Source organism: Pocillopora damicornis, chromosome 10 (assembly GCF_964200805.1).
Source record: "Pocillopora damicornis chromosome 10, jaPocDami1.2, whole genome shotgun sequence".
Lineage (NCBI taxonomy): Eukaryota > Metazoa > Cnidaria > Anthozoa > Scleractinia > Pocilloporidae > Pocillopora > Pocillopora damicornis.
Window position 1 is genome coordinate 7,302,663 of NC_142679.1, and position 114,976 is coordinate 7,417,638.

Genomic DNA, 114,976 nt, shown 5'->3' on the forward strand with positions numbered 1-114,976 from the left:
AGATGGTTGTGCATCTTCAGCATGTACAATTGAAAGAGGGTGCGGGGTCAGTCTCGTCGACCAAACTTAAATGCATTGTCTCAAATATCGCCTTTACATTGTGAACTCAAGTAATATGTTAGTTTATAATGAGTGGTTTTTGACATGACTTGTTGAGTCCTACAGATTTTTACGGGAACATTTCAGCCTCAGGATCAGAGGTTTCCACAAGTTGGGCTTGCTGCTTTATTGGAATTATGCACAGCTTGAATGCGATTGTGCATCATTAGGGAAACTAAGTCTAAGTTAAGATCTCGCTTTCTGGATAGCCAAATATCCTTCTTCTCAGAAGACGTGTTTCCTTTATCTTTAGTAATCTTTCTTGGGAATATATCTGCATGGTTCCTTTCAGCAAAAGGAGCTGAGCAACACACATCCACTTATTAATCCGCACTTCACATGTATTATTTTCATATGTTCAGACTAATTTTTAATTGTCGTCACTTAACCGGTTTACTGCGAACTAACAGAATGACCAGCTCCCCAGTTGGCTTGTTAGCTCAGTTGGTAGAGAACTGCATCGGTATCGCAGAGGTCATGGGTTTAACTCACGTACAGGCCTGAATTTTTCAAGTTCATGCCTTATTCTCACTACTAAGTTAGCAGCGTGCATTGCCACAAAGATCACCTGACTCTCATATTCATTTATTAATCCGCAGTTCACATACATGATTTTCATGTATTCACAGTCATTTAGGCCAAGTAATAAAGCTCACTGTAAGATATGTAACAAAACGAAGGATGCTGTTGATCAAAACTATAACAAAATTCTCGAACGAGTATATTTAAGGTTGGTTCCACCGAATAACTTCTGGAAACATGGATTGCTAGCCAAAGATTAGATTGAAAACTAAACACATGTGATAGAGAGATTTAAAAAGTCATTTGCAGTCCAACGCAGTATTGATAGTATTGAGTTTTTCGTTTCTACAGCTAACTTATCAACCATCATGTACACAATGTTGAGACGACTTAGTTAACCCTTAAACTCCCATAAGTGACCGAGACAGAATTTCTCCCCACTACACCAATACAATATCAAGCAGACAAGTGATGAGAATAAAGAAAATTATTGATTCAATACCAAATTCTCCAAACTAGCATCACAAGAACTATATGGTAGACAGTAACGAGAATTACTAATGAGATCCTAGGAGTTAAAGGGTTAAATCTCTCTCTTCCAAAAATTTTAAATAAATTTTAACCGAACTTAGGACCCAGCAAAACGCATACTGAACCGTTTCCAATTTAGCCTCAGCTAATCTAAACGTTGATTCTTATTTACGGTGTTAAAAAACCTAATTGCTAACACCTGGAAATTTTTTTTTTTTTACGGAATACGGTTATACAAATAAATTTTCGAGATCATTCGAACGTCCAAACGACACTTATTAAGTAAAAGTTCGTTTATTTAAGCAGCACGATATGTTTTCTTAGCCTCCTGTACGAATATATACATCTTAAATCGATGAAAGCAATTTTCTGTTTTAGCAGTTTAGTTTTTAGCTATTACCGTGATTTTCTACGGCTTTTTTTTTCAATTACCTATTCCTCAAAGAAGTTAGTAGTTTCGTACCACCCTTAGACAGATTTCGAACCTAGGTATTGTTTAATGTTTTCCAAGTAAAAGTAATAATGTCAGTTCCCTTATTTTCAAATCGAAGTTTTCTTTGTACGAGACAACTGCTCGAGGAAGACTAAAACTCAGTATTTTCCTTAAATGTCATGTGACCGCGAGATTAGGACGCGTTCAAGATGGCTGCTCATGAACCTCTAACGTTAGCTCGAGGTAAATATTTCTTGGACACTTCTTAACGCAAAACCATTTTCAATTTCAGACGATGACTTGACTTAACAGAATCTTGCTTGAGCAACTGTATTATGCACTGAGATCGAATGCCATCTTAATACACATTCCATTTATTTTTTTTTGCTCGCCTTATTATAACCTTCGATTTCATAACTTCAATAGCAGTCGTAAGGTTTGTGTTTCGACTATATTTGGTGGTATTAGATTTACTTGAATAAGTAGAAAATGTACTTTTTCCATGATGTATCCCAATGCGGTTCACTCTATGCTTCGTTGAGGAGAAAAACGCTCTAAAATTCGAAATCTTTGTGTTGTTATTGTTGAAAACATCTCTGGATTGTCGTCCTTAGTATGCCCTTCCGTCACGAGCTTGCCTGTATAGTTGAGATATTTTGATAGGTTGTGTCTATACTGGCCTATCGTTCATTAAAATGGGTGTGGAGCGTATTTCCCACTATAGAAAAGTCTTTATGAATTGATCATATGGGGAGGCAATTTCGTCGTAATTGTACTAGTTTTTCTTTAAGGCCTAAATATTACAGGGCAGAGATTCGCAATTTAGTCAACTGTAAATTTTTCAGGTCTTGTATGATTTTAAGGAAAACCATGATGTAGCATGTGTAAATCTATGCTGAGAAAAGTTTTAAAACCAATTAAGGAGCTCTTTTCTCTACCTGTAGATGTTAATCGTGCCATTGAGCTGATTGAAAAGCTACGCTCTAGTAAGTAACATTTTTATTTGTAAATACCAGCTTTGTTGATAGTGGTAAAACATGTGTTATGGTGTGTAATACTATTTACTCTGTTACTAAAATCATTGTGTTCCAGGTGGTGATATTCCTCCAAAGAAACTTGAAGCTTTGCAAAAAGTTCTTCAGAGTGAATTTTGTAATGCCATCCGTGAGGTAAGCCAAATGTTGTGGACTCACTATGCTCAGTTAAGTGAGTCCACAAAAAATTTTGACCACTGTGGTAATGAATGTTGTTGTTGATAAGAGGACAGACCATGCTAAACCACTGCTGATTTGTTTTTTTCTGGCAATATAGAAGTCAAATAAAACGATTCTTTCAGTGCACAACCATAGTGTAACACATAAACGTGAGCAGCTCTGTACTTTAATTGGCAATGGCAAATTGGCCAGTTAGATTGCAAAATTACCTCCCATTGTGGTAAAATCTTTTGTTCCCAAGAATTTAGCAAGTGTTAGCAGCAGGCCATGTCATGTTGAAATTCAACTCCTGATAAGGCAGTTTCCAATAAGCATGTATAGACATATACTATTTCAATGACAATTTACCTTCCTTTATTGTGTTTTCAGGTGTATGAACATGTTTATGAGACTGTTGAAATCCAAGGCAATCCTGAAGTGAGAGCTCAGGCCACAGCTAAGGTGATTAAACATGCTACATCTTTTTTTTTTAATTTCCTTGAGTTCTCTTCCCAACCTTAGCTATTCAACCTTTCAGGTCCCAAAATCCAATGAATATTTCTCACTTCTTACTGCCATACAGTTCCTTGTGAATTAGTTAGGAGAATTAAGTGATAGAGCAACATATTACCCTGTTGCTGATAAGCTTTTCTCTTCTTCTTACCTTACTTGTCTGCAAAACTTCTTCTTCTTACCTGTTTGCAAAACTAAATGCATATGCAGACAACCATCAGATTTATTTATCTAACCTAGACCACTTGCACTGGAAGAATGCATTTGTCAAGAAGTTAATGTCACAAATCAGTGGTATAAAAACAATGATATGATTGTTAACAAGAAAAAGCACCAAGCTCTAATCCTGGGAGAAACTGAGCACAATTTTTGTTTCCCAGTAAATAAGTCAATAGATATATTTGGGATGACAGTAGATAATAGGCTCTCTTTTGATAATCACATATCAGTTATCTATAAGAAAATAAATAATCAATTTAATGTAATGCTTAGATTTCGGAAACTTATTAATAAGGAGATGCTATTGAAGATTTATAAAGCCTTTATTTTGCCGCATTTTACTGCTGTTCTTCTGTTTGGCCTTTCTGTGGTACATGCAATGCCGACAAAGTAGATAATCTAAATAAGTGCATTTTTAGGTTTATACTACAGGACTACAGCTTTCCATATGACATTTTACCGAGCAAAGTTAACGTAAAATCTCTGTTCATCAGACGCCTCCAGAACTTCATGATCACATTATATTAGAGTCTGCTCTTTACAAATTATCCGGGTTATTTAAAAGATATGTTCACCATATGCTCTTCATCCTACAATTTGTGCAGAAATCTTCCCAACCCAAAAACAAAGACTTATGGTCTGCATTCTTTTCATACTTAGCTAGCAAAATATAGAACTCTCTCCCAGACACTTACAAAACATTAAATTTTCAAGAATTCAAGCAGGAGATCCTCAGATATGAAGCTTTTCCACAGTAGATCTACAAGTTATATGTCCCTCTGCATACATAATGTTGTATATGGTTTATTTTTTAATAATATTGGAATTGTAATATAGCATATTTTGTTTTATTTTAGCTTATTTTCTCAAAGAAATTAGCTCTACAGCTACACTGTGAATTTTGAGCATAAATAAAGTATATGTATGTATAAAGTATGTAAGAGAACATGTTAGAAGAAGTGAAACTGTTGTGGTCAACTTTACTAAAAAATTGAAAATACCATCAGGATGTTGGCTGTTTTGGCATTTTAAGTTCATGTCAGCATGAGGACTCGCATAATTAATAACTTATGAATTATTGTGAAGTATATATTAGTTTTTTTTTTCATACAATCACATGATTAAATCCTTCACTTCAACATTTTGTCAACATATTTTCTGTTGTCAACTTTATCAAACTTCTTCTTAGCAAATTTTGAATGCAGTGGTGTTTATTTGTAGGCCACGATTGCTGCTTTTGCTGCAAGTGAAGGTCACGCACATCCCCGTGTGGTTGAACTTCCCAAGGTAAGCAGAAACATTACAATAAATGTAACAGTAATACAATAGAAATTATTTAACCCTTTAACCCCTGAGAGTAATAAGCATCAAATTTCTCCCAACAGTACCACTCTTTAACCCTTTCACTCCCAAGAGTGCCATATGGCACTTTGGCGTGACCGTCACGTTTTCCCAAGAGTGCCATATGGCACTCTGAAAATGCATTTGTATTAACCAATCCTAACGTGTGATATAAATGAGAAAAAGCCCTTCTTTGTCTTTTAGCCAATAGGAGATATCCTTATGTTTCGTTTGACACAAAACACGAGGTAGGTTCCTATAGAAATATTTTTCACAATCGACCATCGAAAGTGAGTAAGCGAATTTCCGTAACCTTGCGTTATTATGGCGTCCGATTCTGAAGGAGATGAATTTTTAGGCTTCGAAACTGAAGAAGTAGAAAGGGCAAGAGCTTTGCGAAGGCAATTAAGCGATGAATCTGATATTTCAGTTTCTGAGAGCGAAAGCGAGAGCAGCAGTGAGAGCGAAAGCGAAGAGGATATCGACGAACGCTGGACGATAGATAACTCGCCTGTCCATGTTGAAGAATTTGTCGAACGCACTGGTCCGACTTCACGAGTTCCAGAAGATGGAACAGCTTTGGATTTCTTTCTCCTTCTTTGGCCAGAAGATCTGTTCGAAAAAATTGTGGAGGAAACCAACCGTCATGCCGAACAGTGCATTCAAACGAAACCAGACCCGAGGTGGCACCCAACAACATGCGAAGAAATGCGTGCATTCTTCGCGTTGAATGTTTTGTTTGGAATAAAGTCCTTGCCGGAAACAAGAATGTACTGGTCGAAAGACAACTTTATTGGTGTTCCAACCATTCAAAAAGTAATGCCGAGGAATCGCTTTGAGAAGATTCGACAATATCTTTGTTTAAACAATCGTTTAAACATGTTACCGCGAGATAACCCTGCCTATGACAAGCTCTTCAAAGTGCGTCCTTTGTTGGATAGACTAGCCAACACATTCCACGAAGAATATCGCCCATCAAAGTTTGTATCAATTGATGAAGGAATGGTCAAGTACAAAGGAAGACTTGGCTTCAAACAGTACATGCCCATGAAGCCCGTGAAACGGGGCATTAAAGTATGGGTGCGTGCTGATGCAACGAATGGTTTTGTGAGCGCCATGCAAGTCTACACAGGCAAAAAAGATGGTGGCCAGCCTGAACACGGTCTTGGACATCGTGTTGTTTGCGACCTTGTCAACGATCTGAAGGGGAAAAATTATCACATCTTTTGTGATAATTTTTTCACTTCAGTTCGACTGGCTGAAGATTTACTGTCCAACAAACTCTATCTTTGTGGAACAACACGTGCCAATAGAACTGACTTTCCCAAAGATTTAAAAGCTAAGAAGCCCGAGGTGAAAGCGCTCCGTCGTGGCGAATCTCTCTTTCGTCGGAAAGGGAACATTGTCGCATCCGTTTGGAAAGACAAAAAAGCCGTGGCTTTCATAAGTACTCAATGCAATGCAAGGGGAAACGAAACTGTTCGCGGAAAGCAGAAGGATGGAACTTACATCGAAGTTCCTTCTCTCCCAGTGGTAAAACTCTACAACCAGTACATGGGAGGAGTAGATCATAGCGATCAGATGCGGCAATATTACGATACTTCAAGACGAGCAAATAAATGGTGGCGGTATCTGTTGTGGTTTTGTCTAGATGTAAGCATTGTGAATGCACATATTTTAATGCAAATTGCGGATAACCATCCGAACTTCACGCAACTTCAGTTTCGCATCGAAATGGTGAAGATGCTGATCGGCGACTTCTCATCCCGTCAACATGCCGTTCAAGAAGGAACTGTTCAGACTGGACATTGGCCCGTAAAAATGAGCAAGGGAAGGTGCAAGAGATGCTTGAAAAGAAAAAAGACAACGTTCTGTCGAATGGGATGCGATTCATGTGGCGAGAGGTTCTGCTTGGACTGTTTCAAAAATCATAACACCGAAGCCTGACGTGGCGCGAAATTCAAACGTCTCGAACAATGAACGCTCTTTTGTCTCGGTTAAAAAAAACACTTTAGAAGACATACCAGTAATTTTGTTTGTGTTCTTTTGAAATTTATAATTTTCGCTGTAAATATTTCCGTAAAATATTTTTGCTTTACCTACCTTATATCGAGAAATTACCTTGTGAAACAACATATATGCTTTCATTCATTAAATCAAAATGGTGTGATGAACAGTTTTGCGTGTTGCATGATTTTGAGGTTTGTTTTGTCAGCTTATTTTCTCATATTGAAGATGTTACCCATCTTAAATGAAAACTTCAATCTCTGTAGAATAAACTTTCTCTGCATTGGTGAGTCTAAAATTGCCTGGTTCACTCACTATTTTGCTATAGTTGTATGGCACCTCAAATTTGCCTTTCAGTAGTCACCATGATACCCGAACCCCATGGGCAATTAGGGCATTTACCTAGATAGGCACCCTTGGGAGTGAGAGGGTTAATTAAACATCAAGGTCATGAGAATAAAGGAAATGACTAAAACCCAAAAAGCTCTTGATTGTTAGCCAAATTCTCCTTCTGACTACCATGGGAAATGTATAGAGAACAGAATGGAGAACTTGCAGACTGATGTTAGGGTGTAAAGGGTTAAGAAGCCTAAATTGTAAGGTTACAAGGAAAATATTTCATCAGTGGTTTTGGTTCAGCAAGATCTTCCTGTGCTCAATGGCATGATTGTAATTTGGTGAATTCAGAAATATTTCCACTTTTTCAATATCCAACTGACATGTTTATTTGTGTTCCAATTAACAAATAGATTCCAAGTTGCCGTGCGTCTGTTCAGTAATAGATCGCAGAGGATGTCAAAATGTGGTAAGAACTAAAAAGTGGCACGTGAGCCGCAGCATAGTGTGCCACTGATGTTCTTACCGCATTTTGATGTCCTCTGTGATCTATTACTGAACAGACGCATGGCAACGTGGAATCTATTTGTTTTATATAATAAAGAATTAAAAAAAGTTTAAATAATGACATCATCAGAATGCATGCATAACTGAGCTTATTATATAATATTTTATAGTAATGTTCTGTTGATGCTGCATGTTTCCTTTCAGAATGAAGAAGGGCTTGGCTTTAATGTGATGGGTGGGAGAGAACAGAATTCTCCCATTTATATCTCTCGTATTATCCCAGGTGGTGTGGCTGACAGGTGTGTTGATAACTTCTTAAAACCCTCTTGATTGGGAAGTGTTCAACTCGTCAACTCGTGGTGCTGGGTTGGGGGGGGGTGTTACTAGATAATTTGGTCACCAACTGAGTTGATATGAAGTAGGCACAGTAAAGAGTTTCTTAACTGATGTTTTGAGCATCAGCCCTTTATCAGAATAGATAGACAAATTGAGGGTTGTTTGGTATGAATAATTCCATCTCTTTGCATTTGTTATGGTTCAAATTATTTTTTTGGTTTCATTTTTTTTGAACCAGTTTAATTTTTTTCAAACTAGCTTAAAATTTCTAAACTAGGTTAAAATTTTTTAAACTGGGTTGAAATTTTCAAACTGGGTTGTTTTAAATTGTTGAAATACTCTTGGTTTGGTTAGCTGTTTTCCCTCCATTCTCAATGTTCCCATCCCAAACAAGGTACACATAATGGAATTTAAAGAGAGATAATTCTTGTTATATCATTGTAGGAATGGTAGCTTGAAGCGTGGGGATCAGTTGCTCTCAGTCAATGGAGTGGTGAGAAAATTTTTCGATTGTTTGTTACTACCAAAAGCCTTTCTTTTATAACCTGTCGAGTGGAAGTGAGTCACTGGAAATTCAGTATTGATATTTAATCCTCTAACTGGCATGAGTGACCTAGATAGAATTTCTCGTTACAAAATTGATACAATATCCAGCAGGCAAGTGATGAGAAGAAGAAAAATATAAATCAGGGGATTATAAGTTGATCCAATACCCAATTCTCTGAACTTATGTGGTATGAATTAAATGGCAGACAGTAAGGAGAATTTCTAATGCAATCTTGGGGGTAAAAGTGTTAAATTTAGTACCTCTCTTGGATGAAATAGATAGTTATTGCTGTCCTTGTCATTTTTTTCCTTCACCATTGTCATTGTTTAAAACCTTACTCAATAAGCAAGTTAGTGAGATGATTTATTGGGGTTTGTTAATCCATTCACTGTTATGCAGTGAGTCTTACACAAAAACATTAGTATATGAGATGATTCGTGAATCAGAGATCACAATCTATCTTTAGCCAAAAGTTGACATGGAATTTATATATTGGCACTGGATTAATGAGCTTGACTTAACTTTGTTATTTTTCAGAGTGTTGAAGGAGAAAATCATGAGAAAGCTGTTGACCTTTTGAAAGCAGCTGAAGGTAGGTTGAATAAAACTCTGGCACAAAAAGCTTGAAGAGTGAAAGCGAATGAAAGCATTCTTTTTATGTAAATAAATTTTTTTTTCCATTGTTCCATAGGAAGTGTCTGTCTAGTTGTGAAGTATACACCAAAACGTGAGTGGTTTGAAAATTTTTTTTTTTCGTTGTCTTTGCTTCATTTGTGAATGTAGCAACTATGAAATAGAACTGGTTTCAAAGACAACAACCAAGAGCAAAATTAAACAGAAACTAACTCATTAGGTCAACTAAATTGATTCCAAGTCTATGATACTTTCTAGGATGACAACAAACACATGACTGTATAGCCCCATTGTAACTTTTTAAGTGTGTTGAAGTTTCCCCCTCAAATGTGAATGAGTGATTTCATCTTTGAAGCTAGTGAATAATATATTCAAGTGAAACTCTTGTGATTAATTTGGTTTTTCAGTGCTGGAGGAAATGGAGGCCAAATTTGATAGACAGCGTGGGTCTCGTAGGCGCTGGTTAGTAATCAAATTAGATGATGCACCTTGTTTTAAACCTGTCTTTAAAAATTGAAAGGTCTATAAACACTGTGTTTTGGTCAGGCTTTTGTGCTACGTAAAACTAAGTTTTGTCTCTAAGCAATCTTAAAAATTTTTAACTCTGCATTCATGAACACTTGTAACTCTTAATTCCCAGAAGTAATCAACATACAACTTCTCCCTATAATATACATACATCATCTAGCAAAAAGGTAATGAGAATGCTCAAACTTGTCAGGTAGGACTTGTGATCTCACAAAATTTTGGTTACCAATTGGCAAGGAAATGTGTAGCAGCTAGAGGGGAGAATTAACAATTAGATCATGGGAGTTAAAGGGCTTAGAGCTGGGTATCTCATATTTCTGAGACTAGAGCCCTCAGTTTTCCATTAATTCTTCTTAGAGCACTGCTATGTTTGTGTGTGTTAAATTATGGGTTCCTTTTTTTCTTCATGAGTTGGGTCTTCCTAAAATAATTTACTGAATATTCCTTGATGTCTATCAAGAGCTGAAATGATTTCAGGAACTATCACTCCTGCATGGAGTCTGGACAAAACTTGTCACACACATTGTCTAGCTTTAGGTAAAAGGAGACATGGGTATAGGCTGACATATTGTCATGGCAACCCATAAAATACTTTAGGGAATGCAAAGGATCATTCAATGCTAAATTTACTTTTTATCTAGTGGAGGTTTCATGTATGAAGTATTGTTTTAAATTCACAATGGCAGATTTTCCAGCTATGTCAACTTCATGTCCTTTGCAATCACTTACACCTAAGTGTTCCACTTGCTGAGTTGTGCTTTACAACTTGCAGTCTTGTTTTGTCATTTTTCTTACAAATTAACTGCATGAGATCAAGTCAAAACACCTTTGTTTTGAATACTTTGCCATTTTCTGTTTCAGATTTGTGAGGGTGGAGATGTTAAAATTCCTTGAAGCAAGAGTTAGTCTGACCAACTCGAGGAACAGACAGCATTGTACATGACAGCCATGTACTCCAATACTCTTAACAGTGTTTTCATTTACAAAGCATTTTTGTCATTGTGAAGAGACAGTTTATTTGTCGGTTTTTATTTCTTTTTATCCTCCTAGTATTTTAGTGGAATTATTTGTACTTCAAAACAGAATTTCTCAAGAAATTTTGCAAATTTAGTGCTGGCTTTTGCTTGAATTATATAGTAATCAACAACTTTGTAGGCATTGTTGGCAAAGGACACTGCTAACTCTGTAATTCAAAACCAGTAAACTTATAGTCAATTTTTGAAATTTGTGTCTTCTTCTCTGTTTTCTTTAAGAACTTAAGTTATATTGGGAAGGTGGATTGATCTAATCAAGGAGCTTATGGGTTCTGTTTATACCAACATCTTCAAAACCATACTACAGTGGAACCCTGCCTCATGGTGACTTTGGTTTAAATACAGTCACCTTGTTATTACAGCTACTTTTCTCTGGCCCTGCAAAAACAGCAATAAATTTTTGTTTAATAACTCCTTGTTAATGTGGTCACCCTTTCATACAGCCAACAGCCACATTTTGTCATCCTTTATCATTTCACCCTGTAAGTATGGCCACTACCACTAGGAAACCAAGAGGCCTGTATATCTCAAATAAAGAGTTTTCTTAATGTCACATGAGAAGGCTACCATACACTTGAAATGCATCTGTGGCAGTTAATGGCAGATTCTCAAAGGTGTTACACTTATTCTCTGAAGTTTCAAGTATTTTCTAAAATTACTGTTTGCGTATCTACATTATTCTGGTTGTTCAGTTAAGAGAACAGATTTTCAGCTGGTGTGAATGCCATGCCTTTTTCAATATGGCCCTAAGCTCATGAAATTTGACCCTGCCCTAGTGATATGGCCATTTACAACCTATTTATTTAGGCCTACTTGTGACCATATTAACATGGTACCACTGTTGTTCTTTTCCAGCCAAAAACTCAACCACAAGTAAATGATGAAATAAAATGTTTTGAAAGTCATGTTTTTGTTTTCGTAACTGTATTAAGTGTTGGAGTATTTTAGAGACTCTAGACCTCCCAGGTTAACTGTGCAGTGAAACAACAATAGGAGTGACACCAAAAACTGGGTCTACAAGCTCCCTTAGGAGCCAATAGCATAAATCTGAGTGCTCAGAAAAAGAGTTAATGCTTGGAACACCAGCTTTACAAACTCTTCATGGTGGTGAGTTTGCACTTTCAACTTGGTTGATAAAACACCTCTTAGGAATTGCTCCATGAAGTAACCTATGAAGGCCTCAACCAATTAACCTTCAAACTAATATTAAAAGAAAAACTAAATTATAATAAAAGAAAAACATTTCACCAGTGAATATTTAATTTGTATGTAATGTGGAAGACTAGCCATTGTCAGCCACTTTCCTTTGTACAGGCTAAAACAGTTTTCTTGAAGAAATAAAGTGAGTGTCTTCTTTTAAACCTCCTACAGAAAGGCCCAAGAAGCTAAATACACAGGGCCTAGTTGTATATAGGGCGGATAATGCTATCCAACGGATAAATCGCTATTCAGCAGACAAGTGAGAGGAAAACGTTTAGTGTTATCCACTGGATAGAGATTTATCCAGAGGATAGTGTTATCCAACCTTTGAATAACTGGGGCCAGATTTATGTACTTTTGTACCTCTCTTGAGAAAAGGCCTTTAAATACCATAGCATGCTTTCCCAACCAAAACAACACCACACTGATATCAATACCAAAGTCAAGTTTAATTTAACCTTGGCTGTTTGAAATTTGACAACTAGTGGATTATCTAATAATGCATCTGTAGGTTAACTACACATGTTGATAACTAAGGGCATTATTTTGGGTAGCCTGAATTACAATATTTGTAACCTATCTTAAACTCCTGGATTTCAAGATATCTTCTGTATAGGTAAGTAAAATTAAAAAAAGTCTATTAGATAAAATATCTTGTCATTAAATTCTGAACTTTATCCTCCACCTCTGAAGAGAGCAACAAGCCTTTCCTGACTTGTTAACTTTTTCAATTTCTCTGAATACAATTTGCTCTAATGTAAATTAAAGTTCCTTCTTTTGGGAAAATATGTTCTTCTCGAAAGATGTTTGTACTTAACAGTGATTATTTCATGCTGTTTGAAAACTTGGTAGAAAACTTCCAGAAAATCCAACACAAGACTTTTCAAGCAGTTAACAACACATTGCCACATAATTTTATCAAGAAGACCATTCCCCATGTAAGAATGACTAGTAATGTATCTTTGTCTAACACACCAGTAGGGAAGAAAGTTGTCGATCCCTCCTAAAGAAAATTAGTCTGCATAAGAGTTTAGTTATGTCTTTCTGTAGTTGCCTGGTAACTAGACTTCTCGTCTGCCTAGCCCTAATAAAATGACAAAAAAACTAGTTTCCACACTCTTCAACTAATTTTATTTCTTTGATTTCTTCTTGAGTTTATCTCTCATTTCCTTTAGCTCTGCCAATTCCTTCAACTGCTCAATTTCATCTTCCAGGCGAGCTATCTTGGCACTGGTGAAACAAGAAACAGAAACATTTACATGAGATTTTTAACAACCCATGAAAGATGCATCATTCAACCAAACAAAGATAAAGGTCAAATGGCCTTCAGGAAAAAAAAGGATGCAAAAAAAGAGATGCAATTTTAAAGGTGCTGGGAGGCTAGACAAATAAGGGACCTTAAACAGTAAGGACGACAACCTAGAAGAGGATGTTGATAAAAAAAATATTTCAATTTTCTGTAAGAATTTTGCAAATGGTACATGAGCAGCATTGAGTTCAAAATGGAAACTTAAAGAAATTTTTGTAGTGGTCTCCATTCTTATACTGTGCAAATTTTGGTGATTTCACATTGTTGTTTTGCAGAGGATGGCTTAGAGATGTCCAAGAAAGGAGATATTCTTCTTCTCTTTAGATTTTTAGCTTTTCTGCATTCTCCACCATAGCAGTCATGGTTTGCTTACAGTCCTAAATATAACTGGTGATGTAACAAGATGGTTAAACCAGAAACAGACCAGCAGCTAAAAAACAAAAGCTGCATACAGTGGGAGTAACAACTCTCAGTTCCCTTGTCCTCCCGAAACAACTCTTTCCCATACTGCCCTTCCCCTAACAATGTGTCCAGAATTTAACTTCTTTAATCAGGGAATATCACATTAACAATAACTCCCACGATGAGAGTTTATGATTGCAACAATCTCCTATGTTTACCTCTTATGTTCTTCCTTTTCTATTTGTGAATAACTGCTTTCCATATAAGACAAATCATCATCTTCGTCATTGAATCTGCGGGAAAGATTACATTCAAGCAAGTTACAATTAGAATATCTAGACTTTTGGATAGCGGGTCTTTGACTAGACTGTCTGAGCACTGGTACAATAACTTATTATCATTCACTGAAAGGCTTCATGAAAAAAATCTTAGGGTAGTTGGTTAGTTTAAATTTCATAAAAATAAAGTTGTATTCTGCAAACTAGATTGTCCGCAGTTGCCTGTTTCTAAAATATATGTCACATACAGATCCACCACGCTTATGACTGCTAATGTTCTAGATGACACTGTTGCAAAGCTATCACTTGTGATAGATATGAATGCCCTAGATGCTGCCACCTTGACAACATTAGTCAGTTGATATAAATGTCTGTTGTAATTTAACCCTAGCATCCAGTTCCTCCTCACTCTACCATCTCTGAATGACACATGAAGGTCACAAGAATAAAGGAAATGATCATCAACTAATTTAAGTAGCTCTTGATAGTTAAAGAAATTCTCCTGGTCAGTACTAAAGGAAATATAACTGCAAGAGAGTGGAGAATATGGATACTGATGGTAAGGTGTAAATCAGTCTGTAAAAGAGATACAAACCTTGATCTGTCATAACCAAAAATTTCCTTTATATACTTAGAGACATCAGCAGGGTCATCGACATCTTCATCATCAATGAAATCATCCATCTCATCCATATAAGGATTCCTTTTCCTTTTTAGCAGCATTCTTTCCTTTTGACGGTAAAGTTGTCTTTCTTTCACTAACTGTCTTTCCACACTTGGACTAATATGTTTTGAGTTACTTGGTATTGGTGCAATTGTAGAGTTTTTTTTACTGACCAGATGCTCTTTACTTCTGCTCAATAACCCTAAAGATTGCTTTGAGTCCTGCTTTTCTTTCATTCTCAAACTCTGTGTTGAAGATGATGGTTTAGCTTTGACCCTGCTATCATTTGTAGCCAGTTTTGATGATGTCTTAGAATCCCTAGTTGGAACTGTTTTTGGGTGCTTTGTTCTCTTATCCTGTACTGGATTGGTAAATTTGTCTTCTAAACTTTCCTTTTTGACATGATTGCTTTCCTTGTCACTTTCCTTTTTCTTTGCACTGCTAACATTTTGTACTGATGATTTTAAAAGGGAACTCCCGTTCTTATTGCGCTCAGCAGCAGCCAATAAATCTTTAAAACTAAGAGGTGCACCTTTCTTTGCAGAAGATGACTTTGACTTTGTAACACCATTTTTGCCATCAGCTTCCCGAGATGGTCTAGTTCTGTCGCGATCAGTGTTCTTTGAAGATGAAACCTGGAGCTTTTTAGATGCTCTTTGATCTGAGTTTTTTTGTTTTTCATTCAACATTCTGGTTGATTGTTTTCCATTTATCACATCTGTCTTTGATGGTTTTTTTTGTCCTTCCTGTGATGATACTCCACCCTTAGTAACTTTTGAAGACTCTGTTCTTTTAACACCTAGGGACTGGGCTAAACGTTCCTCAATCCTTGCTCGTCTTGCTGCCTCTTCCTCAGCTAAATAAAAAAAGAAAAAAATTAATTAAGGGGGGTAAGTTTCTAAAACAAAATGTAGTGCTGTGTTGCTGGGAGAGTATAACAAGACAATTTGGTTCTATCAACTCAGTTGATGAAGTCAACTTCTTTCACCCAACCAACCAAAAATATTAACCAAGAATAAACCCTGAAATCACACAGTTTAAAACCTGAAATGTGGAGTAAACCTCTTCCAGTACAGAGAAGAAGTAGGAGACGGAAGTCTACTGCTAACTGTTATTCTGGACTATGTCACGAAAAGTAACTTTGAGTGTATCCTGCTCCCCAATGATGGAACATGGTCTCCTTATAGTTTATCCTCACCCTCACACCCCAAATACCTCTAAGGTATTTTATTGTTTTGTTCCCTGTTACTTGATGAACTTTTAAAAGCCAGTATCAATCAGCATTCCTACCTGCCTTCTTTTTTTTCTCCATCTCTCTCTTTGCAAGAAAAGCTTGAACAGCAGCTTGTGAGACACCTTCTTTTGATCCACCATTAGAATGCCTGGGTATCACTTCTTTTGTGTCTTTCTATTTATTCAATACAATTTTAAACAATGAATGTTCAATGAATGGATGTTTCACAAAGTAACAGAAATGGTTAGCCACTACTTAGTAAGCTTATATTGTAGAGCACCAGATTGCAGTGTAAAAGGTTGAAGGTTCAAGCCCCAGACCAGCCAACACTCAGGGAATGTGCTACCTTTGCTATGATGGCTGCAATTGGTTAGACATTTTAGTATTCTTGGATAAGGATAATAAAACATTGGCATTGTCTCCTACATCTTTTCTGTACTGGTTAGCAGGGGACATTCAAAAACCCAGCCACTTCTTACAAAGAGTAGGGAATGCAGCTTCTGTGCACTGTGGTCTAGACTAAATTGTTTATACAGGCCCCTATTTAAACCAATTTTAAGCTGAACAGGCCAGCCTGTGTAAATATTGCCCATGAATACATAAGAAGTAAATAAACACAGAAATGATGACTTAGAGATAAGAATATTCTAAACTCCAGTCTACAGGTCATCTCTGACTTGGGTGACCAACCACAGACATGTTTTAAGACAAGGACAGCAACAAACAAATGAGAGTAATTTTCCCTGCCCTTACTGTACATTATTTATTGCTATGATTAAGTCTGAAATGCTAAAACTGGTAAGAGCTTTGCAGTTCTATTTAGCTCATACACCTTTTTCTCTCATAGTGCATACTATGAAAGAACTACCACAGTGTATCTCTTTGAGTGAGTTACTGATATAGCTAAACTAATTTTTACTCATAAAATAAATTTCATATTATGTACTACCTGCTTTTCTGCACGACTTTTATTTTGAGAGGCCAAGTTCATCAGTTGTTTGAAATCCATGCTTTAGTGAAGGAAAATAATTCACAAAGTTAATCTCACAAAGTTAAAACTACTACTATAAGTGATTATCTTATAGCTGTTGGGAGAAATGTGAACATAGACAAACAAATATTTCATAATATGTGCTTTTAAATACTTAACCAGGTAAGTGATTGATGTCAATCACTTTGGGGAGTCTGTTTTCAATTTTTCCAACAATCACCTGAGAGTAATTGTGAAGAAAACCTTGCTGTAAAAACCTGTTTGGGAACTAATGGCCAACTGTTAGCCAACAATCAACCAGCAGTTAGCCAACAGTCAGTCAACAGTCTACCAACTGACAACCAACAGTTTTCATTACACTTGTTGGCTGTCAGTCAGTAATATGCCTATGATCTGTCAGTGAATTGTTGATAACAGTATGATCAAATTGCCTTATTAATCATCCAAACTTCAGCAGACATAGATGCCACATAGGAAGGGAAGATGTATTCTTTCAAGTTCCAGCCAAATTTAGCACCAGCATTCTCAAAAGTTACCAAAATTTTAGTTTTTCAAACTGTCCTCTATATTGGAAAAGTTATCTACTTAAATGTATAAATAAAGGTTTGCTAAGCATTGCAAGACAATTTGACATGCTTTGTCTTTCAAGAGATCCTAGCAGGAATGAAGCTGTTCAATTCACTTAACAGTGATTCAATGTATGCAGAGTAAATCCAATTATTAAGAACTAATATAGTGTACGGTCAAAGTTTTGTTGTAGCCATTAATTCTAGGGTATATTGCTATAAAGTACAATTTCAATTTTTGTAACAAACAACTGCCAACCTGTCCATAACCTGTCCACAGCCTAAGAGTTGTATGTGAGTAGTTTTTTGGCTGACATTTGGTAGAAGGAGGCTGTTCTGTAGTAAATAAACTGGTATGTTGCCTGATAATGTCTGTGGTGGAAAAATTATTAAAAAACGTGATATTTGGCCAAGAAGCAAAGCTTCTAGGGCAAATGTGAAATTCTACAGACAATCTCTCAGCCAGGGATATTATCAGCTGACATACCAGCAAGCCAGAAAGGGTTTACTTATTTCATAACCCTCTCATTAATTTTCATATCTAAATTTATAACAAATTTTCCTGACTTTATACTGTACTTAATGGAGCAGCATCAAAAAAGTGAAACTCTAGCACTGCCTTCGTTCGACAGAAACGATTAAAATCTTGGGAACACAAAACTAACTCTGTATAATAATTCAATTTCTTATGTCCCGACTGGCAGACAAAATGAAAGGCCAGTAGTGGATGATACAAGTATGTAAGAATCTGTTCGGGATGCATTTTCAATTAAGAGACTCACTTTTAACTTTCTGGCTAAAATCATTTCTTTTTGAGAAATTTCGAAATCAAACACGTAGACATACTGGTAAAAATGTTATAAGAGTTTACGGAATATGGACCGCATATGGCACCTTTTAAAAGTGCTAATATTCTTCTCATCCCTTCTAGGAAACAATATCGATGTCCTATTGCCTACGTGTAAATTCCCTATTATAAGAACTAGTAGAGAAATTTACGATATGCCAGTATGATATGGAAAATAACAGAAAATTGTAAGACCCTGTCTTACAATGTCTCTTACCTGTTCTTTGCCGAAGTCCTTCAGTTTACAGCTCTTATCTATCTTGTTTATATCACCTTGTAGTCTGTGTTGTTCAGATTGAGAAAATATTTAAGTATTGGTGCTTCCAACTACATAACCCTGAAAGAGGAAGAAGCCAAAGTATAGCAGCTAACTTACTAGACCCCAGTTTACTCGGTTTGGGTGCGATTCCCGATATGCTTTGCGACCCACACGAGGACGAGGCTTACCTTGTTCTGCCCTTAGGCGGGAACATAAATCCGTTATCCGTTATGATTAGGAAACATTCGAGCGAAAAAATTGTAATGAGAACAATTTTGTTTCAATAAGTTTTTTTTTTTATCTAATGTGAAGTTTAAAACTCGGGTCACTTCCTTTTAATGCCGCTGAATTGTTGGGAGGGCCGGAGAGTTTGTCTAAGACTCTGCTGACCTCTATCCAAGACTAAAGCTGATTTTCAAAATATAATCCAATAAATGATTAAATCGTGTTTACCCTCGAAGCTTCATAGATACAGAGAAAATTCTAAAGTTCAAGGTATTCCGGGGACGCAAGGAAAAAAAGAATGAAAGAGATGAACTTAGATTTCGACTTAGCACACGACCAAACAGCTTGTCAAAGCGAACAGATGCGTTTGGATGAAGATAAAAAAATTGTAGTAGAATAACAAGATGTTTGTCAAAAATTTGATACCCTGTGAAGATTTAAGTTTAACTTCCCAGCCCAAACACTTCTCGTTAGACTTAAAGTCGATCGGCAAAACTGTTCTGTGTCCAGATCTTTCCTCCGCTATTTCCTTTTTTATTTCGAACAATATATAAAAATAGTGAGCTAGTGAGCAGCCTAATAGCGTGATAAAAACTCTTGCAGCGTAAGGCATTCTAACAACATCACTGACTTGGAAGGAAATCTCAGAACTTACAGCCGAAGAAAGTGCGTAGTTTGTTGTGTTAAAAAAAAGTTTTTAACCGACGTTGGAGACTTTATCCTTGATCGTTTCGCTTACGCACTACATTTTTTAAAGGGTTATAAAACCAATTATCAGAAATTTACATTTACTGGCGAGGTTGTAAGCTTACATTAGAAGCCATCTCGATTTGCTAAGCGACGAGGTCAATAGAAATTTACACGTCGTCGCTGCCGCTAAGATCAGTTTAGCGAGCAAAATATATGTAATTTGATGTGTTGGTTTATTTATGATCCTGTGTTTGTCAACTTTACCCAGGAGCGAGAGATAAATTAAGGCTTTTGCAAAAGTAGAACACGACCAAACTCACGGGAAGCGAAGAGGACTGACTTCATAAATGTCTTTAAGCATTCCAAGAGTAAACTTTGCACAACATTCACCTGTCACTAACTCGGCAGTTTTTCTCTTGATCAAAGAAATCATTAGGACTCATCCTTTTCTTTGAAATCATTGTGTTCAAAATGGCATTCTTCTTAACGGAAGAAAGGTTTATCACCAAAGCAATTATTTGATGTTTCGCCGCACATGGCCGCGATAAGTATTTTACCAAAATGTTATTGAGAGCTTTTATCGAACCTTTAATTACTGAAAATCTTAGTTAACGACTGTTTATCCTGTAAGGAGACAGCTGTAGCCCATTAATGAGTTAAACACGCCTTCAAGAAGGCTGCCTACCGATCGCGTACAATGCCGTATTCACGTGAATAGAAAAAAGTAGGAAATCTTAATTTTCTAACGAACACTTTCTTCACACCTCTTTGTTTGTCTCTTTTCTTCTAAGCTAGCGTTAACGGCGCCATGCGAAGGCTTTTTTCTTTCAAGCATTCTTTTGACATAGATTTAACGCCCGGCAAATACTTGTTTGGTTGTTTTGTGAGTGGATACCAACTCACATTAAACCCAATGACAGATGTTTTCGGAACAAATATTACATTTGCATAAATGTTTTAATAAACTCGAGTTCCAGATAATAACTTAGAAAATAATACTTTGGGGAAAAGCCACGCAAAACCAAAGAGTTGTAAACAACATAGTACGACTTTCCATAGCGCTAAAACTATCTGATGAATAAGGAAAATTGATGATCAGTAATTCGCAAAAAGAGATAACGAGAAAGAAAGTTCCCGTTAACAGAACAGAGTAGAAGAAAAGGCTATGAACCATAAATCATTCAATTTATATCCTTATTCGCATGTTCCATTCATTATCCATCGTAACATTGTTTTTAAGACCTTTGTGCCTTTTACCCATGTTCAATTAAACTCAGCTCATTATCTAAAGAACCGGCTTAGTTTTAGCATCGTCTCTAATCTTTCTGGCTTGCGAGGATATGATCAGAGAAACTTGATTTAACAACGGGAAATTTTGTCCTACGATGGAGAGACTTGAACAACAGTGAAAATCCTCAATCGAAATTTCGATGCGTCCGAGCTTTGTGAGCGTTTACATGTGTGCAGTTTCAGGAAAGTTATCATGGCTCTGAATGCGGAAATTTTTAAAGAAACCCTTTGTGAAGATCTTCAAAATTTTTATCCTGAGTCAGTGGTCCGTATTTATTCCCGAATCGTACCAGCTGCAGTCATAGGTAACAACAAAACGCGATGATTCTTTTAAGGTACTTTACGAAAAACAACACTACGTTTTTTAAGAGTTTCTTTACTTAAGTGAATGAAAGCTCAAACTCGTTTCATTTGTTTACAAAAAAAAAACTAAATATAAGAGATTTAAACCGGGCTGAAAAGTACATAGTCTCTTTAGTTTCAGCATTTCCATGGGTTTCCCTCGTTCGATGACTCAATATTCATTTGACAAAACGGAGAAAAAAAGTATATCCGCCAGAGCTTAGGATTAATTTGCGCGCTTTGTTTTTGGCGTAAAGAATAAAATACACTTTCTTTCTGCTTTCTCTCTATTCATTTTTTTTTGTGTCCAACGAAGTCTATGAAAAGAAGACAGCATCGACCAAACTACAATGATTCCGGAGATCGGTCCCGCACACTGCTTTCATAATTCTTCTATAACTAAGTCAACTGCGGAATGAGTGACAATGATTCTGCTCCATCAAAATAGAGAAAAGAAATATCAAAGCTAAAAAGCTTGAGTTTTGTTTCTAAAGTCTAACTAATCTGGATTAAGAGATTTCCTATTTTAAAAATCTTCTTCTGTAGACTCGATCTTTCTTTGTGATCTTACTACATCAAAGTAACTGACTGCATCTGTTTCGGTTTACCAAACTTCAAGTCTAACAACAGTAAACGAAGCTTTTAATTTACAAAAAAAAAAAAAAAGATATTCATTTCAAAAGGGCCAAACATCCATGGAAAACTGAAATTATCCAAAATTTCAGCTGCTCTTCTCAAAAAAAAGGTGAAAACACGATAGTTTTTCATCTCTTTGTACTTTGTTCCTCTATTCAATTCTTTAGTTAGCGAGTTATAAACCGAATGGTAATTTTTTTCCTTTGATTTTTTTTGAATGTGTAGCACTTTATATAACTGATTATTATCTTACACCAAAACCCCCGTTAGCGTTGCAGCAAACACTACCCTGTCCATAAAATTAGCGGGTTTCTTTTTCCACCAAATTGCTCTGATAAAGTACGCTCTTCTCAGAATAGGAATAAGGTACTGGTCAACCGTTTTTAATTATTGGCGCATCAATAGCGGTCATATTAGTCAAAACATTGTTAGGGCATGATTTTCCCATTCAAGTCACGTAACGATTAAGGAGCTGTGACACGCTTACAGGTTACACTTAGAAATGAGCTGAAGATCTTATAAAAAAACTTAATTTTAAAAACCGTTGTGTTGTTGTTTTTTTTCCCCGTTAAAGTTATTAATTTACACCTTTTTATGCACCTTACGCCGGATTTTACGACACCAGGACATGATAGCGGTCTAAAATATTTTATCATTTGTTTACTGAACAGTGATATTCCTTTTAGATTTTCACATTTTTTCGAGAATGGTGCTTTCAGAATCTATGGAACATTTTGTGGGAAATTTCTTTCACGCGATTTGCATCAAAATAATTCTGTTTCTTTAATGAACGAGTCGTATTCCAAATTTTTTGTGTTAAAGAGATTTTTTTGATCAATCCGTGCGAATTTCCACCTCTAACAACAAGCCTAGTCATATTAGGCGAGAAAATGATAAAGCCTCATTCTAATTTGTGATTATTATGCAAGAGAAACTGTAATGACTTCTCGGTGTAATTTCACTTTGAAGCCATTACTGCACAATAATCGTTCGACAAGCAATGTCATCAACACACCTTCTTTTCCACGCTTAAAGCAATTCTACCCCTAACCACTGGCTATCGGATTAATTAAAGCAAGAATGAAATAAAAGAGTCTCGAGTGAACAAACTACATATGCTATGCAAATAGCCACTAGGGGTCGATTAATGGTCTCCGAAAAAACTAAACACCAAGATTGGAAATTAAAAGTGAAAACACCTGTTATGGGTCAAGATAAATGTAATATGATATGCCATGCTATACTATATCACTAGTTATTGAGACCGCTCATTCAACAAGCATATGACATTTACCTTCGCACGAGGGAATGGAAAAATCGGCTTTCATTTGGGATCATGTTATAAATCGATAAAATCCTAAATTTTCCAGTGGTGTTGGATCTAAGCATTCCTGTGAGAATCGTTGTAAAATTTCAAGCGATCGGTGCTGGAAATCGGTCTGATGAACAAACACGGGCTGTCAAGGACGGGACGTGAGGTATTGGTCTCGCTTAAATCGAAGGTTAATCTTAGTATGAACACACCAACTATTTTGGGTAAAACAAGTCATTTTACCGTATACATAATTTTTTATTTTTTCGAGAAATGTAAGATATTTTCATTTATAGACAACGCCCTTTTTCAAACTAGCTTAAATAATTCAAGGTATTAACCTTGTTTTTCTTGTTAGAATTCAAAATATCTAGGTGCGTTCATGGAATGTTTGATATCTTGCCTCATTTTTTGATGGTGCATCATAAGGGTTTTACTAGTAGATTTTATTAGTAAAATAAACACAAACGAATAATATATTTTGTTTGATCACGACGACTTAGTAATTGGAGGAGGAATATTAACTTATTCATTTATTTTTCATGGAATCGTGGATAACATGTTATCTTAATGAGAGATGCGAAAGCGGGCAAAAGTTTTTGGTTTCCGTAGAATTTTGAAGGCTTTTGTGAGAAAAATCTTAAGGCTTGAGGCATACATAATGAAAAACCGTTCCGCGACGCTTCATGTACACATTAAAGATTCGATCGTCTTTAAGGATTCGCTTGTAGTGACAAATCGAACGTTTCTCCTACGAAACAAACTCAGTTTTAACTTTAAAGACTTTTATTGTGCAATTATTTCTCTAGGCCAAGATCATGCCTCTTAATTCAATTCACAAATTTGAAACTAGTTAAAAGTTTGTGCTTGTCGTCGATTAGTCAGTCACAAAACTCCTCAAGACAGGCTAAATCCACTGTCTTATCAGTTTTGTCGGTCGATCTCTCCAACTCATCCTTAGTCATTCAGTGAGTACACCAGGCAATCAGACAATCAGTCAGTCAACCAGTCAATCAGTCTGCCAGTCAGTCGGTCAACCAGTCAGTCAGTCAGCAAGTCAGTCAGTCAACCAGTCGGTCAGTCAGTCAGTCAGTCTGCCAGTCAGTCGGTCAGCAAGTCAATCAGTCAGTCGGTCAGTCAACCAGTCAGTCAGTCAGTCGGTCAGTCAGTCTGCCAGTCAGTCAGTCAGTCAACCAGTCAGTTAGCCTTACACGGTCAGTCAGTCTGCCAGTCAGTCAGTCAGTCGCAAGTTGGTCAATCTGCCAGCGAGTCAGTCAGTCTGCTAGCCAGTCAGTCAGTCAGTCAATCAGTCGGTCAGTCTACTAGACAGTCAGTCTGTTAGACAGCAAGTCAGTTAGTTAGTCGGTTTACATGTTAGTTAGTCATTCCGCCAGTCAGTCAGTCTGCCAGTCAGTAAATCAATCTGCTAGTCAGTCAAACAGTTAATCAGTCAGTCATACAGTCAATCAATCAATCTGTCAGTATGTTAGTCAGTCAATCAGTATTTCAGTCAGTCACTCAGTCAAACAGTCAATTAATATGTCAGTCTATCAGTCGGTTGGTCAGTCAGTCGAACAATTAGTCCGTCAGACTGGTCAGTCAGTTAGTCAGTCAGTCAATCAATCGGTCCGTCTGTCAGTCAGTTATTAAGTCAGACAATGATTCAAGCAATTAGTCAGTCAGTCAGTCAGAAGAATTTGAGTTTTTACTATGCTATATTATGGCTCATGGCTGTATGCTTAACTTTCGCAGGTTAAAAACTCCTTTAGTGAATTTTTAGCCCGCGGAAGTTGCGTAAACAGTTCTTCTCTGTACAGCTCCTACGTAGGTAATGAAGGCGCTATAAAGTATTCATATTTTTAAAAAAGCATGCACATCGCTGAGAGTGCTCATTAAGCACCTGAATCCTAACGCAAAGGCCATCGTGAACCCACCCTCACGCTGAGGGTGGAAATGAACTCGAAGTAAAAGCTTCAGGCCAAGGTTATATTCTCTTCTCCAGGCCTTAATATTTTAAAAACTTCAACAGAAACATGCCTCAGACTTGCTGGTTATTCGACTCCTCAGTTAAATTTTCTTCGCCGTCTGCGCGCGAGAGGAACATCTTGTTGCAGGCCACTTTCAACCCTAGAAGGCCTATTGTGATTTCCAAGCGTCTTCTACAATTTTCTCAATTGGTTCTTAGCTTATGGTTTCTCGTGACTAGATATCTATCTTGGGAGGGCTAGAAGGCTTTTGGGTGCTAGCCTGCCTGAGCGTGAAGGTCAACAAGTCAAGTGACCCTCAAGTGGCACCGAGAGAGTCATGAAGGAAAGATTGAAGAAGGAAGCGACAGCATATGCGAAGCTGGATAACATCACGAAGAACATTCAATTCACGAGTAAGACTAAGTTCAAAATCTCCAAGTCTGGTGTCCCTTCGATGTTGTTTGGTTGGGCGGGTGCGAAACCTAGGCAACCGCATTCAAATAGACGAGAAGAAGCAAGATGCGCTCTCACGTAAGAGTGCATACCACTAGCTTAGGAAAACATCAGGACGGTCACGCAAGCGAGGAGCCGGTTGAGAACCTAGAGGTAAACAATTACAGCCGTTGAGGATAGGGCAACTTGAAGACTGAGGGCAAAGCTTTCAAAACGATTGTGCGGTAAAAGTCTCAAATGAAATTTCTTTAGAAATACAGTACGAACAAAGGGCAACGTTCGTTCATGTCATCAAAAAATATATGTATATATTTTGCATAATATTACTTCGGAGCTATATATTAACTTTTCACCGGATCCTCCACAAAAGAAGGCCGTTAGTTCATCAACTTGTATTGTTAGTATGAGTCACCCTCTATAAATAAAATTTAATTATTTCCTTACTATTGAGTAAGTTGTTCCATTCCCAACAAGTATAGAAACAAACAGTAATGATCATGGGCTATTATCTCAGTAGGCCTAAGCTCACAAGACGAGCCTCTGTAAATTTGAAATTGACGCGTTATTAGGATTTGTATGGAAATGTACGGTTGAAGTTCCAGCTAGTTTTAAATTAAAAACGAACTTACCTCGCTTAAGTAATTATTCCTTTGCATCGTGGGTTAAATAAGCTGGTTTTGGACTGTTCAGCTCGGTAATATTGCATCTGCTTTGCCCTCTATTGCTGGTTTTCAGTGTCACGCCATTCAAAATAGATCAAAATAAAAAATAAAAACCGTTCAATCGATTTAGTCTAGAATCTGGAAATAGAAAGAAGCTAGATATGTAAAGACTCTCGCCAAGATTCAGGTCACAGCAATTTTTCTTACGGAAGATATGAGGAGAAACGTTTTTCCCAAATTTATAGAGATTTGTATGGAGCCGCCATGCTGGTGCCCACCTAGATGGGCGCCAACATGGCGGCCGGAAACCAGCAGAAACATCTGTCACTGAGTTTTGCTACAAAAGCGTGAATTTATCTCTCTAAGAACTCATAAACGTAACAATAATACTTTATTCTAATACAAGAACTGTTCAGATAGCTGAATTTCCTTAAATAAGTCACCTTTTAAACCAACATAACAGCTCTCTCGCTCGTCATGTAAAGGCCACGTCACGCAAAAGCTTAGAAATTCAAGAGTAGTCTATCACTAAACCAAGAACCCATTTGGAGTGAAAATTTGTCTGAATATTAGTTTTTAGCTGCTGTAATACATCATGAAAGTAAAATCTCAGGAGGATCAATAGTTCTGAAGTCTGAAATTTAGTGACGTCACGTGAAAACCAGCAATACTGAAGATTTACTATCAGGGATCGCCCATTACGCAAAGTAATCACGGAGTATCATTTAGCGACCCTGGGCTACCTGTGGTCCAGTCTAAGCCAATTTTGTGTTGTTAACCCTCCCATGACCCGCCTTCTCTGTTTTCAACGCCCAAGAGATCTTCGCAACGCATTGACAATCGATCATTCTGCGCAATTCTACCGGTATGTTGGTTAAATCATCTTAATCAAATGGATGACAATTAAAAGTAAGTTGATAATCAATTACGTGAAACTGTGTCGAAGTAGCATAGCGATACTAACCATTGCTTACTGAGTCTACTTTAAGATCGGTTCTTTTCTTTGCACTCGGATTTTCAATTAGATTGTAAATATTTCTCTTTACAATTCTCGCCCCTTCTGTTATAGTATACAATAAAAAAAGTCAAATAAATTGTACATCAACTCTTTATTGAATAAAGAATTTTCCAGATGAGCAAATCATTTTCAACCTGCGTAAAAATAACCCAAGTAATAAAGATTGGAAGAACTGTGCGCGCTAATTCTTACTGCGAATCTTAACTCTATGAAATCCACACATTTCATCCATAATAACAGTAACTCTTCGTTCGTTTAATTTTAGATTCGATCGAAAGAGTCCAAAATGAAAGATCATTCAAGTAAAGGAATAACAAGCAGTGCGGTTACGTAATCCGGTCGCCTGACTTTCTAATTCGCTGCACACCAGTTACATTGATTAATATTATCATTCCTTGTTTACCAATGTTTTTTCTCCGCATACAAAAATGAAATAAACAACCTTGAAAAAAAGTGATTAAGGAATAAGATTTACTTAATGCGCGAATTCCAATAATAGTTCAATTCCACTCAAATTGAGCGAGTTTCGTGAGTAACTTTTGACCCTCTGGACTGCACGCACCTCTAGTCTCCCTCTCGACTTCAAGTTTCTTTTGCAATTGTCTCTGTAACTGCTGGCTGTGCTCCTTCGTTTCATGTTGAAGCTTGTCGATCTCACTTTGAATTATTTCATTGTTATGTAGAAGTTGAGATATACTTCTCGTGATCTGAAGAAGCCCAGAACAGCGCAACACAGTCGCAGTTCTTTTAAATCGATCCACCGCGACGCCGGAGCTGTTGACATGTTTTTTCTTGTGAAATTTCGAGTGACGATGTTTCCGATGGTAATGATCACTGTGTAGCTTTGTTCCACTACCCTCTGGTTTAACTGGCTCAGAATCCTCGATCGGCGACACAGCTCGCGAAGACTCTCCCGATGAAGAAGACTGTTGGCGATCGCCACAGTCTGTTGAAAAGTTACTACTCATGAGCCATTCGCTTGTTTTCGACGTACCATCTTGTGCACTGGTGTTTAAAACTTCGCAATCACACATCACACTTATAAGGATAAATTAAAGGATTGCATCTCGATCGTTAAAATGGCCTTTGTCGTTCTTTTAGATCCGACAACTCATCGTACTGCGAAAGTTATTCTTATGATGTCGCATACGGATGGAAGTTTTCACGTGTATCGAACGCGTGAGTAAACATTAGCTAGATTCACGTGCAGGTGAAACGTGAGTGCATTGACTATTTCCCAGTCTCTTCTCAAATGTTCACTTTTCACCCATATTAACCATAAAATCATCCAATGTTCGCGAAATGAGCCTGCGTTCAACAACCGAAGTCTCAGACTCGGAACAGTCGAAAAACGGAGCCAATCTAAGCTGTCGAGTAAGTAAGTAAACGTAATTTCGGCGAGCGATGGCACAATTAGTCTCGAGCTCCGGGTAATGGTAATGGTACTAACTTCGCCTCCTACCTTTGTAATAGAGGTTATTGTCATGGTTTTGGCCTTGGTTATGCCACATGAAATGTCAAACTCTGCCAACGGTCATGCTGTCTTTTTCGGAGAGGGAAATATGTAAGGAGACGAAACTGACGTATCGCTCACTTTGTCTTGAAAATAAATGATTATTTTGAATCAGTCTAGAGGCCGGTGCTCCATGAAAATTCATCACGGGAATCTCGCATTTTGTGCAAATTATGAGATTATTCCGAAAAAGAACTTCTGAGATAAATCGGGATTTTTTTAAAAACATTTCAGGACCTTTAGAAATGAAAATGAGATTTATAGACATTAATTGGATGATTAATATTTCTGTTTGTTTCCTATAAATAGCAGGGTTATTTGTTTGTCATTCGAAACAAAAAGAAACGATTTTTTCCGCAAGAACGGAGGATTTCACGCACAGAACAAGTAAATAACAAAATATTTTAACAGAAAAATGGTTCATTGAGTTCACTATCTACTGAATATATAATGATCTTAGTGTACTTAAAGTCCATCCCCTGGTAGAGTATAACTTGTGAAGTATTAAATGAATTTATATCCTAATTTAGAATACTTACATTACATTCATTTCTTCCTTCCGGTTAGAAAATTCCCACCTGGTGTCACCGCAGGGATGTAAGCAGTAAAATGATGGCCATTGCATTGTACTGAAAGACAGGCACACTTTCCACAGAGTTCTTAGCAATTGTTTTAACAAAAAGATGTAGAGGATGTCATATGGCCGCGCGGAGATACGAACTTCGAGTGTTGAAATGGGCGAAGAGAACGAGTGAAATATCTTTTCAACACTCAAATGTGATATTCTGTTTATTATTACACAAATTAAATACGAAATCAAAGGCACTGCATTTAAAGGTGCAATTTTTATATCAATGTGACCGTAGCAACAGTGATCTTTTTACTCGTGACCTCACGTGGGGAGGTATAATTTTTAAGCGCAAATTTGCAAAAGCTTAATATACATTTTTTTCCCAAGCTATATGGCTGTGGTTAAAATGTAAGGGGAATCATTCTCCTGGTAATTATAACCCAAAATTCCTTGAATTTCAAGCCAAAGGTCCTGTATACCAATCCATTACATTTTTAAAGCAAGTAACACAGGTCCTTCTAATTTAAGAATTGCTGTACCTCAGGAGCCTCATTCCCAGGTTCCCTTCTCATCCCGGCCAATTACAGGTTCTCCATCCAAGGGGGAAGGGGGATAAAAATAAGTGAGGCCCTGGAAATAAAGTTGCTGTGATCAATGAAGTAGCACATGTTCAAAATCAAGATTTGAAAAATGCAACTGTAGTTACCAATTTCTGAAAGTAGTCTTGTAATATCCCTCAAGGTGAAATGTTACCATACTGGAGATTCTATCTTCCCACCAAGACAAAAATAAATTAGAGAGAAAACCTAAACAAGCGCCAGGTGTACACTTACAATGCCCACACAAGTACTGCCTAAGTAAATAATTTGGTTAGGGTGCTTCTTGATGAAACTTCAAAAAAATCAAACTGCAGTAATCACAATGGCCAATCAAATCCAGGAAAAAATACCCAAAAGAGCAAATGAAAACTGAAAATAAAAGTAAACCAAGAGCCTAATTTGTGGGAAAATGCCACTAACCAAGTCACAGTTGAATTAAATTTTTAATCTGACTGGCCAAGAACTAGCACTGGTTCCCTGGAGCAACCACAGAGTGGAATATAGAAAAATGCCACTGACCAAGTCAATTTGGTTAAGTTTTTAATCATATTGGTAAAAGCCATACTTTTTCAATAGTCCACTCAACAGGTCTCATTTCAAAAACTGGGGGTTTCTTGAACTCAATCAAATTAAGGGCTCTTGGAGCCAGCTCATTCATGTTATGGCTCAAGTTTGTATTGATTTCTTGGACATGTTGAATATAGGTACAGTTGAATCCAGTCTATTTGAACTTTCAAGACTTATGGAATAAATTTTCTTTTAATTTTGGGCATTTGTGTGATAAGAAAACTTGTGCATTTGTCATGATGGGAATTGGAAAGAAGATTGTGTAGGCTGGAGGTGGGATGGGCAGAGGTCATCAGGTAGACAATGTCCTTTTTGTTGGTGTATGTGTGTTTGTGGGGCGGAGGGTGGGCTGGGTGGGCATAATCAGGCATCAAATGTTGCTCTGACAGCAAAATTGTAGGAACCCTCATCTTTCACGATCATTTGCACTATTGTGAAATTTTCCTTTCCCGTTTCTTGATATCTTTTGTTTTTAACAAAATGACCATTGTATTTGGTTTTTAACAAAGCGGCCACAATCGTTCTTAATAGAATTTCAAGCCTTCATGTGGTCTGATTTTCATATATTAATATATGCGTAGTCACCAAGCAGATGAGAGATAAAACCACCAGAAAAGTAAACAAATGGCCAGTCACGAAAGCAACGCTTCGCTTTTCCCTATAAGAATTCGCCGGCTCCTCATGTAAACCAGTAACAACATAAGGCACATATGTGAAAATCAGTGTGTATACACCCCTAGACGTTGAAAATATATCAAGTCGAAGCAACAGTTTTGGTCTCGGTCCGCATTTTTGTCAACAAAATTACACATATCGGTTAAAAAGATGAAACGTATGGACCATGTGCAAAGCTGTCAATTATTTCTTGAATGATTACTTTATACCAACTGCAGACGAACGCAAATGCTCGGCTTACTACTAATATGGCTACCTGTGATGCTCTTCTGCGTGATCATAGTGTGTATTGAAATGAACCCGCTACGGGTCCCTTGGGGTTAACATTTCGGCTTCTCGATTCAAGTTTCGGAAATGTGATTTGAGGTTATTATTTTTATTAAACCATACAAACATTTTATTTCTTTTCACGTGAGTTTCTGAGCTTCATCTAAATTATTTTGACAGACACTAAATGGGGAGGGGTAGCATGCGGGACTACTTCCGTTCACGGTCCACAATCCAACTTCCAACTACGGAATACAACTTCCGTCCACAGTCGACAACTTCCGTCAACATCTGCTTCACCACAATACCTTATTCGTTACTTTTAGCATGAATGAACTAAAAATGGCCTAACTTCATCCTCAAGGTGGCTCAAGGTGGCACGGCACAAATTGTATCTCCACCGAAGGGGATTTAATAAACTGCTGAACACCAATGTAAGTTTTTTCTTAAAGCTACACAAATTTTAGCGAGGTCTTTTACTCAAACTTTACAGCGTGACATCAGTGTGCATGTTCTCCGTACCCATCTCTATTCCTATACATTTTGTACGGTATTTACAACGTGAATTTGTCAAAAAATGAAGAACCTCTCGAGTTCGCGATCATTTCTTTCATTCCCATGAGCTTAGTGTCTGATTCAGGAATGTTATTATTAGAAATTAGATGCTTGTCACTCTTTGGCGTTCAAGGGTTAAAGGTGATAACTATTAAATATTTCAGACTTTAGATTAAAGCTGTATAAATGTGTTTAATGCTATGGCAGTGCCTTGATATATAATAAAAGCAATTGGTCTACATACTCAAGCTTCTTTAAATATTATGTACAAATTTCACTATGGGTCTTCACATAATTCATTAACTATCATACAAGTGAGCTGTGGCAACTTCTCTGAGTTCAAACCAATGTTAGAGGAAATTATTTCTAGACTTACAAATGCGAATATAGGAATCTTTCATTTCATAACAATATAATTTTAAAGATATTTCCTAGCCAAGTCATATAAACTCATCCTTCAGTCCTGGATTGCAGTGCATGGAAAAATAAACAAGGTCCTAGATTTAAAAATAATTCTGGAAAGTGCTGAAGGTGCAACATTGAAACTTATGCTTATTACATCTGACAGTGCCAACAAAAATACTCCCACAACATCCTGAAAGTATGAATACAATCAATTGTAAAATTACTTTTGCTGGATTTGAAATATATTGCAACACATTTGTTGACATGGCTCTTTCACAAGATGGATTGAAGCTGTGTTCAACGTGTAACAAAACTGACAGAGGAAACACTGAAGGTACAGTGAGAAAGTACCTTGATCTGTACATGCCACAACGACCCTCTTACTTAAGATGATCTCAAGAAAACTATATTTAGTACACAAATGACTAAAGGAACTGTTACTCGTGGGGGGAACAAAATTACTATTATTCCTTGAAGCTTACAACTATTTCAACAATTTTGAAGATATTTTAGCAATGCAATATAAAAACTATTGATAAGTTGGAGTTGTTTCTAAAGCATATAATGAATCTCTCTCTCTTTCTAACAGACTGAACAAGAGTTTGCAAAACATTACAAATGTCAGGAGTGTAGAATAACAACAATGCATTAATCATTATATGTAGATATATGTATATATATATATATCAATTTCAACAGCAAAATTTCTATAATCATCTTAAGGAATAATTGGAGCTTGTTTAAAAGTTAGGCAAAGATCAAGATTCCATGACTTCTTCTCTGCACACAGGACAGGTTCGATTATTCTGAAAATCAAATTCACAACATTATTAAAAAATTCCGTCCATAGTTTCTGATTTACCATTAGCATGTAAACTAGCTATTAACAGCTGCAGCTTACACTTCAGTACAAGTGTTATTTCAGTACCCTGTGCTAGACCCTTCCTATCCCTGATTTGTTTCCTGCAATCATTTGCTGAAGGCAAAGAGAATACTTTTTTATAATCTCCAACTTTGTCTTGACGATTATATAATATTGTTAAATACCATTCACTTTTCCTTCAGCAAATAATTGTTTTGTTACAACTACTACGGTGATTAATAGAGCAAAAATGTAAATTTGCCCTATTTCTTTGCCTCCAAAATGTCTTGCATCAAAGGGCTGAGACAGGGAGTCTAGCCCATAGATATAGAGTAGTGGTAGCCAAAACCTTTGTTTGCAAGAAAGCATTAAACAGGTCAAAATGTCTAACAAGAAGCCAATTGCAGCCAGTTAAACCCAAAAAGTTAATAAGTGCTCCTATTGTCATCATCTTGTCCCCAGTGATTATGGAAAGATGTAACTGAATCCTTGACCAATTAAAGTGCATGTAGCTATACTTACAATAGTTCAATGCATGACGGAAGCCCTCCCCCCATCTCATTCCAAAACATTAGCTAGTTCTGATTGATACCCCTAAGTGGAGGTGATGAGCTTAGACCCAAGTCTCTCACTATCATGCTTAACACCAAAGGCCTGGTTTTTGCAACCACATATGCACCATCACAAGCAAATGCAAAGATGGTTCTACCATTAGCACCCACAAAACAAGCACAAAAAGATTCTCGAAACAAAATTTACAAGAAATGTATAGCAAACAGTAAGGAGAACTTTCAACAAGATGTTAGGGGTGCTTACATGTATGCACACCAGCACCTCATCACCACTCATACTAGTGCTTATGTTGAAGTGAAAACCAAACTTACACCTGACCCTAAATCACTAAAATCCCAATGGAACAGTTTCACCACTAGTCATCTAATACTTAAAATAATAAAATGATTGAAACAGAATGAAGTGCTCATGTTACCTTAAGCCAGCGATCAATACATTTGGCATGGAAATCATGATTACAAGGTAGACGTCGTAGTTTTTCACCCTTGCTATAATCGCTCATGCACACCACACAATTTCCATTGGAATAATCTCGTGAGCTTGCACTGTAGCGGAAACTTGGAATGTTATCAATTACTGAAACAAGGAAAAAATAAACAACTGAGACTTACGCCACCAATTTGTTTGCTGGCAGCAATAATAATAATACAATAAGGTGTCAAGGGCATTTTAAATGCTTTATCTAAAATCAAAAGTTTGACTTTACAAGATTTGCTTGAATACAGAAACAATTATTACAATGCATCTCTCTCTCTCTCTAAACTTATAAAATTGTTAGAGTTATTAAGAGTGTTTCACAGACAGCCTACAAAACCCCATACTGATACAAGTGCTCAGTCCAAGACTGAGTGAATCAAAACTGAATAGAAAAAAAAAAAATATGTTGAAAAAACTTCTTAAGTAACAATACATCAGCTCAAGCCCCAGTTTTTTTTCCAAAATAAAAAAAGAAGGCACTGAGCCAAAGGGCTGTGGTAAATGTTGACTTAGAGTACCTTCTTTGCTAAGCCCTCGAGCCTTGGCTAATCCTATCCTCTCACTGAGATTCCACAAGGCCTGTTATAGGATAAGTAATAAGTCATTCAGTAATAACAAGAAAGCAACATACTCTTCTGGTGGGCTTTTAAGTACAGATGTATTAAAGAGCAAACTAAACCATGACCTAAAATAAAACTTCACTATTTACAGTGAAGAAGAGAAAAGACACACAAAACAGACAGTTGCAAAAGGTTTGTAAAAATTAATAAGTGATGCATGAATTCTACAGAAAGGCTAGGTAACGTGAGGTTCTAAGTTTCCCTTTCAAGTTCCTGACAAGTGAAATATTATTCAAAGAATGTGTGTTGTGTAAATTTTTTTTTTGTGAGTGTGAAATGGGCACAGAAGTGAAATCACCGCACCCTCAAAACAGTATAACATAATTCTCCTCACCTCATAGTCCTCTCCCTCAGTTGAATGCCCAGAGGTAGAGTCCCCATAATGATGAAGAGGTGGGGGAGGAAATGACACAACAGACCTACAATTTCAACCAAAATCATATTTTATTGCCTAGCTATGATGAATTACCAGTAAAAACATATCCATTACATGTACCTCAGTTATCACCACATTACTGAGGGAAAAATCTCAAATCTGACAAATGTTAAGGGGGTCTTCAACTTGTTTGCTTACAATTCATTTTGTGCTACACACAGCATGTTTGAAAATTCTCCCATTTAACATAGGGTAACAAATTTACTTACACAAAAGGGAGAAGTAGTTCTGGAAAGCCTTGGCTTGCAAAAGTTGTGTGGAATGGACGTCTGCGTCGTACCTGTAGAGAGGGTGCTGGTGGCTGGTGCTACAGAAAGGAACAATGAATGAGTATACCAATCAACTTGTCATTACTGCAGTTTAGTTCTCCTTTAAGTCCTTGTAGTAAGTTTATTTACACAGACCTCCATTTACACCAGCCTCAGCTAAATTTACATTGGACCTGCCTGTAGAAATATGGCTTTAAATATTCATTTTTTTCACATAACACAATGCAAAACTAATTTCAGATTTCAATTTGTTATTTCTAAATCTTGTACTTTCAAGCACAGTTTTGATTGCACAAACAAAGCAATAAATATTGAAAATTCTTGTCCCTTCTTAACACCTTAAGCTTTCCATGAAACCATTTGGTATTCAACAGGAAAAACTTTGTTCTTTTTATTAAAATTGGTTAGAATTTCATTTGATCAGAAACTGCTAACAACAGAAGTTATTTTGTTTTCACATGGGTTTTACCATCAAATGTGTATGCATGCAAGTATTTGTGGAATACCATCTTGATCACAGTTTCTACATTTATAACGATAACCCAAAAACAACAGAGGAGGAGGAAGAAGAAGAAGATGCTATTAAATAAGGCATTCTTACCACAGTAGGAGGTATTGCATGTATGCCACCAATCCTAGCTCCAGATGATTGGGTTGTATCCCCAGCATCAAGGACATTTTCTTCTACGTCGCGTGTATATTCAGCCTGCAATAATATGAATTGTTTTCCTTAACAAAATTCTTTAATGCAAGAAGTTCTTTTATACCTAAGAAATGTCCCTTCCCCTACAACCCATCCACAACCACTTGAAGCTTCAATGTCAGACATTGCATTAAGGGTAAGGAGGGTGAAGCAAACACCACAACAGCTAGGAAGGGAAAAATTTAAGCATCCCAAGACTTTAGCCAATGACTGTAGCTTTACATAGTGTTCTATGCAAATCCAGTCCTTAAACTTTATCTTGTTGTCTTGATCATAAAAAGTGAAACAGGATGACTCTTCATCTTTCTCAAGTAGACCCTAGATAAAAAGTTAAAAGTTAAATTACAATATCCAAAAATTTACCTGTTGTAATCTGTGAGCGAGAGCCTCATCTGACTGAAGATAGCACCTTGTGGATTGCCGAGAGGCATTGAGGCGGCGACGGAAACGTTCCATGCGATGTTGTCTATCTGACAGAAACCAACTTGGTGCATCATTTGGTGGAACTTGGTGTTGAGCAAAAGGTAATCTCTGTAGAAATAGAAACAAAGCTTTCAATGAATTATTCAAACTAAATAAACAGTATTATTCTAACCAAAACATTTAGAAATTTACCCTTGTGTATGCATGAAGATACTTCAAACTTCAAGGGGTGATTTCATTCTCCTATATTCCTGAGAAATTTTGACATCCTTTCTTATATAGAACAGTTTACTCTTTTAACATGGTGAAAGAGAAGCGATTTCATTAGCAGGGAAAGTTTCACTGCAAAAAAGAAATGAGGAATTGCCTATTTGTTTCACTTCAAGGTGCAGGAGTCTTGTAATTCCTGAAAGGTAGGATAGAGGAAGCAACACCAGGATACATAATAATTTGCACCTGGCTTCCTTCTAGAGGATAGTAAAACATTATCTTCAAGTGAGCCTTTTATCCTGCCTACTATCAAATTGATGGGTCCCTCCTACTTCACCAATTACAAATTTTATCTTGAAAAAACTAGTCAATGGAAAAAGCCAAAGGTTTGGATTTAAGTGTGGCTCACAAGTGATTTAAAAAATGGGTTAACTCGGTATAAAGAGAAACAAGTATTACCTCATCATCAATAACAATAGGTGTATTATTTTCTCCAGAAGGAGCTGGTCTTGGTGCAAAGTCAGCAAATTCTGCTAATAGTGCTTCATTCCTGCCTGCAGCTGAAGGACCACGCTCAAATAAATTTGTGTAAGGGACATGCCTGCCTCGAAACCGACGTGAACGTAAACGACTTTCATTGAGAGGAAAACGTTGCCCTCTGGAGTCACGTCCTTGAAGACGCCAACGGAAATTAGAAGCAAACTGTGCAAAGTCCTCACTAGAAACATGACAAAATGGAGAATATTAAGAATATCTAGAAGACATTTCATCTTGATTAATAATTAAGAAATTACAATTACAGTACACCTACACTAAGGCATTGTTTTGACCCTTCCAACTCATAAGACCTCCTCAGCAATTCTCCTTTCTGTCTGCCATACAATTTGGATAATGTTCGTTCAAAGAATTTGGTGTTGGATCAACTAATAATCCCCTACTTGATATTTTCCTTTAATCTTGACACTTATCTGTTTGTTATTACATTGATATTGTAAGGAGAAATTCGGTCTTGGTCCCTTCTGGGAGTATAAGGGTTAAGAGCAAAGAGAATTATTCAGCGAAGGACTGAGCTCAATTTCTCACCATGGAGGAGGAGCTGCTGCATTTCCCTGTGTTCTTGCTGAACCCTCATCACCTTCATCTGGTGATGTAAGATCAATAACAGGGATCTCCGTACGCTTAGGTGTCTGATTTATAACAATTACTGAACTATCCAGTTCACTTGTGTCACTAGATGAAGTTGATACTGATGGGGAAATATGTCCCGGATGATGAAAGCTTGGTATCTCTGCACTAGGTTCATCTAAAAGAACAGAAATGTCACGTGGAGAACCAGGATTTCCTCTCATGGAAGATGATGTGCTTTCTGTGTCACTTTGACCCATTCTTAAACCTACTGGAATGCAAAGTAAAATCTGAAATTAGTGGTCTAGAAATACTTAACTATTTTGTAAATATGTTACATGTGAACTCTCTCAGAGCAAAATAAGCATTTGCCTAACTTAAGGAGTGCCAGTGATTTATCCCAGCCACCATCCTATCTAGGCTAGTTATCTACTGACTTGCTATAACCAAGGACTCTCCACTAGCTTGTCAATGACTTTTTTTAAGTCTCCTATAACCTATATGCCACTATATCTGAGTACAAATTGTTTTGAAATCTCATTGAAAAACAATTTCAACCAAAAAATGCCTGAGTGAACAAAATAGAAATTGCCTCTAGAAATAACAGTAGTATTGTTTGGAAACTCCTGTTGGTCCATTTTTACAAACAATTCCTGTGTTTTCTTTTTGAGTCCATAATGTAGATGAAATACCTTTATTTCAGAAAGCCATTCAAGTTTTCAAAATAATTATCTAACAGAAAGCTACAACAGTGTTAGGGTACACTTTGACTCCTTTAGCTTTAACCAACTTTGTCTTCATGAATGTTAACCTTCATGATAAGCTAAATACTATCGTTTCCTAAACCTCCTACAGCTGAATTAATTCCTAGTAAAAAGCTACTGAACATAGCGAAAAATAAATGAGTGAAAGTCAGAGAAAAGACAACAACAATGCGATGGAAACACAAGTATGCATGATTTTAGTTAGAACTTCAAATGAATTTCAAGGTCAAATGAGATTGGTCTTAAGTATACTTGTGCTTAAAATAGAGTTTGCGATATTCCAAGCCTAACAAATTTGACATATTTGAAAGGAAAAGACGTTATCAAGAAAATGCAGAGTATACTGGACTCTGTTGAGCGAAAATTTTTTCCCCTAAAGCTAGAGAAAAACGTAATCACGTCTGAACAGTCTGATGTGATACATCAGCAAAGGGGAAGAAAAGCGAATGAGGTACGAAGAACATCCGTAGCCAAATCTGTTCATAAAATCACGCGCATGAGAACCACTATGCAGCTGAATATAATAAACATTAACAGCCATCGAAGTTAAAACAGCCGAGAACAATAAACATTCTTACCCAACATCGCTAAGCAGTAACTACGTCTCTTCAAGAATTTACTGCCGGTGGTTCCTCCTTGTGGAACCGTTTTCTATCTTGAGTTCGCTATGTACGTTGAGAAGTTTTTCCATACAAGTTCTTACACTCAAAAAATTTTTTTAAACTCAAAAGGAATAAACGATTCTTTTTTTCATGTCAAACCTTTGTGTCTCTTCAATTCAAACAACGGTTGTTCTATCACGTAAATATCTCCGCGCAAATTGTTAATTCTCAAAGAAGGTACACGATATTTCAGCAGATCCAGAAGGGTAGAAAATATACGATCAATCAAGACTCCTTTGGCTGAAGGGATTTGAAAAAGAAATGATTATTTTCCCTGTCCACTCTTGCGTTCAGAGGCGAATTATAAAGGCCTTGCGTCATGAAGGGGAAGACCGTGTTAGTCAAATCTCGTCCGACGAAAAGACTCGAATGGAATTAAAACAGCATTTTCTCTATCTTGAATTAGCACGGAAACGTACAAATCTTTCGAGTATGCGCCAAGTTTTCAGAAACACGAAAGAAAACGCCCAAATACGACACTTCAGAACAACGAGTGATAAAAGCCTATCACAACGACTTCAATTCATGCAAGGACCAGCGCGAACCTAGAAAAGGAGAGACTTACCTGAAGGTAAAAAGCGGTTTGAAAGCTTAAAATGTAGATTTCTTCAGGGAAATCAATCTCTCTGCCTTAGTTTGTGCGAGTTAAAACAAAATATGCTACCAAGTATGCTTCTTCCCAACTTTTCGCAGACGAAAACCGTCACAAACTGAGTACAAAGTAAATCGACAACAATCGCGGTAAATTAATACATGAACGCATTACGCATGCTTATAAATCCGCTGACTGTTTGTAATTATGCATCCGCCCACGCGAGTTCCTGTCAAAGGTAAGCAAGAGTTCAACTCAACTCTTGGATCACTCATCTGCGCGAAATATAAAGCTTACCTCTCGAATTTTTCCCATCCAGAAGTGGAAATCCCTTATGTTCCAACAAAAATGATGAAAGTTTAGATCACTTATCATAAAATTGTTCTCCGCTTTTCCAAAACACTAACATGGCAAAAACAAACATTTTCATTTTCTACTGCAATTTCCTGAATCCACTGAACGAGGTTTTTTTTATGCAAATAACTCGTGGAAGATAGATAATCAATAACGATGTATTTCATTTTTATGAAAAATAAAAAGAGAAAATGATAATAATAATAATGAGTGAGAGCAAACATTAGTAAGATAATTCTGTCCGTACTTCGTGAAAGAGAATGGTGATGCTTTTCCTTTTTAGTAGTGAACAGGAATTGTGAAAAAGATATGACTCGCCTATTGCGATCTGTTAGTGGCCTCATGAATGTCAAAATTGCCGCTACGAAGAAAACATAATTTTTTCCCCTATCTATCAGCTGTTTTTTGCCATAATAGAGGATTTATTTTCTCCGATGTAGGTTAGCACATGACGCACGTCACACTTAATGCCTGACTTCAACCAGTTCAAGAATCACAAGACGCTTTTTCAGAATAATACGACTCACGGAAAACAAAGCGAGTTGACGATGGAACCAGGAAAATAAAATTGTCCACCTTCCTGAATGTTGAGAGATATTGCCTTCTTTGTTTTGCAAAAAACTCCCCTAACTGTGTAACGGCCTCGGAAAATATGTTAAGGTAATAATATTGTTTCAGTGACGGAGAATAAAGAGTTAAATTTGACTAATTCTACATGACCGTAACCAGGGAACATGGGACACACGAAGAGCATGTTTGTTCAGAAGAAATCAAACAAAGACGAACAATGAAACTGATTAATTATCACCTATAACAATGATATTGCGCTTTTGTTAGAGCAGCTACGAACACTTCTTTGTCGGAAAAAAGTTGGTCTTTATACAGCAAGAATAGCCAAGGTGAAATAATTCAGCGAACCTTCAATGTTTTGTAATCAATTTTATTCTGGCTTGGCTCGCTCTAAATCAGGCAAGTATTTTAGGCGACCCGAAATAAGCGGAAACAGTGAAACTCAGTTATATTTTCGCAAAGATATTATTATAGCACTTTTCTCGTAAGTGAAGTCAGTAGTAAGTTCGAATGGTTTGCCAGCGTTTTATTCAATCAAATCTAGTCTATTCCTTCTCTCCTTGAATATTTTTTCGGAGCGTTTTGGCGAAATTCGCCGACAATAGAGACTTTTGGTCGAAAAGATAAGAGCGGAAACAACACATGATGTTAACAAAATAAAAAATGGTAAAATCATACTAAGTTTAAAATTAGGAAAAGATTCAAGTAGATGCTGAAAGGGAAAAGTAAATTGATTTCGCCATTTTTAGTGGCCCAGAAAATAGATCACTGTGTCCGCAGTTTAATACAAGGACGAGGGTAAGATGGCGGATTTTGAAGACTTTTAGGATCTCGTTTATATTTGTGAAAACCAAAATGCAACGCTGGATAATAATTAGTATTCCTATGTTTGGTATCTCTGATTAATAATATTGCCTTTACTGTCTTGCCGAACCATGTCTCAAAGTCTAAAAGAGGCGTTTTGTGATATAAATGACTCAAACGGTTACGGGGTGAATAAGAAAAATACAATTTTGAGGTACCATAAATTAATTAAATAGGCTGACTGCTTTGTTTTTGTGGCAGTTTTTTCATTAGCAACTTAACATGACATGTACCGTGGGTAAAACTGATGAGCGAACAATCACATGACGTGACAATTGCATGTTGCCAGAGTGACATAACTTCCTCTCGTAATTAGGCAAATGAAGGCGTAACAGACAGAGTGGGAAAAAGCACCTCAGTGATCAACCACAAGAGAGGTAGATAAAGAAAGGGTATGTTTTCCAAACAAGGCGACAAAGATAAGGAGAGGGGTAATCGCCAAAATAATTCTTTACCGAAATCAGCCACGAGAGCAGATGGAAGGATGAAAACACTACGCAGCTTGCGCTTAAAATATTTGCACTCTACACGCCCTACGGAAACCACTAGAGAGTCACCTTCTTCAACACCTGAAGATAAAAGACGGGATTCTATCTTCGTCAAGACAGATATCTCACCTGCTCTAAGTTCTAAGCAAGCTACATTAAGTAAATCTCCTGAGGCGAAAGTTTATCGATCATTCACGGAAGAGAAAGGAACGAATCAAGTGGGGGAAGGTATAAGAACCTTAAAGCCTGAACAAACAAGCACAGAGAATGCCAAAACAAGCTTCACGAAACGGTCAACAGAAACGGTCCACACATCTCCTATCATTCAGCCAGCCGACGCAGTCAAGCGTTACGCTTTACTTAGAGGAATGTTAAGTCAGTAAGTGGCTTTACAGAACCTAAGAGAGCGCTTAAGTCAAGGGTCGTAATAGAACGAGGCAATCAAAAGTACCAATCAGAACAAAGTGAATGACATCGTAGTCTATTATGAGACCTAGAGTAGATAAAACGATAACTAAAACGTGATCAGAGAGATCGCGCGTGAAAATGTTGCAATTTTCTTAATCGTTCACATGCATGATCATGCTTCATTGTTTTGAGTTAATCATAAAACAAATTAAGGAAAAACCCATGTAGTTCTAGATTACTTCAAAAGGGAAAATGCACTTTTGCTTTTTGACCTTTCTGTTCGGGGCTAAAAATGAACAAACAGTTACCTTGTAAAAATCTCAAAGTTGTTCAGTTTTTACGTCCTGGGGCATTGCAATTTTCACGCCCCACTTTTGATTTTTGTAACGCTTTTTTGTTCAGCTTAAGCTTGATGAAAAATTAGATACCACTATAAAAATAACATGAGTGCTACTGTCTTTTATCGTTATATTTGCAATTCGACTCGAAGAATAGAGGGGTCAAAAAACTCTGTTTCGCAACTGTTTCGTAATCATAACATGATATTAGAATTACAATACTGTTTGACATTTTTTTTCGATCACAAAAGATCTAGATTTGAAAAAGACCATGATGTAAAGAAAGATAGAAATGAAGGCAAGATAATCCAGGATAAAGCTCAACGCCGACCAAGCAGGTTAACCTCTGATACAGTGCAACTAGATCAGAAAGAATACAAACAATGGATAAACAGGGTTTCGTTTTGCGACTCAAAAACAGTGAACGACTCATGGAAGACAACCAATGTTGGCTCCAGGAGCGACGATAAATATGTGATAACAGGAACGCGGGTGAGATTGCGTTAACTAAGATAGCAATGCATAAAATTAGAAGTATAATAAAGCTCTCGCGCGTGAATTGAATTGATTTTGTGGGAAAATTAGTCATGATAAGCAGTGAATAGCTCTAGCTTGTCTAGTAATAAGACGTGTTTCTGTTTTCATCTTTTAGTTTCCCAAACGAATCTACATCCGGGAGGTTTCAAACGGTGCTATTGTCGACGAAATAGTTGATGTTCAAAGCGAGAGAGACTGGGAAGTATTGAACTATATGTCGCCACTACGTCACATATCATGTGACCCACAGGAACGTTCCAAGAGCCTTAACTTCCAAGATTTGAAAAACTTTGACGTTTATTATTACCCACATCCGTGGAGATAACGAATTATTAGTACAAATAATTCACAAATGTTATTTATTAGCATGCTCACCTATAAAGGGGAATGTGATATTTCAGATGGTCGACAGAGAGCTAGCTAGGCCAAATTACGACCACAGAGTCATTGAGAATACTTAGCGCCGGTTTGATACAATAGTCTGATATTGTACCAAAAGCATCCAAGATTGCTGAAATGCTTGAGATTTGATTAGCTGGCTGCGGAAAGGTAAAGAAAATTTGCACCCACTCACTTTGTGAGCTTTTGACTCTCTATAAACTTCTAACTTCTCCAAGACACCGAAATTTATCAAGAGTTGAAAATATCACTCCTTCTCCGTCGAAACAATCCTCCTCTCCTGAACCAGTTTGCATAATAATACATTCTATCCATTATACATTCTAAATGAGGCCCGCATACTTCTCTTTGAGTTGGTAAGCCGTTGCTATAAACAAGAGTCATATTACATCGAAGTACTGGTACTTACCCCAATATGGATACAACGCAGCCATTTCACTACAGAAGTAATCTCTTAAGTGATATACGTGTAGGTATCACTGGTCCTCTGAAATAGAACAAAACGCGCGTAATTTATTATTTTTTCCAGCAGATGCATTAGAGAATTTCTCCGTTTTCTAGAAAGCATAGACAAGGCTTGTTCCAGAGGAGTGTACCTTTTTAAAATTATACAAACTCAAAGATAATTTCACTATCGAGTATTCCGTTGGGGTGGATCGAAATTACTGCAACAAAATAAAAAGATTCAGGCAAAGTCCATGTACGTGTCATAAATTAGTTGAACCCTTGATGACAATTAAAACTCCATATGTCTCAAACGCAATAGCTTATGCGAAGAGAGCGCTCTTCTACTCACTTCCAACCCTCGCGCGATTGGTGTTCGGGTTTAACTTAAGAAAAAGAGGGCTGGCAATAGGCTTCAGGCGAACCTTACATCCGAACGAAGTGCGGCCTTATTTAGTTCTTACTGAGGTTTTTACATTCAGAATCTCACCGAACTATGTTCCTCTTGCGATCTTCAGCGGCGAGTCGATCAACCTCTTTGGACTGATGTGGGATGCACGTTTATGTGTGGGAATAAACATTTCATATTGACAAGCAGAAAGCTCTCCATTGAATATTAGAATCTAAGTCCGCCAATAAATTCAATATTAGGATGTTGAGTCGATTAGTTTTTTTTAGGAAGCCGCCGCAACAATTGAGGAACGATTATCATAATCCTGATAAAGAGGGTAATAAAGAAGATCTTGGTTTTATACCCTTGAAGAGTGAGATCAAAGATGAAGTGTCTTGAACGAGGCCAGTATAACATGCTCGTCGATATTACGAGTAGTTTAATATCTGATCTGCGTTCCAGATAAAGATAGTCGAAGGAAAAGCGGCCTGCGATTGTTTAACTAAGATTGTAGGAAAAATCAATAATAGCTTCAATAGAGATATACAAAGAAGATTGTTCTGTTATTTCCGAACTTTTTAAAAACAATTCCCTGACTGTAGATTTTTATTTTGTTGATAGAACTCTACGCTAAAAGAGACAAGAGAATGATATTTGTAAAATTTATCAACTCCAAACAAAGCAAATATGAGACATAAGGTTGTGAAATCATGATTCGGTCTCCTCTTAGGGTGTCAGGCAGGAGTCTTTATTGTTGCCAAAATAAAAATTTCTTCAACGGGCTCATTAGTTCATATCAAATTTGGCGTTAAGGTTTTCTTCATTTAAAGGATGTAGCATAATTATTACCATCCAAACCAGTATCCAGTGGATCTTAAACAGTGGGAAGACTGGAAACCAGTTTTTTTAGCGGATGGTCAGCGTTTGGACAATTGCCCAATTTTCATGTGGTGTAACGAAGCTATACACGTGAGGTTGGGACCCGGCAGAAAACAGAGCGGTTATCATACTATACACAGGTGAGACTGTATGTTGTAAGCATAACAAAGATCTTTTTACATCTTTTGCGCTAAATTTGCAAATAAGTGCACAGTGATCGCGGGTAGTTATTTCCGGTCTACAACTTGCATCCAGGAATGATCGTGGACTTAAGATGTTAATTTGGTTCGCATGGTAAGCATACTATAAGGAATGAGTACAACTCAAGATACATTCGATTATGATTCCTTTAGAGACTTGAATTTAACCCTTAATTTTATATTTTTTTAAAACGTAATTTATAAATGAATCGATCGTTATATTTCTGGAAAGATCAAGATCAGTCCGAAGAGTTATGTTTAAACGCAAATCAAACATTAGTTCACATGTTAGCTGCAGTGAGTGTTAGGATTTGAAGCACGTGGGAAGTTTTGAGCACAGACAAGGGCAAGTCTAGCTCCCAAAACTTTCCGCGTGCTTCACACATCTTATCTCCATGAATATACGGCTGACGTTTGGAACACTTGATTTATCACATTATATTTGGGAAAGCCAGCGCTTTAAATTTAAAATAAATCGTCTTTTGACCCAAAAAGGCTCCAATGAAATTTAAAAAGTTTGAAATGTTATTCCCAAACTAAAAAAATGATAATTTTAGTCAACCTCTACTCAGAAGTCAAAATTTGTAGGAAAAAAACCACACAAGGTCACCGTCAGCTTCACCCCAAATCAGAGACTTGGCAACTAAGCACACAACTGTAAAATGACCTATTGTTGTTTACTTGACTTCATGGTCAGAAAATTGCCTAGTATTATGTTGAAAATTCTGAAAGTCATCAGATTCAAAACAAAATCTTCTGTTGCACAATACTTCAAGGCATATCTACATTTAAAAATAATATTTACTTGGCTAAAGAATGGTCTGAAATTGGTGAAGCTCCACTTTTGTCATCAAATTCAGTTTTCATTTTTCATCCATAATTTGGATAGTGTTTGGGAATCGAAGCATTGTCCAAAATTCTCACCGTTTCTTTTAAGTCTCAAAAGATCATCGCTTTCCAAATCGAGTATCCTTCAATAGATTTACCTTTCATTTAGAGCTCCTAAGAGTCTGTCTCAAAAATCGCAGCCAAACTGGTCACAAAGTTCACAGTCAATCACTAAGGAAAATTTTTGGTCCCGGGCTGTTTGCTGATTTCATTAGCATTCACAACAGGATTTTGAAGCATGCTCATGCTAGTTAATTAGGGTACCTGAATTTGCTAGCTATTTCATAGTGACTATTATTTCCGATCTGAGACAAACATTTACATCAAAATCTTTAAGTAGACTTATCTCATGGAAACAAAATTTGGAATGAAGAAACAATTTACTATAATGAAATTTTTTACCTGATTGTGCCAATTTTTGCCCGTTAACCATGTTAGTGTAAGTTTACATAAAAAGTGTTTTTTTTCTGGCTATTATGCAATGCACTGTGGTGAAAATGTTCAGCAGTGTGTGGCTAAATTCCTCTCAACTTGGATACCACAGGACCCCCTAAAATTCCTTACATAGAGATGCTACCATTGTTTCAGCTGTAGTCTCCACAAGTAAAAGTAAATCTTCTGCTTTTTCAAAGTATTACATTTCTATTGCAAATGAACCTAAAAGGTGATTGAGTCTGCCAGGCCACTTACAAGAATTTATCTTGGAAACAGTTTCTTGCAATAGCTTTTAGGGAAAACCCTTGTAGCAAACTGCAAGTGGATGGTTCACCCATCTGGGAGCCCTTTTTCAAAAGAAGTGTATGAAAGGGAAGATTTCATTGGTTATGTTACTAGAGGCTGATGATTGTTAGCCTGGTTATCAACTCCCAGAAATGATTAATGGGTAACTTCTCCCTACAATATCCATACAACATCTAGCAAATATGTAATGAGAATACTCAAACTTATCTGGTTAAAGCTACCTTGATCTCATACCAAATTCTTATAACCAATTTACAATGAAATCTCTGGTAGCTAGAGAAGGGAATTGACAGGTCTTGGGAGTTAAAGAGTTAACTGAAGGGGAAAATGAAAACGAAGTGGAATGTAATGTGTATTGTCCTCTTCATTATGGTAGCTTCTAACCAGTTACTCCCAGAAGTGACCAAAAAGGAAATTCTCCTCACAATCTTGATAGTGGAGCTTGCAGAGCATAGCCCCATAATTATACAGAATAGTAGTATCCCATCAAGCCAAAAAAATTTGGATGTACGACTTGTGCTCTTGAGATCTGTGAGAAAAATAAAATGCAAGCTCTGCTTTTAGGCTTGGCTAAATCTATATATTATATTTTCAAGCAATTAGGTGATGGGAGGAAGAAAAAATACCAACCAAGGGGATACCATGTAATTTAACTGATTCTTTGATTCTTACCACTAAAAATATAAGAAAAGTACAGCAGACAGTGATGAGAACTGATATGTAGTTTATAGGAATGAAAGGTTTAAAAACATGAGAAAAGTGTGAATCATACCCCTTTATTGATTCCATTTCTGTGGTCTAGAGGATTTTTGATGCATACTTTTTATTCAAAGTTCACCAAGTGACTTGCTCAACTGTTATCTTATAAGCCGAATTTTCATTTTGTATCTGCTAACATCAATCTTTTGATTTATTTTGATAAATGTACAACTATATAAATTTTCAAGTCTTTGAGAAACTGGAGCACATTAATTGCAATAAATTTTCATGTTGCTTTTAGGAAAAGAAATGAGGCAAAGAAAATCTGAGAACAGACATGGGAATAATACAGAGGTAAATCTGGAAAGAACCTTTTGTCTTTGTGGTTCCTGTAAGTCATCTCTACCCTTTCTTGGAAAATCTGTATTGATTCTGAGCAGTTTCTAGTCTTAGTTTTGGGTTAGAAATATGAGACAAAGCTATGATTTCTGATAAGAGTTAGAAAAAGTTGAAGATATGATGGCTTTTTGGGGTTTTAGTATATAAGTTGAAGTCAATGGAATCAAAATAAAATTTGTACCTCTTAATTACGGTACTCTCAAACAACTGTTTTTTTTTGTTGTTGTTCTTATTGTAATGGATATTTTGCTCTATAAACACTGACTTAATTTGGTCATAATTGATTTTTTCTTTCTGTTGTAGTCAAATCCTTCAACTAAAAGAGAGGGATCTAAGAATGAGACAAATGGTAGCTGGTGGGGTTTGCTAAAGTATTCCTTACTGCTGTTAGTTCCTGGTTTTCTCAATCATGCAGCACTTTATCGTGAGGATGTAGCACTTAGACCACAAGGGGAATTGTACGACATTGGCTGGAAACAAAAATTGTTTATGGCTTGTTTAGGGCATGGTCCACCCACAGTTATTCTGGATGCACCAACAGGCAAATCTTCAGATGTGTGGGCTTTGGTTGCTCCTCAAATCGCTAAGGTGGCTAAAGTTTGTTTTTATGACAGAGCAGGGCTTGGCTTTAGTCAAAGACCTTTGGTGAATTGGTCTGATCCAGAACAGGCCAAACGAGGTAAGCTTTCAACAAGTGAGAGAATGGTGGAAGATCTTCAAAGACTCTTCACTGAGAGTTCTGATCAGCCAAAACCCTTTATACTAGTTGGAGCTGAGTTGGGGGCAGTAAATGCAAGATTTTATACTCAGATGTTTGAGAACAATGTTGCAAGCCTAATATTGATAAATCCACTAGTGGAGGGAATGTTTGGGGATGATTGGACAAGGTTGTGGTTTGAACAATATGTGTTGTCTCAACAAGTTTTACAGTTTTCTGCAGCGACGGGAATCACAAGATTAGCTCTCATCCTTGGTTTGATGAAGGTTCCGTTGCAACATAAACTATTGCCAGCAAATGTTACAATGCGTCAAAAGTATCTTTTATGTAAACCAGGTCATCTAAGTTCAGGAGTTGATGAGTTTTTCTTTGCAAATGAAAGCTTAGCTCAGATGAGAATGTTGAGGAAAATTAAACCATTTCCACAGTCAGTGGATGTGTCTATCATCAGCAGTGCTGTGTATGATGACAAATTGAAAGGGAACTTACAAAAGGTAAGAATTCTCATTTAAACTTGTCACTTCCAAGATCCAATCTGTAATTCTCCCTTACTCATAACCATACATTTTCTTGTATTTTAGACAAAAAATTTGGTCTCATTTCAAGAGAGCACTCTTAACCCTTTACACTCTAACACTAGTATGTATTTTTTCCATGCTGTTCTCAACACATTTCCCAAGGTACTGACAATGAGAATATCTTTAACAATCAAGAACCTCTTTAGTTGGTGATTGTTTGCTCTCTTGTAAATCGATTGAAATGTTCCAATTGCACATTTGGGAGCAGTCCACATGCGGAGCTTGGATGGGAAAATTGGGACTGCTGGAGTGTGCATAATTAGCCAATCAGCTTTTGGGGATTTAGGATTCAGAAATGGCTGAGATGCTTGAGAGAAAATGGTAGTTATTTTTGGAAATTTGTAACATGAGCGCAAGAAGTCAAAGTTTTGAAATTTCATGGCTGTGATTAAATTGTAGATACAAGCAGAGAATTTTTGACTGTTTTAGTTGGTGTTCTGCTCTTTATTTTCCTTCAACATTTGTTAATTTATGAAAACTTCAATTTGTATCATGGTATTTTGTCGTAGAAAAGATCTCTGTGTGAAATTATCATTACAATTGTTGCAGTTCTGAGACTTATCTTGCAATTAACTCCCTCAATGTGTTATTCGAATGTTTTGTTTTGTTTTGATTTTTTTTTCATTCTATTTCACTAATATATCATTATTTCCACTTTTTTGTCAGGTATGGTCTAGAGCACAGGATCAGATATCAAATGTCTTACATCCAGGAAGTGAAAAGATTCCTCTTTCAGGAAACGTTCAATCAGCACTTTTACAACATTCTGAAGTTATCGTGAAAGTTATTACAAAACATGTTAGTAAATGGAGGCAAAAACAACAAAAACCAAAGAGCTCCTGATATACTATCCCAAATTACTTCAAGACTGTTTTAGAATAAGTTTATGTTCTAAGCACACGGAATAAAAAGTTAAGAAGCTTGTAGTATGCAAGGTCTGTTTTTTCTGAAATGGTCACGTCAACCAAAATAAAGCAGAACAAGGTTACTAGGTCTCCCTAGGATACACTTGTAGAAAAAAAGCATATTATCTAGTTACCTTCCCACCATTATTTTCCAACAATTTCCCTTGAAATGAATAGGAAAAAAGTCAAGTAACCCCCTTGACTTCATTTCTACCTTAGCCTGAGGCACACAATAAGCAATTATTGGATGAGGTTGAGCATGATATTAGGATTTATCAGTGCTGAAGTCTGAGTTATCTTCGAAAGTGGAAGGCTGAGGCAGATAACACAGACGAGGTTCAGATAATTCTTAATATTATCCTGAAACTGACTTAGATAATTGTTTCATTACACACTTGCTCTCAACCAATCAGTTTCATAGTAACTCTTATGTTGAATAATTTAGAGTACTGGTAGTCCAAAACTAGCCCCAACACCCTGGTTTGAGCTTCCAATAGTGGCACTGGTATTTCAGTGTCCTTCCCACCCCCTTCTCAACCACTCTAGACACCTTTAAGAGTCCACTTAGTAAGTCAGTTTTTTGACAACAAGCTTAATGTGTTCAGTGTTGAACATGGGGACAAGACAAAAGCAGAGAACAACAAAGCAGCTGGATTAGCATACTACTATTTCTGCGACTCTTCTTAATCACATGGGTAAGCAGTCATTTCATTTGTGACCAACGCGCAAGCCGTCGCGTAGTAAGTTTAAGCCAATCAACAAGCTTTATTAATGATTAGTTGCCAGTGCCTCTATGCTGGTCGCAATTAAATCGAAATACGGAAGTTAATCGTTGAGATAAATAAGTCAGCCGTAATGGAGGGTAGAATTCACGATCACATTCAAGGCAGAAGGTAGTGAGACGATTCGGTTCATTCGGATCGCTTCCTGATTTTGGAATAAGGCCATCTTGCACTTATTGTAGTCTCTCGATCACAAATCATGGAGGAAATGAAGTCAGGAACCGTAGAAGCAGAGCAGGAATCAGTATGGACAAATGGTGCTTTGGAGGCAGTTATGAAGATTATACTGAATGCAACAGAGACTCAGCATAATCACCGATTGTTTCTCAACTCTCTTAAACGTTACAAGACATTCGAGGAAGAATTGGAGAGCAAGAGCGGCCGAGGAGTACAACTTCTGATGTCTGGTAGTGTTGCAGAGAACTTATTTGCAATCCACTGGGTCTACAAAGATGGGAAAAGGGAGGCAAATAATGATATCGATGTCATGCTTATTGATTGCTCAATGGTCGTTGTAGAAAAAGATCCTAAGATGGATGGTGAGGACACTGAAACAAACACCGGTAAATCTGCTCAACCAGAATCTTCTCATACTTGTATAGCAGAAGATGAGAGAGAAGAGGTTGCTTACGAGGCCTCAAATGACAAATTTTGGCATACAGAAAAACATGCCCTCTTGGTTCCAAGTAACCACCCTGGTTACGTTCAACTGAGTACCGTCGATGAGAAAGAAAAAAGAACATTTTTGACCACAGAAAGCTTCAAAATGTTTTGGTCTGAGGTTGTTAACAACACTGCACTTTATTCTCTAGTCAGCGGTCCTCAGCTTCCCGCAGGTGGGGTCATTGTCAGTGGACCAGCTCTGAATAGACGGGATCGCCCTGGCGGCAGAAATAATTATCCTCACGACTATGTCCCGTGTTTGCGCTGTGAGAGATGGACAACCTTAGCAGGTGGATGGGCAGTCGACAGAACACGTGCTGTTGATTGGCCCAGCAAAGAGTTGATTTTGGAGATAATTAGCGAAGGTTGTCATGTTGTTCCAGTGTTTTGTCATGATAATACAGAGAGCAATTTGAGCCAAACTGAATGGAGACTTTCGTTTTCTAATGCTGAGAAGAAGCTTATACACTCACTAGCAACTGAACAACGACAGAGCTATATCATGGCTAAGTTAATTATGAAACAGGTCATTCAAGAAATGAAGGACAGTGTTTCAGGAACAACTGTGGAAAAAGCTCCATCATCTTATCATCTAAAGACAATTTTCTTATGGAAATGTGAAGAGAAGCCTTTGGAAAAGTGGAGACATCTTCTTGAATCAGTGGTTGATTTGTTGAAAACCCTAGTTGATCATCTGAGGTTGGGGAACATTCCACAATACTTCATCCCAGAAAACAACTTGATCGACCATATCAAGAAAACTGATCTTACTTCTGTGGCTGATGGCATCACTGCAGCTGTGAATAACCTTCCTAAAGCACTGCATAATGTTTTCCTTGTAGCATATAGCAGTCAGCTTGACTATGATGAGAGGGTTTGCCCAATCCTAAGAATTCTAGAGGGCCAATTGAAGATCTTTTGCAAGACTGGTAAAGCAGAAGCTAAGCTCTATCTATGCTGTATATTGAACTCTGTTATTGATTCCCTATCAGCAGCAACTGTTGGAACCTCAGATGAATCACAGCCTCTAAAAGACCATAGGTACCTGCTGGAGATTTATTGTTCATGTCATGGCACTGCAAAAAGTGCCTTGGAAGTACCATCTCCACCTGTGTTGGGTGCTGCAGAAGAGGAAACAACTGTCATGCTCCTATTCAAGTACTTGTTGGATCTATTACAGAACACACACATTCTGACCACCTTAAAGAGTGATGTATTTGCCTTTTTGACAAGAGTATTTACCCAAAATCTAGTTTCATTGTCAGTCAAGGAAGTGTTCACTGAGTGCTGTGAGGCATGCCTTGTATTGTATCAGACTGTTTGTGACAATCTTGGAATATCCTGTGAATCTGCTATTTCATGTCGTGAAGAGTTTGGCACACTTAATGGCATTGACTACATTTTCTTTAAACACCCTGATATGGCTAAACAGAATTTCTGTCAATTTGCTGCAAAACGGTTTAAGAAGTTTCAAGAAAATGGTGATTTAGGCAAAGTGAAGACATTAAGTTGGTAGTGGGAAAACTAGGTTAAATAATCGTATAGTCTTTAACCCTTTACTCCTAAGATCTCATTGGTAATTCTCCTTATTGTCTGCCATACAATTCATGTGATGTTAGTTTGGATAATTTGGAATTGGATCAACAAATAACCCTGTAATAGTGTAGTTTGATCGTCTGGGTTAGTGAAGTCCTGAGAAGGACTGTTGTTGGTAGTGGTGACTAACGTTTTGACAACCTGAGCAGAAGTCATCTTCAGAGTCACCTTCTCTGAAGATGACTTCTGCTCAGGTTGTTGAAATGTCAGTCACCACTGCCGACAACAGTCCTTCTTAGGACTACATTCACCTGAAGGATAAAACTACACTATTACATGTTGCCCCCGGGTTCAAACCATTTACTGAACAAATAATTCCCAAATCAACATTTTTCTTTATTCCTAGCACTTACCTGCTTGATATTGTATTGATAGCATAAGGAGAAATTCTGTCTCAGTCACTGATGGGAGTTAAAGGGTTTATGACAAAAGGTAGACTGAGAACCAGAATAAGGGGAACACAGGTTGGAAATCTTTGGAGGCATCTGCTACCCAGTTCCCTAAATCCTCACCCAATATTAAGCACCAAGACATTCCTCTCTCCACACTAATTTTTATTCCAACCGTCCTAAGTCCATATACTTTCTCACATCTCCTAGGCATCCAAAAGTTTTACAGAGTTTGCAATTCCACTACACATGATTGTTGTAGAGTGATGATGCCTCTAATCAGTGTATATATGAAAATCACTTTGGAGTGAAAGGCTCTCAAAAAAAATAATAACAAATTTGTTGTACAAACTCCTACATACTTTACATAATTATAAAGTATAACTAAGCTTAGGAATTATATTAAACATCAAAATAAATTAAACATCCATGCTAGTAATACCTCTCCTGTTAAACTCATCTTTGAAAATCCTTGCTGATTTTCCCGCCAAAATAATACTGAATACTGGCCAGCGGCCTTCTTATACACTCTGACATCATTCTTAGCAACGCGACGCCATCTTGGAAAATTGTAAATGTCTTTGTAACCTGTGCCGAAAAAATGGAGGCGGATTTTGCGGCGGGACTGACAAGGATTTAATGAGAAATTGATTATTTATCCAGCTTTTATTTGCGAGTTAGATTTTTTCAGTTGTCGTGAATGCATTGCTGATGAATTACTTGGTGTTGCATTAAAAGTTTGCGTTTGTTTGAATCAAAGTTTACTGGAATCAAAATGTCCTCACATTTACGAGCTCGCAAGGGAAAAGCCTCTGTTTATCTCCAAAGAGGAATGAGCGACGAAATTAGCTATGAAGACGTGCTGCTTGCGCAGTGCATGGACGAAATCCAGAAGAGTCCCCCTGTTCGTAAAGAAAGGTAAGTTCAGAGATCGATGATTATGTAAATAAAATATTTAATAGTAGGTAAATGGATCCCAAAATCTCTAATTCATAGCGTTTAGTTACCTTCATAGTTGAGATTGTGTTTATGGCCACACAAAGTGGTTAAAGGTGATATGAATTGGTGATGAATGATGAATTATTCAACTTTACATTCTCCCTGATCTGAATTACAGAAACTAATTAGATTTAGTATAATTGCTCAGGTGATTAAAGAGATTCTCACACTTTTATTGGTTGAGGATGGCCATTGAGGATGGCTTCACATCTTGCTATAATCACCTCCTGTGAGATGATTATAGCAGTGGCACTGAATTTCAAATGACTGCCTTGCATTTTGTCAATGTTACCAAATAAGTGATAAATGTCATAGGTGACAATTCAATTCAAAAAGTTTTTTGTGTAACACTTTTCACAGGTAAGATATGAAGTTTTTGTGGATTAAATTAAATAAACCTGTAAAATCCTAAAGGAAACTGTCTGCCTATTTTAATACAATTAATAAAAACAATTGTAACAAAGTATGCCCAACTCTCTTTATGCACAGAATGATTTCAACAACAAAACAAATTTACAAGAGAATATGAAAGCATCTTAATAATCATACTTGCTTCAAGCTGAGTGAATAATTGCTGGATACACCTTTTTTATTTCATTTCCAAGGGAAGCAAAGTTGTCCCCGTATGCAGTATCAGCGCACTCACATAGCAGTACTCAGTTAAAGAGACCAAAGTCAGCCATATTGTCTGGTAAGGGAAAATCAAGGGGAAGTGCCGACCCCATAACCTTCCAAAGTACTCCTCAAACTGTGATTGGTTGGGCTGACAAAACTGATTGGACGATGACAGAGCGACGTCCAAAACAGCGTACACGCCCTGTGTCAGCTCCTGCTACCAGAACCAGGTGAAAATTTTCATGTTGAATTTCTTCATTTTTCAGGCCTTCTTCTTTGTTAAATTACAATTCAATTTCTTTTGTGATTGGGAAAATTTTCTCATCATTACATCCTTGAAGTTTTCTTTATTTCTTGAACATGATCAATGCTTAATGAAACTCTACCATACCTGTGTTAATACCGAATGCTTTTTTCCCTTTTCACTTTTTGTACTTAGGTCGAGCTCAGTCAGCTCTGGAACTTCATCATTTTCCAGAAGATCATCAGGTTAGCAAAACATGTTGGTATATGCAAACATTTTTAATATCAAGAATCCTCCCAAAGTATCTCTCTTTTTGTTTTGCTCTTTCTTTTAGTGTCTAGTTCAGCTAGTGGCAAGAAGACAAAACCATTGTACAAGAAAAAACCTCCACTTATTTGCATCAGAGCATTTCAGAATGGAAACAGGGATAACTATGCTAGAATTGCAGTTCCAGATCTTGCTCAGGTATGATGGTTAGCTTTTAGGATTTAGTATTAGTATTATTAGCTTAGTATTTATTTAAGTAATACTTATCTCTGTTGATTGATGACATATTAGACTTTCAATATTTGGAAATGTGTTCCTCTTTACAGCTCCTTGATGCCTGCACAGACAAATTGGGACTTGTGTCTGCAGCAAGGAAGCTCTTTCTGTCCGATGGCACACCTGTAACTCATCCCAGACAGCTTTCACGGGATGTGGATGTTTATGTCTCCTGTGGAGAGGCTTTCAGAGATCCTTATGCTTCTATACTAGGTAGTGATAAGCTTTTCATTCCTTTGAAATTTAAAATTTTTCTAGAGCTTGAAAGGAGCAAAAACAAGTTATACTAGACCAATTTTTGGGTGTCATGAACCTACACCTGAAACATTGGATGAAAAGAAAAGAAAAGAAATTCTAATGAAAATGAGTTTGTTTGCAAGCAAACTAGAAAATTGTTTTCATCATTTTATCTTAGGCTTTGCTTTTTCCATCGTTTGAAATCAGAGGCTTTGGATAATTCATAAATGGCCGATGGTCTGTGAGGATCCAGCTAGATTAATACGCATGCAAACTATTAAGATGGCTGGTTAAGATTGAATATCCCATTAAATGCTGTTACTACTGTTTCACAGACATAACCAGTTCAATTCCTATAATCTTAAGTCATAAATGTTTTTCTGTGCATTTCATTCCATTTTATCAATAGACAGAGAAGAGCTACGCAGGTCTGCTTCTTGGACACTGAGTGGAATAGTTCTACCAGAGGATCGCTCCAGAGGCCGCACAAAGCCATCTCTGTCCAAGAGAATGCAATCACTTGTGGAAAGTCAAAAGAGAAGAATATTGGTGTTCAGGAATGGCGAGAGCTCTGAAGGAGTGGAAATAATTGCCGGTAGATTTGATGAGGTACGAAATTTTGGTCAAATCTTTGACAAAAGCCTCAAACATAACTGATTAGGAGCAGCCTTGTTTGAGCTCTAACAGGACTGAAAATATGTCATGCTTGTAATCAGACAGTGTGACACACTGTTAACCCATTGTACCAGTGCATTGGATGGTCAAAGTCATTGATGCATGCTATCAATATAGAGAGTATTTTTTCTTGGAAAAGAGTCAACTGTTATGTTTTTATTTTTTTAAAAACATTTAACTGCAAATTAGCTCTTTTCTAATAGACTTATGTTGTGTTTTTCATTTATTGGGAACAAGTCTTTGTGTTGTCCAATTCTATCAATAACTAGACTCCACTCAGTCTTATTACCTTTATTGATCATACTGATGACCAATCATCAGTAATTGGGATCCTGCTTGTTGTTCACTCTTAATCACCCATGCTAACTGACTGAACTGGAATCCACTTGGTACTCCTTGTTAGACTACATTTAATATATTTTTATTCTCAGTTCTTGGATGACTGTACAAAGAAGTTAAACCTGGAGTCTGGGGCTCGATTATTGTTTGACTGGCAAGGAAAGGAAATCAAGAGCTTCTCAGAAGGTTGGTTGCTGATGAAATTCCAATTCTGATTAAAATTTTACCCCAGAGCCATCTTGTCATGTTTGGAGGCTAAGTGCCATTAAGATCAGGTTTTATGCTTTAAAGAGATATTAAACTGGTATTTGTAGGGTTATTATCAGTTTGTACATATTGTTTTTAGAGATATATGTGATCCAATAACTTTCTTATCATCCTTTTCGTAGTCCCAGTACTGGACAGAGTTCTTCAGCCATCAGTCAGTGTTATTTTAGGACCAGTTTGGGTGACCAGAGGAGGGGAGCGATTCAGTCCCAAAGGAGCTTATCATTTTATCACAACACTATTGCTGAGTACTAAGGACAGATTAAAACAAAGCAAAACTTACAAGCTTGAGGTAAGAAAAATACTTTCACAACCAAACAGTTTTTTGTGTATTATTAGTACCGTAACAATATTTCTTAGCAGCTTTTTTCTGTAACTTTGATGAAGCATATACAGAGCAATTTAACACTAGTGAACCATGAATATTTAGTTTATATACAGTGACTAAGCAATAGTATTTGTTTACCATTGGAGACTGCAAGAGTAAGGTAATTTCTAACAGTAACTGATCACATTATTTTCTGGGTTTTTTTTTATTTAATAATATCTAATTGTGGAATTGTTTCAACAGCTTGAAAAAAGTCTGAAGGATGAAGAAGTTGTCTCCAAAGAAATAATGGCCATGAGTGAAGCAGAGATTGAAAATGAAATCAAAGAGGCAAGGCTTACTGATTTTGAAAGTTATGACTTTTGACTGACTGTTGAGACCCTGTTTTGGTAACTTTTAAAAAGTTGGTTGTAATATATAGGAATGTAGCACAGGGGTGGGGGGAGGGGGGTGTCCTTATCATGTTTCAGGCTCGAATTTCAGGAAAATTCAAGTGTCTTATGGACATTAAACAGCATTCACATGTAGTGAATTTAAAGAGGAGACTTCAAATCTTGAGGCGTTTCACAAAATGATAGAAGAAACTCATGGGTCATGTAGAGACAAATAATTATTATGCTTCATACTGGTGGAAAAATTCGTGAATCATGCTCCCCTTTCTGTTCAGTTTGTGTGTCACATATAAATTTTTGCCTTAACCTGGGGTCTTGTATAAACCCTTGGCAACCATTATTTGGTTAGTGAACACTTAACATAAGAGGCCTACATTGCTGGAACTTAACCTGGTCTCCTAGTCGTGAAGCAGTAAGAAACTGCCATTACCTCAGAGTGGGATGTCAGACCATTACAGACTCTCAGCATCCTTTCAGGTTTCCCTGGCCTGACAGTTGGGTGAAAGCAGTTTATACTCCTGGGTTGAGAGAGGAAATGTAAGAGTAAAGGATCTTACCTCATAGAAATAACATAAAAAAATAACACCTTAAAATGGCCGGGTCTAATGAGGCCAGACCATTAAAGGCTACAATTCTGATGCAGTTAGTGTCAGGCCTTGACAACCCCCATGTATTATATGATACAAAGCTTGTACACAATATGAGTTTTCTTATGAAATTAATCTTTAATTAATAGTCATGCTGAGTCTCATTATATGATATCTCCCTTAAAGGTTGACCAGCACATTACAGACTTGTCAAGTGTGATACCAACACTACAATCTCATCTGGGTTTGGTGGAAGCAGCATCACGTGAAGAGGTGTCAGCAGGATTGGAAAACTACAGATATCAGCACTTGTCACAAATTGCCCCTGAGAGCAGATTGTTGGGAAAACAGGGTCTAAAACTAAAGGTGAACTACTGGTTGGATAAATTTAATAACAAATGTACTATTAGTTAGTTGAAGTCACATAACATCATTTGTAGCACAATATAGCTGACAAGCCCAATTTGTTCAAAGGGTGGATAATGCTATCCACTGGATTTTTATTAATTTGGTGGATTTTGCAGTACTTTTTATTTAGTTTAACACATAAGTTATCTGTTGGATAGCATTATCTGCCCTTTGAACACTTGGGCTTAAAACCATAACCATGCTGATTTTTGTTATTTTTTTATTTACTTAAAGAAATAATTCTATTTGTATTTCATCTTTTGGTTTTTGTTGATGATTCTTTTTTTCTCATGATTAGGTGTATGAAAATGGTTCTGCAGATGGTGGAGTGATAGTTTACTTCAATTTACATGAGGCAGAGAAAGGAATCCAGGGAGATAAGGCACAGTTAATGCATCGCTTTCTTGACACTTGTACCAGCAGTCAGAAGGTGTCAGACAGCAGCAGTGGGCCAGCTGGCAGGAGGATTGCTAAAAGGGTGTACACTAGGGAAGGAGAGGAGATCACTGATGTGCATGACTTGGTGTATGATCAACAGATATGGCTGTCATATGGAGAGGACTTTAAGCCACCTCATGGTATATTTTAAGAAAGATTCATTTTCAAAGAAACTCATGTCTTGCGAGTAAAACAACTGGAGTTGTAGAATACTAACTCTGATAGTGTAGTATGATCATTCAGGTGAGTGTAGTCCTGAGAAGGACTGTTGTCAGTGGTGGTGACTGATGTTTTGAAAATCTGAGGGGAACTCATCATCAGAGTCAAGAGACTCTGGCTCTGGTTTAACTCTGATGATGACTTCCGCTCAGGTTGTTGAAACATCAGCCACCACCATCAACAACAGTCCTACCGAGGACTACACTCACTAGGGTGATCAGACTACACTATCTCATGTTACCCAGGTTCAAACCATTTATTGTCAGTGTTACATTCAATACTAACACTGTTGTCAGTGTCACATTCTTGATTATTAATTAACCACTATGTTACAAGCCATAGCCCATTACCAGAGCAAAGTGCTACTGATATAAGATGGAGAGTCAGTAGCAATTGTTGACTTAATTTGAATTAAACAACCAAAATGTGTAACACCCCAAATAATTTTTCTTTAACCATTTCCACCCACTAAGCATTCATATCTCAACACTGTTTTGTTTACATTTCTTATGGTACTGAAAAGTAGAATTTGTTTGACAATTAGGAGCTTCTTGAATTTGTGATCATTAGCTTTATTGTGAAGACCTTGGAATTTGATTTAGTGGGAGAAATCAGAAGTCAGACACTAAAAGGGTTAAAAGGTTAACAATTTCTTGTAACTAGCTTACCAATTTATATAAACCAAGGGTTTCACATGAGGAATTGCTTTTTGTATCTGATATATAATTTCTTTGCATGTTCATGATTGTTTTGCAGTCTTTGTTCTTCAACTGTGCTTAGACAAAGCTACATGCTTATCACTGTGGGGAGAGAAGGAGATGGTTCAAAGAGAGAGTTTTGATGATGAAGGCAAAGGCAAGGAGAAAGCTTCACTGTGGAAAGCAGTGAATGGTTTTCCTTCAGGTAGCAAACGTCATCTTGTCAATCTGCTTAATCCTGGTAGTGAACTCTCACAAGCTCAAAATCTGCAGGTGGGTGCAAAATACCAGTCATCATAATCCATCAAATATTTTTTCTTGTGTGTTATTGGTCTAAATGCATCATGTGACTGAATATGCCTACCTAAAAACTTGAGAATATCTGAAAATCCTCAAAGCTCACAGTTTTCCTGATTGCATCTCGGAACTGATAATGTCAGCAGACAAATATCAGTGCATATTTTTGTGCTGAATAGAGGCTATTGTGTATTTAGCAAATTTTTTGAAACAAGTAAATTGCCAACTTTCCTAATTGGATAGTTCTTCTTAGATACCCCTGAATGGTGTAAATCACATGTCCTAAGGAACACTTTGACGATTAGGAGCTTCTTGAATTTGGGATCATTTGCTTTATTCTGAAGACCTTTGCATTTGATTTAGGCTGATAGTGTAAGGGGAAATTAGAATCAGGACAACTTTATTTTTATTCTAATTTTGGATTCTCAATCCAGTAATAAAACTGTGCTGTTAAGTTATAAAATGATTTTTATGTTTTATTTTTTTATATATATAACTGTCCATCAGATGATGCGTGTGGATGAGAATGGCTGTTTCCTGCAGTATAAAGAGAACGAGAACCTGGTGCTTTATCCAGAACTTTCTGTGACAGAAAAGAAGAAGAAAGGAGATAGAGTGTCATGGCTTCCTGATCCACAAGGATGGGTTGTAACACAGGTATAGTCCTATATTTATCAAAAGTATCTGTGGTATTTATCATGTGTGTAGAATAGGTCTTATTCTTTTCTTCCAAAACACACTCTTGAGATAATTTGTTAATGTTACATACCTATTGACTGAGTTAGATGGGGTTAACTGGTGATTTAAAGGATCTTAATTAACATTGCCGTTGGTCTGTATATCATGACCAAGTGCTAAATATTAGGGACCATAAGCAAACCAATGAGGATGTGGCAGAACAATAGCTCAGCAAGTGTGTTCTAAAACTTTGTACATCTCTTAGTCATAATTAATTTCTCTCCAAAACAACAATGTGAAATCACCAACATTTGCATGATCTTAGAAGAATTTTTGTTGGGAACTCAATGCAGCCCACATGTTATGCTGAAATTGAGGTGTGGCAACATGAGAGATGGTAAATGGGTCTAGCCATTTTCAAAAATCTAACTAAAAAACAGTCCATTTTTTTATCAATGTCTTCCTCAGTGTTGCCATCCTGATTGTCTAAGGCCCCCTATTTTTCCTCAAGGACCATCTTGACTTAGTCACTGCGCAGTTTATCACATGACCACTGTCCATTCATTGTCTTCTTCCCTGTTGAATTTTTAATTTCATTGTGCTTTTCTGGCCTGTCTGTGGTCACTGGGTATAGTCCTCCAGTTTTCTTCCCTCCAAAAAAACCAACATTCTCTGGAAACAGTAGACAAGAAGAGCCTCCTCATATATGGAGTGTCCACCGCTAAATCCCCTTTTTTTTCTTGATTTTCTTTATTATATTTTTATGATGAATCAATGTTAGTTTTTGCTTGTTGTGTGACGTGCTAGATATATCTTGGTAATTAGATCTTCACTTGTGGTCTACAATTGTTTTTCAGAGTGGTTTGATTCACAGTAAGGCCATGCCACAGCTAGTGTTGTCCAGGTCAGAACATGCCATCACTGTGACGTATGGAGATAAGGTTGTAGAAGGTTATCCTGTGGTAGTTTCAAAAAGGTGAGTATAAGTGAAAACATTTATTCATTGCTTTACTTGAAACTTGCCACACTCACAATGTGTAGCTCAAAGCTAAATGGTAGTACTGCCCAACTAGTTTCTGAGATTCGAATCCTATAGAAACCTCAATTTTATTTCTGGCTTATTTTCTGCAATTGGTTAAACTCCAGCACACCTGCAATGATTGTAGCTTTACTTGATTATTTTCAGCAGGTCAATTGGAATTTGTTTCGTTTAAAATTTTGACAAGGGTTTATAGTTAGTTTCAGTTTTATGATTTATTTGTTATTTTACCAGTAAGCTTATCCTATAGTTTTTCTTTGTCTTTAAATTTACTCCTTTTTTGTAAACAAAAATGCCAGGAATCCCAGTGATGTTAGTCAGCAGTGGGGATTCAGCCCTTCAGGACAGATCTACTCTCTCTCAAAACCAAGTCGTGTGTTGACATATATTGGAGATCATGAAGTTAAAGAAATTAGTTCAGATGAAAGGCCTTCAAATACCAGCCTAATAGAGCAAGAATCATCGTCTGGCTTAAGAAATTTAAATTTCATGGATGAAGCCAGATTTGGGGAGCAGATTTCCATCACAGAGGGTGCTAACATGGAGCTCAGTCCATCTCCATCTGATGGGACCGAGGAGAGGACTGAGGCAGGGCTTGAACAACTTAAAGACGAGTTTCTCGGTCAAAAATACTCAGTTGTGCTTTTGCCTAAAAAGCATGGCGATGGTACTCAAAGGTAAGATAAGAAAAAGGACTGTAATTTTACAGTAAGATGGAGTCAAATCACATGGAGCATCAATAATGCCTGATATTCATAATACTTTGAATGATGTATTTTTACTGCTGAGTTATTGTTTTATTTTTTCTTTATCATTTCTCATGATTTAGATGGGCTATTAAACAAGAAGATTTGTCCAATATTGGTCAGTGGAAATATTCAACTGTTTCTAATCCTGAGTGGAATAAGAGAGCACTGTCCTGGCCAGTTAATGAGGATGGAACCTGGAACACTGTATGTAAACAATAATGTTATCCCCTTGTTTTCATGTTAGATTTTCACAATACAACCATCCTATTGATCAGGCTTTCATCTAATGTATGTTAAAAAGGATATACATATTAAAAAATGCCAATTATAGCAGAGTTCTTCACTGTTTAGTAATTGAACCATGATATTGTTTTGTTTTTTAAGAAATTTATTGTTTGAATGATGCAATGGTACTTTCATTCAGGGAACATGGGACTTTGAAAAGGATTCTCTGAATTAAGGTGTCCCTTTAGAAAGAGTAACATAAACAAAGGTTAAAAACTGCTTTTCTTAGTGGAAGTTGGGTGCCTGAAACATCCAGGAGCTTCCACTTTTGGCAGCCAGCTCTTAGATGGAGACTTCTCCCATGGCTGGCAAATCCTGGCAACCCAGCCATGAGCTCCCTCACAGGAAAGGGAAACAGCGCCCATCACAGTGAATAAATACTGGAAAGAGGGAGGGAAGGGGTGGGGAAAACTGCCAAGACCACTCCTCACAATGGTGCAAGTTTATGCTCAAAGCACATGCAAGATGGCCTCAAATGAAGAGCACATGGAATTCCAACGCACGTGCATGTGCCAAAAAACCACTGACTACTAAAGAACACTGATGCTCTTTGGTGTTAACTCTGTTAAACTGCATTTATAGGATAATTTCTTTACCTAAATCAAAGTTGGGGTCTCTTGTCTTAGCCCTTTCGCTCCCAAGAACTCATTTGTAATTCTCCTTACTGTCTGCCATACAATTCTTGTGATGCTAGTTCAGAGAATTTGGTATTGAATCAACTAGTAATTTCCTTATTGATATTTTTATTCATTCTCACCACTTGTCTGCATGATGTTGTATTGAAATTGTGAGGAGAAATTCTGTCTTGGTCACTCATGGGAAATAAAAGAGAGGTTTCACTTGAGATCAACAATTTGACTTAATTTGCTTTTTGTTAATGTTGCTTTACCACAGGATTTCACTTGGCCTATGGAAGGTTTCCTGTTACCTTTTGCTCCACCAGTCAAAAAGGCCTCACAAAAGACGGTTATTACAGCAGGTACAGTAAGACATCAGCATCTTAATGTTTTTCAAACATGTTAACCATGAAAAGTCATTCATATAGTTACAGAATGTCCTTGAGGGAAACTTGTATTGCGATTAATTAACATGATCACTCATTATCAGTGCTTATATATGTGTGTAACTTGGATCTTGAAATAAATGTCTTTCTCTCTGCAGTTTGTTTGTATAATTATATTAAACCCTTAAACCCCCAAGATCTGATTCTTAATTTTTCCCTCTAGCTGCTACACATTTACTTGTGGATTAGTTAAAAGAATTTGGTGTTAAATCAAGATGACAACGTCTACCTGATAAATCTGAGTATTCTCGTTAGCTTTTTGCTGGATAATGTATGAATTATTACTTCTTTACCTTTTTTTTTTTTATTTAAGAACTTGTTAGTATATTTATATTGATGAAACAAATTTTGATTTTACTCTAAAAATCCCTCTTGGATAAAAATTTGTATACAATTTTCTTCATTTACCAGCAAACCTCAGCAAATTTGTGTTAATTTTCTTGTGATCAGGAAAGGGTTAAATAAAATTTGAATTTTTGCCTTAGCTTTAGTTAATCCTAAGTTTTGCCAAAATTTGTCCTTAGAATTTGGTAGAAGAATTAATGTTTGTGTTACTCTAAATAAAAGTGAATGAGTTACTAACCTGCACAGATATTAATAACAGAGCCAAATATATTATGTTCAGTCAATTTGCAAGCATCTGTTTAGCAGGTGCCTTTGATGACATATTGACATTTAAAGCCTGATGTAAATTATTAATCGCTTGGTGATTTTTGCATATATGTTGATCTGTATGTTACAAGCCTGTCAAAGTGAAATTAAGAAATTTTCTTAACTAAATTGAATGTTAGTTTTTTAAAAAAATTGTTTTCCGAGGTTGCTACATGAGAAAAAACGAAACACAAGATTTAATATTCATTATGGTGTTCTTATGGGAATGTTTTGCCAACTGTTGTTTTAAAACAGTATATTGTTTGGCTCCATCAGTTAAATAAGGCAAATTCTTGTCAGATATGCGTAAGTACTTAACAATTCTTTCCAGTATCTGTCTTGAAGATTACTTAAAACTGCCTCAGTTGAGATATACAATGTAAATGTTTGTATTTAACTAAGTCTTTGATAAATTGCTTTAATACCAAGTCATGAAAAATTTTTAATTTTCAGGACTCATCCCATATTTATAACAAATGCTTGACAGATTTTCTGTTAGAAGTTATTGTCAAATGTTAATAAAATTGTGTAGCAGGAAATAGAAACCCATAGAAATTGATTTTATAGTTTGTAGTATTGGACTTTTACTCATTAACTAGCAGTGTTCTTAACAGGGTATTTATTTTGCAGGGTTTGATTGTGATGACTCTTCTCTTTATGTTTCAGTCTATTCCTCTAATTTTCTTTTGTGTGGATCCTTTAATTTGTTGTTGTTATTATTATTATTATTATTATTATTATTATTATTATTATCATTATTATTATTATTATTATTTCAGGGACCCCAGCCAGATTACGAGTGTTGAAAAATGGGGAATCAGATCACAGCAGAGCTGTTACAGTTGTTGGTCCTGACTTGACAAACGTGAGTTTCTTAATCAGTTATAATTAACCTGTAAGAGTGACCAGCAGCTAATTTCTCTTTGCATTATCACCCCTGAATCAAACATGAAGGTCATGAGAATAACAGAAATGATGACTAACTAAAGAAGCTCTTGATTGTTAAACAAATTCTCCTTCTCAGCACCTTAGGAAATGTATAGAGAGGAGTATGGAGAATATGCATACTGATGTTAGGGTTTAAATAGGTACTAGGCAAAGTGCTACAACACCTGACTTGAAACAGAGTAAAGAGAGACCATTCCTCAGTTTACTCACCTAGTTTTGCTTCATCTGAATTCTCCTTAATTCTGTTACCTTTGAAATACTGTTTTCCTCCAATTTTTTATCTACCTGTTGCCTCTGGCCCCTAGCTCCTTAATTCTGTTACCTTTGAAATACTGTTTTCCTCCAAATTTTGATCTACCTGTTGCCTCTGGCCCCTAGCTCCTTAATTCTGTTACCTTTGAAATACTGTTTTCCTCCAATTTTTGATCTACCTGTTGCCTCTGGCCCCTAGCTCCTTAATTCTGTTACCTTTGAAATACTGTTTCCTCCAAATTTTGATCTACCTGTTGCCTCTGGCCCCTAGCTCCTTAATTCTGTTACCTTTGAAATACTGTTTTCCTCCAATTTTTGATCTACCTGTTGCCTCTGGCCCCTAGCCCCTTAATTCTGTTACCTTGGAAATACTGTTTTCCTCCAAATTTTGATCTACCTGTTGCCTCTGGCCCCTAGCCCCTTAATTCTGTTACCTTTGAAATACTGTTTTCCTCCAAATTTTGATCTACCTGTTGCCTCTGGCCCCTTATACCAGTCATAGTGGTACCAGTGTTAGTAAGATTTTATGTTGGCCTTTTTTTCAGATGCTACATGATGTTAATGGCACGAGTCCAAAAAGCCCTTTGAAAAAACAAAAAAGGTGAATTTGTTTAAGCTAAATATTGCTCCATTAATAATAATAGTAATATAGTAATCATGAAATTAATCGACCACTCCCCCAATGGGGCTTTCCAGTACTTATATAGACGAATGAACTTTGTAAGTGAACATATCGTTTAAAAATCCCAACACTAAAAGGAAACTTTAACTGTAACATATAATTGATGACCCTGGAGTCATAACAAATATTGAGAGTATGTCCATGTGTTACTTGTTGTTTTTGCCCGGTAGGATATTAAAAGAGAAATGCCTCATTTGTGCTTTACTCTTGTTGACCTCTCCTTTAGAGTTTGCAACAAATTAAACCTGGGACCCATATGAGTGACTAGCATCTAATTTCTCCTTACGCTGTCGCCCCCGAATCACACTTGAAGGACAGGAGAATGAAGGAAATGAATACAAGCTAAGGAAGCTCCTGATGGTCAAACAAATTCTCCATGTCAGCACCTTAAGAAATGTATAGGGAACAGTTTGGAGAATATGCATATGTTAGGGTTTAGAGGTTAAACAAATCTCTTCACTTTGTGTGTCTGTGTTTCAGGCGAGCGACTTTGAGCAAACATGAACATGCTGGTGAAGACTCAGCTGGTTCCTGTCATCCACGTGATCACAAGCAACTTGAACTGGATCTTGTATGTCTTATAGATTTCTTTAATCAGAAAGAACTTCAATGTTGTTCCAGTCTTGATGAAAATCTCAAACCCAGTCGTCAGACCAAACAAGCTGATACAAGCACTGGATAAAGATCTAAGATTTTTATCTTAGACAAGATAAAGTGTGGTGTATTTTCATTAGTGTCTTTCTTGATTTCCCATTATCTTGGTGACAATTGTGTTTTGCTTCTATGGCCAGTCGGACCATACTAATATAAATTTTTTCCAAAGTTGAAGGAAAAGACGTGTGGGTGGTCAAAGCCACCTTAAATTGTTTTCAATTTCTTGGGTGACGCTAACCAAATAATTTTATTTCACACTTCACAACCCTTACATTTTGAGACGCTGGTTATTTTATGACAAACAACAATAAAGGACTTTGCGCTCAAGCTAAAACACATATACTAATTCTTAGCCACAACCACTCAACAGTTTCTCGATAGATGTACTGAAGCAGTTGGTTTGCCGTTTGCTGCTCGAAGACTTTACACTGAAGACGGCAAAGAAGTTGCTCGTTTATCAGAGCTGGAGAGAAATCAACTTGTGTACGTCACGTGTGGTGAACCCTGGAGTGATCCACAGCTGTCTTACTCTGAGCAACAGAGGAGAGCAGTGCTTGCAAACTTAGCTGCTGATATCTCTCACATTAGACAGTACTGTGCCTTAAGGGAACCTTCAGGTATACTTGCTTTTCTTACTCAGCCTGAAACGCAGGCGTATTGTTAAATTCGGGTGCCAAAAATACGCCTGATCCGTTGTTAACATTTTTAAAAGTGGAGTGTCGTTGTAATTTTAAGAGTTCTAATCCATTTAAGCACAGAATATATCACTGGTTGCGTTAAGTAAAAAATAAGTGGGTGACACTCATCCTGGTAGCTTGGTGGGAAAATCTTTTCTAATTTCAGCCGTCCGCCTCCACCCTTCCCTCCCCCTCTTCGCTTGTGTATGTCCACCCCACATACCCTGAGGAGTTAATGTCTGAGGTTAGAGAGGTATTATTCAATAATATTTACTAAGCCTGATTAGATAAATGTGGTTATCACAACAACTGCATTGTTTTGTCAACATATTACGCCGAAAATGGTGCAATTATAGTACAAAATGCACGCGAGTAGCTCTATAAATAGATCTGATATAAATGTTGCTGTTATTTGCTGGTTGTTGGCTTTTGACAGACTTGGTCCTTCAAGTTGACGGAGCTGTTACCACTGGTTCTCGTGTGTGTGTCGTGAAATGTGCCCTGAGCTCTGATGAACGAGAAAAACTGGCTTCTGGCAAAAATGACGAAGAATTACCCATGGAAGAGGAAAGGTATTCTAGACTGAAAAAAACTTAGGTTCAAGGTTTGGTCTTGAAGCAAAAGGTGTCTAATATATCTAATGCATTTGCGTTTCACTGCCATTTCTCCTCTAGTCGTGAGGATATTTACAGCCATGCTTTAAATGCTCACGAAAGGTCTCACATCAGAGCTGAACAGCGCCTTAATTCCTTACGGTGGTCTTGGGAAAATGAAAAGACCCTAAAAGACGACCCATCAGTTGATGATAAGGATGATGACGACTTCGTCGATGAAGTGATGTTCTCTGATCGACAACTACAAAGAAAATTTAGGTATTCTATCATTCTCCTCAGTATTTTCGTATCTTCTATCATTCTCCTCAGTATTTTCGTATCTTCTATCATTCTCCTCAGTATTTTCGTATCTTCTATCATTCTCCTCAGTATTTTCGTATCTTCTATCATTCTCCTCAGTATTTTCGTATCTTCTATCATTCTCCTCAGTATTTTCGTATCTTCTATCATTCTCCTCAGTATTTTCGTATCTGTTAAATAAAAATATAATTTAGTAGGGGGAAAAAATCATTCTCGTCACACGTTTTTGATCCTTCTTTTGGTTTTGACTGTTGATGTTTAATTGTTCATTTAAACTGACAGTTAAATTTAAATAAGGCTTTTTTTTTCTTTTCTCTTAAAACTTTTAACCGAGGCATGTGAGTAACCACGCGAAACTTAATAAGAACATAGTAACATTAACTGAATCACAAGCGTGGAAAAACAAAAGAGTCACGCAAATCAGACTTTTCTGGCACAGACCCAGTGCATCGTGAAGGGATTGCCTCATGCTTTTAACAAATGTGTCGTGGAACCAAAAACACGTAATTGCATTCGAAAGAGCTTGACAAGGGTCAGCACAGAAATTTCAAATTGTGTCACGATTTGTGAAGGATGGTTAATAAATCTTGACGTTGTTCATGTTTAGCACGTTTCCCTGCCTTTTTTATATTTACAGTTTATATTTTTTATATTTTTTATATTTACAGTTTGTATTTTTTATATTTTTTATATTTACAGTTTATATATTTTATATTTTTTATATTTACAGTTTACATGTAAGTCATTCAAACAGATTTGTCGGGTATAGACATGATCAAGCCCCTTCACTCAATCTTCTTTTTACATTTCAGACGCCAGGTTCTCAAGACTCTCGATGCCAAGCCAGCAGACCCCTGTCAGCGACAGAGGTGGTCCTTAAACAATGATGGCTTCATCAGCCTTAAGGGAACCTCGTTGGTGTTAGGACTCGCTGATTCTTCTAATGAGGTACATTTCAGAGTTATCAACGTGGACACTTATAGAGGAAGTTGTTAAAATATCCTTTTTTCTCTTTAATGCGCGACAGAGGAACAATTTATCCAAGACAGGTACTCATCTAGAACACCTATTCAGTAAATTGTGCTTTATATTACATACTCAGTTCATTAACTCTTTAACTCCCAAGACCAGTTTACTAATTCTCCTCTCTGGCTGTAATATGTTTCCTTGTAAATTAGTTACGAGAATTTGGTGGTAGATCAAGATTACATTTCTACCTGATTTTGAGTATTCTTATCACCTTTTTGTTGGATATGGATATTATGGGGAGAATTTACATGTATATCACTTCTAGAAGTTCAAGGGTTAAAACATGTCTTGTCACAACGCAGACTATTGATAAATGACTGTAAATATATGGAAATCACATATGTGAACCGCGGTTTAAGAATCGAATATGGAAGCAATCCTCGCAGTTATGAACACTACTTAAGTAGTAGTGAAAATGAGGCCTTTTTTCATTATTACGTACGTTGTGTTTATGGCTGCAAGGATCGCTTCCACAGACTATTAAGTCACAATGAGATCATTCGCATAAGGTCAAGCCCTTATCAACCATCACGTGTAGAAATTTAGAGCGGATGATCGAATCATTTCAGAGCAAATTTGAAGTGTCTATCCGGGATTGCTTCGGTTTTACTAAACTTTGCTCTATGATTGGTCCAGAAAAATCGCGCCACTTTCTCAACCAATCAGACGCGTTTCAAGCAGTTTGCTTGTTTTCACTTTGACTTCTTATTTGCTACGGAGAATATAAACCTTTGTTCTGATTGGTAGCTGGGATGACTTTGGTTTTGGTTTTTCGACACTCATTGAAAACTGCTCTTGTATAAATCTACCAGTCTGTCAAAACTTAACTAAACAGGTTCGTGTTCAAACAGCTCACGCCACCTGCTATTTAATGTACTCACTGTTTAGCTCAGAATAGATAGCGAGCTGTGGTATCCAATCAGGTTGCTGCTTTTGTGACAGAGCGCTTGTATGTCGGTACGATATAGTACATACATGTAGCTTGGCTTGTGAAGCGATGATTTCTCCTATATCAGCCTGATAAAGGCAGAGCTATACATTAGCAGTGTTTCTAAATAGGTAATTTATTTGTTTACCTTTTGCTATCTTGAAGGGAAAATCTGAAGTTGTACTTTGTAAAAAGAAGTTGGAGGATTTTACTCAGAGATGGGTTGTTGCTGAAGATGGGTAAGCTTAAGTACCTTATAAATTTTGAAATTTTTGTTTTTGATACATCAAATTATGTTTTCAGTCATTGTTGTGGTTTGTTTCAGTTCCATATACCAGCGCTCCAACCAGCAGCTTGTGTTAACAGTTACCACCCCTCCTCTGGCGAACGATCCATTCACCCTAGACTACTCCCCAGAGCAAGGTTTTGAAGGAGCAGCAGTTATTGTAGCACATCGTAAGGGCTGCGCCAATGGGAATGCCAGTCAGTTGTGGAGATATGATCCTATAACTGGATTTATAGAGGCTTTTTCTGCAGATACTACGAACAGAGGTACGGTTAATTTAATTTGATCAAACGGACAACAGCTGTATCTCAATGAAGCCAACTGTATCACGACGCTTGAGTAGCGCAGGAAACGTGATGGATGATACCAACTCGTTGATAGTTTTGATTTTGGCGCCGTTATTTGCAACGGGATCAATCCTAGTCGGCCGCGCGCCAATTTCTCGTGCAAAGTTGTAAAGGATAACATGAGAAATAACAGTTTTCATACCAAATATGAGAAAAAAGTATTGTTACTTTCATGTCAAAATCTGTCAACGGAAACAAAAAGTAGAGGAAAGGAAAACTCGAAACTTTCGTACACAAAGCGGATTTCACGTTGATTTACCATTTTATTTCGGGCCCTACCAAAAAGATACCGTTTCCAAACACTGCGACGTACTCGCTTGTGTGGAAACTTGGTTTGTCAGCCTGAAAGTACTCCAGCCTCTACAACTTTCGCTTGTCTTACTGCTATGTTGTTAGGGAGTATGATATGACAAACTGGGATAGTTTTGGACTCTTTGAACACTTAAATGATTACTGCCCTAGTTTAAAGTTTGATTCGACAACGCGATAACGTTTGGTGCAGACAAGTAATATGTTTTATTCGTGTTATGTTTCAGAAATTTCTGCTGCTAACAAGGCTAACGTGTGTACATTCGCTGTGCTGGGACCTCAACAAGTTCCTCAGCCTGTAAGTACATCCAAGGAGAAGACTCTTCTCTCTCTCTTCAATCTCACAATCATTTTTGGAAACTGAAAACGTTGTTAAATCATAAATTCGTTTGACGTTACTCAGCAATTCCGGTTGCAGGCTTACTAAAACATTTAGTGTACTATCACTGACCCATAAGAATTTCCTGGTATATAGGTACACAAAAATATCTTCAGGTTGCCTTTAAAGTGTATGGATTCAGACTCTGCAATGTTATTGAACCATAATTTATGTCCCAGGGCTATGTGTACATGTCTGGTACATCTAAGGAAACTTACCTGTGTGAAGCTTGCGGGAAGGTGTCGAGAGGGAGACATAAGCTACAGAGACTTCATCAGTATCACACAGGCTTTGCTTGTGCGTTAGGAACAGGTTTGTTTTAAAACAACATATATTGTTTTTGATGATGTTTCCTATCCTTGAATTGCGAAAGATGTAGTTAACGCAGGGGACCCGCCGCAAGCAGTTTCTGTTCCGTTCGTTTCTCCTTGAGTACCATATTTCTCTAAAGTCATTTAAGCCTGATTTTCATTTGTGGAGAAAATCCTAGACGATCGGCAATTTCACTGTTTTCCGACCGTCCCAGATTTTACCACTATATCTGGAGATCGTAAGACGTCTGTCCTCGCGGATTCTTCCGATATTGAATTTTATTTATGACACGGGGGTATTGGAACTAAGCATCTGAAGGACATGGTAGCGGGCTGAACTATCGTCAACCTCCTCGACAATGAATGATCGCAGATCATAGCAGAAGTCTGAGACGCGTCGGGAAAATAGAAACGTTCCCGATTTTTCCGATTTGTCGCCGACCATCCTGGACAGTCGGGTATCTATGATTTCGAGTTTTCATTTCACGGAAAATCTGGCATTGTTGGGAAACAGTGAAATTGCCGACCGTCTTGGATTTTCCCTACATATGAAAACCAGGCATTGTTACAGAAGTCGCAGGTACTGTAATCAACGACCGACGTGGCGATAGAACTGTTCTTATCGTTCTCTACTGCTTCCTTTCTCTTTTCGGTGACCAGCCAAAAGTAAAGGATTTTTCTAAAAATGTTTTTCTCCTTTCTTTCAGCACAAGAGAAAGGGTTGAGGCTGAGCAGTTCTTTCAAGTGCTTGAACAGCAAGGTAAAACAGAAAAAACATTGTGCTTTAATTAACAAATAGAGAAGCCTTGACTGTGCTCTGTTCTGTTATAAAGCACGGAGGAAGCGGTTAGAGCACGAAAGAAGTGTAGGGAGAAACACGAGACGTAGTTTCTCCCCACTTCTTGAGTGACAGCTTTTGCTCAGCTCTATGCTCTATACTCTCATAGAGCAAGCTCTTTCAGCCAATGACAGCGCGCGTTATATCCGAACTTTATTATAAATAAAATTTAGTGGACATCGGTTCTTTGTATTGAGCGATAACAAATGTGTGTCATACTTCCTGTATCTTTTTTAACTTTATTGGACACCAGAGAATCGCGTTTCTGTAACGAAATATGGCCCACCTTGTGTTTGCCTTCAGCGATGTTCCGTTCCGTTACATTATGTTTTTTGTCGTTAACAGGTTGACCTATCGACTCTCGAAGCAGAAGCCACATTGGACTTGTGGGAACATCAACTTGGGAGACTCAGAAATGAAGGCAGTGTGCGGACCATTACTCGTGAGCTGCACATGGCTCAGAGTGTCCCTGCTGTCAGAATAAGGGCCTTCAAGAACGGCGAAGGAAGCAGGGGACATGGGGAGATTATTATTGGCTCCAGTATTCACGCGGTACGTTTTTAAGGGTGCCATCGTTTCAACCACTTAAATTACCTTCTCAAAAACATTTTGCCCTCGTTGCTCAAGGGGATTTAGCTCAAGTTGGTATTTTCCATTTCTTTGTGTTTATATTTTACTTCTCTCAGTCAAATTCTCTCTTTAATTTTGAGAAATATATTGTACATGCGCAACCTACAAATTTGCGGGTCAACCCCTTAACTCCCATGGGTGGTCAAGACAGAATTTCTCCCTACAATATCAATACAATGTCAAGCACACAAGTGATGAGAATTAAAAGAATATAAATGAGGGGATTATTACTTGATCTAATACCAAATTCTCAGAGCTAACATCATATGAATTTTTACGGCAGACAGTAAGGAGAATTACTAATAAGATCTTAAGAGTTAAGTGTAAGAAGTCAAGTTAAATTCTGCATTTCAAGTAAGAGTGCATCCCTAATTACTGAAATCATATGACAGTCTTCTTGAAGTGAACATTTCCTCCTTTCCCCAACTGCCTCCCTCAACGCACAGTTCCAGGTTTGTTATCTGCGTGAGGTGTTTATCTTCGAGCGCGACCAACAGCACGGCGCGGGCTATTTTCGACCACGTGTCTACCGGTTTTCGCGCGAGAAAAAAACCCGTTTTTTCTAGAAATAGCACGAACCTAATTTTTCCTGCCTTTGTTGATGTAGCTACTTGATCAGTGCACAGTTAGACTTGGATTGGCGTCAGCTGCCCGCCGCCTGTACACGTGTTGTGGGGAGCTGATCACTGATGTACAGCAGCTTATTAGACCATATGCTATGAGGAATGAGCAGGACAACGACACAGAAACACAACAACAGATTGCCAGCTTCGACAGCAAAGCTAACAAGGTTGGTTCTGTTCTCTAAATACTGGACAGCTAAAATTGATGCGATATGCAAACAGCAATTGGATCGTCAAGTAAGAGTGTAGTAAGTCAAAGTCATCTATGTTTGTGCAACTGGTAAATACAGTAAAGGGTTTCTCACAGATCAATTCCAATCTTCTTTTAAAGAATGGAAATGACGACATATTATCCCTTTTAAATACCTCTTACTAATCGGGTTTGAGGTCCGTTCAGTAAGTTGCAGACCGAGTTTTCTCTGCTCGGATTTATGGCCAAAGTGTGAAGCACGCGGGTCATAAATCCGATTTAGAGGTTACATTGTGAGGAGAAATCAGATGCTACTCGCTCTTAGGAGTCAAATGAATAATCAATTCTTGAAGAATTTTTAGCAGGATATCGATTGTTTTTTGGTGGTCGTTTGTAATTTGCAGATCCCTGAAGAACGATTGCTTCATAATGGTCATGCAGTAGACGTTGTGGAAGCAGAAAACCGCCCATTTTCCAAAACCAAGGGGTCAAGATTAACTGCTGCCGAAGAAAGAGAGAAAGAACTGCTAGAGACAGAAGCTTTTGACAAGTTGAACATCTCGGACGATGAACACGAAGATGACCAGTCCTCAGGGAATGTGACATTCCGAGTCAGTGAAGGCCGCACTGGTCCCGTGCCGATCATAAACGGTAAAGATCAACAAGACTTTCCCAGATGGGACGCTCGGTGGCCTATTGATGTCTGGGTATCCTGTGGTGAACCGTTTATGCCTTTGGAAGGTTTGTGCCATGTTCTCACTCAATGGACACAAGTATAAAAGCGCGTGCGCGAGGATGGCAGAAGTATCGCATACCGCTCTTGTTTCGCATCGCAACCGCCAAGCGTTGTTCGCTCACCATTTCGCCCGTCTTTGCTGACCGAGATAAGCGTTAATATTTTTATCTTTTTCTTTATACACGCTAAAAAATTCATTAGGCTACGACAAACAATGAACGCATTTATATCTATGCTGAAAATTACAAATTGCTTACTACAGTTTATATGTTAGCCAACTATTCACCAACTAAAAGCTTGTTTTTCATGAACGCCGCGTGTCTAATTTATAAATTTGAGATGTAGTAAGCGATTAAATTGACTTGGCGATTCTGTCTCTCTACGGTTACGAGTTAGACTGATCCAGAGGGCTGCACCAATGTAACTAAAACTATTATTGAGATAGTTTGTTCACTTGGAACGAGTCAGGCGCGTTCGGACTCGAAAGATGAGTCACTTATCTTTCGAGTCCGAACGTGCCTAACTCGTGGAACCTTTAGGCAGTAGTACTCCCTAAAGGTTCCAATCAGTGCACACTTCGAGTAAATTCAATTATTTTGACTTCTGTCAGAGGCTGATAAGCAGTATCTACTTTCGATGAAACATAGAGAGGAGAGAACCTGGGTACAAGCGTACCTTGACCAGGAGAAACACGTATTGCGACACATGCAGGGTAAGTAGACTGAAATTTATGGCCTATTTGAAAATATGGTGGGTCACATATGTTGCAAAATGGAACACTGCTATTGGTTAAGAAAGGTGTTTTTTTTGTGTTTAACTACCGTAAGGCGTTACGTTTCGCCTGACTCCGCAGATTTTGTTGAGTGAGTTCTTTATCATTGTTTTTTTTGTCCTTTTTTGTTGTTTTGTGGTCCTGTTTCTGTGGCATATTTTCTCACCGCAGTAAGTTTACTTACAGAATTACTCAGAGCTTTTTCCCTCGCAATGGTTTATTTTTGTATGCCTTCAAAGCTGTGGTTCTTTGCAAAGTTTGAGAAGTCCAGCAGATTTTGTCCTTGTGATTGTATCAACAAAGGGTCTCTAAACAGTTAATCGGATTAACAGACTAAAGTCCCTGAAAGATTTCGCGGTTGACTTTGACTAGAATACGAAATACTTGTGCGCCATGGCGATTGAGATTTTCCTGTCTATTTGTTGTCTTTAGGACGACGAATCAATGGAATTAGTCCTCCATCCTCTCCTAGGGGAAATGGACTGACAGTTGCATGGCACGAACCCACCAGGGCCGAGGAAAAAAAGGAAGAGGCCATCAATGAGCTCAAGGTTTGATGCCTGCCTACTCATCCCTTCATTTCCATCTTATTACACCCTGGAGTTGCATCCCAATCTATTTCCATTCGTTGTGCTTGCAGGGCAATGCGTGCGTTATGCCTGTGTAGTTAGACTGTATGCGTCATGTACGCTAGCTGTTGTAGTGCATTTCACCGAGTTAACTGTTGGTTTTTTTTTTGTATGAAAACGTATAAGCGATGGCTAGTTTGTTTCTTAAATTTTGTCATAGTTTTGATTAATTGGTTACTTAATTGACTTAGAGTCGTCCAATTCTACCTGTATTAATACTTGTAATAAGAAATCGGACTCCCGCTCCGCGGTCGACCGATTTTGTTTATTACACGTAAAACTACAGACTGAATTGAACTCCACTCAGTCCTATCACCAATTTTCAATTTTATTTTATCCTAAGAATCATTTACACGGAGTGAAATCGCGACAAAGTCAAAGTGAAGTTGTGTTGAGCAAAAGTGCAAAGGAATCCACACGGAGGCTTTACTCTAAACCAAAAACGGTACTGTACATACTGTCACGGGAGATTGACCTACTTATATTGATTTGTGAGCCTGAGTTAGTGTTCTTCGTTAGGAATTGAGGGATTCTTGTTGATCGCTTGTCTGGTCAGGCGCCGCTTTGAAGGAAACGAAAAGCGATTAAATCATTCAACCTGCATCGGAAATATTTGAATTACGTTTATTTCTTCCATTGTCCGTTTTGGTTTTTCTGTTCTTTGACCCTTCCGAATAAGTCACTTACTCTCCTAATTTATCATTTGTGTTTTTGTTTCTTTTTTCTCTGTCTATATCGTTTTTGTTTTCAAAATATAATTTAGTTTAGTTTTGAATTTATGCGATGTTCGAATTTTTATTTGATGCAGGTGAGAGTTAACGTGTTCCCAAATGGTGAGGGAAAGAAACGAAGTGTGGTTGCTTTTGGGGCCACCATGCAAGAGGTTTGTCTTTTTCCTTTTAAAATTTTTACTGCAAAGACTTGTCTTTTTCTCTTTTCTTATGCTTGTTTAGGAATTCAACGAACCGACCTCGAATGATATGCCGCCCCACTACCGTTATGACTTTATTCACTTTAATCTAAATTTTTTAGTTTACTTGATAATGACGTTCTGGAAACGTCGAAACGTCGTGTTATGCTTTATAATATTTTATCGCAGATTTTTATTGTCAAATACTTTACCAAATCTTTACTTATTCGAATCTAAATTTTGATAGGTTTATATGTTATCATGTGACTACCATGACTTCTCCACCTGTGAGGCTATCTTTGATTTGATTGGCGAAATGTTGGGAACACTAGTAAAAAGTGTTGATAAGCAGAAACTTGAGGTATAGACAGTGTCCCCATTAGAAAGACATTCTGCCGGAAACAAAATAAGGGCGAAGCAAGTTTAAAATAATGAAGGTAGAGTTTTAAGTCTTTAAGTTGAAGGAGCTCTAGTATAGCTTTATTAAAACACCGGTATGTTAATCCCTTTTTAACTCTTGCAATTATTTGTGATAATTGCTCAGTTGTTAGATGCAAGTACCGCTCGCCTGAATTTAAGTAGCGCTGCTAGAAGACTTTTTACACAGGATGGCGACGAGGTGAGAAAATCAGCATTGGTTTTCTTGAGTATTCTTTGTTTTTACACCTACCATAAGCGATTACTTGCTTGCTCTGAGGAAAAGATGATCCTCTTCATATCACCTAACCACATGAAGTTAAAAAAATTACGCCTTCATACACTGGCTTCTCTTCTCTCTCTATCTCTTTCTCGCGCATCCTTGCCGCGAGTTTCGTGAAGACAACTGGGCCCTTCCCACGAAGCTTAGCTTTGTAACACATCTGGTTACCGGTAAATTTTTTCTGTGATTTCAGATAACGAATTTCGACGAAATAGAAAGAGATCAGTATGTTTGTGTGAGCTGTGGTGAAGGATTTCTTCGCGCCAGAGGTGAGACTCGCGTGTTTCAGTCGTAACAGTGTTTTCAAACCTACCACTAAATTCATCCCTTCATTACCAACAGAAGTTTTCTCTCACTGGTCTTAAAACCGCTTTATTACCCGGCTCTGTTATCTTCTCAGATCGTCAGCATCGTCAAGAACTGAAAGCCACCTGGTCTCGTTTGAACAGACAGTCCGGTGGTACGGTGATACCTGGCGAGGGACCGGTGACAAGGAACAGCGTAAGTCTTCAGAAATGAAAGGGGTTATTAGTTGTTAAAGAATATGTTGTGCAGCGTTGGCGGGCGAGTGAAATAATCCATAAACTACTCTTGCTGAGGCACTTATTGTGTGTAAAATTTATTGGATATGTATGGGGAGAACTGTTACACCTTTCTACACCCCTGGATATGTTCTCCTACCGTTTAACATTACTTTGCTACTAAAGAACGATGTTTGTCACGAATGTGGGGACGAGCAAAAGTCTAGACCCAGACCTTCTGATTTCATAGTCAGATGCTCGACCAATTAGCTACAATGAACTTTTCGGTGAGCCAGGCAGTATACTTCACATCTCTTTGAGCAACTGCTTTCTTGTCAGTAGGAGCAATCGTCAGCTTGTAATACACTTTAACTTTATTGTGTCGTTGTCCATTTTAGGTAACATTTGACAACACAATCCTTGCCCTGCCTGCCCCAGTCTCTCCGCCGCCTCCGTCGCGTGTTCCACCGTCACCCACAAGACAGATGTCTGTTCATCGAATGTCCAGCCGCCATTGATGATTGATTGACGGTTGTCAAGCAACATACAAACCGTTTTGTACCATGAATACTGTTTGAGTGAAGTGTGAGATTAATTTTAAAAAATTGTATATTTCAAGAAGATATTTATTATGTAAAAATGGTACTGTTGTAAATAGGAAGATTAACAAAAAAATTCGCGTTATCCTTTCCTGCAGATGAATTTTAATTTTTTTACATTGATGTCATGCTTGGAATCGTGTAAAATTGCGTGATTGGTCGTGTTACCTCGTAACAAGAAACTGTTTGTTTAGCAGAGAATGGTTTTAGGTCATAGACATACACACAAGCAGAGTCGGTAGCTGCCTCGATCCTATGCTCATCCCAGCTTTACGGTGCCCTGGTTTGTTTTTTGTTGGTTGGGAATTAAATATTGTACGGGTTGATCTGAATAGCGTGATTAAGTTATTTCCATGTGAGTGCTGCTTTCTTTCTGCTGATGCAAAACATCGTGTCTTGTTCCAGATTATTAGTCTTTATAGAGACTTTTGAATTGCGTCGGCGGGCAAGTAATACAGTGGGTAAGAAATCTGTAGTTGATGTCTTGTCCATCGTATGTGGTCCTTGACTTATGATTAGTCAATGATATGCCACGTGACACAACCGACCTATCCCCTTAATGAGACCTTGTGCAAATGTGACAAGCATGTATTCAGTCAGAAGGGCGTTTTATTTCTAGAGATTCAATAAACGACTTTCTAGAGAACCAGCTGTGAAATCGTGTAGAACGTATTGAATAGACTAATCAACATCTCGGTAAATCCCTCTAGGATGGAAAAATGAAAGAAGTAATTTTTACCCTTAAATGCTTAAGATTTGGAACTTTAAATCACTTATCACCTGACACGAATGTTTTGGTTCAGAAAAGTTTTCCCACTTCATTTGGTAAGGATTGTTTTAAAACCCTTTTTCAATTCACGAACTGTGTGCTATTTGATATTAAACCATTTTTATCTTTTCCTTCTATGAAATTTGTATGTAGCTATGGACTGTGGACCCTTTGAATGTTTCGTTTTCTAGTTTTTTCTTACAAGGCTTTATGGGTTCGATGACGCAAACTAAAAAGCTACCTCCCGTTCGTTTTATTGATTTTTTGTTTATAACCATCACAGAAGTAGTTTATGTTTATCGTAAGAAGAAACGGATCAAACAAGTGAAATCTCTTCATATAGTGAGATGCTATGTTCCCCGTTGTAAACAGAATGTTTCTTATATATTGTCAGTTGCTTTTCGTTGTAGCGATATATTCTGTCTAACATATCTTCAGGATCTTCTCCTTGAGTTCCTGAGCTTTAAGGTCACCGATTGTTTGAACGTGTATGACGTTGTCACTTTTTCCCAAGGCAATCTCTTTCAACTCATCCACGCTAATTTGATCTCCAATTCCAACAGCTATGATATTCACACCACGATCCTGACATAAGAACACAGTCATTTAGCTGTTAGTCGAGCGTATATCGATTGGGTTGCGTAAAACCAATGTAATTACGTTAACCAATCAAAACAAAGGAACATCACAGGGAGGCAGTGAATATAGCTCGTGGAGACTCCTCATAAGAACAACAAAACTTCTGAAAGCGCGGGAAAACAGGAGTGCCCAAATCGCGGTTGCGTCGCATTTGATTGGGTGAGAGAGTGGAGTAAGTTGAATGGACCAATCACAAGCGAAATGAGAGAAAACGACGCAGTCCCGGATTAATATCAATAGTCAGTTGAAAATTCCCAGAAAGTGCTCATGTGGTGTAACAAAACTAATAAACGCGCAAATGAAAATGCCTATCGAAAGAAAAAATGTGGAAGACTTACGGCTGTTTGGTTGGTCTGTTCTTACACTACACAAACCTTAAGAGGTATTAGAACATCCTTATATGGCTCGCTGTTTTGTTCAGTTTTCCCTTCGACAATCACGAGTAGCACATCAGGGACGTTTTGTCTGTCTTTCCCTGCTTTGAACAACTCTTCTCCCGCCATTTTCAGTGCCTTGTCAGTTCTTACATCTCCATTCGGGAACTCCATAGCCAAGATCTTCAGTTTGAGGAGGACTGGGTTGTAAGAAGTCGCATCTGTAAATCCGCAGATTAACCGGGGCTTGTTATTGTATAGTATTACTCCAAAGTGTGTTCTGCGTAAGTTCACAGAGAACCGGGAAATTAGTTGTAGGAGAAACCACTTAGTTTGAACGAAACCATAGTTACCAACGCTTCTACCGCCGTCGATGATCAGACCCAGGTCATACTGACCCTGATTGGAGCAGGTTCCTAGTCAGCAGAAAAGAATACAATATGCTTTTAGCAAGCATTGCCATTGAGTGTCTTTCAGTTAAGATTTAAGAATTCAGACCGGCCAATCAGAGGAAGGATAAAACTCATCATAAAGAGCCAATGAGAACTCAAAGTAAAGCGAGCGCGAGAAAACGCTGATGACCAACTATTGGTTCAAATTTTGTATGTGATTTGCTTTGACCAATTACAGTGTGAAGTAATATAAATTTTCTCGATAACCTACATGGCCTTCGCCTGTTTCAGGCGTTTAGTTAGTAAAACGGAGCGCGATATTAAACTGCGGAAGAGGGAAAGAACAAGAGATGCTTGGGAACGTGATCCGACCCAAGCCTCTCGCGTTTCACTAACTTCCGCCTAACGGCGACACTCTTGTCGCGCGATCAAATTCGATCGTATCAGGTTAACAAACTATTTCAAATTAACAAACCTTTCTCGCAAAACTTTCCACTGTACCCACTCTTACATCTGCATTCGAAACTCCCAAGCGTGTTCTTACATGCAGCGCCGTTTCTACATAGAAGTTGCTTGCACTCGTTTACATCTGTGAGGAAAATTTGTGTTTAAGTAGAAAAAAGAGCTCGAGATTTTAATCGCTATAGTAGGTTACCTCTCGGTGGAAATCTCTAATATGACCAGTTGAATATCCTATTTTTGACTTTTCCAGGCTTTTGAATCTTTTTGGGAGAGCTGCGCGCTGGTGGGAGAGGAAACGTTCAGGGCACCCTTGCAATCATTCTGTATTTGTTACGCAGGTTTTTCCCAATGATACTGCTTTAGCTAATTTTCTTGGCTCGAATACAGCTACACGTTTCTTTTGTGGGCTCGGAAGTACTAGGTACTTGCACAGTCCTCAATGGTTAGCCAGTGAGTAAGCTCTCATTATTAGTGCTGCACGACGCGCGTTTCTCCACCCGCGGGAAGATTTGAGACGAGTCGGGGAGACGTTTACCCAGAGTTTAGCACTAATAATGACGGCCTGCTGACAAGCTGTATCTTCACCAACGATGCTTCTTGGTGGTTATACTTCATTTCAAAAAATAAAAAACATAAATCTTCGCAATATCATCAAAAAATCAAAGAAAATCTTTGCAAGATCTTAGAGATCGAATTTAGGTACATGGTAGAAACACAATGATTGTCATACCAACATCACACAGCATTCCTGTAATGCCAGGTGGGCACAGACACTGAAATCCATCGTGTTTGTTGACACAGGTCCCTCCATTTTTACAGGGATCGAAGCCAAGTTTGCACTCGTTCACATCTGTTGGAAAAAGAAACCTCCTTATTTTTATGTGAAGTGACAGTTAAACACACGCTCAATGAATGCAGATACAACCGATCGAGAACGGGGAAATACCCGAAATCTTACCAGTCCGCAAGAAATTAAGGAGCGAAGTCTTATTTCCTAGAGGCAATATTCCTTAAAATCAACTCAAATGGTCTAAAGTTGCAAATTCTATATTTATATGTTTAACCTACCATTCTCACAAAACTTTCCGCTGAATCCACTCTTACATTTGCAGTGAAAGCCACCAATTGAATTAACACATGTAGCTCCATTTAAACACAGCTGCTGCCGGCACTCGTTCACGTCTGTAAAAACGTAATATTTCTTTGAAATGAGACCTAAGGTTTTTAATCGAAGTAGCCTACAAGTAGGCCCATCATTATTAGCGCTTTGGCATGGGTGTTTCTTTTGCTCCCGGGAAAGTATAAGGTAAGGTCATGAGTTACGCGAGCCGGTGAGAGGGTACTGTGAAGAGTCTAGCACTATTGCCAGACCCCTCGCAAAAGTCTCCCTGACTCGTCTCAAATCTCGCCGCGTCCTACAGCGCCAATAATGAGGGCCAGGCTATAGTCGCAAGTGCAGTTCAACCTTAGATTAAAAAAAAGAGAGATCAGAATTAATACTGTACTGCGTACAATTAGGATGTAGAACATGGTTACCACGGTTACCTTGTTCACACAGTTTCCCTTGCATTCCGGGGGGACACAAGCACTGAAAGCTCCCTATGTTATTAACGCACGTGGAACCTTTACGACAAGGGTTCTTTCTACATTCATCTTCATCTGCAGGAAAAACATAGAACAGTCGCCAATGGAGTGTTTAAAACCACCGTCTAATATTAGCAAGCTTTGTCATGGTAGTGACAGCTGTATTTGTGTTTCCTCCAATCCCCTAAGTAATATGCTAAGTGTGCATTTTATGAGGAAATTACAGCTTACTAAAGACAAAAATTTTTATAATCATCATAAGTAACTTGTTTAGACGTCCTTACCTCTCTCACAGAGTTTACCAAGGAACCCTGCGACACATTTACATTTAAAACCACGCCCTCTCCTTACGCAGCTTCCTCCATGTTGGCATGGGCTGCTCTGACATGGATCTAGAACTAAGCAAACGATTTGTCTGGCACTTTTCGGTGGGATACATTGAAAAGTTAGGTGCAAAATTTAGAGGTGATTTATAAGCTAAAATTACCTTCCTCGCAATTTGTCCCTGTGTAACCCTTTTTGCATTTACATTCAAAGCCACCCACGATATTTATGCACGTTCCTCCGTTCTTACAGGGTTGACTAAGCGCACACTCGTTTATATCTGTGATAGAAAAGAACGTGAAAGTTAGTTTAAGGTAAGATGTAGCCTGTTCCAGGCGATCAATTGGCAAAACGGAGCGAAGTTGTTAACGATGCGATAGAAGCAGCAGAGCGAAACCGAGGGGGGCTTGGGTCGGGATTAAGCGTGCGACTCAAGCCCCCTTTTTTTCTTTTACACCGCCGCTAAACAATCGCGCTGTTTACTACCGCGCTTCGTTTCATTAACTAAACACCTGAAACAGGGTGGGTAAGATCACAAATCAACCTACAACCGTAATAGCATAAATTGTAAAACACGTAAAACCCCCTGTAGTGTCTGTACATTTTCCGCCAGAGAACTGGCTTATTCGTCTACGTCTGAATGAAAAAAAAGATTATGACTAAGAGCAATTTTGAATAACAATAGTACGAGTTGCGAAACTAGAAATGAATAAACTATTCAAATATGGCGGCTGGTTTGCACACCGAATTTGGACAGCTGCGAGTTAAAGATCATATGACAGAAAGCATTCATTTATTCTGGGTCGACGTGGTTTGGCACATTTAGGTAAACGCTAATTCTTCATTAGTCTTTCGATTAAAATCAAAGAGGGCGGGTATGTTAGGGAGGTTCTGAAGCTAGGAGATGAGAAAACATGTTTTGCTTGATATTAGGGTTAATTGGATATCTTGGATCAATTCTACGATCTGAACAACTGCGCACCTACCCCTCCCCTTACCCAACATTAACCCTACCTTGCTATCAGTTGACTGTCGTTGGGTTAAAGGATGGGTAAGTGCGCAGTTGCTGAAATACTGACTTTGATCTGATACCTTCATTGCACAGAGCCCCTTTAAATCCTTGTTGACATTTACAGCTAAATCCTCCAAGCGAGTTGATACAAGTCCCCCCGTTCTTGCACGGGTTGTTCGAGCACTCGTCCACATCTGAAACAATTATGCAATAAGATTAATGAATTATTCTCAGTAGAAATAAGTACACACCGTCATGACAAGCTCCACCGATTTTCTCTTACTATACCTCATTCGCGAGTTAATTTTAAAATGAAAAAGTATTTTTTTTATAAATTTAAATTATAAAGAAAAAGGAAATCATACCTTGATCACAAAGTTTGCCTTCAAATCCCTGTTGACATGTACAAGTAAAGCTCCCGGGGTTGTTCTTACAACTTCCGCCATTTTTACAAGGAGAATTGGCACATTCGTCTATGTCTAAAAGGAGAAACGTGTTTCTAACTGTTTTGCACAGATTTGGTATCGAGATTATTCCACACGAGGCTCATAAAGTGAGGGCTTACCAGACCCTATACAACATAGATGATTGCTCAATAAGATAATTTCAATCAACGCTAAAAGTTTCATTAGAGACGCAGAAATATAGAACAATTCCACTTGATAAGCTCAGTTGTCAAAGGGTGTAAGGTATGGATTGTCTGACTCAAGATACACAGTCTGAATTTTTTCAAGTTTTCCATTTGCAGTCGGCGTCTAGTCTCTTCATCTTTAACTCCAAACTTAGTTCTTTTTGTCTGTTGTTGTTGATGTTTTTTTTTACATCTCTGTGGTGTTTGCCGTCCTTGTTAAACGATTGTAAATGTTTATTCTAATGAAGGGCCGTTCTCTACGACGCTAAAAATCACTAATATATTGCCAAGCAGTTTCTACTTCAGTTAGGTACAAACAGTAACTCTTCATAGAATATGAAATGAAAAAGGAAAATCGGAAGTCATAGAACAGCTGAGAAAAACCGGATGTCAAGAAAATGTGCGACGCAGGTGGCTTAGAAACCCATTCTGCATGAACAACCTCTGGGAATTTCGGAAAGACACTGAGGAGGAAAGGTAAATTGAGTCGCGCCAGATCAATTTTATTTATTTTATTTTCAGTTTAATAAGTTGAGTTAAATCTAACAGAAGGTTTTTCTCAGGTGATTAAGCGCGAGGCAAAGCAAAAATAAGGAAATTTCAGGCCATCTTCAACGCCATTAATCACGTATTTGTCAACAAAAGTTCAAGGTGCGGTTTTAACAACAAACGTACCTTCATCGCAGAGAGCCCCTTTATATCCTTGTCGGCATTTACAACTGAATCCTCCAATCGTATTGACACATGCCCCTTCGTTTTTACACGGGTTATTCAAACACTCATCCACATCTACACAGAAAATGAAACACCATTAGCAGCAGCATTTGACATACTACATTGCTCCGTAGACTCTGCCTCTACGTTCGGAATGCCGGTAACTACTCTCGGGCGTGCGAGGTCTGGTACGAGACGAGTGTAACGTCTGTGCAAAAACGTACCTCAGTTTGTTAATTACCTTTCGTCACAACAAGCCAATAATCGTCCAAATTTAGGAGAGTTAAAAAAAAACAGTTTAAAGAAGATAAAGGATACCTCGTTCGCATAGTTTCCCTTCGAATCCTTGCACACAGTTACATGTAAAGCCCCCTGAGGTGCACCTCCCCCGTAAGGGACTGGGGAAGAGTAAAATAAGAGGGTCCCGAACAAATTTGAAGTAAACATGTGGTCCCAGAGATAAATCACTGATAATCGTGATCACGATATATCAAACCATAGCCGAAAGAAACTTTCGTAGATTTTACTTACGAGCCCTTTAACTTTCGAGCATCGGTTGTTCAATCCAACACCGTTGCACCCTTACATCCGAGTCATTTGTCTTATACATGTAGTATCTATCAGGTACCTTTATCACAGAGATCGCCTTTGAATCCTTGTGGACACGTACAACGGAATCCACCAATCGTGTTCACGCACGTGCCTTGGTTTTTACACGGGCTGTTTGAACACTCATCTATATCTACACCGATAAAGTCAAACAGAGTTAGTGAGCCATGTTTGGAGTGTGCATTTCTTCATTTCAAGCTGGAAATAGAGAATTCAAGAGTACTCTCGGAATTGAGAGCATTTTTTTAGTATTGAGCTCCCTTGAGCGATAATAGAGACTGAAAAGACCAAACAAATGTTAGAGTTGAAGGCATCAAGGATGTCTGTGACACTTGCCACCATTCTGAAAATCTGGAAAATACTGACCAAGAAAGTCACCTGTCACATAGGAAGTTGACGATTTTTACGAATGGAACCTTTCAGTGTACCCGTGGGAAAAGTGTACCCGTGGGAAAAGTGTACCCGTGGGAAATAAAAAAGGCGGAAGAAGAGCAAAAGAAGATTTTAAACATTCATTTCTGCATATTTTGTCAAAATAGTGACTTCGGTGTGAAAAACTTGTTTGAAGACATTTTCATGATATCGAATATTTTAAATTGCATTTTCTGAAGGTGCATTTTTTGTACTTTTTCGGGTGTTCCCCTTAAATTTTTCAGGTCAAAGTTTTATTTAAATATCACAAAATTTGGCACAAACATTTTGCATTACTACTCTCACCCGAACGACCAGATTACACAACCAAACAACATGTTTTATCTGGAACGGTAAGGAAGAGAAAAATATATTGACCAATATAATCTTACAGAAATATGGTCTAACTAATTATAAATAACATGAATATCTGATAAAAATTGATGAAATAGAATCTACTTTGTCCAAACAGATATATTTTCACGGAGTTTTCAAGGATTAATAACTGTCAGATTATTGCTACCTTCATCGCACAGAGCTCCCTTAAATCCTTGCGGGCATTTACAGTCGAAACCTTTCGGTGTGTTGACACAAGTTGCACCGTTTTTGCACGGACTCTTCGAACATTCATCGTCGTTTTCTGAGTGTACACATACAAAATAAAGAAAGTAAATTTGATAAAGAATCAAATGTAAAGAAAGAGACCATTTTTTCCTTAAAATATGTCAGCAATTTTACAACTTAGACAAGTAATTCCGTTTTGAAATTTCAAGAAAATATTATGAGGGGAAACAGTGTTTGGCTTGTACAAGGCTTGCAACAATGTGGAACATGTATTGATCGAAGAACTGAGCACAAAGCGTTTTTCGATTGAGTCTCGTAAAACCAAAGCCAAAGTTATCACCACAACCAATCAGAAGAAAGGAAAATACCCTTAAGAGCCAAGGAGAAGTCAAAGTCAAACCAAGCAAACTGCCTAAAGCACGGGAAACGCGGGTGACCAAGTTGCGATTAGTTTTAGTTTTGCATCTGATTGGTTGAGAGAGTGGCACGAGCTTTTTTGGACCAACTACTGACACAAAAACAGAGTAAAGCAAAACTAATTCGATTCCGGATCATTTTCAATAACTTGAAACTGCTCGAAAACCTAATGAAAGTCAGTTTATGTATTTCCTGAAAGACAAATGTCACTCACTTGCGAGAGACCTTTATCACAGGAATACTTCTTTTCTGGAACTCAAACTTCAGTTGTTTAGGTCGCGGAGCCATTTTTTTTTTTCTTTTAATATCCCTGGTGAGATTCGTAGTGTGATTGGTTTTCCTAGGGGTACTCAATCCCTGGGAGTTCCCGTCAGCGTGAAGGTTCCATATTGAAGAAAAGCAAAGAGAATCTTACTCACCAATTCGATAGACATAGTTTACATTCGGGTATCCCGCACACTCCCTAGGGTCGTCCAGGTTATCACACAGTGAAAACGGTTGTTGAAAAATCATTACACATTGGTCTGATTCGCCATCACGCTTGTACCGTTTATCTGCATCAGATCCACTCCAACATTCTCCAAAGTTCTGCAGCCCAAAGTGTGTAAAGCCTCTCTTTCGTGTTGCCTCGGTACAACGGCAGGCCAGGCTACAGTGCATTAAAGAAAACGAAGATTAATAGCTGCTACACTTTTGGGGACGAGTTGAAGCGAAAAATATCTGTTGACCCACCCACCTCCCCTTCTATTTTTACTACCTCTAAGACAAGTCACTGCATAGCATTTTCGTATGCAACCAAATGCATGAATTCAAAACCCAATCGACAATAAATCGACAATCAATCGACAATCAATCGACGTACTTAGTTCTAGGAAAACATTCCTCTACAAGACAGAGATTTCGCAAAATTTACACCCAACCTTAGAGCAAATGAGTGTGAACTATAAGTCGAAGGCGTGACATGTAATCATTTTACCTGTGAACGTAAGCTTCCCAGTTTTCCCAATCCACTTTGCCTCGGTCAGTTATCAATAGGGTGTCTAATGGTTTGGAGTTTGCTTTAAAGCAGCCAAGCTTCTTGTACGTCCGGTTGCAACTGACGTGAGGCGATGCAGCACCTTGTTGAGGAACAAGCAAGACTGACGTTACAAAATTACATGAACAGTGATTTAACAATGATAAATGTGCAACACAACCTATCAAAGAACGATGTTAGTTAGTCAGGACAAAGCTCAATTTCACAAGGACCTAGTCTTGATAAACTAGAAAAGTACCTGAAGCGCAGGAAACAGCGAGTGACTGAGTACGACGAGGTTTAGTTTCGCAGTTTTTTAGTTTACTTCTCATTGGTTGAGAGGGCAGTGCAAGTCTTCGAGACTTAATGATTGTAGATATATGAAAATCGTATATGTGTACTGCGGTGAAGAAACGAATATAAGAGATCATTGCAGCTATAAACACTACTGAACTAGTAGTTGGAATAAGACCTGAAAAAAATTCAGGCCCGTACGGGATTTGAACCATGACCATGCACCGGTATCGCAGAGGTCGTGGGTTCAAATCCCGTACGGGCCTGAATTTTTTCCAGGTCTTATTTCAACTACTAGTTCAGTAGTGTTTATAGGTGCGAGGATCTCTTATATTCGTTTCTTAGATACTTTTAGACTAATTGCTCTGACGAGGGGCTAACGCTCAAACCGTCGGTTTTTAAACTCTTTACCGTGGCCAATTAATGTCATCAACTGAACTCAGTTAATAAGACTAACTTGCCCTCTTCTGGACTGAGCCAATCAGACACTGTGCATAATGAACAAAGTGAGTAAGTTCGGTTCTAAAGAAACTGTAATGCAGCGTCGTTGGCTGTAATACAAGATAATTTCGTTTTTACCAACTGAGTTGATAATGTAAATTGACCGTCGTTAAGATGTTGAAAACTGATGTTACGAGCGTTATCAGCCTTCTTTCGAGCAAGTGACTAATAACGTTCCAAACATCAGCTTTAGAATCATTTTACGCGGGTGGCAAATTCACATTATCAACTCAGTTGATAAAACCAAATTGAACTGTGCATAATGCCACACCGGGTTTCTATACGTATCATTGTGGAACCTTTTTTTAGAACTGATTAATACGTTTAACATTAAGCTTCACTTACCTGCGGCAACATTTGTAAGTCGGCAAAGAACGCCAAGCATGAAGATACCTCTGAGTGTCATCCTTATTATCTGTACTTAATAACAAATTAAAACAAAACTTGGTTATTAAAAGAACTCTTGGCGAGAGAAAAATCTACTCGAACACCTGTAAATCATTTACTAACACCCAAGCTAAAACAAGTTTTAATTTAAGCTGTTTTGTAAAACACGGTTTGAAATGGTTTTTTTCTGTGAGGTTTTAATTGATCTTTGTTGACTTCAAATTTAGCACAACGAAAATCAGTAAAAGTTCGTGATTACTTGAGCCCTATGGAAAATCTAGTATTTCAGTTTTCTATGATTGATTTTTACTCATTTAAACCTGGTTTAACCAAACATATTTTGCTGGTGTAAATGGGGCACCCTTCTTTTATCAACTGCGGTTGGATAACAGACCCGAACTATGATGCTCAATGTTGCTCATCTCAAAACAATCCTAACCAAGAAGTAAACTGATAACTGGGCTCTCGCTTAGTTCCCAGTTGATTTCTGAATTTTAAAGCCATTTGCTACAATGGCTCAATAATTTGTCTAAACAATGAGCGGTTGTAAGCCAGTTTGTAATTTTAATCAAGATAACTGGTGCTGGTTGGTACTGTTAGTAGCATTGTAAGTAGTGTAATATTACCTGTGTTGCCACAATATATATATATTAAAAAAAGCAACGAAGATGTTATGTGATCCATAGGTAGCCTGCTTTGACCGAGAAAAATTTTAGTTTTTGAGTGACTCAGATTTTTTCGATAGGGATCGCAAATCAATGTTGATTTTAAGTATTAAACATCTTACCCTATTTCCGCGTCGGCGGAAAACTGGAGCCATATGAAGAAGCAGATCAGTCGAAGAGTAAAACTTTGTTTCTGTTTGCTTGCCACATAACCAGTTGTGAAGTTTTTCTTTTAGATATTTTTCCCAAAGTCAAGAAATCGGACGTCTTCAGTAAGAAATGTAAACAGTTGTCGGATTCCTAAATTAATCCCAGCTCAGTTTCAAAGGAAGCAAGCAAATAAACTACTTTCGTTTAGCTTATGGATCGCTTCTACATTCTCCTTGCATAATTTTCGTCTCTCGTTTCTACATAAATGTTCTCCACTTTTCTTTCAAGTACAAACAAAAGTTCGAATGTCCCGTTTTTAATTTCATGATCTCAACCAAATGTGAATTCTAAAACAATTCAAAATTGAATTGTTTCCTCCTTCGGCGCCTTATTTGTTTTTTAATTAAACACTGTTTTCAGCGTATCAAGTAACTCGAACCTAAGTCTTTGCAATAAATCCTTATGCTTTTTTGCTTTTTTTAGGGCCTATTAATTGAGCATTCCTTCTTCTTTCATTCTAAACTAGAAATCGGAAGTAACAACAAAAACAAAACAAACAAAAAAAACTTAACAATATGATCTATCTGAAAGTGTTGTCACTTGGAAACCGATTTTCTCTCTGAAACTACGAGCTTTACAAATTCTTGCTATGACGCAAGTCACATGATCACGTTGCTAAGTTATGGCGCATTTCAGAAAGAGAGTTGTTGGAAGACATCTACCATGAGTTTCCGACATTGTAAAAATTATAGGCATGCTAAGCATGTAAGAGTTATATTTTCGACTGAGAGGGTTGAAGTGGGACACTGCGTAAATGATGTTTTCATTTGTGTTAAACACTGAAGAGCATTAACCTTTAAAGGAACGAAAAATCGCAATGTTTTAGCCTAAGAGAGAGAAAAAACCGTATAATTTGTCTGAAATAAATTCACTCACAGGTATTTTGTGTTCTATTGTGTCTATCTCCTCTGTTGTCTAAGTAATTGTAAGCAAAAATAGCCTGCATTGGTGCCACGCGTATTGTCTGATCTTGTCACGCAAGATGGCCCCTTGGAGAGAGAGAGAGCATGTTGCGCGACGAGACCAAAATTTGCTGCTAGGGGACTTTGCTTGCTCCTGTTTCTCTGTCTGAGAGAAAATAAAAAATGTTCCTTTACACGTAGTTGCTCTAGGATATCATTTCACGTAAATGAATTGCGGAATGCAAACCGAAACCCTCCAAGTTAAGCCCATCAATTTTTCTGTTTAGTTTATTCTAACCTCGTAGTGTTCGTCTGCTTTCTAAAGCGAATAACATCTTCTTCAAAAGATTCTCTTCCTCATAAAAAAAAAAAAAACAAAACACAAAAAAAAAAAACGAAAGAAAAGGCGCTCTACTGGCGTGACACACTCGCCTAAGTAACACAACTTTGTGATGATGTATCAATGGTGAAGTCCCTTTTTGGAGGCGTTGTAAGACCGCTGTCAATAATCTGACGGCTCCGAGAAGTTCATCGCATATCCCAACTCCCAACTAAATTCAAGGTCGAGCTCCTCACCCTTCCCCCCCAGTATTCAGACCATGTCAGGTTAGAAGGGGGAGCCCTCTATCTCAGCGCCTCAGGGGTGGGCTGAGACTCGTCACAAGGCTATAACCTTAAAAATAGACAATTACTGCCAGTTTTGACATAAAATTTGGCTGCTTCACTTTACAAAGCAACAAAGGGTTCAAAGTTCGAGTCGTGGTGAGTACAATATTTGATTATTGTTGATTTGCTGATGTGTTAGTGTGATATCTCATCAATTTTACAATACATATTTTCACGCCTTTATAATCAAAGCTGCTCTTACATAGACCATTGGTAGATGTACTACATTGAAAACGTCGTTCTAATTAAATTCCCTTTATGTTTTAAAAATGCTTTTCATATCCTAAGGAAAACAACCTCTTGCGCATTAAATCGGTATTTATGCCGTGTTTAGTCAAATTCGTTATGATCAAGAGAATATTATACCTGTTGGTATTCTCCTGGTTTCATTCATACCTATTCAGCGTTTGGATAACAATCGAAATGCTTGTATAAACTTAATCAAATAGACATGCCTAAGTTGCGAACAAAAACGTTTTGAAAAGTTTTGTAAATATTTATTGTACAAGCAGGGCCAGTTATCCTCGGCAAAAAAAATGTTCCGATTCAGAAAGATAGTAACCGATGTTGGTGTACCCAAGGTAAAAGATGGGTAAAATATGACAGTTCGAAATCGAATTTTTTTTATAAAAAGGGTTCATCAAATGAGCAGAGATTCTTCTCCTCAAAAAAATCTCCGTTTAGACACCTTTAATATTGTTGCCTTGGCCGTCCTAAGTAGCTTAAGGTTTTTTTCGGTGCCGGTGGTAACGCAGAGTATATTCACAGTATTGCTACATTTCAAATTAATTCAAGGCGGGCAAACCTATTGTTTTACCGATTAAGCTGCTACTTTTTTTCACACTGTTTATTAACCTTCATCCCTCTTTTGCAGAGAAAGCGTAATTTCAGTTTCTTACTCTCGTCTTCCTCAGTCATACGATCAGAATAAACAAGGCACACTTCCTTGTTCAAGGGTAAGTAACAAAAATAAAGAAGAAATTAGCTTGCTTTCCTTTTCCTATTTTTTCTCTTAATGTCTTCGCCACCTCAAATCAGGCGCAACAGGAATCAAATTCAAGAACAGCAAATTCTGATAACAAAAGAAGGCATATTCTGTTTTCATAGGTGAGCTGTTGCTGTTGTTGTTTTTTTTAATTTCTATATTTTCATTGCTTCCCTAGTTTGATTTTCTATGAATTGAATCCACATTATTGTTTTACCAAACAAAACATTTTACCAAACATCTGGGCACAGTTGAATGGTTTCATAATTCGTTTAATTGTAGAATGTATTTTTTTCCGTTGGGTTTATGTCCATCAAATTTGTCCGCAATGTAACATAAGAAAATCTACGTCACGCAGATTTCATTTGCGTGGATTCTGAATCAAACAACAATGAAAATCAGAGCAGAGTAAGACCCAGCCTGCAGTGCAGGCGTCTCATTAGTGCCAGCACGTTATAAGCTCGCGATCGTTTATCCTACCGGCTATGTTTGATTTGGAGTTAGAGTTGATGGTGGGGGTAGGGGGCGGGGGAAGGGCGAGAAGACGCCTGCCCGAAGAGGCTGTTAAGAGTGATTGTCAGTAAAAATCAAAGAAATCGTGGCCACGGTCAAAAAATCGATTGCGCTCATACTTTGTCAGTTTGAAGGCCTAGGTAAGTAACTGAAGGATATGAGGTTAGTTTTTTGAAATATTCCATATAACGGCAGAAAACCACGAAAAACGGTCACCCTACCGGAAGCTCGGATTTCACCTGGCGGAAACTCGAAATTTTACACTTTTCAGCTTCTCGCTACACAGACGTTTACATAGCTGTGAATCTTTCTTAAGTATAATTGAATACATTGATTCTTCCTTAGTCAAACCATGGGAATTATTTTTATCTCTGCTTATTTGTGAGCGAACTGAGACCCGATTAAGAAGACACACTTTTCTCATTTACGCGGAGGTGTAAAATAATCCAAACTCAGCGACGAAAAAAGCTGACCGGTAGTTCTTCAATTCTTCTGATATTATAACCAAAGACAGTTCAGTCATTTATTTTTATGTCTCTGGTTTTAAATCTTTAGGATCTAGTAGCACTTTTGCATGAACGCCGATCAAAATTCGATAAAATTCCAATTGAGCGCCTTTGAAATCTACAACTCTACATAACAATGCACTATTGAATAAATTAGCTCCTCGGCCAAAGTTTGTACATAAAACATGAGGGTTTTACTTTCTTAGCGGTTTGAACCTTTTAAAAATATATATTGATGTTAAATATTGTCTACATAGGTAAAACAAACTATGAGCTGAAATTAAATCTCACAGGCTCGCTCCCTAATCTGTGTCACGCACGAGCGACTTTGCTACAATTAGTACAGTAACAAACAGATATTTACATCTGTTAATTTACAATAAGTCTTATTTTAAAATATCTTACTCAACGATGTGCCAGGTTCCCCAGTTAACTTGCTGAAGTAAAAATAAAAGAAAATATCATAATAGCAATTCAAACTGAAACGATAAGAATTTATTTTATTAAGAATGAGAAGCTTTATGCCGTCGATAGCCAATCAGAAGTACCTGTTCTCACGAAAATTGCATCGTTCTTTAAGTAAATAAATCGAATTATCTTTATCTGTGAAACATTGCATCTAAAACCAGAGTTTATTGTCGGGGAACTTCATAGAACAGCGATGTCTTGCTCGTTCTTGAATATTGTTGGTGGGATTTGCGGCGCAGACGAACGCACAAGTTCTTCAACTTCCGTCACACATCTCACGCGGTGTAACAGGGATATCAAAAATCACAAAAAGTCGTTGAAATTTTCCGGAATTGAAACGGAGGTAGAATTAATTTTGGCGAGATGTGGATGTTTTCAAAAGACGGCGAATTTATCGGATATGACTATCTGTCCGGTTCATCGTGCCAAGTTAGGTTTAGGTTGGCGAAGGACGGGTAATCTTTGCACCATCCCGGAAGTTGTTTCAAGTCACTGCAAGGAGCTGAGGAAGGCACCTGCACTGGAAAAAGGAATAAATTTATTCCAATCCATGAAGATATTTGAGCTTTCAAAACAGCTCGTCCCTGTGGGCTCAGGTAAGCAACCAACTACTTGATGTTCTACCAAACAGAGACTGTCTCCAATGAATTATTTTTAGTCTATTCATTCTGATGACTTGAGATTATATGAAAGAATCATTTGTTTAAACGACGGAGAGAAATAAGTAAGGTTGATGAAGGACATTTCGTTACTTATCTCTTCATTCAGCTGTCCAATCCAATTTTTTTTATAACAACCTTTATTTAATGCCTCTCATTTTTTTATGGATTGCGATTATATTAGTGTGTGCACTGTATAGTGCGCTGCACTGTATAGTCCGAGTGCTTCATGGGACAAATATCCTGCATACTGCGAGGATTGGAATGTCATCTGTGGCATACGCGCAATGGAATAAATGTGATGGAATATTTTTAAGCCTGGTGAATAAATGAGAATGATGTATTATTCAGTAAGTGACACAGGCGTACTCGGAAAAAAAGAAATCCGAGTGCTCTCGGCCATCAGGAGTCGAAACTATCGACATCGTGTCAGGTTATGCCTAAGTGACACGATGAGACGGTACGGGTAGTCATCTCCAATAAACTCGTTGGCTTTTAAAAACACGCAATCTTGCTAAAATCAATTCTGGTTCAAGTCCGGAGAGTTTTTTAGGACTTCGTGCGATGTTTTATATCCTTGTTACACAGCGTGAGCAGTGTGACGAAAGCTAAGTAAGGATAGAAATTAGCCATTGGAAGTTACTTAGCAAGTGCGTTCGTCTGCGCCGCAAATTCCACCGAGAATATTCAAGAACGAGCAAGACGTCATTGTTATGTATGTCCATTAACTTCGCCAACAACATGCTCTGGTTATATGGTTAAGTAGATTTGTTTATTTAGAGAACGATGCAATATTTGCTTTTCGTGGAAACAGTTACTTCCGATTGGTTTTCGACGGCACAAAACTTCTCATACTAAATAAAATCAATTCTAATTGAGCTAGAATTACTATTAAGGTTTTCTTTTTTTTTTCAGCAAGTTAACTGGGAAACCTGGCACATCTTTGAGTAGGATATTTTAAAAATACGACTTATTTAAAATCAACGGATGTAAATATCTGTTTGTTACTGTACTAATTGTAGCTAAGTCGCTCGTGCGTGACGCAGATTAGGGAGCGAGCCTGTGAGATTTAACTTCAGCTCGTGGTAATTTTGGTGTTTCATAGTTTGTTTTACCTGTGTAGACAATATTTAACATCAATATATATTTTTAAAACGCTTCAAACCGTTAAAAAAGCAAAACCCTTATGTATTTTCAATAGTGCTTTGTTATGTAGAGTTGTAGATTTCAAAGGCGCTCAATTGGAATTTTATCGAATTTTGATCGGCGTTCATGCAAAAGTGCTACTAGATCCTAAAGATTTAAAACCAGAGACATAAAAATAAATGACTGAACTGTCTTTGGTTATAATATCAGAAGAATTGAAGAACTACCGGTCAGCTTTTTTCGTCGCTGAGTTTGGATTATTTTACACCTTCGCGTAAATGAGAAAAGTGCGTCTTCTTAATCGGGTCTCAGTTCGCTCACAAATAAGCAGAGATAAAAATAATTCCCATGGTTTGACTAAGGAAGAATCAATGTATTCAATTATACTTAAGAAAGATTCACAGCTATGTAAACGTCTGTGTAGCGAGAAGCTGAAAAGTGTAAAATTTCGAGTTTCCGCCAGGTGAAATCCGAGCTTCCGGTAGGGTGACCGTTTTTCGTGGTTTTCTGCCGTTATATGGAATATTTCAAAAAACTAACCTCATATCCTTCAGTTACTTACCTAGGCCTTCAAACTGACAAAGTATGAGCGCAATCGATTTTTTGACCGTGGCCACGTTTTTTGAATTTTCCTTGATTTTTACTGACATTCACTCTTAAGGGGGGATTCTACCTGAAATTAGCTCAAAATATTGTTTTTTTGTTTTCTTCAGAAATGCGAGGTTCAACTATTCGACTTTACACTGACGATCGTTTTTACCGAAAAATTTTAAAATATAAATGAGAAATTACGTTAGAAAAGAAGAGGTATCTAAATAGAAATCTCGTTTCCATGGCAACCAAAACAGCATTTTTTGTTTCTTACTTGTTTACCAGCCTGTTTGGAGCTCAAAATATGTCAAACAAGCCCGAAACGCCCCTTAGAATCCTTGTGCTATCTTACATGAAGGGGAAAATAAGAAATTGAAAGAGTAACACTGGAGACGAGTGAGAGATTTTTGTGTGAAAGTTGTCACAGTGTATTGCGAAATATTGAACTCCTTTTGTCTCTTTTGTGCTGGAATGACTGGAAAGAAGAAAAGAACCGTTTACAGGAAAACTAGGAAAAGAAAGGGGCATGGAGGAGATCGTAAAAAAGCGCAATTACTGAAGAAAAGCGGTTGCAACAGGAAGAGTGAACCAAACGAACCGACCCCAGGAACTTCGCACGATCAGTCTGATCTGTCAGATTTTGGCGAAGAAAGCGATCAGCTTCCTAGTTCTTCAAGGAAGAAGATGAGATTCCAGAGCTCAGAAGATGAGTCTTCTTCAAGTTCTGATGAAAACAAAAAAGTTTTCGAGGTAGCTGAGGTAGAAAAAGGATACAGGCTCGTTGATCTAAAGAGCTTCTCTTCTGTGCTCTCAACTTTACACAAATGCGAAGAAGGTGAGAAAAATATCACACATCATAAATATGCTTTTCAGCCCCTTGAACCTAAAGAAAAACGATAGTTAGAATTATTTGCAGAAAAGGAGTTTTATTATTGTTTAATCATTTTTTCTGATCTTTCTTCACTGCAACACTTGTACACATTTATGGAGGTGTGAACTAATGCTCCAACATTGTGGTTCTGTTTGGTTCAGTAACTATAGCTAATAGCATCCTTTTCCGTCATGTTTTTAATATAGGAGACCTTACTATTGAAGAAAATACCGCTAGCCGTTATGGACTGATGTCAGATCTCTCCATTCACTGCAATTCTTGTGATGAAAGTACTCCTTGGCAGACATCACCCAACCTTGCCAAGAAAGGCAAATCATTTGATGTCAACCGGAGAGCTGTCTACCACTCAATAGAAACTGGAAGTGGCTACGACGGACTCTCTTCTTTCTGTGCGATAATGAACATGCCTTGTTTGTCAAGAGCTGCTTACTACAAGCAAGTTGATGTAATTTTGGAAGCACTGGAAAGTGAAGCAAAAGAAGAACTAAAAGGTGCAGGCCAAAGGCTCCGAAAGCTAATCATGGAGGAAAATGGCATCTCAGACAGCACCACAATAATTGATGCTGCTGTTAGCTTTGATGGCACTTGGGCCAAAAGAGGTTTCACATCACTAACAGGTGTTGTTTTCGTCATCTCAATTGACACAGGAGAAGTTTTAGACTATCACGTGATGTCTAAATCTTGCCGTAAGTGCTCCCTAAAGAACTCACAATGTGAAGGGAATGTGGAAGAGTTTGAAGAATGGAGGAGGGAGCATGTTGCATCTGGAGATTGTGACATCAACTTCGAAGGAAGTTCACCTGCTATGGAAGCAGAAGGAGCTTCTGTTCTTTGGAATAGATCCATCGAACTTCATAACATGAGGTACAAATGGATGGTGTCAGACGGGGACAGTAAGGCCTTTAACACTGTTCAACATGCCTATGATGACTGTGAAGTTATTAAACTGGATTGTGTAGGCCATGTGCAGAAAAGGATGGGCAAAGAAAGATGTGTACGAGGAAAAACCCAGAACCCAAATGAAAGCATCAACGCAATGGTTTGGGTCCGGTGTCCCAAACATAAACACCATGGAGTGAAAGTTGTCCGGTGTGCTGCTGCGTCTGCAGTCTGCCACTTCCACAGAGGTGCAGAAAGCAGAGAAAGATTGATGGAAAGGCTTTCAATTCCTGGAGGTGCATTTACTGAGGATGCATTTCGACTAAGAGATAATTCAAGGCTTCGGAAAGCTGATAAGCAGGCAACGGCCAAGGAGAAGAAGCGCCGGCAGGGATTGCAGCTTATCCGTACTCAAAGAGAAGCGGCTCTTCGTGAAAAAGAAGATGTTTCATATGAAGCTGGGGCATTCTAACTCTTGCTCTTGCCTATCCTAATTATATTTGAACTTATGGCTACTCATTGACTTCATAATTTGAATACAGGAGGTGTTTAATTTTAAAATCTTGTAACTTTAGGCCTTTTTTTCTCAAAACGTATTTTTTAATACTTGAGAAAAGATTACTCAAGAAGTATGAGAGCTATGGACCTGAAATTTTTAGGGATTGCTGATCTAATTGAGTTATTTGGGATGAGTGAAGGAAAATGCCATAGAGGTCTTTCAAAAGAAATGATTAAACAAATAGTGATCATGTGTTAGATGTGTAACTTGACACCAGTGCTGTGATGTCAAATTTAAAAAATTCTTGAAATCCTTCACTCATCCCAACAAGTATTCAATATTCTTTAGAATAACAGCAAAATATTGGTATTTCATTGAAACAGTTTCTAACAATCTTTACTCAAGTACATATAGGTGAGACACTACAAGTTGTTAATTGAAATGACCGGTGTCAGGTTACATTTGCTGCAGGTGTGACATAACACCTTTTTTTGAAAAATATAGTTCATAAGCTTTCCAGTGATATATAGTTTTAGATAGTTGTGACCAAAACTTAAATTCCTACAATTATTTGAAAAAATGCACTTTTTTTAGGTAGAATCCCCCCTTAAGAGGTAAAATACCCTGCACGTCACTGCATTTCCTGAAATGAGCAGGTAACCAATCAAAATGAGTCAAATTAAAAACCGGAAGCACTGTCTTTCGACAAAAACAAACACACGTAGAGCCGATGAGTGAAACGGTGGGCAGTTTTTGTTGTTGTTTTCAGCCAGAAAAGAAATGACCTCGAGAAAACCTACTCTGCAGTCACAAATATGAGCTGATATTTACTACACTCTATATTTTCCAAACTACAATCCTTGAGCAGAGCTGCTGTTAATCTATTTGACAATTTTTCTTCCATTTGGTCGTAAAAGATATTTTGAAGAAACAAACACTCGAAGGTTTACCCGCCATATTTTGTTTGATGCAAACCGGAATGCTCTGGTGAAACGGACTGGCTGTTTTTTATCAACGAAATAAATGGCTTCACCAAAACATTCACTGCTGACACAAATACGAGTTAATATTTGCCGCACTCTATGTCCTTCAAATGACAATCCGTGGGCGTGTTTAGGTAGCTACAGTTAATCCGATGAAGATGCTTATTCCAATCAATCATAAACATTACGTTGAAGCGGACAAACGACAACTACGCTCAAGTTTCCCGTCATAATTTCTTTCATAAGAACCAACACCTGAAATATCAGGCTCTTCCAAACGCCAGCTGGCAACACGGCCCGTAAATTATTTCCAGAAATCAGTGTAGAAATTGCTTCTTTGTGTTCCGATTTTTAATGCGCGAGACATTTTAAATTCCGAAAGACACTTAAGTGCTTCCTCGAGAGCGAAATCGAAACTAATAACTTCATAAGTAGAGTTCACCATCATTCTCTTTCTCCCGTAAGAGGAAAATGTCAGAATGACGCTAGAATGACACCTTTGGCTTGTGATTGACAGCCGGAGCTTGACCGTACCATCTTATTTGAGAGTGGCAAGGTCTATGACCTTCAGTGTTATTTCTGTCGACCGCCTGGTCGTGGTAGTGCGTCAGCTCGTATCCAGAAAGACCAGAAAGTGTCCGAATCCATCGAATGAAAGATCTGAAAGAATATCAACCCAAACGACCCAAATAGCTGAAACGGTAAAATTCGTTAGAGTTTTGGTGTCATTTTATGCCGTCCGAGAAGATAGTAAAGCAAGCAATGAGCCAGTACACAAGGAAAAATTTTGTGTACCAGTTAGTGGTACACAAAATTTTTCCAAGGTCGTCATGAAGACCTAAACGAATTCAAAAGCCACGTTATATCCTTTACTGACATAAAGACAGTGCCGCACAAAAGGGGACTGGGTAAAGCTTTGACATAAATATTGCTCGTGTATCAAAGAATAGCAAAGGTGGCGTAGACGTCTACTCAATTCGTACGCAAGACTGTAGGAATTGAAAGTTGAATTGAAAGTTGAAAGATAGCCAAATTAGAAAGTTCATACTAGTTCACGCGAGATAACTTATGAGCCATATGTAGGTACAAACTAGGAAAACAGTGTCATTACTACGACTACTAACTTATTAAACAACATACTATGATGACTATGATGCCCAGACGAACACCTCAGATGTTGAATTAAAAAATCAAAAATCTTTCGTGAACAGAACTTCGAAGGTGAGGCAAACAACAAGCCGTTGGATGAAGACGATACTCAACGAAGCAACTTTAATTAGCTTAACTCTTGTGTTAAATATCCTGATTGTTTAATTTGTTTTTACTGTGTTCGATACTTGTAAAGTATGTGGGTGATGTGTGATTGGAACCGCCCCTTTGCCACCCTCTTACTTTTATCATAACGATGACTTCGGGTAGGCGCAGGCGTAATCTTCACTCCCCACCCCACCCCTCTCCTTATTTTCGACCGTCGACCGCCCCCTTAGTACAAATTATTTCTTTCTTTCCTCAGCCTTCCGCTGCCATCACAATCAAAGATGGCGGCCATAATTTTCGTTAAGAAAATACCGAACCCTCACTCCCCAAAATTAGCCTGCTTTGCAGGCTAAGTAAGACCCTGGTTTTTGGACGGTAGCAAATGGAGGGGTTCCTGATCCTGTTTCACGCACAAATTTTAGAAAAATTCACGCGTAACGTTTTTAAAGGAAAAACTTCAAATCTCTTTGCTTGTGTACAAGGTTTCTGAGAAATATCGAGGTTTTTACGAAATGAAAGAAGAAAAACAGGGTTACACTAAATCACGCCTTACACTAGATCATAGATTCACAAATCACGTTCGCCTTTCTGTAAAATTCACGCCTCATATCTTAATTTTGGCCTTAATCACGCTTCATGTGTAAGACCCTTTGGCACCCTCCCTTTGAAAGTCAGTTTGACAGCTTTCGCACGATACTGCGATGAAGTACAGAAATATTAAATTCAAAGTTCATCACCGAAACAATTTAAACAATAAAACCTACCTGCTCCAAGTTGACCAAGTTAACAAACATAAACGTGGGTAAAACCACTATATAATACTTACTTTTTTTCTAATCTTTATACTGATTTTCATTTGGACAAATATGATGAAAGAATACCTAAGAAAGGAAACATCTACTTTAATATTCCAGTAGTTTGTGTAGTGTGATCGTCCGGGTGAGTGTAGTTCTGAGAAGAACTGTTGTTGGTGACTGACGTTTCGACTATCTGTGCGATAGTCATCTTCAGAGTCAAGTAAGGAATAGTTGTCAGTCGATGATGTTATAAAGTCTGGTCTGTTGAACGTGATTGGTCTGTTTAGCCGTGATGTGATTGGCTGGAAGACTCATGTAGAGTTTGTTAACAGTCATTGGTCGGTTTCGATCCGTCTGTTGTTTGTCGGTCTGTTTGTCGGTTTGTTCACGTCGTTAATGAGTCGTTTGTAAGGTGCTGGTAATTGTTGACATCTGTTGAGAGGCGTCTGTTCTAAGTTAGTGAACCAGCTTTCCAGAGTCAGTCGTTGAAAGTAGTTTGTACTGTAGGTTAAGCATTTAGCAGAGTCCCAGTCGATTCTGTGATTAGTTTGTCGGTGATGTTCAGAAATGTGATTGTTTACATCGCCATTTCTAGTAGATCGTTTGTGTTCAGTTAGTCGCGTGTTAAGGTTTCTACCAGTCTCACCAATGTAGGAGGCCTGGCAGTCGGAGCATTCGATCTTATAAATCGCTCCCTGTCTGTTGTTGGGTTCGTCTTTGTCTTTAACGTTGGTCAGCAAATGTCGTAAAGTAGTTATAGGCCTGTGAGCTACGCGAATGTTGTAAGGTTGTAGGATCCGTGCGATAGCCTCAGAAGTGCCTTTGATGTAGGGTATAGTAGCTGTAGTCGTGATAGATGTGGAGTCCCTGTTAGTTTCTGTAGTGTCGGTCACCCTGTGAGTGTTTCGTCTAATGAAGTCAGTGTTGTAGTTGTTTTTGTCAAAAACACGGTCAAGGTACTTGTTTTCGTCAGATAAACTGTCCGGTGTGTTGCAAACAAGTTGCGCTCGTCTTGTCAATGTCTTGATAGTCGTAGCTTTGTGGGAAGTCGGGTTGTAGGATGATTCGTCAAGAAGTCTGTCGGTATGCGTCGGTTTTCTGTATATTGTTGTTCGTAGTTCGTTGTTGTTTCGGCCTACCAAACAGTCGAGAAAAGGAAGCTTGCCGTCTTCTTCGATCTCCCTGGTAAACTGAATGTCGGTGTTTTGTTCGTTAAGGTGATTGTGAAAAGCGTCAATTTCGTCTTTGTGTACGGCGGTAAATGTGTCGTCTACGTAGCGTAACCAAAGCGGTATGGTTTGTCGGCAAGTTGCAAGGGCGCGTTCCTCGATGTTTTGCATCACAATTTCTGCGACAACAACGGAGACCGGCGACCCCATAGCTGTTCCGTGCAACTGCTTGTAGTGTTTCCCGTTGTACTGAAAGTAAGTCGATGTAAGGCAGAGGTTAAGTAGGTCCATAATGTCTTCTGTCGGTAATGGTAGTGCATCAGTAGACTGATGGATGGCGGTTTCAGTACACTGTAGAGCCAATTGAAGTGGAATACTGGTGAACAGTGATTTCACATCAAAAGACACGAGTTTGTAGTCGTCAGGTATCTGTACGTCTTTGATAGCGTCAATAAAGTTCTCAGTGGATTGTAGTTTACGTCTCGATTTGTCAGTCAGTGGTTGCAGTATCGTCGTAAGGTATTTCGACAGTTGGTACGTCGGGGACCCACAGAATGAGACTATAGGTCGCATAGGTATCCCAGGTTTGTGTAACAAAATTACAACAACTACTTGACAAACTGAAACAGCAATTACCGACTACCTTACTCCACACAGTCACAGCTATTGCCGACAGAAGAGCCGACAAAACGAGTTACCAAGCTCGTGACAAACATCAACAAAAACTGACGAGACTTCAACATAACAAAGACAAAAGACGACAAAGAACCGACGACAACTGGGTCAGGAACATCTCTTCCCGTCCCCTAGACAAGACTGAGACTCAAGTACTATCTTACGGACTGAAACACTCAGTGACGCCTAAACGTATACCGACCGAGTCTATTGTATCTAGTGTCGAGGCGGCTCTTTCTCGTCAACGAGACTTATCAGAACCTGCCAAGGACAACATCAGAAGTAGAATTGCTTCCACGATACAATCAGCCTCTATAACTGACAGCAACTTAACCAAAGACGAACAACAAGCACTGAAACGACTGAAAAACGACAAGGAAATTGTTATACTACCAGCCGACAAAGGACGTGTTACTGTTGTTATGGACAAGACTGACTACTATGACAAAATGGACGCACTTGTTAACGACAAACAAACTTACGAATTACTTAAACGTGACCCGACGCCAGCACTACAACGTAAACTCAACAACAAATTACTTACGCTCAAAAAGACTGCAGCCTTTGACACTCAACGCTACTACCGGCTGAGGTGCTCTGTACCACAACCACCTAAACTTTACGGACTACCGAAACTACACAAACCTGGGATACCTATGCGACCTATAGTCTCATTCTGTGGGTCCCCGACGTACCAACTGTCGAAATACCTTACGACGATACTGCAACCACTGACTGACAAATCGAGACGTAAACTACAATCCACTGAGAACTTTATTGACGCTATCAAAGACGTACAGATACCTGACGACTACAAACTCGTGTCTTTTGATGTGAAATCACTGTTCACCAGTATTCCACTTCAATTGGCTCTACAGTGTACTGAAACCGCCATCCATCAGTCTACTGATGCACTACCATTACCGACAGAAGACATTATGGACCTACTTAACCTCTGCCTTACATCGACTTACTTTCAGTACAACGGGAAACACTACAAGCAGTTGCACGGAACAGCTATGGGGTCGCCGGTCTCCGTTGTTGTCGCAGAAATTGTGATGCAAAACATCGAGGAACGCGCCCTTGCAACTTGCCGACAAACCATACCGCTTTGGTTATGCTACGTAGACGACACATTTACCGCCGTACACAAAGACGAAATTGACGCTTTTCACAATCACCTTAACGAACAAAACACCGACATTCAGTTTACCAGGGAGATCGAAGAAGACGGCAAGCTTCCTTTTCTCGACTGTTTGGTAGGCCGAAACAACAACGAACTACGAACAACAATATACAGAAAACCGACGCATACCGACAGACTTCTTGACGAATCATCCTACAACCCGACTTCCCACAAAGCTACGACTATCAAGACATTGACAAGACGAGCGCAACTTGTTTGCAACACACCGGACAGTTTATCTGACGAAAACAAGTACCTTGACCGTGTTTTTGACAAAAACAACTACAACACTGACTTCATTAGACGAAACACTCACAGGGTGACCGACACTACAGAAACTAACAGGGACTCCACATCTATCACGACTACAGCTACTATACCCTACATCAAAGGCACTTCTGAGGCTATCGCACGGATCCTACAACCTTACAACATTCGCGTAGCTCACAGGCCTATAACTACTTTACGACATTTGCTGACCAACGTTAAAGACAAAGACGAACCCAACAACAGACAGGGAGCGATTTATAAGATCGAATGCTCCGACTGCCAGGCCTCCTACATTGGTGAGACTGGTAGAAACCTTAACACGCGACTAACTGAACACAAACGATCTACTAGAAATGGCGATGTAAACAATCACATTTCTGAACATCACCGACAAACTAATCACAGAATCGACTGGGACTCTGCTAAATGCTTAACCTACAGTACAAACTACTTTCAACGACTGACTCTGGAAAGCTGGTTCACTAACTTAGAACAGACGCCTCTCAACAGATGTCAACAATTACCAGCACCTTACAAACGACTCATTAACGACGTGAACAAACCGACAAACAGACCGACAAACAACAGACGGATCGAAACCGACCAATGACTGTTAACAAACTCTACATGAGTCTTCCAGCCAATCACATCACGGCTAAACAGACCAATCACGTTCAACAGACCAGACTTTATAACATCATCGACTGACAACTATTCCTTACTTGACTCTGAAGATGACTATCGCACATATAGTCGAAACGTCAGTCACCAACAACAGTTCTTCTCAGAACTACACTCACCCGGACGATCACACTACACAAACTACTGATACTCCTGGGTTCAAACCATTTACTTTAATATTCCAGTTGTTGAAGGTTGAAATGCACTGTATTCACTGAAAATCTATCAATGCCAGGCTGAAAATTTGATTTAGAAAAGAACTTTGGGATTTCAGCTGCTCACTGAGCTGAAGTGAGTGACAAGCTGGTGCATGAGTGACAGGCGTGTGTACAAGATGAGTAGGGAAGAAAAACCTGCTTTATAAACAGACTAAAATTGGTCCGCCATTGGCTATTCGCAATGACGGACGGCTTGTGCTTGCATCATATCTCCTGATTGAGATGATAGGAATAATTTTTTTCGAGAAAGGTCAAAATATTTCTTCAAAATTGAAACGTACGAATAACATAGATGCCATTGTTTTAAGTAAAAGTCCGAGAAAACTTTCTGCCTTAACTAAAGGTGTTATTAAAAAAAATTCTCTCCTGTTTCAGCAGCGAGGCAGCTAAGTGAGTTGCAGAGGCGTGAATGTGGCGAACACACGCGCGAGACGCTCGCGACGCGTGAAAGGCGCCAACGTTAATCGTCTCATCCTAACAATCCTATCCTATCATTGCATGATCAATAGAAATTCAAAATGTTGCCTATCGTTTATTCAATAAATAAGATTTAAATATACATGCTTTGAGTTGAAGTCAAATGTTTGCCTAGTTTACCGCTTATTGCAACACTCTCAGGGGAAGTCATTTTCAAGCAATAAGTTGTGAGCAGATTCAGATATGACTAATTGGGTAGCATGCAATAAGTTGAAGACAACAATGATAACACAATTGGTAAATTAAGCGCTGCTCTATTGGTGAGACATTTTTGATAGCTATATTCAATTCTGCTGAACGACTATTTGAATTCAACCCGGCTGATGCAATTTGGATTGGTTTGGATAAAAGATTGAAAAGGAATGTTGCGCTCAGACATTTGTTAAAGAAACAAACGACAACCTCCCTAGAAACAGCTAAGTACTTCAAGATTTATCAGTTTTACTTTTTCTAAGTTTCCTATTTCTGTTGATTCTTTCCCGTGACAACAAACAGGAGAAAGCCATGATGAATCACGAAGCAGAAATCCTAAAGTCAGTCCAGATAGGTTTAGATGTCTGCATATTTCTTCTCAACACTGATCGTGGCCTACAAGCGACTGAGTTATGTAATGAATGTACAACTCTACTTCAAAACCTTGGCACTGGTATTCAGCTTGATATCTCCCATGTAATATTCAATGCTTACTTCGCCATCTCTGGTTACGCAAATGCAGAAAGATACACTAATAAACTTCTTGAAACGCTCCTCAAGGTTGGAATACTAACAACACGACTGGGAGACAAATATGAAGCACAAAACCGGTTTGTAGAGGGAAAGCAACTTTTTAAAAGCGCACTCGCCATCTGGAAAACGACTGGTAGAAAAAAGGGAGAAGCTGAGGTTCATGAAAGACTTGGAAATGTAGGTTACTACCTATGTGAAATGCAGAAGGCAAAAAAACACTACCAGATAGCACTTGCCATCGCAACAGAAATTGGCGACAGACAAGGTGAAGGAAGAAGTAGCGGGAGCCTCGGAGCTGTGTTTGATTCCCTTGGCGAATATCAGAAGGCTATAGAATATCACGAGAAAGCACTTGCCATCGCGATAGAAATTGGTGACAGACAAGGTGAAGGAAGAAGCAATGGGGACCTTGGATCTGCTTTTCAATCTCTTGGCGAATATCAAAAGGCTAAAGAATATCACGAGAAAGCACTTACCAACGCGATAGAAATTGGCGACAAACGAGGAGAAGGAACAAGGAATGGGAATCTCGGAGGTGTGTTTCATTCCCTTGGCGACTATCAGAAGGCTAAAGAAAATTACGAGAAAGAACTTACCATCGCAATAGAAATTGGCGACAGACGAGGAGAAGGAACAAGTAACTTGCATCTCGGAAATGTGTTTATTTCCCTTGGCAAATATCAGAAGGCTAAAGAATATCACGAGAAAGCAGTTGCCATCGCTATAGAAGTTGGCGACAAACGAGGAGAAGGAAGTAGTAACGGGAGCCTCGGAAATGTGTTTGATTGGCTTGGCGAATATCAGAAGGCTAAAGAATATCACGAGAAGGCACTTGCCATCGCGATAGAAATTGGTGACAGACAAGGTGAAGGAAGAAGCAACGGGGACCTTGGAACTGTTTTTCAATCTCTTGGCGAATATCAAAAGGCTAAAGAATATCACGAGAAAGCACTTACCATCGCGATAGAAATTGGCGACAAACGAGGAGAAGGAACAAGGAATGGGAATCTCGGAGCTGTGTTTCATTCCCTTGGCGACTATCAGAAGGCTAAAGAATATTACGAGAAAGCACTTGCCATCGCGATAGAAATTGGCGACAGAGAAGGCGAAGGAACAATTCACGGGAACCTTGGAGCTGTGTTTGATTCCCTTAGCGAATATCATCTGGCTAAAGAATATCACGAGAAAGCACTTGCCATCGCGATAGAAATTGGTGACAAACCAGGAGAAGGAGCAAGATACGGGAACCTCGGAGCTGTGTTTGATTCCCGGGGCGAATATCAGAAGGCTATAGAATATTACGAGAAAGCACTTGCCATCGCAACAGAAATTGGCGACACACGAGGAGAAGGAACAGTTAACGGGAGCCTTGGAGCTGTGTTTGGTTCCATTAACGAATATCAGAAGGCTAAAGAATATCTTGAGAAAGCTCTTGCCATCTCGATAGAAATTGGGTACAAACGAGAAGAAGGAAACATTAACGGGAACCTCGGAGCTGTGTATCAATCCCTCGGTGAATATAAGAAGGCTAAAGAATATCACAAGAAAGCACTTGCCATCGCGATAGAAATTGGTAACAGAATAGGAGAAGGCTCGATATACTCGAAACTTGGAGGTGTGTATTTTGAGCTTCGAAAAAATCGGCAAGCTAAAGAATATTTGGACAAAGCAGTTGACGTCAGGTTAGCAATTGGTGACAGAAAACTAGAAGCCTACGCTACTGCAGGTTTGGCAGCTGTCTTTGCTTCTGTTAATGACTATCAGAAGACAAAAGAACATTGTGAGAAGGCGCTTACCATCAGCAGAGAATGTGGCAATAGAAAGTTCGAAGCAGAAATTTACCTAAACCTTGGAAATCTATACCTTTCGCTTGGTGAAAGTGGCAAGGCAGAAGACTACTTAGAGAAAGCTTGTTCCATAAGCAGCCAGTTTGGATATAAGATGACTCATTTTCAAAGCCTTCTTGGTATTACACAGTTAAAGATATCACAGTCGGAGGTTGTGGAGGCAAACCAATGTCTTCTTCAATGTATCGGCAAATATGAACAAATCAGGACTTTTCTGAAAGGAAACAGTGAATTTAAAATGTCTCTGTTAGAAGAACATGGTACTTTTCCCTACCAGTTACTCACTAACTTGCTATGCCGTATTGGAAAATTTCGAGATGCTCTTTATGCTGAGGAGCTGGTACGAGCAAGAGTCCTCGCTGAATTCATGGCAGATAAGTACTCCCTGGAAAGCCACTTCACAGCTGATCCACAATCATGGTTCGGGATTGAAAACATCATGAAGAGAGAAAGAAACTGTGTTTGTTTGTTCCTTTCATATAGAGAACGGCAAGTTCTTCTCTGGGTATTGAAAGCAAATGGAGACATTTTCTTCCGAGCAACAGTTGAAGCGGAAGTTGACACCCTAATTGCTGAGAAAGTTTGCGACGTGGAAGGAGTTTTCAAAAAGAGCGCCGCCGGCTTTGGAGTTTTACCCGCAGCAAACTGCGAAGATCGATCATTGAATGACGACGTGACGACATCTCTTCATGAAGAGAGCCGGGCAAATTTGCGAGGTGACGAAACTAAAGATACCGAAAGAACTCATCAATTGTGCTACAAATGGATCGTCGCACCTGTGGCAGATTTACTTACTGAGCCTGAAATCATCATTGTGCCCGATCGATTCTTGTATCGAGTCCCATTTGCTGCCTTGTGTGATGAACCAGTCGGAAAGTATTTATCGGAGAAGTACAGAATACGCATCGTCCCTTCTCTAACGACTCTGCGGCTCATCCAAGAATGTCCAGCGGACTATCACAGTCTTACTGGCGCACTGGTTGTTGGTGATCCTACGGTTGGCAAAGTGCATTACAATGGACGTCTTACTGACATTACGCCATTGTTTCATGCAAATAAGGAAGCAGAGATGGTTGGTCGACTGCTCGGCGTTCAGCCTTTGTCAGGAAGTCGCGCGACAAAGCAGGCGGTACTTCAAGCGATACCTTCAGTGAGTCTGATACATCTTGCTGCTCATGGAAATGCCGAAAGAGGAGAGATTGCTCTCTCTCCTCAATCTACCACTAACGGTATTCCCCAAGAGGAAGACTACCTCCTGACAATGTCCGACATTCAGGTAATTCAGGTGCGAGCCAAACTGGTAGTACTCAGCTGTTGTCATAGTGGGCGTGGATTGGTAAAAAAGGAAGGAATTATTGGAATCGCTCGAGCTTTCTTAGCATCCGGTGCACGTTCAGTGTTGGTAGCATCGTGGGCTATAGAAGACGAAGCAACGGCTAAGCTCATGGAACATTTCTATGAACACCTTGTTCGTGGAGAAAGTGCCAGCGAATCTCTTCACCAGGCCGTTCAATGGTTGAGAAGCAACGGCTTTCCCAAATCTTCCCAATGGGCTCCGTTTGTGCTTATGGGGGATAACGTGGCATTCGATTTTATGAAAAAAAGGTAAGTCTGAGCGTAATGTGCAATTATCTATAATAAACCGATTAGCACACTAAAATTGTTCAGTTGGCCAACTTTTTTTGTTTATTCGTTTTTGTCTTAGTCTTTCATTCATAAAATATCAAGAAAAAGAAGACTATTTTATCTAATGCTAGGAGCCGGAAGAATTTGATGAATTGCTTTCTAGAATTTGCCTGGAATTAGAGTTTCTTTCGAATGGAAGATATTTGGAAATAATTGTTCAAGGCCGATACGATGCTAGACACTTTGACAATGAAGGTAATCTGAGAATCTTAAGCTAACACTAAAAAAGTTAACTTTATTTTGTAAAAAAAAAACAATAACGACTAAATGATAATTTTAAGGGGCTTTCGCATCAAACATTTAGAAAGATTGGAAAATCATGGCCTATGACGATGAGGAAGAAAGTAATTTATTCTATAGGAAATCAGTTCTGCATGCTTTAAAGTTAAAAAGAGTAGTAAATGTATGTTTTTTTTGTGTTTTTTTTCAGGAATGAAGAACTCAAGGAGGACAACAACGAGGCAGAGAAGGAACAGAGTCACGACTGAAGAAAAGATTCTTCTTCCTGTACATTGTTTTAAAATGAACACTGGTATTACTTTTCGTAGACAATTTTCACTTTTTTCTTAAGTCAAGTACGTTTTTGCATGCTTTGTAAACATGACTGAATCGAAAGCGAACGACAACGAAACGTATATCAAAAGGGAACTAATATAAGTTGGGACACGAAAAGTTATCTTAATGTTCAAAAATGTAAGAGTGTTGGCAAGGTTTCGTCAGAACTCAAAGTTAATCCTCGATTTAAAGAACCGTGATCTGGTTTTCAATTCTCGCTTACTGTTGTCTGCTTTGCAGCCCTTATTTGGTCTGGTCATACAATGCCCTTCCTACCCCACTGAGGAGAGAGCACGTAGCGTGACGAGACCAAACAAAGGTTGCTGCCATTCCTCCGTTAGAAAAAGAGCGGTAAACAAAACACGTTTCAACTCAAAAAACGATACAAAAAATTACCTGCTAACCTTTCTTATCCCAAAAAATATCGACCTTAATCGACGAGGCTCTCGCGAAGGCCATAAACCATTACACTTACCAAATGAACCCAAAATGTTTAGTGGATGTCATTCTTTGTGCATGGCCCCCTTCTTACACGAAATCATTAGCAAGAAAGCAATACTCCAACCCTGTAATTGGTACAAGATATCCAAATGCTGTGATATGATTGGTCCGAGATTAAAAACCCTAATGCAGCAATCTGATTGGTGAGAGATACATTTACATATCCTAGTTTGGCGATCTTTAGTGAAGCAGGCAACATACCATTCGATACACTGACTTAAGAGTTTTTTTCTTATAAAAAATAACTCAAAAATGAGACTCCGTAATTATTTTAAAATCATTTTAGATTTCGAACTGAGATGTTCCACAAACTGGTCGGAAGGAATCGCTATGTGCTCGGTTTCTTTGTGAAAAGCGTCCTTCTTCTCACAAGTATCATCTATGTCAAAAGCTGAAGAAAAGAGTTTGAGAACGGTTAAATTTCAAGCTTA

General features: G+C 38.1%; 10 protein-coding genes and 1 long non-coding RNA gene across 27 annotated transcripts; 8 read left to right on the forward strand and 3 right to left on the reverse strand.

Annotated features, from left to right (window-relative positions):
• The first annotated feature begins 1,643 nt into the window (after positions 1-1,643).
• Positions 1,644-10,969, forward strand: LOC113673125 (protein lin-7 homolog C). The gene is made up of 11 exons (XM_027189491.2): positions 1,644-1,828; positions 2,530-2,571; positions 2,678-2,754; positions 3,169-3,240; positions 4,732-4,797; positions 7,906-8,000; positions 8,482-8,530; positions 9,122-9,176; positions 9,276-9,311; positions 9,625-9,679; positions 10,607-10,969. Coding segments are annotated over exons 1-11 (582 nt in total). The 5' UTR covers positions 1,644-1,794; the 3' UTR covers positions 10,608-10,969.
• Positions 10,970-12,409: 1,440 nt separating this feature from the next.
• LOC113673121 (uncharacterized) lies at positions 12,410-18,663 on the reverse strand. Of its 2 annotated transcripts, XM_027189487.2 has the most exons (7): positions 18,488-18,663; positions 17,683-17,795; positions 16,816-16,876; positions 15,923-16,040; positions 14,564-15,488; positions 13,909-13,983; positions 12,410-13,209 (listed from the first exon to the last, which is right to left on the reverse strand). In XM_027189487.2, the coding sequence occupies exons 2-7, from the start codon at positions 17,688-17,690 to the stop codon at positions 13,110-13,112; spliced, it is 1,287 nt and encodes a 428-aa protein (XP_027045288.2). In that variant the 5' UTR covers positions 17,691-17,795; positions 18,488-18,663; the 3' UTR covers positions 12,410-13,109. The 2 variants fall into 2 exon arrangements, with proteins under 2 accessions (XP_027045288.2, XP_027045289.2); XM_027189488.2 differs by lacking the exon at positions 17,683-17,795.
• Positions 18,664-22,916: 4,253 nt separating this feature from the next.
• On the forward strand, positions 22,917-29,480 carry LOC113673126 (uncharacterized). 6 transcript variants are annotated; one of them, XR_016180111.1, is made up of 3 exons: positions 28,296-28,502; positions 28,598-28,688; positions 29,205-29,480. It is a non-coding gene; the product is annotated as an uncharacterized LOC113673126 (long non-coding RNA). The 6 variants fall into 6 exon arrangements; XR_016180114.1 differs by lacking the exons at positions 28,296-28,502; positions 28,598-28,688; positions 29,205-29,480 and adding exons at positions 22,917-23,190; positions 25,231-25,887; XR_003446391.2 differs by lacking the exons at positions 28,296-28,502; positions 28,598-28,688 and adding an exon at positions 22,924-23,190.
• A 2,563-nt stretch (positions 29,481-32,043) lies between these two features.
• Positions 32,044-45,006, reverse strand: LOC113673114 (uncharacterized). Of its 6 annotated transcripts, none has more exons than XM_089183772.1 (11): positions 44,885-45,006; positions 44,360-44,437; positions 37,933-38,242; positions 37,309-37,567; positions 36,580-36,747; positions 36,115-36,219; positions 35,454-35,551; positions 35,143-35,227; positions 34,707-34,767; positions 34,127-34,287; positions 32,044-33,082 (listed from the first exon to the last, which is right to left on the reverse strand). In XM_089183772.1, the coding sequence occupies exons 2-11, from the start codon at positions 44,382-44,384 to the stop codon at positions 33,035-33,037; spliced, it is 1,320 nt and encodes a 439-aa protein (XP_089039898.1). In that variant the 5' UTR covers positions 44,385-44,437; positions 44,885-45,006; the 3' UTR covers positions 32,044-33,034. The 6 variants fall into 6 exon arrangements, with proteins under 6 accessions (XP_089039898.1, XP_089039897.1, XP_027045276.2 ...); XM_089183771.1 differs by having other exon boundaries at positions 37,933-38,245; XM_027189475.2 differs by lacking the exons at positions 44,360-44,437; positions 44,885-45,006 and adding an exon at positions 39,966-40,173 and having other exon boundaries at positions 37,933-38,245.
• On the forward strand, positions 41,157-44,649 carry LOC113673131 (uncharacterized). 3 transcript variants are annotated; one of them, XM_089183775.1, is made up of 4 exons: positions 41,157-41,315; positions 41,982-42,647; positions 43,266-43,506; positions 43,667-44,649. In XM_089183775.1, the coding sequence occupies exons 2-4, from the start codon at positions 42,175-42,177 to the stop codon at positions 43,874-43,876; spliced, it is 924 nt and encodes a 307-aa protein (XP_089039901.1). In that variant the 5' UTR covers positions 41,157-41,315; positions 41,982-42,174; the 3' UTR covers positions 43,877-44,649. The 3 variants fall into 3 exon arrangements, with proteins under 3 accessions (XP_089039901.1, XP_027045298.2, XP_027045299.2); XM_027189497.2 differs by having other exon boundaries at positions 41,164-41,315; positions 42,097-42,647; XM_027189498.2 differs by having other exon boundaries at positions 41,196-41,245; positions 42,097-42,647.
• Positions 45,007-45,405: 399 nt separating the features above from the next.
• On the forward strand, positions 45,406-50,813 carry LOC113673132 (uncharacterized). 2 transcript variants are annotated; one of them, XM_027189500.2, is made up of 4 exons: positions 45,406-45,804; positions 48,494-48,546; positions 48,895-49,803; positions 50,554-50,813. In XM_027189500.2, the coding sequence occupies exons 2-4, from the start codon at positions 48,502-48,504 to the stop codon at positions 50,728-50,730; spliced, it is 1,131 nt and encodes a 376-aa protein (XP_027045301.2). In that variant the 5' UTR covers positions 45,406-45,804; positions 48,494-48,501; the 3' UTR covers positions 50,731-50,813. The 2 variants fall into 2 exon arrangements, with proteins under 2 accessions (XP_027045301.2, XP_027045302.2); XM_027189501.2 differs by having other exon boundaries at positions 45,753-45,958.
• Positions 50,814-51,337: 524 nt separating this feature from the next.
• On the forward strand, positions 51,338-54,661 carry LOC113673091 (uncharacterized). Its single transcript, XM_027189447.2, has one exon. The coding sequence runs from the start codon at positions 51,774-51,776 to the stop codon at positions 53,751-53,753; it is 1,980 nt and encodes a 659-aa protein (XP_027045248.2). The 5' UTR covers positions 51,338-51,773; the 3' UTR covers positions 53,754-54,661.
• An 88-nt stretch (positions 54,662-54,749) lies between these two features.
• On the forward strand, positions 54,750-81,483 carry LOC113673101 (doublecortin domain-containing protein 1). Its single transcript, XM_027189458.2, has 40 exons — positions 54,750-55,140; positions 55,827-56,066; positions 56,276-56,325; positions 56,415-56,545; positions 56,674-56,836; positions 57,270-57,469; positions 57,967-58,060; positions 58,264-58,433; positions 58,713-58,799; positions 59,635-59,814; positions 60,155-60,434; positions 61,270-61,484; positions 62,016-62,165; positions 63,044-63,162; positions 63,525-63,902; positions 64,055-64,178; positions 65,154-65,238; positions 66,753-66,838; positions 67,719-67,774; positions 68,336-68,426; positions 68,880-69,126; positions 69,623-69,758; positions 69,861-70,058; positions 70,913-71,048; positions 72,223-72,296; positions 72,383-72,609; positions 73,227-73,297; positions 73,558-73,690; positions 74,397-74,449; positions 74,873-75,079; positions 75,765-75,947; positions 76,375-76,711; positions 77,317-77,418; positions 77,911-78,029; positions 78,451-78,552; positions 78,916-78,990; positions 79,562-79,636; positions 79,911-79,986; positions 80,118-80,218; positions 80,637-81,483. The coding sequence occupies exons 1-40, from the start codon at positions 54,998-55,000 to the stop codon at positions 80,754-80,756; spliced, it is 5,814 nt and encodes a 1,937-aa protein (XP_027045259.2). The 5' UTR covers positions 54,750-54,997; the 3' UTR covers positions 80,757-81,483.
• A 361-nt stretch (positions 81,484-81,844) lies between these two features.
• Positions 81,845-93,030, reverse strand: LOC113673102 (uncharacterized). 3 transcript variants are annotated; one of them, XM_089183769.1, is made up of 17 exons: positions 92,724-93,030; positions 91,895-91,969; positions 90,716-90,857; positions 90,159-90,388; positions 89,282-89,398; positions 88,367-88,480; positions 87,700-87,813; positions 86,759-86,872; positions 86,474-86,587; positions 85,545-85,661; positions 85,342-85,455; positions 85,019-85,132; positions 84,542-84,655; positions 84,204-84,323; positions 83,487-83,600; positions 82,620-83,035; positions 81,845-82,191 (listed from the first exon to the last, which is right to left on the reverse strand). In XM_089183769.1, exons 2-17 carry the CDS (start codon positions 91,953-91,955, stop codon positions 82,030-82,032), a joined length of 2,277 nt encoding a protein of 758 aa, XP_089039895.1. In that variant the 5' UTR covers positions 91,956-91,969; positions 92,724-93,030; the 3' UTR covers positions 81,845-82,029. The 3 variants fall into 3 exon arrangements, with proteins under 3 accessions (XP_089039895.1, XP_027045260.2, XP_089039896.1); XM_027189459.2 differs by having other exon boundaries at positions 91,895-91,964; positions 92,724-92,895; XM_089183770.1 differs by lacking the exon at positions 89,282-89,398 and having other exon boundaries at positions 91,895-91,964; positions 92,724-92,872.
• Positions 93,031-99,309: 6,279 nt separating this feature from the next.
• On the forward strand, positions 99,310-102,040 carry LOC149038689 (uncharacterized). The gene is made up of 2 exons (XM_089183995.1): positions 99,310-100,082; positions 100,325-102,040. The coding sequence occupies exons 1-2, from the start codon at positions 99,719-99,721 to the stop codon at positions 101,488-101,490; spliced, it is 1,530 nt and encodes a 509-aa protein (XP_089040121.1). The 5' UTR covers positions 99,310-99,718; the 3' UTR covers positions 101,491-102,040.
• Positions 102,041-111,897: 9,857 nt separating this feature from the next.
• On the forward strand, positions 111,898-114,454 carry LOC113673127 (tetratricopeptide repeat protein 28-like). Its single transcript, XM_089183636.1, has 2 exons — positions 111,898-113,408; positions 113,920-114,454. Exons 1-2 carry the CDS (start codon positions 111,898-111,900, stop codon positions 113,975-113,977), a joined length of 1,569 nt encoding a protein of 522 aa, XP_089039762.1. The 3' UTR covers positions 113,978-114,454.
• Positions 114,455-114,976: the final 522 nt, after the last annotated feature.

Excerpts from the sequence above, each read along its gene's own strand:
- LOC113673125 (XM_027189491.2), top strand. The coding sequence starts at position 1,795 with ATGGCTGCTCATGAACCTCTAACGTTAGCTCGAG. Across the intron at positions 2,572-2,677 it reads GATTGAAAAGCTACGCTCTA|GTGGTGATATTCCTCCAAAG; the intron begins GTAAGTAACATT and ends ATTGTGTTCCAG. Across the intron at positions 9,177-9,275 it reads CCTTTTGAAAGCAGCTGAAG|GAAGTGTCTGTCTAGTTGTG; the intron begins GTAGGTTGAATA and ends ATTGTTCCATAG.
- LOC113673121 (XM_027189487.2), bottom strand. Across the intron at positions 15,489-15,922 it reads GGAGAAAAAAAAGAAGGCAG|CTGAGGAAGAGGCAGCAAGA; the intron begins GTAGGAATGCTG and ends TTTTTTATTTAG. Across the intron at positions 13,984-14,563 it reads TTTGGTTATGACAGATCAAG|ATTCAATGACGAAGATGATG; the intron begins GTTTGTATCTCT and ends TCTTTCCCGCAG.
- LOC113673131 (XM_089183775.1), top strand. The coding sequence starts at position 42,175 with ATGTTTTCCAAACAAGGCGACAAAGATAAGGAGAGGGGTAATCGCCAA. Across the intron at positions 42,648-43,265 it reads CTTAGAGGAATGTTAAGTCA|ATCTAGATTTGAAAAAGACC; the intron begins GTAAGTGGCTTT and ends CGATCACAAAAG. Across the intron at positions 43,507-43,666 it reads ATGTGATAACAGGAACGCGG|TTTCCCAAACGAATCTACAT; the intron begins GTGAGATTGCGT and ends TTCATCTTTTAG.
- LOC113673114 (XM_089183771.1), bottom strand. The coding sequence starts at position 44,384 with ATGGCTGCGTTGTATCCATATTGGG. Across the intron at positions 35,228-35,453 it reads GAACTACTTCTCCCTTTTGT|GTCTGTTGTGTCATTTCCTC; the intron begins GTAAGTAAATTT and ends TTGAAATTGTAG. Across the intron at positions 34,768-35,142 it reads CTGAGGGAGAGGACTATGAG|GCCTTGTGGAATCTCAGTGA; the intron begins GTGAGGAGAATT and ends ATCCTATAACAG.
- LOC113673132 (XM_027189500.2), top strand. The coding sequence starts at position 48,502 with ATGAGGCAAAGAAAATCTGAGAACAGACATGGGAATAATACAGAG. Across the intron at positions 48,547-48,894 it reads GACATGGGAATAATACAGAG|TCAAATCCTTCAACTAAAAG; the intron begins GTAAATCTGGAA and ends TTTCTGTTGTAG. Across the intron at positions 49,804-50,553 it reads TGAAAGGGAACTTACAAAAG|GTATGGTCTAGAGCACAGGA; the intron begins GTAAGAATTCTC and ends CTTTTTTGTCAG.
- LOC113673091 (XM_027189447.2), top strand. The coding sequence starts at position 51,774 with ATGGAGGAAATGAAGTCAGGAACCGTAGAAGCAGAGCAGGAATCAGTA.
- LOC113673101 (XM_027189458.2), top strand. The coding sequence starts at position 54,998 with ATGTCCTCACATTTACGAGCTCGCAAGGGAAAAGCCTCTGTTTATCTC. Across the intron at positions 58,061-58,263 it reads AATCAAGAGCTTCTCAGAAG|TCCCAGTACTGGACAGAGTT; the intron begins GTTGGTTGCTGA and ends TCCTTTTCGTAG. Across the intron at positions 71,049-72,222 it reads TCGCTGATTCTTCTAATGAG|GGAAAATCTGAAGTTGTACT; the intron begins GTACATTTCAGA and ends GCTATCTTGAAG.
- LOC113673102 (XM_027189459.2), bottom strand. The coding sequence starts at position 92,756 with ATGGCTCCAGTTTTCCGCCGACGCGGAAATAGG. Across the intron at positions 86,588-86,758 it reads AGGCAAACTTTGTGATCAAG|ATGTGGACGAGTGCTCGAAC; the intron begins GTATGATTTCCT and ends TAATTGTTTCAG. Across the intron at positions 84,324-84,541 it reads CGGAAAGTTTTGTGAGAATG|ATGTGAACGAGTGCAAACTT; the intron begins GTAGGTTAAACA and ends TTTTTCCAACAG.
- LOC149038689 (XM_089183995.1), top strand. The coding sequence starts at position 99,719 with ATGACTGGAAAGAAGAAAAGAACCGTTTACAGGAAAACTAGGAAAAGA. Across the intron at positions 100,083-100,324 it reads TTTACACAAATGCGAAGAAG|GAGACCTTACTATTGAAGAA; the intron begins GTGAGAAAAATA and ends TTTTTAATATAG.
- LOC113673127 (XM_089183636.1), top strand. The coding sequence starts at position 111,898 with ATGACTCATTTTCAAAGCCTTCTTGGTATTACACAGTTAAAGATATCA. Across the intron at positions 113,409-113,919 it reads TTCGATTTTATGAAAAAAAG|GAATGAAGAACTCAAGGAGG; the intron begins GTAAGTCTGAGC and ends GTTTTTTTTCAG.